The 142,404-nt window shown below is 38.8% G+C and overlaps 17 protein-coding genes and 1 non-coding gene across 31 annotated transcripts in view; 8 read left to right on the forward strand and 10 right to left on the reverse strand.

Moving 5' to 3' along the window:
* The window catches only part of LOC132795144 (serine-rich adhesin for platelets), a 44,857-nt gene extending 43,195 nt beyond the window's left edge, over nt 1-1,662 (forward strand). For 3 of the 6 annotated variants that reach the window (XR_009633419.1, XM_060805645.1, XM_060805646.1), the window contains one exon: nt 1-1,662. This exon is cut by the window's left edge. The gene's annotated coding sequence lies outside the window, so the exon portion shown is untranslated. The other 3 variants (XM_060805648.1, XM_060805650.1, XM_060805651.1) reach the window with 1 other exon arrangement.
* Nucleotides 1,663-3,723: 2,061 nt separating this feature from the next.
* On the forward strand, nt 3,724-43,833 carry LOC132795111 (mucin-2). Of its 4 annotated transcripts, XM_060805595.1 has the most exons (5): nt 28,742-28,868; nt 29,469-29,543; nt 35,409-35,701; nt 35,782-36,099; nt 39,914-43,833. In XM_060805595.1, the coding sequence occupies exons 3-5, from the start codon at nt 35,644-35,646 to the stop codon at nt 43,459-43,461; spliced, it is 3,924 nt and encodes a 1,307-aa protein (XP_060661578.1). In that variant the 5' UTR covers nt 28,742-28,868; nt 29,469-29,543; nt 35,409-35,643; the 3' UTR covers nt 43,462-43,833. The 4 variants fall into 4 exon arrangements, with proteins under 4 accessions (XP_060661577.1, XP_060661580.1, XP_060661579.1 ...); XM_060805594.1 differs by lacking the exons at nt 28,742-28,868; nt 29,469-29,543 and adding an exon at nt 3,724-4,235; XM_060805597.1 differs by lacking the exons at nt 28,742-28,868; nt 29,469-29,543 and adding an exon at nt 28,096-28,196.
* LOC132795113 (probable protein phosphatase 2C T23F11.1) lies at nt 37,173-38,514 on the reverse strand. Its single transcript, XM_060805598.1, has 3 exons — nt 38,399-38,514; nt 38,036-38,317; nt 37,173-37,974 (listed from the first exon to the last, which is right to left on the reverse strand). Exons 2-3 carry the CDS (start codon nt 38,315-38,317, stop codon nt 37,381-37,383), a joined length of 876 nt encoding a protein of 291 aa, XP_060661581.1. The 5' UTR covers nt 38,399-38,514; the 3' UTR covers nt 37,173-37,380.
* Nucleotides 43,834-44,657: 824 nt separating the features above from the next.
* Nucleotides 44,658-45,311, forward strand: LOC132795711 (large ribosomal subunit protein uL14m). The gene has a single exon (XM_060806575.1). It carries the CDS (start codon nt 44,724-44,726, stop codon nt 45,249-45,251), a length of 528 nt encoding a protein of 175 aa, XP_060662558.1. The 5' UTR covers nt 44,658-44,723; the 3' UTR covers nt 45,252-45,311.
* Nucleotides 45,312-45,319: 8 nt separating this feature from the next.
* Nucleotides 45,320-49,374, reverse strand: LOC132795710 (raf homolog serine/threonine-protein kinase Raf). Its single transcript, XM_060806574.1, has 5 exons — nt 48,683-49,374; nt 47,578-48,605; nt 47,005-47,145; nt 46,561-46,934; nt 45,320-46,490 (listed from the first exon to the last, which is right to left on the reverse strand). The coding sequence occupies exons 1-5, from the start codon at nt 48,843-48,845 to the stop codon at nt 45,908-45,910; spliced, it is 2,289 nt and encodes a 762-aa protein (XP_060662557.1). The 5' UTR covers nt 48,846-49,374; the 3' UTR covers nt 45,320-45,907.
* A 905-nt stretch (nt 49,375-50,279) lies between these two features.
* LOC132796377 (pre-mRNA-splicing factor 38B) lies at nt 50,280-53,476 on the forward strand. Of its 4 annotated transcripts, none has more exons than XM_060807532.1 (6): nt 50,280-50,442; nt 50,615-50,767; nt 50,845-50,969; nt 51,065-51,200; nt 52,079-52,185; nt 52,308-53,476. In XM_060807532.1, the coding sequence occupies exons 1-6, from the start codon at nt 50,433-50,435 to the stop codon at nt 53,109-53,111; spliced, it is 1,335 nt and encodes a 444-aa protein (XP_060663515.1). In that variant the 5' UTR covers nt 50,280-50,432; the 3' UTR covers nt 53,112-53,476. The 4 variants fall into 4 exon arrangements, with proteins under 4 accessions (XP_060663515.1, XP_060663518.1, XP_060663516.1 ...); XM_060807535.1 differs by having other exon boundaries at nt 50,281-50,442; nt 52,079-52,196; nt 52,308-52,477; XM_060807533.1 differs by lacking the exons at nt 50,280-50,442; nt 50,615-50,767; nt 50,845-50,969 and having other exon boundaries at nt 51,065-51,210.
* Nucleotides 53,477-54,697: 1,221 nt separating this feature from the next.
* On the reverse strand, nt 54,698-62,224 carry LOC132795188 (putative vitellogenin receptor). Of its 2 annotated transcripts, XM_060805752.1 has the most exons (7): nt 62,084-62,224; nt 61,728-61,978; nt 61,067-61,465; nt 58,432-61,002; nt 55,493-57,659; nt 55,222-55,434; nt 54,698-55,147 (listed from the first exon to the last, which is right to left on the reverse strand). In XM_060805752.1, exons 1-7 carry the CDS (start codon nt 62,140-62,142, stop codon nt 54,994-54,996), a joined length of 5,814 nt encoding a protein of 1,937 aa, XP_060661735.1. In that variant the 5' UTR covers nt 62,143-62,224; the 3' UTR covers nt 54,698-54,993. The 2 variants fall into 2 exon arrangements, with proteins under 2 accessions (XP_060661735.1, XP_060661734.1); XM_060805751.1 differs by having other exon boundaries at nt 55,222-57,659.
* A 159-nt stretch (nt 62,225-62,383) lies between these two features.
* On the reverse strand, nt 62,384-62,986 carry LOC132795189 (moonshiner). The gene has a single exon (XM_060805753.1). The coding sequence runs from the start codon at nt 62,935-62,937 to the stop codon at nt 62,422-62,424; it is 516 nt and encodes a 171-aa protein (XP_060661736.1). The 5' UTR covers nt 62,938-62,986; the 3' UTR covers nt 62,384-62,421.
* Nucleotides 62,987-63,896: 910 nt separating this feature from the next.
* LOC132796130 (heterogeneous nuclear ribonucleoprotein A/B) lies at nt 63,897-65,143 on the forward strand. Its single transcript, XM_060807182.1, has 2 exons — nt 63,897-64,002; nt 64,602-65,143. Exons 1-2 carry the CDS (start codon nt 64,000-64,002, stop codon nt 64,959-64,961), a joined length of 363 nt encoding a protein of 120 aa, XP_060663165.1. The 5' UTR covers nt 63,897-63,999; the 3' UTR covers nt 64,962-65,143.
* Nucleotides 65,144-65,295: 152 nt separating this feature from the next.
* On the reverse strand, nt 65,296-70,459 carry LOC132795405 (uncharacterized). Of its 2 annotated transcripts, none has more exons than XM_060806099.1 (3): nt 70,367-70,459; nt 67,270-67,556; nt 65,296-67,189 (listed from the first exon to the last, which is right to left on the reverse strand). In XM_060806099.1, exons 2-3 carry the CDS (start codon nt 67,270-67,272, stop codon nt 66,197-66,199), a joined length of 996 nt encoding a protein of 331 aa, XP_060662082.1. In that variant the 5' UTR covers nt 67,273-67,556; nt 70,367-70,459; the 3' UTR covers nt 65,296-66,196. The 2 variants fall into 2 exon arrangements, with proteins under 2 accessions (XP_060662082.1, XP_060662081.1); XM_060806098.1 differs by lacking the exon at nt 70,367-70,459 and adding an exon at nt 70,263-70,341.
* Nucleotides 70,460-70,684: 225 nt separating this feature from the next.
* On the forward strand, nt 70,685-71,035 carry LOC132795407 (uncharacterized). The gene has a single exon (XM_060806102.1). It carries the CDS (start codon nt 70,685-70,687, stop codon nt 71,033-71,035), a length of 351 nt encoding a protein of 116 aa, XP_060662085.1.
* A 517-nt stretch (nt 71,036-71,552) lies between these two features.
* LOC132795613 (uncharacterized) lies at nt 71,553-103,146 on the reverse strand. The gene is made up of 5 exons (XM_060806411.1): nt 103,071-103,146; nt 100,341-100,668; nt 76,315-76,608; nt 74,104-76,179; nt 71,553-72,602 (listed from the first exon to the last, which is right to left on the reverse strand). The coding sequence occupies exons 3-5, from the start codon at nt 76,399-76,401 to the stop codon at nt 71,646-71,648; spliced, it is 3,120 nt and encodes a 1,039-aa protein (XP_060662394.1). The 5' UTR covers nt 76,402-76,608; nt 100,341-100,668; nt 103,071-103,146; the 3' UTR covers nt 71,553-71,645.
* Nucleotides 80,680-82,300, reverse strand: LOC132795404 (collagen alpha-1(I) chain). Its single transcript, XM_060806097.1, has one exon. It carries the CDS (start codon nt 82,033-82,035, stop codon nt 80,779-80,781), a length of 1,257 nt encoding a protein of 418 aa, XP_060662080.1. The 5' UTR covers nt 82,036-82,300; the 3' UTR covers nt 80,680-80,778.
* On the reverse strand, nt 83,794-85,043 carry LOC132795406 (cuticle protein 16.5). Its single transcript, XM_060806101.1, has 2 exons — nt 84,948-85,043; nt 83,794-84,769 (listed from the first exon to the last, which is right to left on the reverse strand). Exons 1-2 carry the CDS (start codon nt 84,948-84,950, stop codon nt 83,957-83,959), a joined length of 816 nt encoding a protein of 271 aa, XP_060662084.1. The 5' UTR covers nt 84,951-85,043; the 3' UTR covers nt 83,794-83,956.
* Nucleotides 87,321-100,588, reverse strand: LOC132795614 (uncharacterized). Its single transcript, XM_060806412.1, has 3 exons — nt 100,505-100,588; nt 88,634-88,687; nt 87,321-88,565 (listed from the first exon to the last, which is right to left on the reverse strand). The coding sequence occupies exons 1-3, from the start codon at nt 100,586-100,588 to the stop codon at nt 87,321-87,323; spliced, it is 1,383 nt and encodes a 460-aa protein (XP_060662395.1).
* Nucleotides 103,147-105,662: 2,516 nt separating the features above from the next.
* LOC132795408 (MICOS complex subunit Mic10) lies at nt 105,663-106,279 on the forward strand. Its single transcript, XM_060806103.1, has one exon. It carries the CDS (start codon nt 105,847-105,849, stop codon nt 106,066-106,068), a length of 222 nt encoding a protein of 73 aa, XP_060662086.1. The 5' UTR covers nt 105,663-105,846; the 3' UTR covers nt 106,069-106,279.
* A 30,472-nt stretch (nt 106,280-136,751) lies between these two features.
* LOC132796691 (uncharacterized) lies at nt 136,752-137,391 on the forward strand. Its single transcript, XM_060807945.1, has 2 exons — nt 136,752-136,841; nt 136,895-137,391. The coding sequence occupies exons 1-2, from the start codon at nt 136,821-136,823 to the stop codon at nt 137,321-137,323; spliced, it is 450 nt and encodes a 149-aa protein (XP_060663928.1). The 5' UTR covers nt 136,752-136,820; the 3' UTR covers nt 137,324-137,391.
* A 4,616-nt stretch (nt 137,392-142,007) lies between these two features.
* Nucleotides 142,008-142,089, reverse strand: Trnas-cga (transfer RNA serine (anticodon CGA)). Its single transcript has one exon. It is a non-coding gene; the product is annotated as a tRNA-Ser (tRNA).
* Between the last annotated feature and the right edge of the window lie 315 nt (nt 142,090-142,404).

Raw genomic sequence — 142,404 nt, forward strand, 5'->3', positions numbered from 1 at the left:
AAGCCAAAAACTAGACTCAAAACCTAGGAATCTTTTTAATGAAAAATCAGCCAAAATAAACTGAAAGGAACAACGAATGAGGAGCAGCCAGCCAGCCAAAGTGAATACTTTGAGTTCTGTTACTGAACACAGACACACAATATCTAGAGGAATAACAACAACTGGGGGCGGGATATAGTAGAGCACACACATACACAGCCAAAAAGAAGAAGAAGAGAGAGGTGTAAAGCATATGAAATCTGTTTAGAATATTTTTTAGAGAGAAGCTAAAAACACACACATACAATAAATACGAGTAAAATGATATCGCATTGGTAGCAAAGTCAAATTAGTTTTGGGTTCACACTGGATTAGCCAGTGTGAATGGGGCTTTTTGAATTTGATTATTTTCAATTAACAATGAAATTGCCTTACATTTAAAATTAACACTAACATTTAACACACAAAAAAACAAAAACAAAAAAAAAACAAATTTAACATGAACTATTTATTGTATTTGTAGCTTAAAACAAAACAAAAACATCGTCTTTATACAATGTATGGTATTTTGCAATTGTCATTTGTCCACTACAAAACAAAGAATCTAATTATAATACATATTTAAAAAAACAAATTAAGAGAAAGGTAAAACAAACAAAAAAAAAACAAAACAAAAAACAGAGTATTCGTAGTTGCAGAATCGATCAAAATACAGCAAACAAGTTTTAAGAATTCGAATTTTTTTGTCTTTAGTCTTTAAATGGATCTTATATCAAAGCTATACAGATGCAGATACAGATACAGTATCTGTCGGATAAAGATGATAATATTTGTAGCAATTTGCGATATGTGTACGAGTATTGTATGTGCATTTTGTAGTTTATTTCACATTGAAATTGTTGAAAGCTAACAAATTATACGATATAAATAACAAAAGTGAATAAAACGAGTAAACAACAAATAAACAGACAGCTAACAGGCAGACAAACGGACGGACGGACGGACGGATGGACAGACAACGATCAAGTACATTTATCAGCTTTAATAGAAATTCTAATAAAACTTACATATGTAGCTATATAATTGATACACACTCACACACAAATAAAAAAAAAACACATATATATATAGTATATACTTTGAATAGCATGTACAAGATCGAACTATTAGGCATTTATCACTTTTAATCATTATACAACAAATAACAAAACAACAACAACTACTGCGTCGAATGCATTGAATTTAAATTGTAAATTGTGAATGTAAGGCCCATTTACACTTACATTCTGCAGTCAGTCTGCTGTAGGCAGTAAACACTTTGCAGAGCCGTCCCTTGAATACCCACAGCCAGCAGGGCAGACGACTTTCGAACACGTTTTAATTTCTTTCTCCACATTAATGAACTCGTACATAATGCGCGAGAGTCAGAGAGAGAATGAGAGATAGGCGAAATACTTTGTAAAATCAAATTGAAATTTTGACATTGACAACAACATTTAAAAACACACATCTAGGATGTTGGTTTTTTTTTTAATATTATATTTTTTTTATTAGTGCATTAGATTGTAAATTTAATAAACTTAGCAAAATGAATTTTCCTCTTGAAATTCAACACTAAATTCAATTATTTGAGTGAACAAAAAAAAAAATAAACAAAACATCAAAAGAAAACACTAAATTCAAAATAAATTCAAGTCAGAAATTAACCAAATTTTTGTTTGCACTTAACAATCAATCTATTACATTTCAGCCAAAACGTCAACGAACTACAAAATATAATATACGACTATATAAATAAAATTTCCTGGGGAGGGATCAATTAATAATTAATTTCCCCAATAATTACCCGCGAAGGATATTATCCCTAGAGCAGGAGTCCCAACGCCATTGCTCTCATAGCTTCTTTGTTTTTGTAACTGCTATTTGCTATGCAAAGAGCTATCGCCATACATACATACACACATAGATATGTATACGCACGTGTAAGGCATGGAATGAATGCTTCTCACTGAAAAAGCAAAAACAATTCTGCTGCTCACTGCCTGTACAAAGCAAACTACAAGAACAATTTTGCGCTTTCTTTCTTTACCTCTGCCTATGGATTGAGCTAAGCAACAACACTTGCGTGGGTTTAACCGTTACTTTACAAATACGCATGCAAATTGTGGGTTTGTCGAAAAATTTGCAGTTGTGTTTTTAGTGAGTGTTATGAGTTTGATTGCATTAAAAATGAATTGCAATGGATCGATATTTGAATTTTTTAAATCTAATATTTATTGATGAAAAGAATTAAAACAAGTTCAACAAACCGGCTAGGCTAGTATTGAAATCCTTTTGTTACGATAAAATAACATCCCTAATAATTACCCTTGATTCTTCAATGCGCTTTTAAGAGAGAGAAGGATATAATCTTTAGAGCAAGGGCGCCATTGCTCTCATAACTTCTTTGTTTTTGTATTTACACTTTGCTATACAAAGCCCAATCGCCACACATTCATACATACACACATATTTATACATATGTATGTATGTAAAAGATGGAATGAATGCTTCCCACTGAAAACCCAAAAACAATTTTGCTGCTCACTGCATTGACAAAGCAAAATACAAAAACAATTTTGTATGTTCTTTCTTTCTCTCTGCCCATTTCATAGGCTTAACCGTTACTTCTCTAATACGCATGCAAATTGTTGGCTTGTCGAAAATTTGTATTTGCGTTTGCAGTCATGTGTATTGGTGAGTGTTCTGATTTTGGGCACCTAGTCTTGGAGAGAGAGTAAGAGAGACAGAGCTTCAAATTGCATGTTTGAATTGCAAACTTTGCAACAACACACAGCATGTCGAAGGTAATGGGAATCAAACAATTTTTGCACACATTTGAGCTTTGTTGCTTCCATTGATCGATTGTGTCCCCCCTTGTCACTCAATTGCATTAATGATCGTATCCGGCTCCACATGCAAGTCAAATAAACAACAGTAAACTATGTACATAGACTCATATACACACATACGTACATTTATGTTCACATGTGTGTATTAAACGACTCACATTCATGTATGTGTGTATAGTTCTGATTACACATCGCATGGATGGCTTCGAATAAAATAGCAGCAACAACAACAATGCCAAAATGTGAAATGTAAATAATGTTCAACTGAAAAATTCTTTGTATATAACTCTCAGTATAAGCCAAAGGTGCCTTGAATGTTTATTAGCGAAAATAGACTTGAAAAAAAGTGATATCATAGTCAATAAACATAAATATTTAATTAATGAAAGTAATGTGAAAATATTCGACATTGCAGTAAAGGTTTCAAATGCATTTAAAATGCCCTTTTAAACATTTTCCATCGTTGCTGCCCATAAAACAACAACAACAACCACAAGCAAATTAATTGCCAAGACCAAGCGCAGGCTGCAGCCTAGACCTCAGTCACTGTCGCAGCCGCAGTCGCAGTCGCAATCGCGGCCGTTGTCGTCACAGCCAGCGTGTCGCTTTATTGCTGGCTGCGTGAGAAGAGTGAAATGCAGTTTCAAAAACCATGCCGAAATAGTGAGAGAGGGGAGAGAGAGTCAGAGTCTACCATTTGGTAGCGGGCGCTCTCTTTGGGGTGTCGCTCAGCTGCTGGCGCAGTAGCTCTGTTGTTGCTGCGCGCTTTGAGAGCAGCTGTTTTGGCTACTGAGCTTTGGCCGGCTCAAAGCTGTAGCTCCCGCTGTCGCTCAGCTGTGCACGACGCGCTCAGTGTGTAAACGAGTTTCGTGGCGAACGGTCGATCAGCGCCAGTCGTTGTCGTTGTCGTAGTCGCAGTCCGTGCCCCTAAAGAATTTCGACGCAGCCTCTTGCTGTGTATGTGTGTGTGAGAGTGCATTTGCATGCGTATGTGTGTGTCTGCATTGTTTATTTACATACCTACCGAGTACATTACATGTTTTCCATTTGGCGTTTTTAATTGGGCAGCAAGTGCAATTGTGTGTGTGTGCCGTGCGTGCTGTGGGCAGCCGCTTAGTAAATATTAGTTTCTTTTCGTCTCCGTCTTTTACTATTTTTTTTTTTTTTTTTTGTGCTTTCCCAAAAAATCAAATAAAAGAGAAACAAAACTGCACTTGTGTGTCTGTGTGTATGTGTATGTGCTTGTGAACTAACAGGAAACAACGAGCAATTAAACAAACGACGCCGTCGCCATCGCCGTCGTCGCTGTTGCAGTTGCAGTTAGAACCATGGAGCCCAAGACACGCTAATTGAGGTCGTTGCTAGGTAAGTTGTGATCTGGCCCATTGTTGTTGCTGGCGCTGCTTCCGTTTGGCAGCGCCGCAACACTGAAATTCACTTACAGCGCCAAACATAACTAAGATCGCCAAGTGCGCCTCACTTACACAAAGCTACTGCGATGCGAAGATAGAAAGATACGCAGATATGTACTCCATACATACATATATAGTTATATACGCAGATGTGAGCTGGCTCTCTGCACCACGTACAACATACAAACGGTAAATAATGCCGGTGCTCGCACTCGCATTCGCACTCCGCCCCGTATCCTCCTCCCCTCTCACCGATCAACTTGCTGCGAAATTGCACCACGCACAGTGGCACAAAAGCAGTTGTTTCCCCATTGTCATTATCACGAGCGAGAAGAATTCATCTAATCAATATTTTAGAAAGAAACTTCCAATCTTTTATTTAAAGTTGTTTTTCCATATATTCTTTGTTTCGAAAGTCAGTGAGTCAAAATTTATTTTGACTTCTTTTGTTTCCTCTCAACTATTATCACCAAACAAAACAGCACACCCAAAATCAATAAGCAAAAACCACAAAAATTCATTATTAAATATATCAATATCCGACTGGGAGCAAAAAACAATTTATTTTTTTTTATATTTCTGCCCATATTTAATGTGCTTTCTTAATTTTATCTATTTAATTATACAATTTTCTAATTTGACTGAAATGTTATTCATTTCATATTACTATAGAAAATAGCATTCTCTAATCCAAAAGCAGTTCGTTGAAATTTTATTTTCATGCAACTGCAAATGTTGAAAGCCTAATTACTATTACATCAATATTTTAGTAAATTACAAACAAAATTTACAATTTTTTATTTCTTTGACAATGTTTTATAATCTCAATAAAATTGAGTTACAGAATTTCTAGATCATGAACAAAATTATTTCAAATATTTTATAGTGTACTTTTATTTCAACGGTTTACACAAAATGTAAAACAAAAACGGCTTACAAATTTTGTTTTTTTTTCTGTTAATTTTGTACGTTTTTCGAAATGTATTTCTTTAAAAGTTACAACAAGAAATACCATAATTCTCTCAATATTATTTTGGCTAAAATGTTGTAGTTCTTTTATTTATTAAATACCAAAAATATAGAACACATTCTATACTTTTCTTATGGTTTTGGCTACACCTTTGCCTTAATTTAATGTTGCCCCACTGTGCGTGGCAAATGCGGCAAATCAAAATGACAGATAGACGTTGCAACTGCAGCTGTGTCTAGTGTGAGTTGTTGCAAGTATGCATGTAAAGCTTTTTGTAGCTACCGCTGAAACGCCAGTGAAAGCAGCATCGAATCTCAGTATCTGTATCTGTATCTCTATCTATATCTGTTTCTGTTTGCTGTGTCTGTGTTTCTGTAACTATAGCTGTTGCTGTAGCTGTAGCTGTATCAACAGCTGTATCTGTATATTTATATCTATTATAGTTGTTGCCAGCTGAAGTTTTAGCTGAGAACTTGGCCGCTGGCATTCCATCATTCCTCATCATCGGAGAGTCATCAACGATAATAATTATCTAACAATCTGGCCGCATAACAATCTATCTATCCATCTATCTATCCAGTTGAGGCTGTTGCTGATGCTGTGGTGTGTGGTTATTATGATGCCTCACAAAAACCGCAACGGAAACGCGCCACTTGCTTTCAGATCGTTTTGGGCTTTATCTTTTTGCTGTTTTGCTGACTGATTTTTTGCCGTTTGGTATCTCTAACACTCAATCAGCTGGCTTAAGGTCAAAATACAGCTGCTGAAATGCATATTAAGCATTAATCTATGCCGCCGAAAGATACACGCGCTACACTTGCAGATACAAATGTATCTGCGAATGTATCTGTGTGTTTCCTTTGCGAAATAATTCACAACAAGTTTCGGCTCGAAACGGCAAGTGCAAAAATTTGTTGCGAAAATTGATTAACATCAAACTGGTTGGCTCTATAGAGCCCACCCTGCTCTCTCTTCCCCCTCCAACACTCCACCATTCCTCCCCTCTCCACGCCTCCTCTTTAAGATGTTTAAATTTTATAAAATTGCTGCTCAACCATTTTTTTTATTATCATATCTTTTTCCTCGTTTTTTCTTTTAATTGAATCTCTTATAAAAATCAAACGCAAAAGGCAACGCAACGCAAAACGAAAACAACAACAAAAAAAATCGTGTAAAAAAGTGTGCTCGACTGTGAAATACCCGCTATCCATTTTTATTAAAAACAATGCAGTATGGTATTAAAATAGTTCAAAAATATTCATCCACCAAAAAAATACAAAAATAATACTGTTATCCACTTTTAATAAAAACAGATGTTAAAATAGAAATCTACCAAAAATACTAGAATATACCAAAAGCTATCGATCTTATATTTATAAACTGCTTTCAAAATTTACCACAGAATTGAAAACAAAACAGTTGCAATACCGAATTAAAATAAATAAATATTAATCTACCAAAAAATACTAAATATATACCAAAACCTTTATTTCGTATATCAATGAAACAAATAGAAATATAGAAAACAACTTCCATCGTAATAGTTGATCAAGAATATAAATACCAAAATATACCAAAAGAATTCGAATATACATTGTCAACCAATTTTTCCAATATAAAAAAATTTCTAAACTAACTTCCATCACTTTCGTTGATCAAGAATATATATAATAAAATTTTCAATGGCCTGGTACATAGATTTTCTGATAATACCCTTCAAATCGATGGTTAGCGAGTATACAAAGTGAAGAAAAAAGGCGACCGACAAAACAATAATGATGATGATTATGATAGGGAGCTGTTGATGAGGATGATCATTGGAACTTGAAAAACCTAGGAATGGTAAAGACGTTTTGCTGCTGTTGTTGTGTGTTGATTTGTTTTTATTTATTTCTTTTTCTGCTTTTGGCAACATTTCACTCAACTCAAACTGAACTGAACTGAACTGAACTGATAAACTGGTTTGTTGTCAGTTTATTATTGAATTTGATTTCTGTTTTTTATCCATTTGCATCGGCACGCAAAAGCGCTTCAAATTGTCGCTGCTACTTTATTTTATACACTTTTATTATTATTTCTGTCTCATTTTTTCTTTCGTTTTCGTTAAATACAAATATATATTTCTTCATCGGGTTCTCGTTTTGTGTCAACAACAACGACAACAACAACGACAACAAAAAGATGCCCGCTTTATTCTCCGGGCATGCTCATAAAACTGCTCAAGGTATTTGACCCAACAGAATACGACGCAAAAGCTCACACACAATGTGCGTATTAGAGTAAGAATATGAATGCGAGGATTTAACGAGCTCGAGGTTCAACCCCCAACCCTAACCCTAACCCTAAACCCCTAACCCTAAAAGTGGCAGCTGTCGCAGAGCTTAAGATCCCCGGCCAGGCAATTCATCTGCCGAGTTTCCTATGAGCTGACGATCTGCGTTTCAGACTGTATTTGTATCTGTATCTTTGTGCCTTTGTATCTGTATCTTTGTATCTGTATCAGTGTGTGTATTCTGGCTGAGGGCCATTCTGATTGCCCATTCACCTGGTGCCCAGTGCCGCATTTCCCATTCACATCAAGCGAAGCTCAGCCGCAGCCCAGTTCAGGTTGCCCGTTCACTCACTTTCATCAATCTGTCCACATGCAGTCCAACAGATATTTTGTTGTACCTTTCTAATTTGAATGAATCGCTGTTGTTGTTGTTGTTGTTGCTGTTCCATTTGCTTCTGCTGCTGCTGTGTGATAACATTTTACAACTCATTCCAATTGGCGAGCATCCGCTAATTGATTGGGATTTTCCTCCTTAACCCAGAAATGCAGCAAAACACACACACTCACACACACACACAATGCGATTGTCTTAATCCCTCGCAACAACACAACTCAGTTGGCATTGTTCGACATTATTATCACTATTATGATTGTATATTATTACAATGATCTTTGCTCATTGTGTATACTTAAGTGTGTTTTGTCCACAGTTGGATCCAACATCGAATCTGTTTAAAGACACATTCATATTCAGTTTGTGCAATAACATTTGATTCATTTTCATTTGTTTAATTGTTTTCATGTTGTGTTTTTCTTTTATCAAACTGCAGTTGTGCCATGCTCTTGTAATCTGCCATCTTTATAAGCTTGATTAATCATTTGCTTTTGCCTTCCCAAGCCCCGTTTTAAAGCAGATCAATCAACAAGATCGTTTATGGGAACTACTATATTCAGCTATATGTCGAATATCTTTGCACCTATTTGAACTATTTATGTGTTTGTTATAGTCATATCATATATATATATATATATATATATATATATATATATATATATATATATATATATATATATATATATATCTGACATATTTTCCGTTTTAAAGCAGATCAATCAACAAGATCGTTTATTGGAACAATATTCAGCTATATGTCGAAATATCTTTGCACCTATTTGAACTATTTATGTGATTGTTATATTCATATCATATATCTGACATCTTTTCTGTTGGTTGGATTTATCTATTCATATTATATATTTTATTATTCATATCGTATATATTGCAAATATCTGCTGCTGATAGATTATAGATAGATAGTTCTTATGAACATAATCAAGAACAAGAAGTTGTAAATAAAACTTCACATATGTATATGTGTGTATGTATGTGAGTGTGTGGGTACGCTTCAGATCGCGCTTAATGCCTTTCAGGGTACTTGAACTTCTGTCTTGGCTCGCTCCCCCCCTCCGCTGCCCCAGAGCTTGCTGCCTCTGTTGCCCCTGCCACAACAACACAACAACAATGGAACCCCACAGCGGTGGTGACGATAGAAGAGCACAGACTGATCTTTGCTTGTTTGCTCACCTGCTTCTTGCTTGCCCATGCTTCTGCATTGTCTCGAGCCACACAAAGCTTATGCCATACCATACATAATAATTAGAATCATGCATAGCTCTATCACTGTGTGCATGTGTGTGTGTGAGTTCGCTGACTGACTGACTGACTGAGTGTGACTGTGACGGTGACTAGAACCGTAGCTAGTGGGCTGCAAAACTTAGAAGAGCTCAGCTGAGCAGCGCTGCCAACTTGCTCATAATCACATGCCACAGTCACAGCAGAAGAGTCGCCTCATGCACTGGCCAAAAAAGTCGATACACTTTGTCGAAGAACAGCTGACAATTAAGTGAAGAACCTTTAGCTCATAAATAAAATATGATAAATAATATCAAAAGTTCATAATTGACTTCATTTTTATCCCAAAATTTAGCTTCAGGTTAGATGAAAAATTCTTGAAGAGTGTCTAGCCCATATCAGTATTATTTACATGATATAACATTTCCGATAATAAGAGAAATTACATTAAAAAAAAACAAATATCACATTAAATATTAATATTAATATTACATTTAATGAACATGCTGATCAATGTTTATACTTGACATAATTTTCGTATATTTTGTTGAAAAGTAGTTCACAAAATTTGATTTGCCCATCTCAATAATATTTTCATTTTAATTTAATGATGCAACATACTAATTAATACTTATGACTTTTTTTAAAGAAAAATTCAAATTTGTAATGAGTTTTGTTTTTATTTTTAAAACATTAAATCAAATTTACTAAAAAGTCTCTAATTTTAGTGAATTCTATTAATATAAACTATTTTTATAAGTTAGAACAAATAATATTCGAAATTTGTCTTTCTTATTCCAATTCAAATTGATTAGCCAACAATTTTGTGCAGTGTAGCGAGTTTGACGGCTCTTTGGGCTCATTAAACATGGCTGCGTTTGTGTTGAGCAATTACAGCAAAGATTAGAAGAGGCAAAGAATTAAAAGAACCTAAAGCCAAAAACAAATGATGCCAAAGTAAAAGAGTTCCTCTAGTGATTTTTGGCAACGAGCAAGAGAGGGAAATAGAAAGAGGGAGAAAAAGAGAGAGATCGTTACAAAATTGATTGCCGACAAAGCGGCGATTACTCTCGAAGCTCAGCGATCTCAGTAGTTTGATAGTCCGCAGTCCCAATCGAATGTCCGATTCTCGATTCTCAATTCCCGATGCCAGATGCCAGATGAGCGATGTCTGATGTCTGATGCCATTAATCACAGCTCGGCAAATTGAATTCTGTGCATGTATTGTCCAAAAGCAGCAAAAGTCGACAAATTAACGTGTTTTTAATTGGCCACAGCCACAACTGGGGAGCACTAAAAAAGTAACAGCTAAAAGCTAAAAGCTGAAAGCCAGCAGCAACTCGATGCGAAGCATGCCACGACAGCAGCAGCAGCAGCCACAGCCACAGCTGAGAGTGGGGCAGACAGAGATGACAGCGGCAACAATGGGGCAATTGTCATGTGGAGTCATTGAACTCAGCAGCAGCAGCGGTAACTCTATTTGCCAAGTTAATTATGATTAAACGTTAAACGGTCACACTCTTTCTTTGAGATTCGAGTAGCGAAGAATCCATCTCGTAATTAATTCTTAATGAGATCTGCTTTGACAGCATTCCCAATTGCAGCAGGCGTCGACACGTACTGCGCCCTGACCTTGACAAGGGCACACACTTCATGTGTGTGTGTATGTGATAAACGTGTTTCACAAAAAAACAGGTTAGAGATGCGTCTGCTCTTCTCCTCCCATCGGAAAGTGTCGCCTAACCAGCGACTGCTGTTATTTTAGACTCTCTGGCAACGCTTCACAGATTTCCATTTGACACTGTCAAATGTTGAATGTTGAATGTTGAATGTTCGTGACTGTTAAATGTGGAAATGTGGAAATGTTGGGCGTGCCACGTGCCGTGGGGAATTGATCGCTGCCAACTTCATTCAATTGTTGTTCAACTCGAAACGCAGTCAACCAAATATGCGATCATATGCGATCATATGATCAACTTGACAAAGTTCTAGAGCATTTGGCGCTTAAATAAATCAAAGGTCGATCTGATAATGTTTCCTTCATTTGTCAACATTTGCTGAAGCATTACAAATGGTTTTGAATTGAAATTTTTGTAAATTTTCGATTTCCACATCTTTTATAATATTATTTATGCTCGTTGAATTGTCAATTTATTATTCAGCTATTCATTTCGAAATGGAATTCATATCTTTGAAAATCAATTAATTTGTTGAGTAAATTCAAATTCATATTATTATGCTGTTCAAATAAATACATATTAAGTTTGCTTATCTAGATTGCTAAAATATTTCACAATAAACAGTTTAAATCAAGAGAGATAGAGAGAGAGAAGAGACTTAGAAGAGGATGAGAGATACATTAATTGAGAAGAGATTCTTTCCATGATTAATTGTTAAGACCAAAGCCTGAATCGATTATAGCATTATTTTCCAATCAATTTCGTTTATTGACTTGATTCTCAAGCTTATTTGGCAGCACTTTTCAACAGCAAAAGTACTTGGCAGCACTGGCCCAACACAACTTAGACTGAGGCAACATTTCGAGTGTTGCGAATGCTCTTCAAATCACTGAGTTTGGCATAAACGATGCATTTAAGCGGAATTATTGCCATGGCCCTATGCTATGGGGAGTTTTTGTGGTTGTATTTTACACTACTTTTATTTTTATTAGTTTTTTTTGATATTGTTTTTTTCTGTTTTTTTGGTGCTCTGCGAGCCGTGGCGATTGTTGATCGTTGATTTCTTTTGTTGCTCTCTTGCATAATTTTTGTTGTGTTGTAGCGTTGTGTTGTGGTTTTTTAGTCTGGGGTTTTGCTGTTTTGTCTGCCATTTGATTTGTATTATTACTTAATTGCTTTGAACCTGAAAACTATACAAAAATCAAAAATAAATAACAACCACAACACCCATTTACCATTCAGTATTGTATCATTCACGGCCCATATGGAAATGAGCCGAAAATATTTACATAAATTTTGGTCTGTGTAAATTCTGTTTGTTTTTGTTGTTGACGGAACGAAACACGCGCCTCGAAACACAAAAAAAAAAGCCCAAATAAAGAAAGAGAAGAGAAAGAACGAGAGAGAGAGAAAGAAGCAGAAGCCGAAAATAAAGCTTACAATTCCAGTTGACTTCAGTGTCACCCCAAAAGCGCTGACATTGAAAATTGGGCAGACAAAAAAAAAGCAGCTGGAACGAATGAACTAAACGTGTAACAAACACACAAAACAAAAAGCGGGTAAAGGTAGAGAAAATAGAAGAAGCAGTGAGAAAAAGAAGAAGACAAGCATTTGTTGCTGAAATGTGAGCGGCATTCGCATTGAGGCAAATGGGTCAGAGACTCTGAGTACGCGATCGAGTTCGAGTTCGAGATCGAGTTCGAGTTCGACTTTCGAGTGTGTGAGTGTGTGTGCAAGTGTGTGAGTGTGAGTACTACGAGTGCGTCCATGTTGGGCAAGGGCCACTTGAAACGTGCGTGAAATACCCGCGACAGATGTGCCACAAAAAAAAGCACAAAAACACACACGAAAACTCGACGACATCAATTCAATATCAAAACCAAAACCAAAACATTGCGATCATTGTATAATCCCAGCGTCTGCTCTGCTACGTGATGTGATTGACAACTTTGCGGCAGCAGGAATTCTAGATGCATAATTACAGAATGTACTCAAAGTACTCACATTCGCATTCGGATTCGCAATTATTCGCAAAGTAGTTGTCGTAATCGCACTCATCTCTCATCTAGATGACATCAAATTTTAAACTGGTTTTATCTTAATATTATTAACCTAGCTTTGACGAGAACTTAACCTCCTTATAGCCACATATAACAGCTAACATAAAGTGAGCTAAAGAAATAACAAACAACTGCTAGTTGATATCATTTATGAACTCTATGTAGAACGTTATACTTATTAAACGAATGTCAAAAAAAGAGCAAACACTTCTTTAATAGTGCAATCAGGGTTTTTGTTTGCCAAGATCGAGCTACTTTATAACAGATATTATCAAGAATATGGTAATTTAGCAAAATGGGTAAAAAGTTGTTAATACCTCAGAGAAATGTTTGGTTGTGATTTATATTTCATATTAAAAGGTAGGTTGCGATCGAATAGAAATTGTACAAGTAGTTATAAAAGAATTTTATATTTAGTGGTTTTAGTTAGGGTTTAATGTCTACTCTATGGTATATTTTAAATGTATTAGTATATCGATATACCATATGTAGACTTTTGGGATATTGCATTGTATTTTTCAGCATATTAATTTGATATATTATATGTTAAGAATAATACCGCTTTGTTTTACTTTTCAGTACATTAATTTGGTATATTTTAAGAATAATATCGCATTGCTTTGCTTTTATTACAAAATGATTAGCAGGTATCTTACAGTCGAGTAGACACACACATACATTCTGATTTCATTTTGAATTTTACTTCATCGGTTTGAAGCAATTGAATGCAAAAATTTATTTCAAAAATTTCTTTAACGAAACTATCTGTGCAAATTATAAACATATTTTTTCGTATCCTTAATATCTTTTCAAATAAATAAAAAAACAATTACTTATTAAAGTTGACATTGCAATTGAATTAACACATTATTGAATTTTAATATTAAAAGAATAAAGAATTTCTTAAACAAGACTTTGATATTTGAGCAATTATAAACATATTTTTGTAAGTCTTCTATATATTTTGATTTAAAAAAAAAAAGTGTTCAAAGTGTTTAAGATCAAAACATCTATTGAAAAATTTGATATTTGTGCAAATTATAAAAATTTGTTTTCTCGTTTTCAACATCTTTTAAATTCTTTAAAAAAGTGTTAACGACTTAAAAACTTCTATTGAATGTTTACATTTAAGAGAATACATATCTAAAATTTCTTAAGCAATAAATGACTTTTTACTTGTAAAGTTGAAAATGCTGCTGTCAGATCAATCGAAAATGAAATTCAAGATTTAAATGATGTAATTAAAAACACCCACGCACGACAAGTGGAGAATAGAAATGATGTCAAATGGCAAACTTATTTCCTCAAGTCTTTAGGGTAAGGCAAATTTGTATAATCGACAACCTACATAAATCAGATATATGTATGTATACGAGTATATTTTTTGAGGCTAATGTGAAGCTGCAACTGTAAGATTGTTGAGCAAGGCGCCGCGTAGCCGTAGAAGACGTGCTTAAAATACGGATATATAGTATTAAGCGAATATATCGAAGACGCACCCAAAATCGAGTTTACTTCAGTTTTGCCGTCTCCGGATGGATTGTTGTATAATAATAGTCAGACTAATGAGCTCAATACGATACGATACAATACGATACGATACTTAACGACTGCTTACGATACTCTGCGATGCGATGGTCGACGTGACATGCCTGAGTTATGGGCTAAGTTAAAGCAATGCTAGAAGTGGGAGCTTCAGCTTCAGCTTCAGAGCTTAACTTGCATTGCTTTATATAAGTTTATAAGTTGAGTTTGCGGGTTGCGAATTCCATTAGCCGAATAGTCGAATAGTCGACTCAAATCATGCGGCTTGCGTGTTGCAAGTGCTTCCTGCTTCACATTCACATGCAACACGCACTGGACACACTGCAATGCAATAGATGCAGCCAAAGAGAGACACGGACAGAGAAGAGGGAGAGAGAGAGGCGGATAGAGGAAGACAGAGACAGAGAGAGAAGAGACTCGTTTGGCCAGTATATTTTATACTGCGATACTGGATACTCAAATTTTTGTTGTTTTTTTTGGGGCAGCAGAAAGTAAAACTTGCAACTCGCCGTTTCGTTTCGTTTCGTTTCGTTGTTGCAGCTGTTTTTTTTACTTTTTTGTGGTGGTGTTGTTGTTGGGGAGGCAGCTTTTCGGCCAGCTGCAGGTGACATACTTTTTTCGGCAACATGTCCTAAAATAATTTTACTTTTTCCTCGCTTGGCAACTCGTTTGGCAGCGCAAAGCTTACTGGCCACTTTCTCTGCCCTGGCCAAAAATGAAAAATGAAACAACAACAACAACAGCAACGATGAGAATAATCATCGTGAATTGGCTTCAGGTTTTTCTAGTTAGCATTTTAGCACTTTGTGGGGGTCCAATTCAAGGTCAACACAGCAAACATACACAAACATTTCACAGCTGTCAACCTGCAACTCCCCCCTGCTCTCTCTCTCTTTCTGTGGTTCTCAATGAATAGCTTTGCTTTGGCCAGCTGACAGTTCTCAAGACACAATCCAACAATCAAGTGCTGAATAACAAATTTCCAATACACACTCGCTTGCCCATTTATCGTTGCTTCCAAATCCGATTTCAAATCCGTGTCCGTGTCCAAGTCCGGGACAGTCAATGACATTTGCATCCAAACGTATTCACACAATGCATTCACCTTCCCAAATGGATCGTCCAACTTGTTGTTGTTGTCTGATGATGTTTCCTCAGGCGAGTCCGAAGCTGAATCCAAGTAATGTGATATCCAGCAGCAAAAGCAAAAGCAAAGCAAAGCACTTGTCCAGTATCAGGTGTACTTGCCACGTTTTGTGGCAGTTGCAGTTGCAGTTGCAGTTGTTGTTGGTAATCGATACAGCAGGGTCATCAGAGCAGAGCGCACAGCTCGCGGATGCAATTTCTTTTTAAAGACTAGTTCCGTTTTCAGATGCTTTAAAAGCTTTGCTGAAGGATTAGATCGATTTCGCTTCCATTTCTGTTTCTGAGTGCGATGCAAAATTGATGTCAATCTAAAATATAATAAATATTAGATTTCCTACCACTGCATTTTATTTAAAACTCAATCCCACTTTTAGTATATCTTTAGAGCTACATATGTCAAATTAATGATTTCTTATCGTATATTTTGAAAACAGTAGTATGTTCACATTATTCATTCATTTTATATGGCAACAAACTCAATCTGCTCTGCTTTGATTGACAATCTAGTATATATTTTGCAAGAAATAGTATATTTCATTCATATATGACAAAAAATACAATCTACTCTGCTTTGATTGACAATCAATATATTTTGAATACACAATGGTATATTCTAGTAAGAAATAATATATTCACAAAATATATTTAGCTTTTGGTATATTTTAGTATTTTGCGGTACATTTATTTAGTATATTACATTAAAACATTTTAAAATGTTAAAAGAAATCGGAAATTAAGAGTAGATTAATTCAGAATAGACAAATATGGTAAATAAGAAAAAATGTTATGGGAAAACCTATTTCAAATTAATGATTTGTTATGGTATATTATGCAAGATGTAGTATATTCATATAGATATGTACATATATGTGTTAGTATTTTCAGTAGATTTTTACGGCACATTATAACGGTGATACACATTAAAACATTTTAGGATGTGAAAAGAGATCGGGAAATACAAAAATGTATTGAGTGGTGAGATATGTATGAGAAATTGTAGTATTAGTTTTGGTTTACTTAATTTCATTCAAAAACCAGATAACAAACTATGAATAAAGCTCATATTTGTGTTACACAATTCAACATTAATTCAATTTAATTTTATTTACTATATAGTATTTATATATTTCTAATATTCATTTGAAAAGTGGAATCAATCAATTTGTAATTATTAGTTGAAGCTTAAAATTTGTAAAGTATATGCAAATTTTTATAATTAGTTTCATTTGAAATCAAACACGATGTTTTATTTGCAATCATATCTTAGCTTTGCCAGGGCTGGCTTGCCATCAGGGCTGACGAAGCTATTTGAACTGTGCCAGGCAAGCAGTGTGCAAACAAAATAACTTTGAATTTGTAAACTATAAGCTGATTTTCATGATTGCTTTCATTGAAAATCAAACACTAAGAGACGAGTGCATAACTAAACATTGCCAGGGCTGGCTGGCTATCAGGGCTGACTAAGCTATTTGAACAAAGTAACTTCGAATTTGTAAAGAAATTTGTAGGTTGATTTTCCTAATTGTTTTCTCTGAAAATCAAACAGAAAGTCATAACTTAACATTGCCAGCGCTGGCTTTGCCATGGAAGCCAGGGCTAACGAAGATATTTAGAGTATTCAAGCAAGCAGAGTGCAAAGAGTAGGTTGGTCAGGTTAATCAACCCGAAGCCAAAGCCGAACCCGATGCCAGAATGATTGTAGCATATTAATGCTAATTGATGTTTGGTATGCAATCAGCCAAGTGCCACCTGGCTGCCCATTCAGTTGTCCGTTTTCATTGATGAAGTTGCCGCTGTGCCCCACCCACCACAGAAGGCAAACAATTGCAGCAGCAGCAACAATAACAGCCGCAGAATTTCATATCTGACTTGGCAGCCAAGGTGAGCCACATTTGGCGGCTCAAAAGATAAAAAAAAAAAACAAAAAATAATGCACAGGCAAGCAAAGGCAAATGACCAAATCGCCAAATGAATTTGGGGGGCTGCACATTTTTCGTGTTCATTTAGGTATTTTTTTTGAGGGAGGGCAGACCCAACGCGACAGCAGCAGCAGCCACAGATGCAGCGACAAGATACAGATACATTTGAAAAAGATACAAATACAGAGAAAAAACCAGTAAGAAAGTTACAGTCGAGTGTGCTCGACTGTGAGATACCCGCTACCCATTTTTAATAAGGGCAAAATATTGCGGTATTATTTTCAAATAAACCCGTTTATACTACAAAAAATACTAAAAATATACCAAATGGTATGTTTGGTATATCGATATAGTACACCACTCAAAATATACCATAGACGTCACAATGTACCAGATTGTCAGCCAAAGCAACTAAGAGCCCTAGTAAGTAGCCGTTTTTTCCCATATAAAAGTATTTCTTTAATAACTACGACAATTTTTATCTGATCGCAAACAACTTTTCAGGAATCATAACTACTATAGTTATTATTATATATACCAAAAAAACTCTAGCTTTAAATTTACGCTTGTTATTCGATTTTTTTGATTTGCGGGGGCGGAAGTGGGTGTGGCAAAAATTTTAAACAAACTTTATCTGCGTGCAAACATAACAAATGCTATCGAAAAAAAATTATAGCTCTATCTCTTATAGTCTCTGGGATCCAGTGTTTTATACGGACGGACGGACAGACAGACATGGCTAGATCGTCTCGGCTGTTGACGCTGATCAATATAATATATATACTTTATAGGGTCGGAGATGCCTCGTTCTACCTGTTACATACATTTCCTGTCGGCACAAAGTTATAATACCCTTCTACCCTATGGGTAGCGAGTATAAAAAGTACAAAGTATTTCTAAGGCTTGGAATGGCAATTGTTCAACTGTAGCTGTTGGCAACCGGTTGGCTGCGAGAGTGCGAGTGTGAGTACCCAGACGAGTGTACTCACACTTGTAATTGTAATTGTAATTAAAAAGCGCGGCCAGGCAAAGCCAAAGACAAGCCACATAAACAAGGCGAAGCTGCTCATCTGTGTGTGGGACTTGGGATTGGATTTGATTTGATTGGATTGGATTGGATTGCTTTGGATTGGAATGGAATGGAATGGATTGCAATGAATTTGGATTGCTTTGATTTCGACTTCGACTAGTCGTGGCTTTGCTTTGCTTGGCTTGGCTTGGATGAGCGCGCCACTTGTCGGCGATTTCCTGTCATTAGTTTTGCGCCATGTCAAGGTTGTGTGGCAAGCCCAGCAGCCAGCAGCCAACGACCATGAGCCGCATCTCTTATGTTACTTGCAGTTTCAACTTGTATCGTTGTTGTGTGTGTTGGCGCTGCCCAGTTTTCTAGTTTTCTAGTTTTCCACGCGCAATTAAGGCAACGCGCTAAACGTCTTTTCAAATGAAATGCAAGCCAGTTATTATCCACGTAAGTGCATAAGAAAGCAAGTGGCAACTGGCAACTGGCTAGCTGCAAGTGCCAAGTGGCAAGTGGCAGCAACATTTCATTTCTCTTCACTTTCTTCCATGGCAACACACACAACACAACATGCAACAGCACACAAAGCTGGCTAAACTTGTTGTGGAAAATGTGCGCGCTCTAACAAATTTATGAGCGCCACTTGCAACGCCGCTGCTGCAATTGATGTGGATGTTAGGTTGCAATTGCCAGTTGCCAGTTGCAACACACACCAACCGCAGCTGCCGCCAAGCTCTAACTCGTTTTTTTTTCGATTTTTGTGTCTGTATTTATTTTTTGGGAGGCTGTGACAGGTTGCCCCTGGTTGTCGTCGGATTGGGCGACATACCATGTAGCATGTGGCATGCCGCATGCGGCAAACGGAATTCGGAATTCAATGTTCAACACTCGCAGCTGGGTTGCAGCTTGTTTGCTCTCTTGCTTTGTTGCGTGCCCAACTTTTTCATTTCGCAATTGTTTTTGATCTATCGTTTGAACACAATGAAAACCTTAATTGAAACGAAAACGAAAGCGAAAACGAAAACACAGCGAGATAAGAGATAACAAAAAAAAATCCTAAATATGCAGACATTTAAAAGCGTATTTTTTTTGTCGAATCAAGTTTCAAGACAACAAAGTTCGCAATGAAGCTTTAAAGCTTCTTAGAAATGTGCTTACAACCTTCAGAATAGCCAAGGTTTTAGGCAGAACTTTAACTTCAAAGTGGCTTTCAACATTTGTAGCATTTATTTTGCTTATTGTCAATCCATTAATCTCAGAAAAAAATTAAGATTGAAAAAATCTTTATTATACTTGTAGATTTTGTCAATCTTAAAAAGAACAATCTTAAATCAAGATTTGTATGCTAAATTTGCAACATTAAAAACATTTCATTTTAAGATTCAAATCTTGAGTCAAGAATGTTTTATTTTAGATCTTAATATGTAAAATATAAAAAAAGCTTACAACGAAGCTTTAAAGCTTCTTAGAAATGTGCTTACAACCTTCCGAATAGCCAAGGCTTTAGGCAGAACTTTACTTCGAAGTGGCTTTCAACATTTGTAGCATTTATTTTGTTTGTTTTCAATTTTTTATGAATTCACAGAGAGAAAATAATTTAGATTGAAAAAATATTGATTTAAGATTTTTTCGATTTTAAAAAGAACAATCTTGAAATAAGATTTTTAGGTTGAAACAATCTGAAGTCATTTTAAGATTAAAAACATTTTATTTTATTTTTATTGAAACAATCTGAAGTCATTTTAAGATTAAAAACATTTTATTTTAAGATTCAAATCTTGATTCAAGAATGTTTTATTTTATATTGAAAAGTAGATTGCAAATCTTCATTGAAGATTTTTCGTTGTGAAAAGAAATAATTTTGTTTTTGATTCTTTAAAATTAGAACCTAATTTGTTGTGTTTTTGCTGTTAGTTCAGTTTGTAGAGATGCCACAAATCAAGTAGTTTATAAAATATATTCGAACAAATTTTTAACATTTCTTCATTTGTTTTCAGTCCACAAATCTGAATTACAAAATATGTAAAATATATAGAAAAAAGCTTACAGCTAAGCTTTAAAGCTTCTTAGAAATGTGCTTAGAACCTTCATAATAGCCAAGGTTTTAGGCTGAACTTTACTTAAAAATGACTTTCAACATTTTTAGCAATTATTTTCTTTATTTTATAAATCCAAACTATAATCAAGTACGTACAATATATTTGAAAAAGTTTTTAATATTTCTTAATTCGTTTTCAATCTATAAATCTGAATTACAAAATGTATTTGCTACTTTTATAAACAATTGTAAAATTGTTACACATCATTAGCAACAAATCATCGGCAATTATTAATATTGCATTGAGTGATATCGCTTTAGTCTCCTTGCATGTTAAAACAATAGAAACAAGAGCTTAACTGAGATAAAAGTATTAATAATCAAGTAGGTTCAAATTCCATTTGGCACTTCCATTGAGCAAAGTGCATTGTTAGGGTCTCGACTACTGGTTGACTTACATTCATAACACATATAATATGATAACGATCTAACGATATAAATCGAAATACTTATGCAAACACTCTCTCACACACACACACACACACACACACACACACACAGCGGGTGCATTTGACCGTAATTGAATCTGAAACGCACGCAACTGTCTTCCACAGCACTGAGAAAAATAATTGGGTCGATAGCAAAATTTGCAATTTGATGAGCCCTTAAAGAAAAGTTGCATTAAACATTGCACATTAAGAAATATATAAAGAAAAAAAAACAAGTAAGAAAGCTACAGACGAGGTATTAATTTAAAATATATCAAATTTATTAACCAAAAATACTAAAAATATGCCAAAGACTATATTTGGTATATTGGTATAGTACTACATTCAACACGATGAAAAATATACCAGGCTGTCAGCCAAAGAAACTTAAGTGTTTTTGCCCATACAAAAAAATTTCTTATATAATTACTTCTACGATCACAACCAAATATTCAGGAATCGGAAAAATTAAAGTCATTATTATCTTTATCAAAACACGAGATTCTAGCTTGAAAAATTACGCTTGATATTTGATTTTAATTAAGTATTTCAACCAATTATTGGCACTCCTCAGAATAACATTGAACTTTCTTAATGCATGAATATATATATTTGCACTGCTCTTCTGAATCAGTAAAGGATTTTCTTCCCAAAAATATCTTTTAATTTTTTTATTTTATCTTATTGTTAAATTGAATTATAAGTTCCCTAAAATATTTTTACCTTATTGTTAAATTTTATATTCCCAAAAATATCTTTCAAATTTCTTCTTTTAATTTTTATTTTATTGTTAAATGGAATAATATCCCAAAAATATTTTTAAATTTTCTTTTATTTTTATTTTATTGTTAAATTGAACTACATCTTCCCAAAAAAATTTTTTTAAATTCTTCTTTCGTTTTTATTTTATTGTTAAATTGAATAAAATCTGCTCAAAAATATTTTATTTTTGTATTTCTTCTATTATATGTATTTTATTTTATTGTTACATTAAAATAAATTTTCCCAACAATATTTTTATTTTATATATTTTTAAATTTTCTTTACTTTTTATTTTATTTTGTTGTTAAATTGAATAATATCTTCCTAAAAATATTATTATTTTTTTGTTAAATTGAATTAAATCTTTCCAACAAATTTTCTTCTTTAATTTTTATTTTATTGTTGAATTGAATATGTTCTCAAAAATATTTGTTCATATTCTCTTCTCAGTGTTTAGTTGATTAAAATATTTGGCTGTTAAATTGAACAAAAAGTATAGGATGTTCTTCATAGGTGTTGACATAACGAATTAATAGAGTTTTTCACATTCCTGTTTTGATCAGTGTAGGGCGGGGCTCAAAGACCTGTGACTGTGACTGTGGCTGAGTCTGAGTCTGGCCTGCAATTGACCCAATTCTCTGCGCTGTTGTTGATATTTTTATTTTATTCTCTCGTATTTTTCTTCTCGCCGTTGTGTTGTGTATTTTTTATGAACTTTTTGCTATTGTATGCAGCACTGGCAACTGGCAACTGGCAACTGACTGGGAGGCCAGTCATTAAGGCCTGACATCGACATCGACATCGAAAACATCGAGACATCGAGACATCGACGTGCGCTTGTCAGCGGTTCGTCCCGATTGTGTTTTATTCGTAGACAATATACAAGTTTTCTTCCAGTCCCGTCATGTGTAGACACAAGATGCGAAAAGACTTACTCACTTCGTTTTGCCGTATATGCGGAACTGATTATCTACAAGACTCGTCGAGTATAAATTCTTGCCAAAGGGAAATTTAAATTTCCCTCGGCTGCGCTGGCAGAATTTGTACTCGACGTTTCTTGTAGAAAATATGCGGTGCAGCTCTTGCCGAAAATCTGTGCTTAGATTCTAGTGCGTAGTTCGGAATATGCAAAATAAAAATACGCTCAAAAATATATGCAGTAAATAAAATGTTTATTATACTTGAAATTAAATTTATTAAAACTAATACAATGAGTACTTAAATTTATATATAATATTATCTAAACAGTTTTACTTATAACTAAATAATATAATAGCTAAAAGAAAAAATTAATTTATTTCGCCGTTTTCAATATTCTTCGCCCTGAACAATGCCTTGTAGTTTCTATTTTTATCATCCAACGTAGCTCTTTCGTGGTCCTCAAAACTGTAAATATAAATACAAATATATTTTTTAATTTAAATCAGATTAGAATAGTAGTTTAATAATATTAACAACTTACCTCTTATTGTTTTATAAAAGACGCGCAGGAAAAAATCAACTTTCTTGTACAACACTCACAAAACAAATGACAAATGATACACAAAATTGCACATGTTCGAGAAAAGTAGGCGTTAGGGAAATTACGCGTTGCGCTAAGAGGGCGCGTACACCAGACTCAATGCAAGAAGCATTCTACAAGACGATTCATCTAACGATCTACAGAAAATTCTTGCAGTCTCCGTCTTGGCATGACACGAAACACAATTGGGGTGTCTAGGCAAAGCAGGAGAGAGAGAGAGAGAGAGAGAGGGGGAGAGAGCTAGAGAGTGAAGAGTGGAGAGTAGGCTACTAGGGCGCATACTTGCCGCTGCCCAATTGTGTTTCGTGTCATGCCAAGACCGAGACTGCAAGAATTTTATGCAGATCGTTAGATGAATCGTCTTGTATAATGCTTCTTGCATTGAGTCTGGTGTACGCGCCCTCTTAGCGCAACGCGAAACTTCCCTAACGCCTACTTTTCTCGAACATGTGCAAGAATTTTATGCAGATCGTTAGATGAATCGTCTTGTAGAATGCTTCTTGCATTGAGTCTGGTGAACGCGCCCTCTTAGCGCAACGCGTAATTTCCCTAACGCCTACTTTTCTCGAACATGTGCAAGAATTTTATGCAGATCGTTAGATGAATCGTCTTGTAGAATGCTTCTTGCATTGAGTCTGGTGTACGCGCCCTCTTAGCGCAACGCGAAACTTCCCTAACGCCTACTTTTCTCGAACATGTGCAATTTTGTGTATCATTTGTCATTTGTTTTGTGAGTGCTGTACGAGAAAGTTGATTTTTCCTACGCGTCTTTTATAAAACAATAAGAGGTAAGTTGTTAATATTATCAAACTACTATTCTAATCTGATTTAAATTAAAAAATATATTTGTATTTGTATTTATATTTACAGTTTTGAGGACCACGAAAGAGCTACGTTGGATGATACAAATAGAAACTACAAGGCATTGTCCAGGGCGAAGAATAAAGAAATAGACGAAATAAATTAATTTTTTCTTTTAGCTATTAGAAAATTTAGTTATAAGTAAAACTGTTTAGATAATATATAAATTTAAGTACTCATTGTATTAGTTTTAATAAATTTAATTCGAATTACAATAAACATTTTATTTACTGCATATATTTATGAGCATATTTTTATTTTGCATATTCCGAACTACGCACTAGAATCTAAGCACAGATTTTCGTCAAGAGCTGGACCGCATATTTTCTACAAGAAACGCCGAGTACAAATTCTGCCAGCGCAGCCGAGGGAAATTTAAATTTCCCTTTGGCAAGAATTTATACTCGACGAGTCTTGTAGATAATCAGTTCCGCATATACGGCAAAACGAAGTGAGTGAGTCATTTCGCATCTTGTGTCTACACATGACGGGACTGGAAGAAAACTTGTATATTGTCTACGAATAAAACACAATCGGGTGGCATTGATTGAAGTCTAATTAAAGTAAAAGACAAGGCAAAGTTAAAGAGAAAGGGACAGAGACAGTTACAGAGACAGGGGAAGGGCAAGGAGGAAGAGGCGATGCGATGTCTTTGGATCTAACGGATCTAGCACTCGGTCTTACCGCTTATGTAGAGCAGCAAGTACACACACACACATTCGAGGCGTGTCGCGACGTTGCAAATATTTAAGCAACATTTTCGCCTAAGCGACAAGAAGCTGAAAAATGTGGAGAAAGAAAAGAAAAGAAAAGAAAAAGTAAAACGTTTTTGGAGGCTGAGACATGAAATGTTTGTTGTATGTAGAAATCTCTTTGGCTGCTTGGCAAAGAACGGCAACAACTACGAGTAAGAGAGTAACAACAAACTGAGAGCCAATGATCATAACTATCATTACGCTGATCATATGGTTTTATTGTCGAAACTTGTTTATGTTGTTTTTTCTGGTTCTTTTTTCTGTTTTTTCTGTTTTTTTGTGTGTGGCTCGGAATGAGTTTGTGCCACTTTTTTTCAAGTTGCGCATAAAAAAAAAAAAGAAAAACAAAAAAGAATTTCCGTTAACGGGGTCAGAAGCGCGAGTACAAAACTTTTAGCCAATGAATCGCATTTTGGCCAGTGAAATGGTCGCAGTCGATGAATTCTCATCGTCATCGTCATCGTTGTCGTTGTCGATGTCGTGATCGAGATCGTCATCGTTGTTGTAGACTTTTTGTTGCATTCTCGTAGACAACGTGTTAACAGTGGAGAGTGACTCCCCTCCCTCTCTCTCTCTCTCTTACTGTCTCTATTCAACACCCACCGAAGCGATTTTCAATGTTCTATGTTAAGGTTGAGGTTATCAGTGCACGAAACGTGCCAAAGTAAACAATAGTTGTATGAAAGCAAAGCAAAGTAAAGCAAAGCAATGCAAAGACAAGGACAGGCCAAATAACAAATGTAAACACAATTGATAAACACAGTGGTGTGGTGGGTGGACGGAGGGGGGGGGTGAGTGCTGTCTGCTATCTTCGACATCATCATGTGGCACATTTCGAGTGCTTTTTGATAAGCGGAAACACTCTCTCTCTCTCTCACACACACTCTCCTCGTCATCGAATTTGCGTCGTTAATAAGTATGTGAGTTTAACAAGCGTTAAGTGATTTAGATACCAACTAATCGATAACACAAAACCCCCTCCTCCCCTATCTCTCTATCCCTCCCTTTGATCAGTTATCGAACACCGCTTAAACAATTTACGAACTGCGTAGCGCGAGTTGACATCCGTGCAACAATCGATGGTTGTAATTTATTAACAAGACATTGCCTTTACGCCTTATCTGATTAATGGGCTACTGCCAGACTTTATCTACTCTCCATATCGCTCTTGTAAAACATCCCATGTTACCTACATAAAGCGATCATGCATTCTATCGCAATCAACAAAGAATTTTAGATATGAATAAGGTAGCAAAATTCTTGATAAACTTTGCATTTGTAAAAGAAAATTTAAAGGTTTCGCTTTATAATGTATAATAAAGCAGATAACCATGAGATTGTGGGAAAACCTTCATATAGACTTATAGAGAAGATCATCATAGCACATTAAAAAAAGAGCAAGTTCTAAAATCTAGAACATTCGTCTTAAAATTGTGTTCTTGAAATAAGACCACTAAAAAATTACAAATTTTCAAAATAAGAGCAAAAATTCTAGATTTTGGTTACCAATTTCTATAATCCATCGAAATTCTTATAAAGAATCGATGATAAATATTTCGTAAATAAAGTGATCAACAAACATACAACTGAATAACTGAATACAATGAGCTAATTAAATCATAAAATAGTAAAATAATAAATAGGCATTAAAAAGAAATTGGAATATAGTATTTTTTTGATGTTATAATAAGATTTTTGGTCTTAAAACTATAAGATTGATTCTTCTTATTGATAAGGACTTAGGACTTATATTAAATGTGTTTTAAAACATTAAAATGTTGATGTTCTTCAGGCACTTTTCAAACCAATATTCTTAGTACTAAGACCAAAATCTTGATTATATAACTTTTTTTCTGTATACCTAAAACCTGCAATCAAAATTGCTGAAAAATGCAGAATGCAATAGAAATGAAATATTTAATTTATGTCCCTACTAGATAAAGTTAAAACTCTATTTAAAAAAAATTCTACGTTAACCCAATATCGGACTATTTTGAAACTTTGCCATTAAAAAATGAAAGATTTAGCAATATCTTAGAAAGGACTTTGGGTTACTTTCAGTTACTTATAGACGATGTGTTAACTATATAATTTCTATTATAATTACTTATTATGAATAGAATTTGTATCTTTATTATCACATCAAGAATATTTGATAATTATAAGTCTGGGTATATAATATGATATATATACATATATATATATCTGGGTTTGATGTCAATATTAGCAGCATTTGCAGTAGTATTTATTCCAATTTTCCCAACAACAGCAATCGTAATATGTACATACATATTTGGTAATAGTAGATCTAAGATTAGTACAAGTTCTTTAATGAGTTCTTCACTTTGCCTCAAAGTACACTCCACTGTGCTGCCTACATACTCTTAATCGCAGTTATAACTGTTAACTCATGCCTCAGATGAAGTTGTAAGTTTATTTTTTGTACTAAGTGTTGGAAGTGTGAGTAATTAAATAAATACAATGTGAATATGTGAAATCCCAGAAGAAGTAGAAGAAGAAGAAGAAGAAGTAGAAATAGCTGACATGAAGATTGACTGACAGTTAAACACATTTAAACATCTAAACGTCTAACATCGACATTGTCTAAGGCGTGCCCATCTTTGAGGGCAACAACTTGGCGGCAATTTGGTGCGTGGCAGCAATTAATAAAGATGGTAGAGATGATGTCATGTGTGTGTGTGCGTCTGTGTGTGTGTGTGTGTGGGGTGCGGCACGACCTCCTCCTCTTAGTCAATGCTAATCGATAGACTGGGCGATAAAAATGGTCACGCATGTGCCATGTAAGAAACTGAACTGGCTGACACTCCTCCTGACTCCGACTCCGACTCCCATGCAAAAGCTGACTGCTGCAGCGAGGAGCGCACCCAGCAATCACCCACCCACCAATCAGAGCAGCAGCAGAGTAAGGCAAAGTTTTAACCCACGCTACACAACAACCACCACCAACTAAGAAAAACAAAAATTAAAACTGAAGGTCGTCGCAGTCGCTATCGCTGCCGACGTCGACGTCGCAGTCAGAACAGTCAGAAAAAAAAAGCTTGCGCAATTTGAATGAAGGCAGTAACAGTTAAAACAGTTAACAGTAGCAATCGCAGTCGCAGCGAGCAGCAGCTAACGACGACAAACAGCGTCGCGCCGTCACCTGTCTCTTATGCAACGCATACAACGCTTGAATTCTCAGTTCAGTTCGCTCGACTAGCGCGACAAGTGAAGATAGCACACACGGTAAACGCTTAAACGCAGCTACGACAAAAAACAACAACAACAACTACTACTACATACAGCCACCACAGCTACAAAATCTGCAATTTGTTTTCGTTCCTTTCACCCTGCGCCGGCGCCAATTGCTCTCGTTGCTACTATTGTTTCTTCTTTTTTGTTGCTTTTGTTCTCTGATAAGATAAACCCCAAGCAGCAGCAGCAGCAACAACAACAACAATGACTGATGTGAGAGAGCGCAAGTGCGAGAGCTTTTGTGTGAGAAGAGAGCGCGCACACAGCTGAGCGCAGGCAAACAGGCCGCCTCAGCCTCAACTTCAGCCTCAGCCTATCCTGCATTGTTGCTGGAGTTGTTGAGTTGTTGTTGCTGTTGTTGTTGTGTTTGTGGTCTGGCGCTATTATTAGAGAGTTACCGTTGCTTTATTATATTGCCTGCTACTATTATTATGCGCGCGTGTGTGCGCCTGTGTGAGTGTTAAGCTACTTGCTTGTATTGGTGTTGTGTATTCGTGTTCGTGTTCTGTGCATATTTTGCGCGTTTTTTGTTTTCAGTTTTGTTAACGTCGTCGTCGCCGCCGCCTCGCAACAGCGCTGTCGCCGTGTTGTGCTGCCAAAGCAAAAGCAACAACGAAAGCAAAGCAAAGCCAAAGGCAAATACGCCGCTAGTCGCTAGCCGCAGTTAGTACGCAGTTCTAAGTACTTTTCAAGTTAACTTTAATGCGGGTTAGGCACATACATACATAAAGTAGATAAGTGTGTGTGTGTGTGAGTGTGAAAGTGTGGGTGTTTATTTTCGTTACTGACAACGTGCAAATCGCAAACTGTTCAACAATAACTGCAAAAAAAGCAACAACACCAACTGCAGCAGCTGTACAACAATGTAAAAATATATGAAAAACATTGCGATAAATAAAAAAAATATATAAAGAAAAGTGTCACGCGAAGAGTTCTAGCTATAGCGCCCCTCTCAAGGGCTCTCCATACGCATGCAATTTGTACTTGAGTGTGTGGGTTGAAGTGTGGAGTGTGGAGAGTGGAGAGATGTTAGTAAGAGCGCAAAAGAGAGTGAGAGAGAGCGAACAAGTTGTTGTTGCTGATATTGCGACAGGCAATTGTCATTTTGACAGCTTCCACACAATGTGGAATGATGAATGACTGCCAATAATAACAGAGCAACAATAATAATAATAATAAAAATAACAATAAAGTGGAGCAGAATAAAAGACAACATTTGAAAATCTTAATTATTTGTTATTTTTTTTTCATGTTTACTGAAAGTGCAATCGAAATCAGGAATTTGCTAATCACCAAAAAAAAAACAAGGAAGAAAAAAAACAACAGTTTCAGTTTTTGGTAAGGGCAACAATTGGTATCCTCATTCCGATTCCGACCGGTTTGTAATTCTGTTTCTGTTTCCGTTTCCGTTTTGCAATTTGCAATTTGCGGAAACAAACTTGATTGCTGAGTTTTTTGTTGTTAAAGTTCAATATAATTGTCACATCAATTGCAAAATCACCCGATTGGGGTTTTTTTTCGGTTCGCAATTCCGTTTCGGATTGGTATAAAAACCAGATGGCCATGCCCTGAAAATTGTGGAATGTACGATAATTTCGATACAGTTCCTAAATCAATATTTAAATCCAATTGCAAAATCTCGATTACCTCTCACTGATGATTCACGCATTTCTTTATTTTCGCACTAAATACCATTACAGAGATTAATCATGCAAACTCTACATATATAAGGCGAAAAGTATTTCCTCTAGTAGCTGTGTTGATTCACGCATTTCAATAGTTACGCAAGACAAGATTTCTTCAGAAGCCAGCTCATTCAATTAACTTGGATATGGCCCAAAAAGAGTTTTAACACCTGACGAATTGACTGTCCGACTGATGGACAGTTGTGTGACCCACTCTCGCAGGCTTTTTGGGGGAAAACGAGTTGGAAACAATGTGCTAAATGCCGTGGCATCCAATTCCATTCCAATCGTAATCGAGTGTCTCGAATTGCAACAACAACAAATGGTAAACACTTTTGATAACAAAGCCGTCGACGTCGCATTATTTAGCATAAGTTCTAGCATTAGTCATTCCACTTACTATCTATCTATCTATATATATCAGTCTGCTTCTAGATAATACCAAGTCCAAGGCGGCCACTTGTTGTGTAAACTTTTCCATAGGTGTTTCTGTCTATTTCTTCAGCTTTTAGCTCATTTATCAGTCGAAGTCCCAGTTGGCCAGAATTTGCATAGTTGCCTGACTGAGCTGTGCACAATAAAATAAAATACCACACAATGATGAGCACCAATAAAAATTCCCGCACGTTGTTGTTGTTGTCTCTCGTGTGATATCATCGCTTAACTTGGGATCAACCTCAAATGCAATGCCAATGCCAATGTCGCGTAATATCTGAAAACAATCGAAAACACTTTAACAACACATTTACTCACACACACACACATATCTCTCTATCTTTATAAATATTAAGTGTTGTGCATTGCCACACAAAATTCCCAATTCCAATATGATTCCCCCCAACGATTCCAAAGCTGTGATTAATCATCATCTCTATTGTCTGGCACCCTGTAAACCCAAGGGCAAAAGCGTATCATAGAAAACTAACTGTAGATTGTAGATCTTCGTTGATTGAATTTAATTTCCCAATTCCCAAAGCAAAGTATCTTGCTGTCGATCACGCTCGCTTTGTATCTTCAAATGTTTGTACTTCTGATTCGCACTTATTACGCATATCTTTCTATTTTTATAAATATCAATTATTGTGCATGAGCTTTCCCATTGTGATGTGTGATTAAATGATTTATTGTCTGGCACCCTGTAAACCCAAGGCCAAAAGAGTATTATGGAAAACTAACTATAGTTAGTAGATCTTTAGTGATTTCATAGTTCAAGTTCCCAATTTAAAGCAAAGTAATCTGTTAATCTTGACTAACTGAATTGATTAAATTTCCCAAAGCCTAGTGCAAAGTATTTAGCTGTCGATCACGCTCGCTTTGAACTTTCAAATGTTTGTACTTCTGATTCGCACTTGTTACGCATATCTTTCTATTTTTATAAATATCAATTATTGTGCATGAGCTTTCCCATTATGATTCCCCCAAATGGTTCCAAAGCTGTGATTAATCATCATCTTTATTGTCTGACACCCTGTAAACCCAAAGCCAAAAGAGTATTATAGAAAACTAACTGTAGATTGTGAATCTTCTCTGATTGAAGAGTTAAATTATTCAATTCAAAGCAATGTTATAGTTTGTGGATCTTCACAGATTGAAAATTATAGTTTCCCAAAGAATATGCAAAGTATTTAGCTGTCGATCACGCTCGCTTTGAACCTTCAAATGTTTGTACTTCTGATTCGCACTTATTAGCGTGCAGCGGTACTTTGTGCGTCCCCCAAAATTGGTTGTAATTGTTTAGCCAAACTCAGGCTATAAATGCATAACGGTAGAAAGTTGCCAATTTCGGGGGGAAGGCAAAGTTGATTAGCCGCAACGGTAAAACGGTTGCGTCAACAACAATGACAACAATTGGCGCCCTTTATATGCATAAAGAAGAAAGGGATATACTATATTGACGTACATATTTATAGAATAAGCACTTAAAATGCCATAAGTAATCCGATAACTTTCAAGATTACGAACATTCATCGCGATAATCGGAATGATGATGAGCTTATATTTAGAATTTCTAATGAGATACGTGACTAAGAAATTAATCGAAAATACCTTTGTGTGCATTCTGTATTTATATTTATTCGATTTGTAATCGCGGTTTAAGTCGACACATAGAAATTCCAGGGATGAAATAACTTGTTCCATCCACAATTGAAACATCTTTTGCTGTCCCAGTCCCAATGTGCGTCATTCTTTAAAGTGTTGTATAATCATTAGTATAAATTTGGTATCGCTAAGTAGACGTGTCTCTGATTATAGACTACAGTATATGGTAGTTAGTGGATGGGTCAACGCTTGATACACTTTCGATTGTCTGAATGACTGCTGGATTTATGATGTCAACTTGCAGTAGGCTATATAAAGTGCTATCTATCGTTACGATCGGAAATGAGTAACCGGCAAAAGGTAACCACATCACATCTGATTGAAGAGTGCATTATATAGATATAGAATACGTGTGGCACATATAATTTACTCCTCGCATTTGTTGAGTACGTGACCCGCTGCTGTTGGAGATATTTAGATATAGAGAAAAAGAAGTTGATTTGAAAGAAATCCGCTTGAAATATTGGTTAAATGCATTTGAATGACATATACATTTGGTATTTTTATACATTAAAGAAGAGTATTGTAATTTTGTGTCTCCAGACATCTCCTCCGATCCTATAAATTATATATATTCTTGATCAGCAATAAACTTCTGAGACGATATAGCCAAGTCCGTTTGTTAGAAGTTGTTTAAGAAGCCTTGACTGAAAATTTGGAATATTTTGTATTCTATGGTATATTTTGTATGTAGTAATATACCAAATATAGGTTTTGGTTTTTGTGGTATATTCATTTGGTATATTTTAAGCATATTACCGCACTCTTTTACTTTTAATCGATATGAGTAGCGAGTATTTCATAATCGAGCACACTCGACTCTTGCTTTCTTACTTGTTAGAAAATACTTTCAACAAAAATATGTTAAAGACTTAAACAAGAATCGAATGAAATAAAATTTGCACAATTTACGCATTAAGTTAAACATATTAACAATAATCGAGAAATTGCAAAACAACAAAATGCAGTTTTACCAATTTGAATAATCCAAATCAACAATAGAGATAATTAATTTGCATACGATCACAATATATAATATAATATACAACTAATAAATTTCCGTAGTTGTTCGACCTTGACTTGGGATCTATGTCTCTCGAATATATTATTATTATTATAATTATTATTGTGTTTTAAATGGAATGTGTGACAATCGTTTAAAACATAGCAGAAATGATTTCAAAATTAATAGTTTTGTTTTTCGTTTTTTATTGTTATTGTTATTGATATTGTTGTGATTCATATTGAAATGTAAAATATTTGAACAATGCACTTGTTTTTGCCAGCTGCTTGTTATATCCACTTTTTAGTTTCTGATATCTCAACTCGCCACCTCCCCCCTTTCCCTCCCTCTCTCTCCCCTCCAATCAGTGTCAATAGCTAAAGGCATGTGATCAACTATTTAAAGCGCCGTTCAGTTGTGTTTTACTTTTTATTTTCGCAGTTGTTGTGTGTTGTATTTTGGCAAGAACAATAACAATAACAATAACAAAAGCAACATGTTTATGGAACGTGATGATTTTGAACAACAACAACAAAAAATTGCTACGACTTTTGCCTCGTCGCTTGATAGTCGAGGAATTTTTACTTACTCATGTTTATTTCCAGTTTAACTAACCGTCTATAAAAGCAAACACACACACACACACTTAGAGACTTGGTCTTAATAACCAAGAGTGTTAAAAACAACAAAAAATTGATAAGCAAAAAAAAAAGAGAATTCTTTGCGAGTTCCATTAGAATGCGAAAAGCTTTAATGACAAAACCAGCAAAAACAAAAAGAAAAATAACAAAAACAGTGAGTAAAATTTAATTAGCCAAGCTAATAGCTAGGCTAATTAGTGTGGAAACTCGTTAAAAAACGAAGAGAACGAGAAAAACACAAAACGCCAAATCGATTTACAGACGCTTCATTTGTAAGAAGAGGGGCGAGGAGGCAGTTGCATGTGATAAAGTTCCACCGACTGAGTCGAACACGTGTCTCAATTACGCTATTCATAAATAGATAGATAGTTGGTTGGCTTTAACTGCTGCAATTGCAAGTAATTTGCATGGCCAATGAGACACAGACAAACGAACAACAAACTTGCACTCGCGCAGCCCTGATTTGTCTCCATCCCTGACGTGTGCCAATTGAACGAACACGCGACGAAAGAAAAAAAAACGCGTCTTCTTGTGTCGCGTCTTGTGACGCGTTTTGTTGGCGTTACTTATCTATGTATGTACATTGTACAATGTATGTGTTTAAGCTAAGAGGCCCTAAGCACAAATAGCGGCACACATAATGCCACCATAATGCGCTATATATCCAGGTCGTTGTGCATGTGTGTGGGCGTCTCTGTTTGTGTTTGTGTGTGTGTTTGCTCATTGTTGTTATTGCCGACAATCGGTGTTAAGCTTAGCGCAAATAGCAACAAAATTAACAGGTTAATTGTTAATAGAGGCGGCAGCGTGACACGACTATCGACAGTAGCTTGAGTAAACGATATACAGAGAAGTGTTAACAAATATTACAAACAATAATAGTTCACCGATTACTCCAACTAATCACGGCTAATGAAAGCAATTGCATAGATGATTTTATCAATGATTGCTCGATAATTTCAGAGCGTGTAAACATTATGCAGAATTAAAAACTAATCATGGCATAGAATACGTATCATGTTTAAACAATGAGATGGCTGGATGTCTTAGTCATGTCATCTCCAGCTGCAAAGATTGCCAGCAAATTTTCTATCTTATCTATCTACACAACAACAACGACAACAACAACAATTGAGTGTGACGTGCAAAGAGATAACTGTTAAATAGCAGGCGAAAATACTTTAGACTTAAAACAACAACAATAAAACTGTTCAGATAATTGAAAGCAAGATCGCACGTCATAGCATTCAGCTTGTGTCAGGCACTAACTTCTTCAAAAGCTATCGACTCTGACTGCGAGAACTTTATGATCCCCGTTTATGAACTGAGAACTGAGGGACTAATAAAATATAAATTGGCAAAACATGCAAATTGCGAGCTATAAATATTTAACTCGATCATTTATTGCGACAATTCATAAATACCTCTGTTGTGTATAGAGTTGTTTATAATTTTATGGTTTACTTTTTAAGAGAGAGAAACGTTGGAGAAGCCCCATTTACCTATGTGTGGTGTGAGTATTTTTTTCGATACGATAACGAGGGCCATTCATTACACAAGGAATGCGTATTGGAGCTGCCTTGAGCACCTCGCCCTTGCCCCTGTCTCTGTCCACATGCTGTGTTTAGCTATCATCGTGGATGGGGAAGTGGGAATGGGAATATTATCAGTTTGTTCGTTCGCTCTCGGCCCGATAAGAGTGTGTTTGTGTGTGTGTGTGTGCTCATATTTCAGTAATCGTCGTAATCAGCATTCGAATGCTTTTCACTTGCAGATTTCGCAGGGCACAAATCACACGCCATTTTGTAGTATGCTTCAGAAATATTACGAAACATTCTAGAGAGGGGCGTCAAAAAAAGCGATCAACAACACATCACAACACAGCTGCAACCACAACAATTGCATAAACAAGGACAACAACTACACGAGTATACACTTGCAAAACAGAAGACAAAGAGAGACAGAGACAGGGAGAGACAAGGACAAAGCGCGCGTGCCACGCCCCAAACATGAGCAGCATGAAGGGCGGCTTCTCCACACTGAATCGCTGGTTTGGCCGCAAAAAGGGTGAGTGACAAAATTCTCCGAGTGTGTGTGACCATGCTATATCAATTAATCGATATCGTTATCGATATCAATATCGATAGATAAATCTGGCGTCGGCAGCGCGGCATCCAATGGCAAGCTATCGAAGTCAACGACACAGCTGCACCACATGTCCACCACGGACACGACGGGCATGCATATCAATGAGGCTAGTCAACTGGATTACAATCGGATCACCCCGCTCCCGGTGGCCACCAGCAACGCACCCTTCGAGCAGACCTTTCGCATCACCGTCCTCCTGCCCCGGGATCAGCTCTATGTGGCGCGTCTCGGCGCCCGAGTTCCGCTGAGCAAACTGTTGTCCCTAGTCTGTGACAACAAGCAGTTGGATGCCGATAAATACGAGTTCAGGAATCCAGGTGAGCCGACTGTAGTGTCTTTATACATCCTTAATCTTTTGTTATTATACATATTTCCTAAAATATGGAGTTACCAAAAAATAAATACATTAGCTGTTATTATTAAATTAAATTTAAATTATGCCAAAGTTGCGTTTATAATAGCTTTAATTTTGAAATAGATAGTAAGCACTGCTATTTCAATGTTCCCAGCTAGATCCCATCTTTAAATTCCAATATAAAAAACATATACCAAAACCATTTTTGTTTTTGGTTTTTAGTAAAGAATCTTATAGTTTTTGATTAGCACTTTAATTAATTAATGATTTTGGACTATTTTTTTATTTAACGATAATTGCAAAAATAACGAATTTTTATATACTATACAATTTTATTGAAAAACAGAAAAAAGTTTCTAAAATGAATCCTAGCTAGAAACCCAGAGCTAAAAGAATGACCTTTACTTATTTTTACCTTTACTTATTGTTTTAGTTTATGATTTTTCCACTGTAAATCGTGTAACACCCGACAATTTTCGCCAGAGAATTACCCATATCACCTTAAAAGTTGTTGAACTAAGAACAAAAGTTTATTTTTTAATGAAAAATCATGCTTTTCATAAAGTTGAAGTCTTATAATTTACCTATAGTTAAATATAACATAAAAAGTTGTTGGTCTGAGAAAAAGTTGTTGAATGAAAAACTTTTTTATGCATAAAGCTGACTTGTCAATCATGTAACAAAATCTAAGGCAATTAAAAAAAAAACCGTTATTTTCGGAATTATGTGTGAAGTCTATATATCTATAATATATGTATACTTACATATATAGAGAATTCTTTGCTTGAGAAATGCAAAATACTTTACACTTTAATTAAAAATCACCTAGTCAAAGAAAATATATTATTTTCCAACTATGCATAAAGCTGATCTGTCGATCAATCCACTTTGCAGAATCTAAAGCAATTCAAAAATAACGTTATTTTTGTAATTATGTCTACCGTTTGTCTGTCCGTCTGCCTTGATGTATTCCAAAAACTTCAAGAGCTCGATTCACCGAATCAAAAGAATAATCTTGTGTGGGTTTAATGTCTATTGCAATTCGGTTGGCGTTCAATTTGGAACGACTTATTGCAATTACATACATGTATTTTTCTTATTAAAAATAATACTTAGTAAATTATAATTATTTGGTTTACGGAGGTTGTCTTATAAAAAATACACAACGGGTGGGTTACAAAAAAAAAAACGTAAAAATATTTGTAGTCGAGATCAACAGTTGAGAGATCGTAGTTGTCAGTTGTTAGGCGCCCGGAAATCGGCAGCGGACAGCAAGTTGACTGTAAGGTCTGCCCTGTAGGAGGCAGATGATGATGACGGTCACATCCCCGGTCAGATGGGGTTTATTGCCATAGCGAGTGAGGAGGTAATTGAAGAGCTCGGTGATGATGTCCATGGGCTGCATGTTCTTTGCGATGTGCTGGCGACAAAAGCGCAGCACTTCCATATCGCTCATGGTGCTCCAGACGCCATCGCAGGCGAGCAGCATGAACTCCCAGTTGTGATTGATGTGGAATCTCTCGACACTCGGCATGGCGGTGAACAGTTCACCGCTCACCGGATTTCTGTTGGCGGACTTTAGCTCAAAGTCGCCGAGCATGCGATAAAGTATCGGATTGTGATCGCTTGCCTCGGACTCGGAATCTCGCTCGATCTCTGGATCCATGGACAGCAGCTGGAGGTGGCCACCGATGCTGGCGATGGCCTTGGTGTTGCCCACATTGGCGCAGTAGAGTGTGTCCCCCTGGATGATGATCAGCACGGCTGCGGTGCCACTGAGCGGAACGTCAGCTCCCACATTCTGCATCATCATGCGATAGTCAATGTCGAGGAAACTCTGTCGAAGCTCATCGAGTGAAAATCGAATCAAGAGAAGAGCTTGCACACAAGATTTTTACCATTTTGAGGGCGTTCGCAATGTTGGCGTTGACCGTGTAATCGGGATGCTGGAGGATTGTGTCCATCAGATGCTCGTGTGCATAGCTAGACACCGCATCGCTGCCATGACCATCGAAGATGCCAAAGAAATACGTGACCGGATCCCTGAATGAGATCGCATACGTGTTGCCCTCGGGACTGCAATCCTTCCAAGCCTTGCAACAGCCACTTGCCACCAGGAGGCGTCCTGGTTTGCTGTCGAGCACTTCCTTGGTCACCGCCTCGCCAGCATATGTATCCATCTGTTTGGAAATTGGGTGATATGTTTTTGTTTTTTGTTTTGAAATTCCGTTTCTCTTATTTAGCTATTAACGCGTACTTACAATTGTTATTCCTTATCAAACTGATTCGAATTTGATTAAAAGTGCAGCGCCAAATTGTTTCGATTTGAATTTTTTTTGAAATTGTGCAAGTCTCTTTAATTATCTGCTACATTTGCAAAGACAGCGAAAAGGAAATTTCAAAAAAAAAAAAATATAAGCAATCGAAGTAGAAACTAATTAATTGCCAAATTTGATAAAGTCCGCATTTTTTTGTAACACAAATTAATTCAATACTCAAATAAATAATAATAAACTCTATTAACGAAAGCAGACCGAATTCGTAGAAAATATAAACAACAAAAAAAATGGTAGCAAACACGCAAGAAAACTGTTGAAAGCAGAAAGTGAATAACATGTGCCAAAAAGATCCAATTGGAAAACTAAAGAAGGGTTTTATTTTGATTCGAGAAGAATCAAAATCAAAATAATCGATTGCTTTCAGCTATTCTCCCGATTCGTTTACATGGATCAATACTTCAAAATTACGCGAGATCTCACAAATAAACTTTCAATTAATTATTAAAGTTGTTAAACAAAGTCATATAAAATATGAATTTAATTCGTTTTTTATACTTCCATATGAGGTGTCATTAGTTGAGTGCTTTATTGTAAATTTGCTAAACGGAAGTGGAATATTTCAAGTATAAACAGCTACACTTTCAAATTATTTTAGTATTTCTGTTACTTTTGAATATAAATATTAGTTTGTAGTATTGCATTATTTTAATAGCTTTCTCAGTAACATTTTTAAGAGAAACTAAATTGAAAATCATTTACGATATAACAATATTTTATATTTTACTTTATAAGATTTCATTGCTTTTATTTAAATGTAGCATAATTAAGTTTTTTATATTTTGAATATAATAGTATATTAATATACCAAATATAGCCTTTGGTATATTTTTGTATTTTTAGTATATTAATTTTGTGTACTATTGACTATTGTTTATATTGAATGTAATAGTATATTGATATACCAAATATATCTTTTGGTATATTTGCATTCGAGTTTGGTATATTTTGAACTATTGTATATTGTCAATATAATAGTATATCCATATACCAAATATAGTCTTTCGTATATTTTAGAATACTAATTTGGTATATTTGTAACATTGTTGTATATTTTGAATATAATAGTATATTAATATACCATATATTGCATTTGGTATATTTTATATATTTTTAGTATATTAATTAACTCTTGTATATTTCGAATGTAATAGTATACCGATATACTAAATATAGCCTTTGGTATATTTTAGTATAATTTTCTATATATATTCGGTTATTTTTAAAAATAGTATCTCACTGTGGCAATTAGGTAGCGGGTATCTCACAGTCGAGAATACTCTCTTGTTATTTTGCTCGTATTTTAAGGTTAGGTTACTTCGTTGAGAAACTTTTATCAAACATTTTTGAATCAAGTTAAACAACGTTACTGACTTACCTTCTCTCTCTCTCGTTCTCATTCTCATTTTCGGTTCTCTGTTTTGTCTCCTGGTCCGACAGTGGATGCTAGTCAGGTGTACAGCTGCGAGTCGACCATCGGAGCAGTGGGCCTCTCGGAGATACGTCTGTGCCACAAGTCGGAGTCGTACGACAGCTTCAATGCGGACACGATGCTCAAGTTTCAGCGCACGGCCGCGACCCGGGATTCGTTGAGCAGCAGCTCGGACTTTAGCAGCAGCCGGCACTCGCAATCGAAGCTGACGGCCAAGACGCCCAGTCCGTACAGTTCGAGCAACTCGCTCAACTCCATGGACTCCACGGGCATGAACTACACGCGCACCCCGGTGGTGGTGCCCAAGGCGATGGCTCCGCCGCCACGCAAGAAGCGTGTGGCGCCCCGACCTCCCAGTCAAGTGGTTATACCGGAGCAGTCGGTGCCGCAGTTCGAGACCGTGGCCCCGAAAGCGGTGTCGGAAGCAACGCCCACAGAGCCCGCCTATGCGGTGATAGTGAAGCGGCCACAGCTGTGCATGTCCACGCCCAATTTGGCCAGCACACCGGAACGGGAGACCCTCGAGTTGGACTGCAATGGCAACAGCGCCAAGACGCCCGATGCCAGCGATGCCGATGGCGGACATTATGCCACGGTCGATATCAAATCGAATGGCGGTCAGGTTTGGCCCGAGCCCACGCCTCGCAAGCGTCTCATTCAGCTGAAGAAGAAGACGGCGCCCGCTCCGCCGCCTGCAGATGGTTCCGCCGTCGCCGCCGACAGCATCTCGCTGGCCTCGACAACGGCCTCCATAACGGAAGTAGTGCTTGTCACCCCAACAGCTACCGCAACACCAACGCTGACACCGACACCAACGGCAACGCCGCAGCCGGCGCCCCGCATAACAACGCCCACGCCCATACCCGTGACACCAGCGACAACGGCCGCAGCCATCCCGACTCCGACTCCGACGACTCCGCCACCGACGAAACCCAGTCCAATCGCAGAGGACTTGCCACAGACGCCGCCGCCGCCATTGCCGGCAAGTGCAGCGCCTCAGCTGACGCCCAATGGCAATCAGAACGTGTCCAAGGTGCTGCTGAATCGCACGCCAACGCCGGAGCCACGCTCCCTGAGCAGCGCCACCGAGGGCGAGGACGAAGAGGAGGACAATAACGATGCGGCCTCGAAGCAGGCAGACTCTGGCATTGGGGAGCCTGTGCCCACGCCTACGCCCTCGCCGCAGCCTAGCTCCACATCGCCATCACCATCACCCGAGCCGGAGCCGGAGCAACGAGTGCGCGGGAAGTCGGCAATTGAGTCGAGCTCGGAGGATGAGGAGGCCATCAAGGTGTACAATTTCAAGACCTCATGCCAGACATCCGTGAAGACAACCGAGACGGAAACCGAGTTGAAAAAGGAGTTGCCTAAGCCGCCGACAACGCTGGCCGAACTGACAGTCCTGACAGCAGCGCAGCCGGAGGAGGAACCCGCATCCGATGAGCAACCTTCGCCGGTGAATGGAGCTCTGACGACGCCCAGCAGCGCCAGCGAGCTGACATCGTTGTCGTCGTGGAATTATGCGGTGCCCATATCGCCGCCACCAGATTTTTCCGATACGCGACCGCGCAGCAGCGGCTCGCCGCTGAACGAGATTGTTGATGAGCTGTCGACGATCATACAACAACAGCGTCTGGACACGTTGATCAAACAGGCGCCAGAGCAGCCGCAGATCGAGGCCGCCAAGCCGAATCGTCTGGCCAACTTTAGCATTGCGGCCATCGGAAATGTTGCCAATGGCACAGCAACCAAATCGAACAGCTCCAGCCCCAGCTGGAGTTCTAGCTCCAGTCCAGCCACAACACCCACAACAATCACACGTGCCGATTCGTTTCATCAGTCGCCACGCAGCAGCAGCCTGGGATTGGGACTGCGACTGCGCAGCTCATCGCAGCTGTCGCTGAACAAACTCGAGCAGAACGGACTGCAGCAGCAACAGCGACGCTCCTCGAGCGAACTGAGCATTGCCGAGTCACCGTCGCTGCAGAGTCTCGAGCTGATCAAGACCATACTGAGCAACTCGCGCAAGAACAGCCTCGCCAGTCCGGACAGTCCGGATGCGCCACCGCTGGAGACGACGACGACGCTTGTGAAACCAAAGAGCAGCAGTCCGTTGCCAGCCACAGTCACCCCCGCTCCACTCCCAACACCAACCCCAGTCCAGTCCAGTCCAGCAGTTAAGGCGGCTTCTCCACCGGCCACACCAGCAGCTGCTCGGACTCCCCACGCCGTGGAGGAACAGCTGACACCATCAAGCCCCATCCCCGCCAGTCCTGCTACATCCCCGAAACCAGCAGCGAAAGCAGCTCCGGCTCCCGCTGCCGCTCCCGTTCCCATAGTCAAGCCGCTGCCACCAACCTATCGCTACTCTGGACCACCCAGCATCAACTTTGCCACATGGAGCGAGCGTCCCAAGTCGCAGGTGGCGATCAAGAATGAAGGCGATTACATATTCGGCGGTGCCACAGCCGCAGCGGCGAATGCTTCCGCCAACTCGCCGCCACCGCCAACGGCTGCGAAGCCAGCAGCTCCGGTCAAGCTGAGCATCGAGGTGGCCTCGCCCATACTGCGCATGGGAATACCACGCAAGGAGTACCATGTGCCCATCACAGTCAAGCCACTGCGTGATGCCAGCCAAGAACGCGACCAGCAACAGCAGCAGACGGAGTTGTCCCGCGAAACGAAGCGGGAATCGCTGAGGGAGCCGCCGCTTAGGGAGCCACAGCGTGAGGTGGTGAAACCCTCGACGCTGCCGCGTCCGGCAAAGAGTAATCGCTTTACGCTGCCCGCCCAAGCGCACAGCTCGCTGACAACATTCTCGTCATCTTCGACATCATCCTCAACGATATCGACAACGTCGTCAACGTCGACGACGACGACAACGCTACTGATGAACGGCAGCGGCAGTGGTGGATCATCAACCAATTCATTGCCGCGTCCCGTGTCAACGCTGGAAAAGCGCAAGACGCTGCCAGCGCCTGCTGTCGCAGCGGAGCCAGTGGCGGCGCCATTTGGCCAAAACACTTTGCGTCGCACCGGCTTCAAGGAGCGCATGCTGGCCAAGGAGCAGGAGGAGAAGGAGCAGGCACTGCGCGTACGTGTCTCCGTCAATGGTGGCCCAGTGGCCACAACACCCGCAGCTGCAGTCGCAGCTACAGTTACAGCCACGCCCACACCGACACCCACAGTCACGGCCACGCCCACATCCACAGTGACAGTCATAGCCACATCGCCACAGTCGCCGCCTCTGCCGCCTGTGAAACCAACGCCAGCCGCAAAGACAATCATTCGCAGCAGCAAGCTGGAGTTGAAGCTGCAGCAGGAGCCGGAGCCAACGCAGGAGCCCGTTGTGCTGCAGGTCAAACTGCGTCCCGTCAGTCAAGTGAAGCCAGCTCCAGCTGCAGCAGCGTCGCCATCGCCGCCTCCACCGCCGGCGCCTCCAGCCTTGGCCAAGGCGAAGCCCATGCGAAATGTGACACCCACAGCTGCCGATCCGCGGGATCAACTGCTCGAGGCGATACGCAACTTTAAGCGGGAGGAGCTCAATAGAGCCTGAAGTAGAGAAGAGGAAGCGGAAGTGGAAGTGGAAGCGGAAGTGGAAACGAAATGCACAAAGCTATTGCGCAAATTTTAAGTTTGATTATTTTTGTCTCCCATTTTGCTTTGCTTTTATTTAATTTTCATTTTTTTTTTTATTTTGTAAATAATTAACAAGTGTTGTAAATGAAATATTAGTAACAATTTGCTGTTAAGCGTGTGCTTAAACATTTTAAACCTAAACATAAACATATATGAATATATATACACACATTTTTTTTAACTATTATTAATTTTTTTTGTTATGAACCATGTTTTTTTTTGCGAATGAAGAAAAGAAACGTTGTCTTAGTCGTAAGGTCACAAGAGCCCAAAAAAAAAAAAAAAACAATATATCTACATATAAAACTAAAAAACAAAGCAAAACAAAAACGTATAAAAAAAATTAATTTCTATATACAACGTCATATGCTTACATCATATATTCTGTATGTTATAGTGAATTATAGTAACCAATTTTCTAACCAATGGGACTGGTCTACTTAGTCGTGTCAAAACAAAAAACATAAACCAAGCAAAAAACTAATTCTATGTTAAACAAAAACAAAACATCTAATTAACTAATAGCACAAACAAACAAAAACCAAAAAAAGCAAAGCAAGCGATTAGCGAACGAATAGAAGCGTTACATTGAGCGCTAATAAATTATTATAAATAATTACACACACACCCATACACACGCACACACAAGCGAGTATGTAAATTGTGTGCTGCAACTAGTTGCATATTGTATTGATACATTGATAAATAAAATCCAAAAACTGACAAAAAAAAAATTACTCGATGAGCGTTTAATATTTAAAAATTCGGTTTGGCGCCTAAGTGCTATGACTTAAAATTTTTTATGATGGGGCATCACTGTTCACAAATGATAAGCAAATATCGATACTTTCAAATTACGCAATACCCATATCGTTTATTATCGACTCATTGGTATTTATTTCTCAGCAATTAAGTTAATATTGTACTGTGCATTTGTGTATTAAATAAAAGTAATTGTTTGACAAGCTAAAGTGCGCACTTTAATTCATAATTGTCGCGAAAAAATAAATTAAAATGTCAATTGTGACGTCACGAATGAGCCATCGCATGAGAGTTTAAGCTATCGATAGCAGCGCACATTGATGGAAGCATGCTCTCGATGTATCGATAGACATTGTATAATTGCATTTGTTGTGTTAAAATCAGCCGCTAGAAAACGAGCAACGAGCCTTGGACCAAATGGCACAAATCCTGCTGAGAAACATCACGAGGGCCAGCAATTCTACCCTGCTGACTACAAGTAGGATTGGCCCAAGTCCATTGACAATCCCCGCCGTCGCAGCCGCTAATTCTTTAAGTCAACAACTACACACAACGTCGCCGTGCTGCGAGATACGGAAACTTGCTCGACTGCGCGTCGTGGATAACAGTGATCTGGGCAAACGGGCGATGGCTGAAGGCCGGCCACCCCGCTGCATACATGTGTACAATAAACGTGGAGTCGGTCTGATTGGTGATAAGGTGCTGGTGGCCATCAAAGGCCAAATGAAGAAGGGCATCTTGGTGGGCTTGAAGCAGAAGCAGCGACTGAAGCAGCCACAATTTGATAGCAACAACCTGGTGCTCATCGATGACAATGGCAGTCCGCTGGGCACACGCATCCACGTTCCGATACCAACAGTGCTGCGCACGATACTCAAGGAGAAAACGTTATCAAAGGGCGCCGACTACACCAAGGTGCTGGCCATTGCCAGTCGTTATGTTTAGTTTGCTGTTGTGTTGTGAAAGCCGGTAAAGATAAATAAAGAGAACACCTATTCATTGTTATAGTAATAAAGTAGTATATTTTTGTTTTGTTTTATAATGTAATTTCTCGATCAGCTAGTTTAGTAGATGCCTAACGTATGTGTATGCGTGTAAGTGTATGTGTGTGTGTCTGTGTATGTGTGTATATATTTAAATGTTTGTACATATGCGCGTTATTTTTGTAATTAGTATTTATGTAGTTTACAGTAATAGTTGTTGCAATTGTTTGTAGTTGGTAGTCGATGATGACGATGATAACAGAAATGCACACTGAAGTTTCTCCAGGCTGAGGTCACAATGCAGGCAACAGTCAAGGAGCAGAAAGCGAACGAAAGAAAGAGACAGCATTCTATGCACATGCTTTGTGTAAGCATCTCGCTCTGATTCGCCGCTGCTCATCGCGCGCTCTCGCTTCAACTTGTTTACATAAAAAAAAATCAAATAAAATAAAAACAACAAGTTGGAGAAGCCAAAGACGCTTCTCCCTCTATCCAATGGGGTAGTAAGTACAGGTACAGCCTCCTCCTTCTTCTCCTTCAACTTGAACTTCACCTTCACCTTCACCACATCCTCTTAGTTCTTACTTCTCTACTTATCCAGGTCGATCCAGGCATCTTTTAGATATTGCCGGCACTGTTGTAGAATTGAAAGTTGTTGTAGTTAACCGGCGTCTTGGGACTGGGACACATGTAAAGGAAGTCGTCGTTTTGCAGCTGCGATTGGGTTAAGTTTGGCTCGCTGGCGCTACGATGAATCTTGGGCAGCGTGCGCAGCATATTCTCCAGCATGTTCAACAGCGGCCGGAACAGGGGACGCTCCTTGGGATTGTATTTGATGCAATCCTCGGCGAGACGTTTGAGCGCCTGTGGCGCATCCGAGCGCACCTGGCTCATGTCCGGGCGCAACAATCCGCGTCCGACCATAAACAGTATTTGATCCTTGTTGCTAATGTTGCGATATGGCAGACACTCGGCCAACAGTTCGTACATCACAATGCCGAACGCATAGACATCCGATTGGAACGAGTAGGGATTAAGCTCCTGCATGCGTATCACCTCCGGTGCCATCCACAGAATGCTGCCAGTTGGCTGATTCGCCTGCTTCTCACCCGACCAGCGCGTCTTGGCTGTGGCCAGACCGAAGTCACCGATCTTCACCGACAGATCCTCGTGCAGAAAAATGTTGTTTGTCTTGAGATCCCTAAAGGGGAGAGAGCAAGAAGCAAGCAATCAATAAAACTCGCTTTATTATTTGGATTTGCGATCCTCACCTGTGGATTATATTCTTGGCATGCAGATAATCCATGCCTTGGGCCACCTGCCGTCCAATATCGATGAGTGTGTTGAGCGAGAACTTTGTCTCGCTGACATGGACATGCTTATAGAGGCTGCTGCCCTCGCACCATTGCGTCACAATAGCCAGCGATGGCTTCGACACGCATCCCATGAAGAGCAGAATGTTGCAGTGGCGCGTCTTCTTCAGCATGGCCACTTCGTTCTTGAACGCCTGCAGCTGTGCCGGACTTGGTGTCTTCACCTTGAGCGTCTTCACCGCCACCGAGCCGTGCCAATGGGCGCGATAAACGGTGCCAAAGGAACCGGATCCAATCAGTGGCCCAATCAAAATCTCCTCAGCTTGAATATTCTACAGAAAGGAGGAACATTCAACTTCAAGTTGTGTGGAAGTGAAGCAGAAGAAGAACTAAAGTATTTACCCAGTTCTCCTCGGAGTTTTTGGCATCACGCGACAACAGATTCTTGTTGCTCTCGTCCGCTGAGCGAGCGCGAGGCCGATTGTGCTTCATGGTGCTAGTTGGCGAGGATTGCGTCGAATTGGAGTGATCAGTGCAGGGATGCTGGACAGATTGAGAGAGAGAAAAAGAATGAAAGATAGAGTGAATGCGAAGTCGGATAAAGTGAAAGAAGTGATTAAACCTGTTTAAATTTAACGATATTCTGCTGATAACTACTTAAAAACAGCTTAAAACTCTCATTAACAGAACTGTTAACATTAACATTCAGTTAACAGCAATAGCGCTGTTCAATTTAACAATTCAACTAATTTATCAAGTTACGGATCGTAATTATTATCAGTAATCATTTCTGTTATCGTTTTGCCGTAATTTACCATTCTAGCTTTAAAGTTGACGTATCTAACTTTCATAATCTCGCTATTGTAATTCAACAAGTTGGTTATCCCCGATCGTAGAGAAAATGTTATTTAAAATTCTAGTTTTACTAACTCTCTCAATTTCTGATAAATGGTATATAAAATGCCTTCCACTTACTGGCAATGGGGGCCTCGCCTGCATGAGACTGCGCTGCGACTCCGTGGTGATCGGCCGTATGCTATTGATGCAGACATTGGGCGCCGAATTGGATCGATCATCCTGGCTAATGCGCGGCGGTCGTCCTTGTCGGTTGGCTGATGCCTTTGCGCTGCTGCTGCTGTTGATGTTTGAGGCCGTGTTTGTGGTTGTGATGCTGCTGCTGCCGCTGCTGCTGCATCTTCGACTGCCGCCCACATTGAAGCGCACCGCATTGCCACGCCCAGCCACTGGCATGCCGAGAGCATTGTCCGGGCAGGCGGACAAGAGTCGCTCGTAGTAGCTGTCGACGGAGAAGGGCTGGCAGAGGAGAGGCACCCAGCCAACGCAGCGCTGATGGAAGCGAAAGTTGCACTGGCTGCAATAGAAGCCGGTGAAGAGCAGGCGACGGCAGCCCTCGCAGAAGACGAGCGAGAAGAAGGTTTTGCGTATGAACTGATGCTTGATGTGTGGCCCCAATGGGAACTTGTCGAGCAGCCGCACATAGATCTCCTCCACGTGCAGTGTGCCAATGTCCGTGTTCCACGGTATGATATGCTGTCGTCCGCTATGCGGCGTTGTGCTCACCTCGCACATCGATGGCTCCAGCTGTCGCAGCTTGAGGGCCTTCTGCAGCGCATCGCAGAGACGTGTGCCGGCCACCACCTCAACGGATGTGCGCTGTTGATTGGGCAAATGGGCGCGCAACAGCACCTTCGGTTGTCGCGTCAATGTGCCGCATTGACTGGCGGTCCCAGAGCCGGTTCCTGACCCCGAATTGGGCACAAATGACATGTAGTTGGAGTTGTTGATCAGCTGCTCCTGATAGATTTGCGTTTGATTCTGATAATGCGGCTGATGATCCACATGATCCATCACGGCAGCCATTTGATTTAGATGCTGGACATCGCTCTGACTCTCGTCGTCCTGCTGCAGGGCATTCAATTGATCCATTAGCTCATGCTCCTTGGCCTCCAGCACATGCAGCTTAGAGGTCAGCTCTTGGTATTCTATAGGAAGATAAGATAATGATTATCAATATATATGTGTGTGTGTGTGTGTTTCCTGTTGTGTTCTTGTGGCCCACCTGTTAAGTACATGGCTGGCGGTTCCTGCAGGTTGGCAAACTTGGCATTGAGCGCATCGATGTTCTCGCGCGTCACATGCTTCACCAGCTGCACATTGTGCAGCTCATCCGCGAGCGGATCGTAGAGTTCGCTGTCGCTCTCTGTTGACGATTCGCTCGACATGTTTGTCGTTCGTGTTTGTTTGTTTGCTTGCTTGGTTTGTGTAGCAGGCAGCTTCTGTTTGGCTTCAACTCGATTAAACACTGCCACTCGAAAGCTGCCCGACCATGACCCTGAACTTTGTTTTTGCTGCCTTTTGCTTTGCTTGCGCTTGATGCACTGGTTTTGCTGTTTTGTTGTTTGTTGCTTGTGCTCGCTTTGCTAGTGGTTTTCCTTTTTGCTGCTCGCTGCTTGCCGTGTTGCGATTGCTGCTATTTTTGCCACTTCGTTTATGCTTGTTTGCGCTTGCGTTTAAAATTTGCTCGCTTGACACTGGATACCACCCACGTCCATATCCACTGCTCTAGTAATAACACAACCACATCCAGTAACAACAGCAGTGAAGCGACGGCTGCTGTTGGCAGCCAGAGGCTGCATTTTTTTAACTCGCCCGATTTTTAATTGATTAAAAACGCAGCCTGCGGACACTGTATTTCTATTTCCAAATTACTGCTACTGCTGCCTGCCTGCGCTGCTGCTGCTGCTCCTGCTTCTACATAGAGGTGGAGAAACATCGATAGCACTATCGATGTGTCGATGTTTTACAGCTATCGATGTTTGACATATCAATGTTTCACCAAAAATTAAAAACTCATTAAATTTTTAAAAAAATCTTGAATCTTTTGATTAATTCTCAACATTCGAATGTCCTTATCAAAATGCTTTTGAAATATAAAATGTTTAGATGAATATCGCAATATTTCATATGAGCAGCGGCAATAACAATTTGAAACTTAAAAACTATCGAAATACCATTCTTTGTACTTTTTAGTATTTTTTACAAATTAGCTGCAGCTGAATTACACATATACAAAATATACCAGATACTCAATGAAAAACTTGTCAATTGTCAACGGAGCTAGTGACTGATTCCGAAACACCGCATCATTTTATACATAACGGTTTTTTTTTGTAATTTTTATGGCTATTTATTTAAGGGTCTTTAAAATTATTTTATTTGAGCTGTACAGTAAATTGAGCCAGAAATCAAAGAAGTTAAAAATATATTCGCTTTGCACAACACACTTTTGCCTTATCGACGTAACTTTATCGATATTATTATTATGTACACCGATATCGACAACTTCTTTATCATACAATATTATGTGGTATTACTAAATAGTATTGGTTTAATATAACGATGAATACAAATACAATACAAAAAGCACTCGTATTTTATTAAAAGCAAACAAATTGCTCAAACATTGCTCAAAAGTTCATTCGTTAAGTTTTATTTTGATAACTCGATAAATAGCAGACGCGATAATTGAATGCATATGATAACATGGTTGCATGACAACAGCGTAGATAAGCAATATCAACGAATTCATTCAAGATTTCTCAAAATACAGAACACTTTCGTTCCTATTGCCCATCGTGAACAAGTTCAGAAAAATTGAGCTTGTTCTGAACGAAACGTCACAACTACACATTGGCATTTTCGCTGCAGCGCACGGTAAACGTTTGCAAATTGTGTTTGCGGTGCACAAAAGTAACTGAAAAGTATAGTTGAATGCACAACGCAAATACCGGCAATTGAGAAGCGGAGTCATGGACGAAGGTAAGGTAGTGTGCGCCCCACCGCGGGCAATCCAAATTCCAATAAATATGTGTATTAAAAACTAATACCGCTGCGTGTGTGTGTGTGTGATTGTATGCTGCCTTAATATGTGAGTGTGTGTGTTCATTGTGCTTTTTATTTATCGCGCGGCATTTTTTCTTTTTTGATACAGAATATTCGGCAGCGTCTTCCGTCGGCGGTGGCGGAAAAAAAGCTGGCGTGGGGGGAAAACAGCACAATACACTGCCATTCTGGGGCAATGAGACGTCCATGAACTTGAATCCCCTCATTCTCGCTAACATACAGAGTTCCAGCTACTTCAAAGGTAAACGAATCACGAAAAACTCCCGCCAAAAAAAAAGACGCTAAAAACGCATCTCCCTCTCTGTCTCCCTCATGCAGTGCATCTTTTCAAGCTGAAAACCTATCATGAGGTGGTCGACGAGATCTACTACCAGGTGAAGCATATGGAGCCATGGGAGCGGGGGTCACGCAAAACATCCGGCCAAACAGGAATGTGCGGCGGTGTGAGTTTATGAAATGTAGCGCTTATCGTTGGCGATCATCCCACACTTGGTATATATAATGGCTCGTATACTAAATGTGCGTATCTTATTTGCAGGTGCGTGGCGTTGGCGCCGGCGGCATCGTGTCCACCGCCTACTGTTTGCTCTACAAGCTGTATACGCTGCGGCTGACGAGAAAGCAAGTGAATGGACTGCTCAACCACACAGACTCGGCCTACATACGGGCACTAGGTAGGTGTTGGTAAGTCGCATGAGTTCATGAGCCGTCTCAGTACCGTTGCTTGCTCCTGCTCCTGCTCCTCCCGCGAATCCGCTGCGTCTCCGCGTCTACATCTGTCTCCAAGGCAAGCATGCAGCAAGATACCACAATCACTATTGCTTGGCATCAACATTTGCATCCTTATTGTCGATTGCAAAATGGCGGCAAGGAACGATGCAAAAGGGGGTGTCTTGAAAAGCATCCTTAAGTGAATGCAGTGTTATATCGTTATGATGGCAACCGCGATAAAGTAGAGCAAATTGCATTCAAATTAATTTTAATTCAATTTTGTGAACAAAATGCCTTAGACACATTTTAAACAGTTGCAATTAACTTAATTTCATTTTAATGTTCTGAAACTATTTTAATTCAAAACGTTTTAAGATCCAAGAGATGATCTCAATTAGTTGACTTATATTTGTTATATAGCAAACGCGTTAACAGTTTTGAGTCCACTCTAAACCAGTTTAATATGTGTAAAAATATCGTGAATTTATATTTAAAAAAAAAAGTGCCGACGCAATCATAATAAATTAGTACAGTACGATCATAAAAAATGTAAGATATGCAATTATCGATATTTATTATGATACAAAATTAAGTTAACGCATATGTATAATATTGAAATGTCGTTTAATCGAAATCAGTGATATATGATATATAGATAGTAGTTACCCTCGCTTTGAACCTTAATCAGTTTTGCTCACTTTATGATTGAAATAATCGCAGTTAATCTCTTTGTGCTGCTGCCTGCTCGCCTTGATTGTTTGTTTGTAAATTTCCAAATTGCTAATTAGTTATTGTTTTTCTTTCATTGTCGTCGACACATCACCCAATTGACATTTCACAGGATTTATGTACTTACGTTACACACAGCCGCCGGGCGATTTATATGACTGGTATGAGGATTATCTGCAGGACGAAGAGGAGATTGATGTGAAGGCGGGCGGCGGCCAGGTGAGTCAACTGTATGAGCCACCAATCTATCAAATACCATAATAATCATAATAATATAGCATGCCAGCCAAACAGTAGCAAATGATGCACTAACTCCTCCCCTCTTTATTGCTTCTGTGCAGGTGCAAACCATTGGCCAAATGGTGTATCAGTTCATGACGAAGCTGGATTGGTTCTCCACACTGTTCCCGCGGATACCGGTGCCCATTCAGAAGCAGATCGAGAAGAAGATTGAACAATATTGCCGCGAGCAGGGCATCACGGTCAATCAGCTGAGCACGGGACGAGGCGCAGCAGCTGCGGCCACAACGGCGACGCCCAACACAATGACAGCCTCTGTGGGCACCAGCTGTGATGACTACGACGGTGGACGTGGCGGTGGCCCGGCGCATGCCAACTCCCGCCAAGGAGGCGGAGGAGGAGGAGGTAGTGGCGGTTATCCGCCGGCAAACTATCGCAACGATCATGATGATCGTGACTACTATGCAGCGCAGGCTTCGGGTTCGTCCTATGGACGCAGTCGTGGCTATGACGATTACCCACCGCCGCCGCCCATGTCATCGATGCTGCCATACGGCAGTTCAGATCGCGACAAAGATTATGGCGGTGAGCGGGGCACGGAGCGGGCCGAGCGTGGAGAGCGCGGCGGTGAACGCAGCGAGCGACGTCGCAGCAGTAAGCACAAGAAGAAACATAAGCACAGGCAATACTCGCGCAGCCGGAGTCGCAGTCCCAGCAAAAGTCGCAGTAGCCGCAGCGATAGTCGTGGTCGCCATCGGCACGATCGAAAGCGGGACGAGCGGAGCAGCAGACATCGGCACAACGATCACTACGACGAGCGGGAACGGGAACGGGAAAGGGAGCGAGACCGTGATCGTGATCGTGACAGAGAAAGAGAGAGGGAGAGAGAGCGACGCTATCGATGAACACGATGAAGTGGGCCGCAATTGTTTGTTCAGCATTGTTTCCATTGAACGTATTCTTAATATTCTTATCCACCTTTCCCCCCACTCCCCAACCCCCAAACTTACATTTTTTGTCTCCCACTTAACGTACTCCATTGTTGATCACTTTCACAAGCAACTACAGAGTTCAATCCGCCTGGATTGGGCGCCTACTCAGGTTATAACTACACACACATACATGCACACACACTCACACACAACACAATACATAAGCAGACGAAACAGCAGCAGTATGGCTATATATTATGAAATTCTTAGCTCTTAGTGCTACTGATAACATTTTTCAAGTTGTGTTTTATGCAGAATAAAATTAACATTTGTTTAAATTCAAATTGTTTGTAATCCCAACGAAAGCTGGCCAAATGCCAACAACAAAAGCAATAACTAAATTGTGGTATCGAGAAATTCTCTGAAAATTGCCACTGGGAGCAAGTGAAATACCAGGCGAACATAAGTGAGCAGCAAGTTGACGTCTATCTAAATTTACACACCCCTAAAGTATGCCACAAGAAATGTTTGGTCTCGCTTTTGACTGAGTTTAGTGTGAATCCTATAGATGGCGCTACTAATTGTATTAGTAATTAGACTGCTTGCTACTTGCTAATATATTATGTTCGCCTGGTATTTCAACTGCTCTGCGAGTCAATTTCCCAGTGATTTGGGTGTAGATTTCTTAAATCGTTGTTGTTGGCCACTTGATGTGCTCACGAACGACTCAAAAGTGCCAAATCAGCAAATGAAATACCAGGCGAACATAATCAGCAGCAAGCAGCGTACAATTAGTAGCGCCATCTATGGGTCACTGTCGAAATGATGATCTTAATTGGTGCCCCTCAAAGTATGTGATAAAATATTATTTGTAGAAAATTGCATCATTAAAAGAGATTTGGCCTAGATGTGTTCTTTTTCGACAACAAAAATATACTTGCCTTTGCAAGGATTTTCATAATCCATTTTAATACTTGCAGATGGCCAAATATTTTTATATTTGTCAATAATTTCTTGGGCTTGAGTACAGTAATGTACATCCCCAAAATTATGTTTTTACCATTTTTTTGTAAGCAGTTCACTGCTTGCATAGCGAGTTTAACTACAACAAAACAGAAAATTATAATACTGCAAACATCTTAATATTAATTACACACAATCTATACAATAATCAGTCCCTGAACTAGCAGGCACCGTTGGCGATGGAATCACAATCATGACAATGACCTGCATACTTTGGTTTTTTTTTGTTCAAATCTGAATAATAGTTGATTTATCTTACCACTTAAATTATCTTTGCGGAATCATCATCACGTAATATAATTTAATTTAATTTGCTTACTTGCGTTTAAATTCGCTCACATTATTCAAACCGACAACACCTGAAACCGCTTAGAATTCTGTGGTTGTTGTTGCTCTTGACTTTATAGATTTTACTGTTTACTGCTGTTGTCACTTAGCGGATTCCACGATCCCAATCAGTGTGCTCGACACCCAAGTTTATGGGGGGGACTTGGAAAACCCATTTGGGTGTGAGACAAAACTCGAAATTGTGCAAATTGCGTTTTTGTTAGTTTTTAGTGGTATCAGCTTGCAAAAGACTCGTTTGTGAATCATTTGCTATAACTTTAGAGATGCGCAAACGATAATACAAGTTTTGCTCTTAAATTATTGCGATTTTAATTACATATGATTGTATAAATATTTCGGCGCATCTCTAAAAGTATGCTACATATTGTATAACAGCAATTGCCTCAACACGACACTTTCTCGTTGACATATAAATAAATAAGCAGTATAGACATAGATAATAGCAATAAATCTGTACATAATAAATAATGAGATGCTATAGCATCTATCTATGGGACAAGTCGTGCATGCACATCATCGCTTCCGAAATCTCCGCCGTAGAATCCGGGCGTGGCGACATCATCGCCAGCGCCTGCCACCACGATATTTGGGATTCTCGTGTCCCGCCGTTCGTTGACCAGCGATTGTAATTCGCTCGCCTGCAAAGCAAAACGATATATACATATATATATATATATATATAAATGAATTAACTATACTATACAATACGTACTCTTGCGTTTTCGAGCGACATTTCCGTAGCCAGTTCGACGTTTTGCGAGTTTTTGTGGCGCATAAATTTCTGTAGGACATCAAATTGTATGGTTTTCCGCTTGGCCGAGAATGTGGCATCTGCGGCTTGTGGTCGACTGTTGTTGCCGCCATCCAATTCGTTGGGACCGTCGGATTCCGTGATCGCTTTGCCGCCGTGTGTTGCCAGAGGATTCTGGAAATGCAGGGTAATGTTGAGATCACGATGGCCGCGTGCCCGATACCGATAGTACCCGATGCCCAATACGATGAGTATGCCTAGGATTATTATGCAGATAAATGCAAAGATGATTCCACTGCTGCTGCTGTTGCTTTGCTCGCTTTGATCTCCAGAGATCAGGGCATCGATATCCAGCTCATTGGTGGTGCCATGTGGACACGGATGCGACTCGGACACAATCTCACTGCCGCACATGCATTCATAGCCATAGTCGGCGAGCACACACATGCCAGAGCAGTGCGCATGCTCGCAGGGATTCGATGGGGCTGCCGGCTGTCGCGATTGTCCAGCGACAACAATGTCCTGGGCATTCGTTACGCTCAACGGAATCGAAGTGGCGGTGAACTGGCCATAGAGACGACAGCGCACCAGCTCGTTGGCGCCCATGTTGACAATGTACGCATGATTCTCGTAGATGCTCAGTCCAGTTGGTCGTCTCAATGCATTGCTCTTCTGCAGCAGAATGCGTGACTGACGATTTCCGCGCGCCTTGTAACTGATCACCTCCAGCGTACGCGTGTGCAGATCGACAAAGTAGAGCAGTTGTTGGTGCGGATCAATGGCAATGGAGGTTACATAACTGCGCTCCTTGCGCAGCAGCAACTCGCGTCGACTGCCATCGAGTCGGGCCACATACAGCTCCGTCTCGGGCTGGCCAAAGCTCTCTTGCCGCATCACAGCATAGAAGAGCCGGGCATGATGTCCATCCACGGCGAGTGACTTGAGTGTCGCGTGTCCGCGTCCATGTGGCAGCTGCAGCACACGTCCGCACATTTTTGCCGCAAAACTGCACACGCTGATCTGTTGCGCAGCATTGCCACTGATCACATACACATTGCCAGTTGTCCACTCCACTGCCAGTTTGGAGGGCGCATTAAGCGAGAGCGCAGCGAGTGGTCGACGATCGCGCATATCCAGCTGATAGACAACGTGCTGCTCATCACTGCTAAAGTAGCCCAGCTGCCGTCGCATATCCACATCGAGACCGCTGATCCGTGTGTCGTTCGCTGACCACGCCACCGAGAGCATGGCGTGACGTTCGCTCAGATTGCGCACCTCGTCATAGCTGCTGAAGAGGAAACTGGGTCCGCCGTCCTGTGTGTCGATGCTCTTGCAACTGCTGCGATCCTGACGGAGCATAAAGTCCGGATAGCACTGGCACTGATAGCTGCCCGGCGTATTCTCGCAAATCTGGGCGCACGGCGATTGTTCGTTGCCGTTCGTTGGCGGAGCACACTCATCAATGTCGATGCAGCTGCGCTGATCAATGCCCAAGCGATAGCCATCGCGGCAGGTGCAAACCGCGCCCGCTGGCGTGGCGCGACACATGTGCTGGCAAATGTGTTTGCTGCACGCGCTGTTGCACTTTGGTCCCTCGTCGCTGCCATTTGCGCAGTCCTCAAAGCTGTCGCACACCCGCGACATGTCCACACACTCGCCATCGTGGCAGTCAAACAAATGCGGTTTACAGGCACGTCGTCCACTCGTCATTGCCGTCGTTCCATTGCCATTGCCATTTGCTGTGGATGAAGCATCGCATTGCGCTTCATCGCTGCCGTCGCGACAATCGCGTTCCTTGTCGCAGCGAAACTCGAGGCGAATGCACTCCTTGCTCTCACGACACTGGAACTCTGTGATGCCGCACATGTCACCGCAATCGGCTTCATCCTCGCCCCGCGGACACTCGGCAGTGCCATTGCAACGCACCGCAGTTGGCAAACAGAGCTGCAGATTGCTGGCACACTGGTACATCGGTTGCTCAACGCTGCCACAGCTGATGTTAATCCCAGCTGCCCCCGCGCCCGCATTGGGGCCGCAGTTGAGCTCATCGCTGCGATCGCCGCAATCGTTGTGACCATCGCAGACCAGCTGACGATCGATACACTGTCCCAGAAGACAGCGATGCATGTTCTCCGGACACTGACGCTTGCCGCACTTCTCATGCTCGTCGGAACCATCGCTGCAATCGATCTTGCCATCGCACTCCCAGCCACTGGCAATGCACGAGCCGGTGCTGCACTGGAACATGCCCGCACCGCACTTGGCGGGTCGGGCACAGCTCGCTGCCAGCTCATCGGAGTTGTCGCCGCAGTCGTCGGTGCCATCGCACATCAGGCTGTAGTCCACGCATTTCCCGTTGTCGCACGCATGCTGATGGTCATGACAGAGCTTCGTTCGATCTGCAAGAGCAACAACGGTTCGATTATTAAGTGATCTGCTCGAAGAGAATGTAATGTAGGTATATGTTGTATACGTAGTATAGAATGTAATGTAACGTAATGCGTTATTGGTACAAATTATATTATTTTTGCCTGTGATGCGTTTGATAATTAGCCAACTATGATTAATTTGAAGTAACTTCACAAATGGGAGTTTAAACAAAAAGAAAAGTTACTTCACAAATAATGATTATGATTTGAATTTTTCATCTAAGCAAAAATCAAGTTAAAAAAAAAACAAAAGAACAGATTTGGCAATTTGTTTTGTGATCTTTTAAGAAAGTTTTAAAGAATTATTAAACAAATTGCCCAATCTGATTAACAAACAAAATTGATGTAAGAAATGATGCACTAACATCAATTTTGTTTGTAAGAATTGTGTATGATGACTGCAAAATAAATTGCTAACAAATTTAATCTTAAGGAATTTGTATATGCTTGAGCGATGAGGAAAATGTCGAAATTTCTTCAACTTTCAAGTTTATACATTACATTTGTTTGTAATATTATTCTTGTGAAAGTTTTATATACTTGAAAGATGACGACATTTTAATGTTTTCCTCATCTTTCGAGATACAACTTTCATGAGAATAGTGAGAGTACCTTTTCAAGTATTTGGAGAACTTTCTTGAGGAATTTTGGAAATATAGTTGAAAGTTGAGAAAACCGTAGAAATTTCTTCATCTTTCAAGTATACAAAACATTCTCGAGATTAAGCATTTCAAGTACATACCGAACTGAGCGCAGTGATCCTCGTCTGAGCCATCGCTGCATTCCTTTTGTCCGTTGCAACGCTTGCTCTTCTCCAGGCACTGTTCGCCATTGTGGCACGTGAACTCATCGATTGCACACTTGATGTTGATGCGCGTCTTGGTGGCACCACCATTGACCAGCTCACAGTTGGCTTCGTCCGAGGCGTCGGCACAATCCTTGCGGCCATTGCAGCGATGCGCCATCGTCAGGCATTCTCCGGAGGTGCGACAGCGGAACTCGCAGTCCAAAGCCTCGATGCAAGTGCGGTTGTGGACATCGCGATACACGAATCCAGCGGGGCATAAGCAGGCACTGCCAAATTGTCCAGCACTGACGCACACATGCGAGCAGCCGCCATTCGCCTGCTGGCAGGGATGCGATCTGGCCTCGAGAGGGACGCGAACACTGGCTGTCAATGGAATGTGACGGGGTGGCGGAGGAATAGAGGCAATCCTCTGATTGCCTGTGTCGAACTCGAAGCGTTTGTGCGTGCCCATGTTGCTCTTGTGCGTCCACATGACGGCCGGAGTGCCCAGTTCGGTCCAGAACAGATCCTGACCAACCAGAGCGAGCGAATAAGGTCGCCGAAAGCGGCCACTGAAGGTCTGCTGATGTGCCTGGCGGTAGTTGGTGAAACTGATGCGATTCACATCGCTATCCGCCCAGTACATGGTGTGGGAATCATAGTCGACGGCAAACTTGATGTCATCATCGCCCAGATCATCCTCGAAGACATGCGTCTGGCTGCCCAGTCCACTCAATGCCAAGTGATCGATGTGCGTATGGCGACGCGCCTTCAGCGCCACAAACATGTAACCCTCGGCGGGCATCACGCTGATCCCAATGGGCATCTCCTCGCCGGCAAAGAAACGCACCAGCGCCCGTTGTCCCGTCTGCAGCGAGAGCAGCTCAATCACATGCCTTTCGGTATCCGTCCAGTACAGATTGTGGGCCAAATGATCGAAGGCCAGCGAGCTGACGTTGCCCAGATTGCTGTAGATGAGCGTGACCAATCGTTGACCCGACTCATGGGGATCGTAGAGCAGCAGGGCACGCTGCACATTGTCCGCAATGAAGATGGTGCCGTTGATGGGATTGTAGACCAATTCACTGATATAGCACGGCAGCACATGCGATGCACTGACCACATGCCGGCCAAACGACGTGTGCTCAATCTCCAGCAGCACCGAACGCAGTCCAATATACAGAAGTTGCTTCTTCTGCACCTGTCTACAACTTCGCTGATCGATGGGCGACAACTGCATGCCCTCGGGACAGGCGCAACTGTAGCCGCCGGCATCCTTCTCGGCGAGCAGACAGAGATGCGAACAACGGGCCGTTTCGCAGGCATGCGGCAGCTGCGGCTGCTTCGATGGATGGTAGACGTGGACGGCATAAATGTTGCGATCTCGGGCCAATATGCGATGTCCTTTGCCGGTGAACTTGTGGCACGCATGCACGCTCTTGGTGCCCCAATCCGACCAATACAACTGATCCTCGAACACGGCCATGCCATACGGATGCTTCAGCATGCCATCGAGCACAATGCGACGCGCTGTGCCATCGGTTCGAGCCGTCTCAATGGTGCCCAGCTTTGCGTCCACCCAATAGACGCGCTCCTGATGCATGTCCAGGGCAATGCCATTGGGCCAATGGATGTTGTCGCTGACAATGGGTCGCGAGCGAGTGCCGTCCATTGAGGCACGCGCTATCATTGGCTTGCTGCCCCAATCGGTCCAGAACATTTGGCCACGCTGTGGCCAGAGGGCCAGACCACGCGGCTGATGCACATCCTGGGTGACGAGTACGACACAGGTGACGGCATCCGGCGAACAGACGGCAATGTGTCGCATCACATTGTCCGAGATGTAAATGTTGTCCGTCAGCCAATCGACGGCCAAATCCTCGGGAGCATCGAGGCCAGACGTGAGCAGTATTTCGGCATTGGAGCCATCGGTACTAGCCCGCACAATGCTCTCCACCTCGTGCTGAATGTTTGTCCAATACACGTGCTCGCCATCGTAGGCCACGCCAATCACTTTACTCAAATTGCTGGCCACGGTGAAGACATGATTACGCAGCTTCGATTGCTGCTGATGCAATCGCATTCCCACCACCGACACTTGGGTAGTGTAGAGCAGCAGTGGCTCACGATTCTCCTTGTCGACGGCATAACAGGTGCGGTTATTGCTGGGGTCGAGTTGATAGCCATCGTCGCAGGCACAGCTAAAGCCACCCGATTGATTCTCGCAACGCTGGCTGCACAAATCATCGTGTTCATCGCACTCATTAATGTCCTCGCACTTCTGCTGCAACGTCATCATGCGAAAGCCAGCGGGACAATAGCATTCGGGTCCAGTTGTGGGCATCATTTGGCAGCTGGCACCTGGCGCACATTTCGTACTGTTGCAGTCGGGTTTCACGTGGCAGCTCTCGCTCTCATCGCTGCCATCCGAGCAATCTGCTCGGCCATCGCACACTTGGGACAGATTTAAGCAGAGCTCACGATTGCGGCATAAGAATTTGCCTAGCGTTGGCTTGCAGAGATTCGCTATGAGTGAGGAATATTTGGTTAAGAGTGATGATCACCAAGATTCGAATAGTGGGTGACTTACGGCAATCACGTTCATCGCTGCCGTCGCCGCAGTCATCGATGCCATCGCATTGCCATTGCTTGCGCTGCAGACAGCGACCATTGTTGCACAGATGGCCAGTGGAGCAGCTGGCAGCCGATTGCTTGCAACCGGCATTTTCATCTGAGTTATCTTCACAGTCCGGTTTGCCGTCACACATAAAGTCAAGCGGTATGCAGCTGTGATCCTGGCACATATATTCATATTGGCTGCAATTGCGAGGAGCATAGTCGATAAATATGCGATCACCAGTGTTGCAGTGGCGTTCATCCTCGCCGCCGGGGCAATTTTCGATGCCATTGCATTTTAGTTCCTTGGCCAGGCAGGCACCGTGTGGCTGAGCACACGGGAACCAATGCGGCTCCCGGCACAGCTTGTAGTCTAATGAGAAAATTGTATTTATATTCCAATTAGATATTTCGATGCGTTGCACACACAGATGATTCCAATCGATTATATATAATTAATAGGCGCAGTTAAAAGTTTATCTCAAATTTAAGTTACTATTTTGATTTGAATATTTGTCAAATTAGACAACGATTATGCAATTGCGATTGGAATCAGCTACGCGTTGCACTTGAATTATATTCCAATTGGATTATGTACACTTATTAGAATAAATTCTCATGAAATAAACACTTGCCGCATTCCAATTCATCCGAGTTGTCTGTGCAGTCGCTACGTCCGTCGCACATCTTCGCCTGTAAGATGCAGCCTCCGTTTCTGCACTGGAATTGGTCTGCATTGCACCGCATGTGCGCTGATCCCGGCGAGGGGGCAGCAGACGCACCGCAAATGAGCAGCAACACTGCAGCACACTGGCACAGGTACAGGCAGAGAGACCACCAGCAGCTCCACTGTGTTCGCACATGATTTGTCCGCAGTTTTGCGGCCCTACACATCAAAAAGAAAAATTGATCCACGTGTGTATATTTGAGGTTATGTTGCACACAGACACAGACGCACACGCACATTTTCTTTTGCCAAATTGTTACTCACATTTGATTATTAATTGGAGACCAGGCGTTTGTGGTTTCAATCACCTTGTTTTGTTTCATAAATTAACACACATTAAACATAAAACAAAAGTTTATTACGGTTAACAAGAAAAAAATACAAATACAAAGATCTGTAGCAAACTCAACTCCAATGTTGAATTGCAAAAAGCAAACTGAACGATGTCCAATTGCGCTTTACTGCAGTTTTCTTCTGCTTGCCGAAAATACACACACATATGTATGTACATACATTTAAATTCGAGTAAATGCCGTTATATCCAATGTGACCAGTGACTCGTGAAAATGAAATACTTAATTTAATTGGCATCTAATGGGATTTTAGTGCAAATCCTTTTCAAGTATCTCGTCAACATGTTTCTGCAATATTGAAGTGCCTTCATCCAGCGGCACCTCCATAATGGTATCTAGCAGTTGCCAATTGATGAGCGGTTCTACTAAATTGTTTTTGCATACATGCGCTTTAACTTTCAGCTCGAAGCTTCGACATTGCCAATTGGGACGTAGTGGAGGAATATTAATCCTATAAATTACGTCACAATTGTCCTCCAAAGTGGTAGCATCCACATACTCTGCTGTTGCTCTTTTTCTGGGACGTGGCTTTCGCTTGGGTTTTGGCGGTAGTGGTACGGGGTTTGAAAGTGGTTGACGATCCTTGGGTTTATACTTGGCCACCCATAACTTCTTCAATTTGGAGAGTGCCAAGTTTTCTGCTGCACTTATTGCTTGACTGCCACCACACAGTTGCGCAATTGTATCGTCGATCACGTTCTTGGAAAAGCTGTGTGAATTGGATATCCAAATTGATTCCTGATTCGACATTTCGTTGCCCGACATTTTACTTTAGCTAGAGCTTGAAAACCACCGGCGTCTTTAACGATATTATCTACGTTTCTGAAATAAATCGATACATCGATTTTTGCCAATATCGTACAAGTGCATTTAGAATGATCAATGTGTCCACACCACATGAGTGCAAATAATTAGTTGGTATTATTGATATACATATTTGATTACTTTTAGGACAATCGATACCATTTTCGATATTATATGAAAATTTGAATGAAACTGACTCATCATCAATTAACAAATGATCGTACATTTTAGCTATAGTATCAAATGGTGGGGGTCAGAAAGAGAGCAGCTAAGTCAAGGTAGAAGAAAAAAACACCAACTGCACTTTGTTTAAGCAACAATTAATAACGGGCAGATTTATGAGCAGCGATTCATTCGCTAAACCGACAACCGCAAAATGTCATAAAAAACCAACAGCAGAGTTAGATTTAAAAACATATACATACATGTATGTATGTGTATATAAATGGTATAATTAAAGAAAGAGCGCGCGACGATGTTTACCCTAAAAAAAACATGACAAAGAGCAGAGTAAGTGCCTATGTATAGAAGAGGGGAGTTTGGTTCAGGGCGTGGTGAGACCATAAAAATGAAATAAAATAAAATATGCCACAAGCAAAACTACCAAAATGCATGTGTTTAGGTTTTCCAAGTTTTTGAGTTTAAAGCGACTGATGAGTCGTGGGATCGTGGGATCCGTTAAGCAACAATAACAACAACTACATGCATAATATGTATTTCTAAGCGATTTGAGTTCAGTTCAGTTGTTATTGTTGTTGCGGTTGTTGTTGTTGTGCCGGTGTGAGTAATGAGCATTGTCTGTCACCGTTCGTGGGGAGTAAAGGCGTTTCAAATTAGTTGTAAAATTTGCTGTGCACAATATATTTAATTTAACAACAAAGTTTCGAAGTTTCTTAAGAAGAGTATAAAATGTCGCGTTAAATCCGTAACGAGCAACAGTCATCACACAGCGTTGTTCCAGTGTTTAACTTCACTGCACCCAATTCCATTCTCAGGACTAACAAAAAATTTGAATACAAAAATATGGTAAGTATAATCAGCTATGAACTGTGCAATGAGCAAATAAAGTGCTAGTGCATATAACTGAAAAGTGATTAAAATTAAAAGTCGAATTTGTTGTGCCTCAATAAATGTTTAATTCACATCAACTTTCGGACATTAAACTCTACTTTAAGTGTTAAGTTAAAAAAAAAAACTTCTACTCGAAAACAAAAGTGCTTAAGAATGTGGAAAAGTGAATTTCCAGAGATTTATACAATGGAAATTAATTTAAAATAATTAGTTTTACGTTACTGTCAGTGAGCTTCTAATTTGAAGCGTTGCAGAAACTTATTTTATGGTTGGAAAAATTAATTTGCATTTGGGACACTTTTAAACTTAAATTTTTTTTAAACATAGCTATGTGACACTTTATGTTGGTCCATAGAAAGAGGCCAATTGAAAAGTTCTCTATCTGACACACAGATGGCGCTGTTAGACTCAAATCCTGATGTTTTCTAGTTTGTCTTAACCTTTATAAGACGTGTGTCTAAATAAATGTTAAATATATTTTTTTCGAGTGAATATTATTTGTGCAATATTTTGTTTTTGACAATATTTCGATGATCTTTGTATTTCATGTGCAGAACTGCGTTGCCGTTTTTGTTTTCATCGCATCCCTGGCCGCGTGCTCCGCAGATGTTTCCCATTTGTCGTTATCCCGTAGCTATTTGCCACCCCTGAGCGTTGCCAGCGGCTATGCCTACTCATCGTATCCCTCGTATTCGGGTAGCGCATATTCCGGTAGTAACTACTACTCGGGATCTGGAGGTGTCGGCTCTGGTTATGGTGCTCCACTAGCCACGTCCGGATACAACAGCTATGCTTATAACAATGGGTATAACAACTATGCCACGCCCTCTCGCGCCTATCTGCCAGTTGCCACAAACTATGGCTACAATGGCCTGGACACCAAATACGCTGCCAATGGTGGCTATATCTATTAATATTGGATCAGCACTGTCGATGAAATCCTTAACCTACAAGAAGTGCCACAAATAACACGTTCGCATGTAATTTAACATTTTTTTTTTGTATAACTGTAGATATGAACATTTAACTTTGTATATTAACGCCTAATTGCCAATATTATTAACAAATATATTCGAGAAATTCAATAACAAAACAATTCATGGGTATTTTATGTATCTCAATGTCTGAGCATTGGCAAACTTCGTTGCATATTGATGAAATTTATGTATTGATCTCAGATAATGCACTTGGTCCTATCTATAAGTTAACTCTCTAACATTCAGTCAGTCATGTGATCTGATAAAGACAAAGAGAAGAATTTCTTGTGGGTATTTTGCATCTATTTTTTCATTCATTTATGAATTTCGCCTCAACTATCAAGCGGATTAAAGAGATGTATTTATAGAGCTCTAGAGCAAAGTATTCACCCAGATAAAGCGCTTGATCTTATCTGTAAGTTAACTTTTAAACATTCAGTCAGTCATCTGATCAATAAAGTTAAGCATACGGAAAAGATTTTCGGGTGTTTATTTTGCATCTTATCATCTATTTATAAATTTCGCCTCAACTATTAAACAGATATCAGCTAATTAAAAAGTTATTATATTTTATGACATTTGCAAACCAATCGTAAACAACAGATGCATTGACATTGTTTTTATGTGGACAATAAATTAAGGCGAGCGACAGCTAACTAACAGCTTGAACATGAGAAACTCGCCCGTAAAGTATTAATTACTATGAATTTAACATAAAGAAATATTTCCAGTTTCAGTTAGATGAGTTCCCAGAATACTTAAATGCTAAACTGCAAACATATTCATTCCGAAATTCGGTAGCTTGTTGGCAATCATTAAGCTTAAACAATTCTCTGCCAATAGAAATGATATGATTGAACATTTGGGAATCTTTTTCAAATTCTACACTTACAAACGTTGCTCTCCAATTAAGTTGTAGGTGATTAGTAATTTGAACTTTAAAGGCGAAACAAGTTTGTCGCAATCATGACACAATAAACCACTTAAAAAGTCAAAGTTCCAAAGTTCGTGATTAATTCTATTGGATTTTGCTTAAAATTGATTTAAGAATAATGTTTCGGAGTATTTCGCATTTATTGCACACTTTGCTTTCGATTATTTAAATTATTAAAAAAAAAAAAAATGTATTGATTGAATTCGAGTTGTTTTGCCTTCAGAGATCGGGGATCAGATTAATGCTTGTAACGATATTGATAACCTCCATTAGCTGCATAGCGAGTGCCAGCTGCACCCTGAGCATAGCCACCTCCGAAGGAAGCAGGTGCGGAATATCCATAGCCCTGACCCTGGCTACGCGCTGAGCCAGAAGAAGCCGCCGAAAGGCTGCCATAACCCTGGCCATGAGACGACGCTGCATAGCGAGCTGGAGCGGAGTGGCTGTTGCTGCGGGTGACGGCTGGAGCGGAGTAGCTGGAGTGGGAAACAGCTGGAGCGGAGTAGCTGCTGCTGCGGGTGACGGCTGGCGCAGAGTAGCTGCTCGTATGCGAAGCGACAGGAGCCAGATACTGACGCGATGGAGCTGCGACTGGTGCATATGATGAAGCCGATGCGGAGTAGCTGGAGTGGGAAACAGCTGGAGCGGAGTAACTGCTGCGAGCGGGAGCAGAGTAGCTGCTGTGTGAGGGTGCTGAGTAACTGCTGTGCGATGCAGCTGGAGCGGAGTAGCTGCTGTGAGCAGCAGGTGCGAGATACTGGCGCGAAGGAGCTGCAGCTGCAGATGACGAGTGGCTGCTGTACGAGGTCCTGGGAGCCGAGTAGCTGGTGGCACCCGAGGTGGAGTAGCTGCTTAAGGATGTCGCTGGCGCCAGATATTGGCGAGATGGAGCTGCCACTGGGGCGACGCTGTAGCTGCTGCGCGAGGCGGCTGGCGTCGAGGCATAACCCGAGTTGTATCCCGCCGAGTAGCTCTGTTGGGAATGGACAGCGGGTGCCAGGTACTGACGAGATGGCGCAGCTGCCGACGGAGCATATCCATGAGAACGGCTAGCAGCATAGTGACCACCAGTTGCCGCTGGTGGAGCAGCGTATGAGCTGGCGCTGCTCGAGGCAGCCGTGTTGTAGCTGCTGTACGCATTGGCCTGAGGTGGCAGGTAGGTGCTGCCCAAAGGACTGGCCACGCCCAGGGCGGCAAGTGCGAACAACGCAGTGCAAATGGTGAAGGGACGCTGCAACATTAAGGATGAATTCGAATTAGAGTGTGTATTAAATAGTTGCCGTTTTGTTGTGTGTGTAGCACATCACTTACCATGTCGAATTCAAAGTTGTGCTTGGGTGCTGACCGAGCGATTACTGATGCCACTGGAGCCGTGAGGCAACACTTTTATAGCAGCCACACACAAAAGAATTGCGAGTACAAATTCTTTGGCCGCATAGCCAAAAAATGGTAGTAGTATGATGCTCAGCTCGTAGTGCGAGTACAAGTTGTTGAAGAACAAAACGGAACCCAAGTTTACCTTTAACTCTGCCTCTGACTCTGCTCCGTCATTCTGGTTTCAACTAAGCTATCCAACATGATATTGGGACCAAAGCGAGCTGGAATTCAATCAGAGAAACAGTTGAAAGAGAAGAATATGATTAAATTAACTATAATAATTACTAATAAGTATTTACAGTATTAAAGAATTGTAGATTGAATCAATATATCGAATATCATTACATTTCTATTAAAAGAATTAATCACAAATATATAACAATACATAATTAGGTGTAAAATTTAGATAAAATACCATATTATACAATTAGAATACTAAGTACATGTGTTAAATACCAAAACACAAAATAATTCCTTAATAATAAATGTATTTAAAAATAACTGGAGGTGAACTAGCTTACAAATATGAGTTCACTTGGAGTGATATTTAAATATGTTTCTTATTAGCGAATTATTTTGTATTTTGGGAATTTTAACTTGCATTTAGTTTACTAATTGTATAATATGATATTTTATACTTATTTGCTAAATAAGATAATAATAGTTTAATATTAAATTTAGAAATTGAAAAGTATCCTAAAGATGATATAAGAATAGTATTTGCTAAAGATGATTTAAATTTTTAAAAAAAATATATACTTATAAAGACTGAATTCGATTTGTTTTTATAAACAGTTGTCTAAGTTACAAATATTTCATTTTAATTAAGATCTTTAAACCTCGCTTTGAATGTTTTTATTTCGAGTTTCTAAGTTAACAATATTTTATTTTAATTTCAATCTTTAAACTCAGCTTTGTAGCACAGTGTTGGCGCCGAATTGTGCGCGATTGGAGGATGCCGTGGAATCTATTTATTTGATCGTTTATTTTTAGCCATGTCCATTTCGGAAGTCACCGAGACAAACACAAACGCGCAAACGCAAAATACCTCGAAAGTTTAATTAATGATGCGTTTTTTTTTTTTAGTTTATTTAATTTAATTTTTTTTTTTTTTTTTGGGTGCTGGTTTTGTTTTTTTGTTTGTGTTTGTGACCCGCGTTTGGGGCTCAACCAGTCCAGAGAAGTTCGAAGTGACAGCGACGCGAAATGAACGTGAGATAAGTAATCCAATATTGGATTGTGGATGGGATCGGCTTGAAAATTAGAATCCGACGAGTAGCAATAGCTGCGGGCCGTGCACTTGGAACGTGGAACTTGGATCGCGCCACTTCATCTTGGGCCAATGTTTTGGTTTTGGTTTTAGTTTTAATGTCAGATTTTTTTTTTTTTTTTTGGGTTATTTTTGGGGCCCGCGTCGCCGTCGCTGGCTAAAAGCGACGATTACTCACAAACGGACATTAATTATAATACGTATACTTATGTACCTAATGGTCGTCTGGCAGTGTTTATTTCTTTGCACGCAAAGAAGCAAATGAGCAAAGCACCAAAGAAAAAGAAAAGAACAAAAAATAGAATGAACATACTATTAGAACGACAAAAAAGCAGAAAATCAAATGAAAACAAAGTGGATAATTTGTTTATGGGTGCGTGTACTTGAATTATGCGCTCAACATTTGCAGATCGTTATCTCATCAACATCTCCGATCTGTTTATTGTTTCGTCTGTTTTAGCACCCATCTCAGATCTCCGCTTAACGGACGACAGTTCCTCTTTGCATTTTGAACGGAAAGCACTGAAACGCAGCTATTAAAACTTCAGATGATTATCACATCTAATTCAAAGTTATATCCTGAAAGTGTGTTCTTTTTTTTTTTAAAGATTTGTCAGGTTAGATATTCCCAGTTTAATAACTTTTTAACATTTTTGCATCTAACGAGACAATCTCGCAGCTTGTTAAAGAACTTGATTTATGCGTTATTCAAATTCATATGCCCGAAAATAAAATAACAACTTTGCTGTTGAGAGCTTCGGAGAAGTGATTGATAATTTTTCAAAAATTAGAACCATCGCATCGGTGCTTAATTCAATTAATAAATAACGGTTACTTAAGAGCCAATTAAATTAACAGCATTCGATGAGCTAATGATTAAATGAATCTATCACAAATTGCATAATTTATCAACACGAAGATGTTCAAATTACTTCTTTGGTGTATTCTTTGTCGATAATTATTTATTTCGAGCTAACATTCGCTGCTTGGGTTTTCAAATGAAATCGAATTAAGTCCGCCTTCATAAGATGATAGAAATTAATTAGCGATTTTTGCGATGTGTTCATAAATTATATTTCAAAGATTTGCAGTCAATTTGCTGCCTTAATGGCCACATTAATTGCTGCGAAATATTTGATAAATTAATTAATTGATGCAACTAACGCACGCACGTCGAAATCCGATTATGTATGTGAATGGTAAAATAATGTCATCCATATTCGAATATAAATATGTATATTCAATTATTATTTATTTATTCGACCATTTTTTCGCTACTCACTTCTCATTTCATTTCTACACTGTCATCGGAGGCCACTAAGACACCAACAACCCTACAGACATTTATTTATAAGTCGCGAAATCGCGACACAAACGAAATTTGCAAACATTATTTATTTATCATTGTTGTTGTTGCGTGAGTTTGCTTTTACATTTGTAAATACCCTGGACTGTTCTTCATTAATAGGGTATGCTTTTCAGCTAAGAGAGGTGTTAAGTGAAGGTACTTTGAACTTTCTATACTTTTTTAGTAAGTGAATTTATGGAGTAGATATATAAAAAGGACTCTAAGCTAAGCTCTAATCAAATTAAAATGACCGATATGCTTATGTAGTATCCTAAAGTTGAGCAAATTTCTCAATCTTGCTGTCCGTACCTGACTTTTTCTTGCTTCCTTCGAGAACTGTGTGCATTTATAATTAATTGTCAGCATTTCTGCCGCCTCGATATGTAAATTGGATCACAAACTTATGTACTCACATGCATACATGGCACACACATGCATTTTACGAGTATTTTGCGTTGCATTGAAATCGGGTTAATGTTAATGAGCCTTCCAGAAACTTGTTATTTCCTCAGCAAGTTGGCCAGCAATTGAGAGAGTTGTTGAGAATCGCATAGAAGGGCCGCACCACGAGAACGGTACTCAGCAAGCGCGTTGCCCTCTGGATTCAAGGAGCTTGCATATGTATAAAAGAATGATGCTGTCACTCAGAACTGTCCAAGTTGATCCCAGCCAGCATTCGCAACGGATCGTTTTGTCGTAATCTCGTCGTGCTGTTGTCATTCGCATAAGTCATGCATTTGTGTTGCAGTTCCACATTGTTGGTCGCCTGTTCGCTGGCGCTGTTGCGGCACGTTGTAGCAATGCCCACAACCACCGCTTCAATGACAACATTGAAACCAAAGCTGGTTGTCGGCAGTGAGGAGGAGGCGCCGCGGCCCATGACATATCACTTCATTGTGGATCATCGTCCCAGCACGTTGGGGCAGAATTATTACATCAAGCCCGGTCAAGTTGTGGGTTCGTTCAGTTTGGATTCGAAAGCGTTGCAGGTGCGGCACGAGGGCAGCAAGCGCAACATTAGTAACAAGTTAAACATTCTCTTCGTGGCCAGTCCCAAGGAAGAAGAAGCAACGCAGAGCTAAAACTTATTATTTATGAAAAGCACTTATTTTTTTTTAACGTTATGTATGACGATATTTAAATCAATTTCCGGTAATTAATTGAGTTGTTTGTTTGTTACATATTCTCTAACACAATAAAAGAAAACAAAAGCTTTAATTAATTTTCAGGATCAAAATGGCTGCCGTTTAGAGTGACCGTAGTTGTATTTTTCATATTTACCATTGATCTTTGGTTGCACTTCAAAAAGTATATTAGTATTTTTTCAATAACAATAAAAATAAAGTGGAATACTTTTAAAAATTTGCATGTGGTCTAGAATAATTATTGCTTTTGACATCAAACGCAAGAATTGCGCTAGTTTAACCGATCTTTACACAATTATAAAGCAGAGCTGGTATTTTTTTTTAATGATTTTTGCAATTTGGCATTTGCAAACAGCGTTGTTGCCAGATAAACACACAAAAAGCACCGCACAAGACTAAAATAATCGATATGGCAACGCTGTGCAACTAAAACGACATAATCTTTGAAATCGAATTGAAAACTTGGTAAATTTTGTTTATACAACAATTGGGGTTTTATTCGTTAGCAATTAAAAAAAAAATGTGTTTCTATCGCGTTGCTGATAACTTAACGACGTCTGGCATAGACGTAGCCACCGTTGGATCCGTAAACGGTGTCGATGCCAGAGCTGGAGTATGAAGGAGCTGTGTAGGAGGCAGCGGCAACTGGAGCTGGAGCGGCATAGGACTCGCTGGTGAAGGTGGCAGCAGCAGGAGCCTCATAAGTGGTGGCCTTGAAGGTGGCTGCGGCTGGGGCAGTGTATGACACAGTCTGGGTGGCAGCTGGGGCAAGATATGAGGACTCGAAGCTGGCAGCAGGTGCGGCATAGGTCTTGGCAGCGGGAGCTGTGTATGAGACGGTCTGGGTGGCAGCAGGGGCAACGTATGAGGACTCGCTGGCGAAGCTGGCAGCAGGAGCAGCATAAGACTTGGCGGCGAAGGTGGCAACTGGAGCGGTGTAGGCAACAGTCTGGGAGGCAGCTGGGGCAACATACGAGGACTCGAAGCTAGCAGCAGGAGCGGCGGCATAGGTCTTGGCAGCTGGAGCAGTGTAGGACACGGTCTGTGTAGCAGCTGGGGCAACATACGAGGACTCGAAGCTGGCAGCGGGAGCAGCAGCATAAGTCTTGGCAGCTGGAGCAGTGTAGGAGACAGTCTGGGTGGCAGCTGGAGCTACGTATGACGACTCGAAGCTAGCGGCAGCGGGGGCGGCATAAGTCTTGGCCACTGGAGCGGTGTAGGAGACAGTCTGGGTGGCAGCAGGAGCGACATAGGAAGACTCGCTGGCGAAGCTCTCAACAGCAGGAGCTGGAGCGGCAAAAGATGTGCTCTGGTAGCTGGCAGCTGGAGCAACATATTGCTGGCTGGCTACGAAGGAGGGAGCGGGAGCGGGAGCGGCACTGACCACGGGTGCGGTGTAGGTGGCAGCAGCAACCTGACGAGGAGGCAGATAAGTCTTGCTCAAATGGGCGACATCACCGGCAACCAGAGCCACGAGGGCGAACGAAACGATGGCGAAGAATTTCTGGAATACAAATGATGTTAGCCGAGGGAATTGATACAAATCAAATCGAATGAATTCCAATTTGAAGTACTACTAACCATGATGAGATTGTTGTTCTGCTGACAAAGCTGACTATAGAACTAATTTGATACCCGAGCATCCCAACATATTTATAGCCCAAACATCGGAACGGATCGGATACAAATGTCAAAAGGAGACAACGAGAAGAACAAGAAAGTGAGAACTTGAATCTGTATTAACAATCATCATAAAATATCGCTCATTATAAGCTTTCTATGCATGAATAGCAAAAAAACACAGAGACAAACAAATGAAATGAAATCAAATCAACGATGAAAAAGAAACGAAACTAAACTCAATACAATAACTAATAAAATCAGAGTTCACAACAAGATGAGAGAACACAGAACAAGCTTTTTTGGCCTGTGTGTTCTGAGATATCGATGACGTTCATGCCTTTGATGACTGGCCATTCATTAGCCCAACTCCGTGTGCGAATTTTATTTAAGACATGTTTCTTTTTGCTGTTGTACATACATTATTTTTGATTTTGATTTCGGCGTATAGCAACGTCCATTTAAATGGCATTGTTATGATTGGAAACTCCATTCATAAGGCGAGATACGAGGTGTCTTTGTTCCGGTAATCGACACTCGACACTCGACTCTCGACACTTGGTACTCGCTACTATCCATCAACGAGAGAGTTCTATGCCCTGCAATCAGTCAAGGCGGAGCAATCAATCCATCAAAACGAAAGCATCGAGTTTTGCCCCGCAGGCAATATTGCAAATCATTTCGGGATTTTTCAGACACCATCCGAGACACTCGCAGTACAATTAATCAACCGCAGGTAGCTATTGAATAATATCTACAACTTCTTCATGTCTTGATGTTTGTAAGCAATTTAATTTTCAACTCTTAATTGAGAACGTAAACCTAAAGCATTTTTGAATCTGCTTGGTGACTTATAGCGTTGAATTAAAAATTGCATATAACATATAAATTTCCCAAAAACTGAGATATATGTAAAAGTTAAGAATAGATAGAGTATCTATTGATATTAGACTTCATTGGAATAGTGAAATCTTAATCTCGAATTAAATTTCTATATGATATTCTGATTGTCCAAATGTTATGCTTTTTTTTAAATGTATTGTTCCAGCTATTTTCCTATTCACTGCAAATAATTAACTAGACCTTTCAATATTAAACTTAAGGTGAAATCAATACACATTGTGGCTGCTAAGGATGGGTTTTAACTGAGCCTTTATTAGAGCTCTTTTAATAATCATACGACAAATTGGTTTTTTGTAAAATTTATTGTAAAAAATTTGTTTAGGCTGTATAAAAAAAAAACACTGTATATAACAAGACTAGGGCTACAATTTGGCTAATTAAATGAAACAATTAACGATAACGAACGTCAAGCTGGACGCGAGTTCGGGCCTCTCTTGAGGGGAGGGCAACCCGTTCAAACGCATCTCGCATGCTTAGTAGACGTAGCCGCCGTTGGAGCCGTAGTTGGTGCCAATCTGGCTGCCGCTGGACGTGGCTGTGGCCGTGCTGCTGATCACTGAGGTGGTGGCTGGTGCCGAAACCGCATTGGGAAGTGGAGCTGGTGCTGGAGCGGCTTGCTGAATGATCTCGGTTTTCTGCACAACAGGAGCGGGAATGGAGACGGGGGCAGGAGCGGGAGCAGGAGCAGGAGCGGACTGAGTGTAGGTGATCTGCTGCTGTTGCTGCTGAACAGCGGGTTGGGTGTAGCTATAAGTAGGGGTGAACTGCTGGAAAATCTGCTGGGGAGCAATGGGTGCTGGAGCCGGGCTGCTGTACTGCTGCACAATGGGTTGAGCTGGAGGAGCAGGCACAAAGGATTGCTGCAACACTGGAACCGGAGCTGGTGCGGGAACTGGCTCTGGAGCTGGAGCGGCTTGAACCTGAGCCTGAGCTTGTGTTGTGGTGGTGATGACCTGCTGTTGAGTCTGGATCTCAACGGGAGCGGCAACAGGTGCGGGAGCTGGAGCGGGAACAGACACTATCTCGGGGGCGCTATAGGTAGTGGTAGTTTGCTGCACAATTGGAGCGGGTGCTTGGTAGTTGTAGCCGCTGTATTGGGCAACTGGAGCAGCCTGTTGAATGGTCTCCTGGACGATGGGAGCGGGCGCTGTGTAAGTCTGTTGAACAACTGGAGCGGGAGCTGAGTAGGTCGTCGTCTGTTGAACAACTGGAGCAGGAGCTGTGTAAGTCGTCTGTTGAACCACTGGAGCAGAAGCTGTGTAGGTCGTCTGTTGTACCACTGGAGCAGGAGCTGGAGCAGAGTAGGTTTCCTGGACAACTGGAGCAGTGTAGGTCTGTTGCACCACTGGAGCGGGAGCTGGAGCAGAGTAGGTTTCCTGGACAACTGGAGCTGGAGCTGAAATCACTTGAGTTTCCTGAACCACTGGAGCGGGAGCTGTGTAGGTCTGCTGAACCACAGGAGCAGGAGCCTGAACTGTTTGGATCTCCTGAACAACGGGGGCTGGAGCGGTGTAGGTTTGCTGCACAACTGGAGCTGGAGCGGGAGCCTGGACGGTGATTTGTTCCTGAACCACCTGGGTGGGTGCAGGGTAAGAGTAGCTCTCCTGCACCACAGGAGCGGGAGCTGGAGCGGAATAGGTTTGCTGAACCACTGGAGCAGGAGCGTTCACAGTGTAGGTCTCTTGAACCACAGGAGCGGGAGCAGGAGCAGGAGCTGGAGCCGAGTATGTCTGTTGAACCACTGGAGCGGGAGCGGAGTAGGTTTGCTGAACAACTGGAGCAGGGGCATTCACAGTGTAAGTCTCTTGAACCACAGGAGCGGGAGCAGAGTAGGTCTGTTGAACCACAGGAGCGGGAGCAGAGTAAGTCTGTTGAACCACTGGAGCGGGAGCTGGAGCAGAGTAGCTCTCCTGGACAACCTGGGTGGTGGTCTGAACCACTGGGGTGGAGTAAGTCTGCTGCTGAACCACTGGAGCGGGAGCTGGAGCCGAGTATGTCTGCTGCTGAACCACTGGAGCGGGGGCAACATAGCTCTCCTGGACAACTGGTGCGGGAGCTGCAACTGGAACTGGAGCTGGAGCAGGTGCAGAGTAAGTCTGCTGCTGAACCACTGGAGCTGGTGCGGTGTAGGTTTGCTCAACAACAACTGGTGCGGTTTCCTGCACAGTCACTACGGGAGCGGGAGCTGGAACGGACACGGGTGGCAAGTAGGTGTTCTTGACAGGCGTCTGGACGGCCACAATGGGAGTGGGTGCCTCATAGGTGATCGGAGCAGGAGCAGGAGCAGAAACCGAAACTGGAGCAGGCGATTGCTGAATGGTTGTGGTTGTCTGACCACCCGATTGAATCGAGAAGCTGCCCAACGAGATCGATGGACGGATCGATTCAACCTGAGCAATTGGCTGCTGCTGGGGCTGCTGGAAGATCGTCTGAATATTGTGGGTGGTCACATCCTTGATGGGCAGAGGTGGCAAGTAGCGATTGCCAAACGCCTGCGGACGAGCTTGAGCCAATCCCACAAGGGCAACGGCGACAACGACGGCACAAACAATGGATTTCTGGTACAGTCAACACAGTAAAGCACACATGGCAAGCACATATAAAAAAAAGGAAAAAAAAAACCAGAAAAAACAAGATGAGACATGTTGTAACAAGTAACAACAAGTCAAGAGGGGGGCTCCTCGCTTGCTTACCATCTTGAGTGGAGTTACAGATGCGCGTGGTAAACCAAACGAACGAAACCGTAAAACTGATAACTGTCCAAGAGATGCGTCGCGCATTTATAGTTGAAACGCCACCAGCTTTTGGACATTGTCCAAATCGCAAGCGCCATCTACATCTCTGCGTCTTGATCTCGATCTCTCAGTTTCAGTATCAACCTCAGTCATGGTGGCAGTTGGTGGCGGGTCTTTGGTTTGTTGGGCTTTGCGATTCCATAATTGGTTCAGCCTCAGTTTTAGTTTCAGTCTCTCATCTCACCATCGCATCTATGGAATACGTGAATATGTTAATGCAAAATGCTAACAACAAAAGCGTGCAACATGGCTATAACTTGGTGCTGATTAATAAATGTCCAAAACACACTCACACACAACAAGGCAAAACAAAACAAAACACAGCACACAAACACTAACCAACTAAAGAAAGAAATGAAACAATGCCCACAAGCTGTGTGAACATAAACTGTTGCCCAGTTGCCCAGATAAATGTGATAATAACTGCCGTCTGCTGTCCGTCGACTGCCACTGCCACCATCTGTTGATAAGCATCTGGATTTGAATCGGGGGCGTCGCTACACATACATATGTATGTGCATAAGAAACACTTTTGAGAAATTTCTTTTTTTGATATGCAAATTTTTGGCAGTGTGACCGCAGTTCGAATTCAACTTGCCCCACAGTGGCTAGCGAAAATGTGTCGCTGTGTCGATATGTGTGAGTGCTTGTGTACAATTATTTGCCGTTTTGCATGCACAACTCCGATACTTGTGTTTATCCAAGCCGCACCATCAATTGACGCCTTGCACTGCCTTGCCTTACCTTGCCGCGTATGGCTAAAGTCCGTTGACACCCTGCGGCGCGATTATGCAAGCACAAATACACACATGCCAATGTATATGCATGTATGTATGTATACATAAGTCATGCCCATGCCCGAGATCTGACATTGATAGTTATCGGCGATTACACATGTCGATAACAAACAAGGCCTAGCATTGTTTAGCTTAATTAGTGACGTCACACATGTGGGCAGACTGCAAGTTATGCGACTAGGTGGCAACGCTCGCAGCAGTTACGCATGCGCTCAACCTGCACCTGAAGGTTTCTAGTTCTACTCACATTTAAATTATTCGTTTTATTTGACTATAATTTATTGCCATTTATTCTTGTTGGGAGGTGTTCTCATATTATTGTTAACCATGTCAATAACAAACAAAAGCCTAGTATTGTGTAGTCTAGCTTTATCAATTAATGATGTCACCAGCGCAATCAAGAACAACGCTGCGTATGCGTATCCTGTTCATAAAATTTTGATATTTTTAAAACGAAACAATTATTAATTTAGTACGTACATATATAGTTATGTATTTCAGTTTTGAACTTTAATTCCATTCTCATTTTTTACTTGTATTTATTAGCATTTATTCTTCTCACCCTTCAAACTATTGAAAAGATCAATTATTAATTATTCGGTACGTAGTACATAGCCTTCAAATTGGTACAATTGGTCATAACTTGTTCGATAAGGTTAAATTTGATATGCACACGTTTGGTGGGTGCGTTTGTTTAGAAAATTATGCTTATTATTATTATGAAAATGAAGGCCCGTCCACCAGATCTTGATAGATAATGCCTTATCCATAAACAAGAGTGTATCCAAAAACGCAGAGTGACAAAAGGCAAAAAAAAAATAAATGACAAAAAAAAAATGTTCGCACCCGGGGCTTTGCACGCGCCAAACAAAATGAAACAGCACGAAACGAAACGAAACCAAATCAATGAAATGCAGTAAAAATCAAGAGAAAAATGTTAAATCAAAATCAAGTTGAGGGCCTCTGGTGGCCCGAGGCACAGTTGCCTTAATTATGACTAATAGCCGGATCAAACAACCTTAAGAGGGCCTCAGCATTGGATCAACAGGTGGATGTGGATGTACAATGCGATTACAAATGTACATCATAATAATGCAGAGATATCTGTTGACAAAGTTGAATTAACTTGTTTTACAAAGCGATTAAAATTAATCATCGACAAGCGAATGAAAAATCAGCACAAGCAAAACAGCTGGAGTCCGACTTTGAAATACCCGTAGCATGGAATATTTTATTTTATATTTTTACAATATTCAAATATTTAGTGTGACCAGAGCAGACAAAGTGCTTTGGCTTTTAAACGTATTTGCGAAATTACTTTAATGTTTATTTTCTGTTTTCAAAGTATCTTTGGAATCCATCATGGATGTTATTTGATATATATTTTAAAGGCATAGAATATTAATATATAATTTTCATATACTAGGTCCTTCAGCATACATACAATATAGTATATTATATAAATTATAGTATTTTCGATTTCCGCTTATCAGGAATACTCCTCTTTCGTTCATTCACATTTAAAGATATAAAACGTTTGAAAACTAAACCTCAAAAAACCCAAATAAAAGTCACGAATTGAATGTCGATTGACAATAGGGTCGAGAAGAAACAAAACGTGAAAGAAATGTTTGCGGTTTGCGATACGCCGAATTTTAAATACTTTTGCAAAAGGCAACTTAAATAATGAGCTTGTAAAGTTTTCAAACAACAACAATTTTTCATGCTGACAGTTTCAATTCGATAATCGAATCGAATATTCAAATAGAATATCTTCAACAATACCAAGTACTTATTTTTACTTTCTTGTGATCATACTATGACATAGTATATAATATATAAACCGAATTTGGTCAAGCGAATTGAATGAGATGTTTATAATATCGATGCCGATTGAAATGATAATATTGTCTGGTAGTGTATAAAAATAGAAATTAATAACAATGCAATCACAAATAAAACAAAAAACCACAAAATGTTTTTGTTAAATATAATTCAAAATTTGCATAGACACAGAAGAAACCAGTTGAAAACTGGTGGAAATATAATCTCATGTGGGCGACTCAATGGGTGTGTTTGCAATTTTTGCGAAATTGGGAGCAAGTTTCTTAATCCTTCCATAAGCATATCAAATTGGTTGACGCCCTTGCGAGGGTGTGCAGACATAATACGATTGACGTCATCAAATATTACACAATTACAATAGATTTGATTATCGAAGCGATAATACATATTCTTTATCTTTTTATTGCTTTACATATTAAACAAAATCATTTTTAAATTATTCCCAAAATATGCCTTTCCTTCTTTCTTTATATCTGTCGGACGTAGACACATTAAAAAAAGATGAATAAACTGGTTTTTACTAACTAATTTACGGTGGAGAGTTTCCTCAACACAACAAAAGCGGAATAATTTGAACTAATTTAAGTTTTTTTTCACAACCCAGACAAATTCGCATTTCCATAGTATAATATATTCCTAGTTTAAGTGATTGCGAATGTCGAAATTAGTATAAAAACCTATTGTGAAAATGCATGGCAAAAATCATAAAAATGTTGTTTGGTTATTCGAGTAGTTTTGCCAAATAAGATTTTCATGCTAAATATGCTCTTGACTACCTGAACACTTAAACATTGCTAACTTTTAGCAGTAAAGTTTCGTTTAATTGGCTATATCACATAACGTTTAAGTGTGAAATTCTGTTAACTGTCCATATATTGGTTTCTTGGTTGCAATTTCCCCATCATCAGTTCGATTCCAGCTTTATCTAACATTTTACAATTTTTTATTGATTAGGTTTCGAGAGTGTTTTACGATAGTAATGAAATCAATGTTTGTTCACAATGTTTAACGCTTTAATATTTAAATTTGAAGGGGACTTATATATCACTTTGTCCTCACATTTTATGTCTTCATCTCTTATATCTAGTTCCTGAGATCAAAGAGGATTATCTCTATTTTTTTAATATGCGTCTGTTACTGGAAATATTTAAATTTAAAGGGGACTCTACGATATGTAGTACCTGGGATTATATTGTGCTTAAATTTGATGTCTTCATCACTTATAATTAGTTCCAAAGATCATAGAGAATTATCTCTTATTTTCCGATATGCGTTTGTATATAGGGAATGCAATGAAAATCGTCCGTGTAAGCTGGGACTTTTCCCAAAACTACTTTTCTTATCGCCGTACTCAGCTGAAATTGTCGATGGAGCATCTAAATTAGCTCAAAACGTAAACTGGCACTCGAAAAGCGTTTCTTGATCTCATAACTCATGTGGCGAAGCTCTTCCCATTGCGACTTTTTTTCACTCATTTAAAATCCGCCAAGCGATTTGCATAGAGACAAACAAACAATTCGTGTGTGTGCTCATCGTTTATGGTCACACATTCATAAAAGCCAACACGAGTGAGGAAAAAAAAAAGAAGAAATAAACACAAGGTGATGGGCGATGAATATACATACATACTATTTGAAAAAAAAAAAAAAAGATTGTTTAATAATTTATTAGACGTTCGAGCGCCGTGAGCTCGTTACTGGGCTATAAAATCGCTTGTAACTCATTTGGCACGCTGATAGATGTAGCCACCGTTGGGCGCATAAACCGTGTCCCTGTTGCGGCTCTTGGGCGCAACCGTTGTGCTTGTTGCCGCCGAGCTGCTGCTGCTGCTGCTGCTCTTTGGTTTGGCATTCGCCTCTGGTTCGGGCTCATCAGCGAACGGTTGTGGCTGCTGCTGCGGCTGATAATACTGCCCTGGTACACCAAAGCTGGGCGAGAAAGGCTGATAGGGATATGTGGGACCGGGACCAGCAAAGCCGGGTGGCATACCGAAGGGCAGTTGTATGCCCGCCGCGGGTAATCCCTGTGTGGTTAGGTAGTCGGGTGCAAAGGGATTCTGCGGCGTGGGTCCCACTGGGAAGGGTCCAACGCCCTGTGGTCCTGTCTGAGGTACCGCTGGGAACGCACTAATTTGTGGTCCAGCGGGAAATGGTCCGCCTTCGGGTCCAGCGGGGAAAGGACCACCCTGAGGTCCGACGGGGAAGGGACCGCTTTGAGGTCCGACGGGAAAAGAAGCACCCTGAGGTCCGACGGGGAATGGACCCGTTTGAGGTCCAGTTGGGAAAGGACCACTCTGAGGTGCAACGGGAAAAACGCCGCCCTGAGGTGCTACGGGGAAAGCACCACCCTGAGGAGCAACGGGGAAAGCACCACCCTGAGGAGCAATGGGGAAAGCACCTCCCTCAGGTCCAACGGGGAAGGCACCGCCCTGAGGTGCAACAGGAAATGCACCGCCTTGTGCTCCGCCTGCGAAATTGCCATTTTGCAAGGCAGCCGAAAACTGTCCAGCTTGTGGTCCAGCCGCGAATGCACCGCCCTGTGGCCCAGTTGGGAACTGTCCGCCCTGTGCCGCAATGGGGAAAGCGCCACCTGCAAATTGTGCAGGATTGGCAAAGCCGGGCGGCACTTGGGCGCCAGCTAAGCCGTCAGGTCCGACACCGAATCCAAAGAATGGTGGGTAGATGGGTAACGGAAAATTGGGTGGTGACATGGGCGGGGCAGCCACATTGCCACCTGTTGGTATCGCATAGCCTAGGGGCAGCATTAGACCCGCTGTGGGGAAGTAGGCACCATCGTTGGCTTGCATAGCTTGCTCCACCGGAGCGGGTTCGTCGGCAAGAGGCTGCTTGACGGCGGGTTGCTCCACATCTGGTGGTAAGTATTCCTTGGCTAGATGGCTTACATCAGCGATGACTTGCGATAGGAGCAGCAGCTGCAACATCAGTGGCCACGAGGTGGCGTTTGGCTTGGCTAGCATCTTTTGTGGATGTGGTTGACGTTGGTTTTCCGATTCGCTTCGATTCGATTTGCGTGGCGCTTCAATCTCGACTGTGGACTGTGCGGCGTTGGCGTTGGATGTGGCCACTTATAAGAGGCAAACACCACACATTGTGATCATTGTGATCTGTGGCGAATCTTACGTAAATGATACCGCACACTGTCCACTGTAAATTCGGCATTTCACTTTCGATCACTTTGCATCATAATGCAGAGCGATTTCTGGAGTTCCGTTCCGATTGAAAGTGTTCCCAACACTGACTGAACTACAAAAACTAATTAGGCAGGCAAATTTATTAAAAGCGTCACATCGATTTTGCATACAAAAACTATTCACAATCATTTCTTTCCGCCGCATTCTCTGCGCTCATCAACTGGTTTGCTACTTCGATGACAATGCAATAATGCAGACAACAGATTGGGCAAAATTAACCTTTCGTCGGATTGCTTTCTATCGTCTGTTCATTTCAAATCGATCAGAAAATCAGTTCACTAAAAGGAATATTATCAGTTATGGTTCTGAAATTTGCATCTTTTCATATGATTTGGTTTTGTTTTTCGTTTCGATTAAGAAAATAGGCATTAAAACAGAAAGAAGACATCGTTTTGTTGTCGATTAGCGGAACATTTTACCATTTTTTAAACATTTTATTTAATTTATAACTTCATCGATAGTCGAACTAGACAATTCACTTAGCTTGTAACTAAGACTTATGGATTTGGAATGCGGTTGGAAAAATGTGGCATTTGAATGTAACATGTTTAATATTAGTAATTATTTAATTCAGAAAGGAATCTCATATTATATTAAATCATTTAGTTTGTGTGGAATTAATTGATTATATATTTAGATTACCACAAATAAAATTTAATAATATAAAATTAAAAAAAAAACAAAGAAGCTAAAGTCGAGTGTGCCCGACTGTGAAATACCCGCTTCCCATTTTGAACAAAAGCATGATATGTATTGCGGTATTCATTTCAAATATACCGTGAAAATACTAAGAATATACCAAAGGATAGTGGAAGGTGGGTGTGGCAAAAATTTGAAATAAAAAAAAAATATATCTCCACCTCTTATAGTCTTTGAGATCTAAGTGTTCATACATGCGGACAGACAGGCAGACGGACATTGCTATAACGTCTCAGCAGATCAACAATATATATACTTTATGGGGTCGGAGATGCCTCCTTTTGCCTGTTACATACATTTCCTGCCGGCACAATGTTATAATACCCTTCTACCCCATGGGGAGCGAGTTTAAAAAAGTAGTTGAAGTAAATAAAAAAAATCCTACTCCAATTGTATTTACAGTTTTCTTAATATCCCTGTCAATTTATTTTTTTTTTCATTTGATTCTTATTTCATAATTCTTACTGATAAATCGAATTTGGCAACCTAATAATTCTACAGACATATGTACGTCTATTTGCAAAAGCTGTTGATTTGTAGCATAGCCAATGCTGAAAAGCTTTTTTTAGCGAAGCTACGCATAAAAGCTAATGCTGGCTTGCAAAGCTCGGACGACAGCTCAGCGAAGAGTGGCACCTGCGAGAGCATGCGAAAAGCTTTGCGAAAGCTTTATCCAACATGATTTGATTTGAGATTTCGCAGCTTAAGTCAAAGTTTAAATTTCAAACTGTGTTTTGTAACGGTCACAAATACATAAATTGTAAAATTGCAAATTGCAAAATTGAATTTACAGTAGAGTGTAATAAAAGTCATTTTGAATTTGTTGCATTTTATGTTTAATTATCGGGTACACAAAAACAAAAAAAAAAAGGTATTAAATGAATAGAATATGTGATGCAAATGAACAATGTGAAATGCTCATTGCATTTTGTATTTTTGATTAGATTAGATTAGAGTTGTGTGAACAGTTTGCAGCACGCTCTAGCTCTTACTTCTTCCTGTAGACATAGCCACCGTTGGAGGCATACTGAGTGCCGACATCAGCACCGGACGAGTAGCTGCCCGACGACGACGACGCTGTGGAGTAGCTCTGCTGGACAGCTGGGGCCGAGTAGCTGACCGATGGAGCCGAGTACGACTGCTGGACAGCTGGGGCGGAGTAGGTGGCAGCTGGGGCAGAGTAGCTCTGCTGGACAGCGGGAGCGGAGTAGCTGACCGATGGAGCCGAGTAGGTGGCAGCTGGTGCGGAGTAAGTCTGCTGGACAGCTGGGGCGGAGTAAGTCTGCTGGACAGCTGGGGCAGAGTAAGTCTGCTGGACAGCTGGGGCAGAGTACGACTGCTGAACGGGAGGCAGATACTCGTTGCTGGGTGCGCTGTAGCTCACCGAGGGAGCAGAGTAAGACTGGACGGCAGGAGCGGAGTAGCTCTGGACGGCAGGAGCAGAGTAAGACTGGACAGCTGGGGCAGAGTAAGACTGGACAGCTGGAGCAGAGTAAGACTGGACAGCTGGGGCAGAGTAAGACTGGACAGCTGGGGCAGAGTAGCTAGTCTGGACGGCAGGAGCGGAGTAGCTAGTCTGGACAGCGGGAGCAGAGTAGCTGGTCTGGACGGCAGGAGCGGAGTAGGTCTGCTGGACAGCCGGGGCAGAGTAGCTGACCGATGGAGCCGAGTACGACTGCTGCACGGGGGGCAGATACTCGTTGCTTGGCTGCCTGTAGCTCTGGGCTGGGGGCAGGTACTTGCTCAGGTGGCTGACATCGGCGGCCGCGAAGGCGAACAGAGCGAACACAATGAGGAATTTCTGCAAATGGACACGATATAAGTGGGAGATTAGGCACGGCACTAAAAAACGCACAACACTTGCTTGCACACACACAACAAAAAAAAAATAGGTAAATGGGTTTTTTTGGATTTGTTTATGAAATGTAAAAAAAAATGAAGAAATATTGTTTCAACCCGTTGATTGTTGTAGTACTAACCATTTTGGAATTGATAGCTACAACTACGACTGTGCTGGACGAGCTAGACGCTGAAACTGATGCTGATCCCTAAAGCAAGCCGGCAATTTATAGCGGAAAAAAATCACTCAACTTGCAGCACATTTTCGAGAAGAAGAAGCAGCAGCAGCAGCGGCGGCAGCGCAGTTCGCTGCTCTGCAGCTTCCACTTAAAATACATCAGCGAGCAACAAACGAACAAACAAAAACAACAACAAAAACAAAAACTACACCGCGAATAAAATACAAGAAAACGAAAAAAAAGAAATAAATAAAAAAAGCCGTCAGAAAAGAAGATAAAATACACGCACACGCTCTTAAACAAGTTTTACTCAAAATTTACAAATTTTTCCGCAACATTCGTGGACAACATTTTGTGGGCAGAGCATCGAGCATCGAGCATTCAAGCATTGAGCATCGGTCATCGCGGGCATCCCAAAATCCGAATCGACTAATAGATATTTTAATGCGAGACTTTCGGCTAATTTTCATAAAGCTCATTAACACAACGTCTATAACGTCTGTGACCTGCCTTGTGTCTTCTTTTCGGACTAAAAAGGGGGCAGGCACACCCGCCGCAATTTGGCTTTGAAGGTCATGGATGGATCTTTGATTTGATTATTGGCCTTTTAGATGGGGGCTCTTCGATTAGTTTCGATTTAACCAATTAAGTGTAGTCTTCAAGAAAAGGGGTCAACGAAAATGAAGACATAAGTTATGTACAACTGTTGCCACAAGACTTCGAGACTTCGAGACATCGACTTCGACTTCGATGCTGTCAAGAATGCAAAAAGTGATTCACAGGTTGCGAATCACTTTCTAAAATAACAACTAAAGCAATGCAAAGAAGACAATCGGCCTTGAGAACCCCGTAGGTTTTACGATCGCTACGTACAGCTTTACATAATAAACTCTTGACTCTGACTGACAATCTGACCGGACTTTATGCAGTGCGGGAGTTACAGATCAACTTTTACTTTGGACAAAAAATGTTCATGAACTTGAAAACTTGAAAACGCATCAACCGAACGCATAGCAACGCAACGCAACACAAGGCGATTAAATTCCTGTTATGTTGATATTTTGCTTTTCATTTTTTTCATTTTGAGGGGTATATCAAATGGCTGACAAGTTCATTAAGGGATTCCGCCGTCGAATAGCTGATTAATGACACGTGCATTTGATTTGAAATTTATGCTAATCCATGCAAAAGTTTACGGAAATTAAATGCAAGCACTAATTGTCACACTTATTTCATTTATCTAATTGCACATTTATTTAATGTTTCGCTATTTACATGCTCAATTAATGGCACCTTTATGTTGGGCTTTTATGCGGCTTTCCATATATACTTTAAATCATTAATTTCTTTAAGTAGAGTAGCTGTAAAATTGGTCTGTAATCTTATTTAGTAGTATTTAGCAAAGCATATTTGTAAATTTTCTTGTTTTTAAAATAAAATAAATCACATTTTTTGTTATCTTACCAGTTAATAGCTATTGTTAACAGTGTTTACAATATAATCTATGTATGTAAATCTGTTCTGTAACAGATTAACAGAAACTTTTAACAGTGTTTGCCGTTAAAATATGTAAATCTATGTTCTGATTTTACATATGTATGTTAACAGTTAACATACGCAGTTGTTAACACAGCACCTACTTTTAAGTGCTTACAAATAAAATACATAAAACAGTTTACAGACACTTTTATCAGTGTTTACAAATAAAAAAATAAAAAATAAAATCAATATTATGTGTCTGCTTATGTTAACAGTTAAAGCAACCGTTAACATCGACTTAACAGCGCTGTTGCTGCTAAATGCGACTGTCACATTTGGCTTATTTTGTTCAAAACAAAAAAGCACATTTTTAGCTGTTGTGGTAAACTTTTTTTTTTTGTGCAAAACTAGACTAGACCAAAACTAGTCTAGACTCATATGAATTATGATAAATTTAATTTATGGTTTTTTGTTTTTATTTGGAATTGGGTATTAGGTGAAGTTTTGAAATATCTGATTTATGCTTTCGCACTCTATTGTCGCCCAAAATATACATACATAATTATTTTAACGCAATAATCTGCACAAACATTGTTTGATCTTACAACAAATAGAGTAGTTAGTCTTCGGATAAAGCTTCCGCTGTTTAACATCAAGACTGGAAGCTAATTATTCACTTGCTTGAGTGGATTCTAGTGTGAGCAATGTTTTGAGTTCTGATGACACGCTGAGAACACTAATGCGACACTCATAAGTTTTTAATACCCTGTAAATTACAAACGCGAAGCGAAAAGCTTGAATCTAAAAGGTCATTGAACATATATTTTAATTAAGCTTAATGCAAATGCAATTGAATTAATAAATATAACCGCCATTCGATCCGTACTGCGTATCAGCAGATGATGCACTCGACGAGGAGGAGGAGGAGGAAGAGGCACCAGCTGAGTACTTGGGCAGCAGGTGGGCGGGTGTAATTGTGTCGGCACCAATGATAACGGGCACATGCGTCTCGGCATTGAACTCCTCGATGCCATTGGACACGGGTTCCTGGTAGACAACCGGCGACTGAGATTGCTCCTGCTCCACATAGTTGGCGTGCGTAATGCGATCGGCTTCGGGTATGAATTGCTCGGGAGTTTGGGTATCAGCGCCCAGATTATACGAAGCAGTCTCCACCTGAGCTGCTTGGAGTTCCTGCGATGGCACAGCCGGCTGCGATTGCGTCAGCGTCTGCGATTGCGTGTAGGCGTAGTGAGCAACGCGATCCGCTTCAGGAATGAACTTCTCGGGAGTCTGAGTGTCAGCTCCAATATTGTAGGTGCCATGGGAAGCCTTCAAGTGATGGGGAATCAAATCAGCGGGCTGATAGCTGCTAGAATCTGCACCAGGAATGACCTCAGTTTCTGTCTGCAGTTGTTGAGGAATCAGATGAGCAGGTTGATAGCTGCTGGAATCGCCACCAGGCACAACAACCTGTGCTTGCTGCTGCTCCTGTTCCTGCACATACTGAGCATGTGCAATGCGATCAGCCTCGGGAATGAACTGCTCGGGAGTCTGTGTATCAGCGCCCAGATTAAATGACTGCTGCTCGATCACCTGAGCAGGTTGATAGCTGCTGGAATCTCCACCGGGAATAACTTCAGCTGAAGCAGCTTCCGACTGCAATTGCTGAGGAATCAGATGAGCAGGCTGATAGCTGCTGGAATCTCCACCGGGAATAACTTCAGCTGAGCCAACTTCCGACTGCAGTTGCTGAGGAATCAGATGAGCAGGCTGATAGCTGCTGGAATCTCCACCGGGAATGACCTCAGTTTCAGTCTGAAGTTGCTGAGGAATCAGATGAACAGGCTGATAGCTGCTAGAATCTCCGCCAGGCACAATCTCAGCTGAAACAGTCCCGACGTGCGATGCTTTTAGGTGCTGGGGAATCAAGTCCTCAGGCTGATAGCTGCTGGAGTCGCCGCCAGGTAGAGCTGCCGAAGCTAAGGAGGATGAGGAAGATGAGGCGCTGTAGCTGTAGCCAGCATTTTGATTAAGCAGCAGATGACTAACATCGGCAGCCACGAAGCCAACGAGGGCCAATGCGATCACAAAGAATTGCTGTTGATAGAAGAGAAAAATAAGTTTTAAATCGGGCGGATTAAAGTTGGGATAAACGTAGAACTTACCATGTTTTGGGGTTTGGACTTGCGGTTGATCTGTTGTTGGTGGCACAAAAGTATCTAGTTTTTATACGAAATTATGGATACATCGGGTTCCACTTGCGACTGTCTATGCTAATTGGAGGTTTATTTTGATTTTCGTATCTTTTGTTTTAATGAACATCACATCTAACGTCACATCGACATCCATATCCAAAAGCAATAACAAATCCCCTCATGGATTGTCTCATCAACAGCAAATATACAATCAAGAGACTCGGCAATCTGTCCAGCACATCTTTGATTAGAACTTCTCTGGACTGAACGGCCTCCATTAATTATGATCTTTAGCTCTCGCTCTCTCTCTCTCACTCTCTCGATCGGTCTCAAGACTTCATTTATTTATAATAAGTCGCTAAACAACACAAATTAGCGCACACTAACTTTATTTGTTAGTCTCTTCACATACATATTTTTATTATTATTATTTCTGTTCATATTTCTTGAACATTCACATAGTTTGTGTAGTGTCATAATCGGCTTGCCCCAAACCAGTTTCGAGTAGTTGAGTAGTAGCCTGAATCGGAATCGAAATCGCTATCGGAATCTAAATCTGTCGTCTCAAAAAGCAATAATCGTCTTCAAAAAGACATTATTATGGCTTATTAAGTGATATTCAATCACAAATTAATATTTTCAAATTAACTTGTTTAGCTTTTTATACCCTCGAATACAAAAAAAAAGTTAATTTCAAAGTTGGTCCAACTTTGAATTCAATTCTGAATTGTCTACAAAATTTACGAATTCCTTTTTCTATTCTCTACAATCTATTCCGATTACTTTAAAATAATCTCGAATGCAACTCTTTTGTTGTTAGCTTTTACAGGGTATCTCTATAGCGACCACTTTTTGAAGACTTGAAACTAGTTTCACACATTATAACCACGTTATGTGGAGATGCATCATTAAAATATCGTTTTATGTTTTCTATACATCTGAAATATGATATTATGTGAGCAAAACATGAACGAGTTTCGAGTGACAACTATCATCAAAAACATTATTACGGATGACAATAGATCTTTTAAGAAAAAAAAATTATGTTCACCTGTTCATATCAGGTAATTACGGAATACGAATATTATGGCAGTTAAACTAAATGAAATACAAAAAGAAATCTTTAATCTTCACAAGAAACTTCTCTTTGTGAAATCGGATTAGTTTTTTGTGTTTTTTTGGTTAATCAACAAAAAATGTTGAATGTAGTTATATGATTTTTTTTTATTAATATTCTGTCTTTCTTTTATGGCTTTACTAGATTATTAGCTATGGTCAAAGATTTAATTTTGCAAAGAGCCAATCGATAATGTTGATTATCATATGATTATATGGTTGTCATTAATTTCTTTCATATGGAAAACCTATAATAATTCGTTTATATCAAACGTAAGTTGTTTTAGTCCATGAATATTAATTAGCGTTTGTTTTTTTTTTTTTTTTACTTTTGATTTTTGTTGCCCCTTAACTGGTTTTTGGCCCAATAAGTGTTACATAAATATGTTAATTTATGCGCTTCATTTTATATACACGTTATATTTATAGATGCTAGACCCAACATTAACAAAGAGTTTCATTCAATTAGCCTAAACTGGCGACCTCTTCGGCTAGAATTCGGCTAGTTATGTGATTGACTGACTCATCAAAAAGTCGGCGATTTGATCGGATGGTTGTAAGAATTCTGTTGGAATTAATATGCGATATGCTAGATGACAAAAAGGGGATTTTTTTCCACAAAAACAATTTTTTTTTTTTGGCATTTGATTTTTTATTCCAGACATATAAAAATATACATATTTTTGTAATTTTAATATTTTATAATGTCTATCAGAATAATTTGTTTATTTGCGCTAGGTTGAAACAAAAAAAAAGTATAAAAAAATGGGAATTGAAATGTATATTAACTAGCCGAATAGTTTATTTATTTTCCAGGGCAAAATAAGAAGTTGGACAATTGTGAATTGAAATTGATATTATTATTTATATTAATATTTTTTTCCCTCCCTCGAAACAAAATAAAAATTCCTTTATCAGCTACCTATTTAAGAATGAAATAATGCCAGTAAATAAAATTACTAGTAAATTTTATTTAATAGATTAAAGAGTTAACCTATTCAAGAAGAGTATTCACGCATCGCATTTGCAATCAGAAGAAAGTTATTTCTTTATTGTTAAAGCTAATTATGAAACCCGAGTTCAATGTAGCATCCCAGACGCCTTAACCGGTTATTAAAAATTATGTTGTTTTCGCTTTTCTTTAAGCTTTTGTAAATATAACTTTTGTATGTTAATGAGAATGTAAGAATTCCCAAATAAAAAAATGCAAAAATGTTCTAGTGATTTTTATTATTTTGCTATGATTTGCATAAATTATGCAGTTTAGTTATTTATTTATGTGCCACAAATGTTTTTCTAGGCGTGTTTTTCATTTCAGAGATAGAAAGACCAGTTTTGTTTTCGTGTGTTTTTTTGAAAACAACCAAAACGAATTATCTAGTTGCAGCGCCCAAGAAATCGACTGGTTCTAATAAATCTACTATTCAAATCAAGCCAAGTTATAAAAGCAGATGAAACGTGATTCAAGTTATTTGAAAGATTTATCGACATGTGCTCGCAATTCAGTTCCGTAATAATGTCCAGTTTGAGCATAAAGCGTAATAAAATAGTAACCCGATATTGATCTGGTTTTTTATGAACCCAACACTTAAGTGGGCCCTTGAAGGTGTCGAATTTGGTAGGCAAAACCAAAAACATTTTGTTTTGTTTTTTTTTTTTTATCGATATACCTAATATAGCTTTCGGTAAATGTTGGTATTTTGGTATACTGATTCGGTATATTTTAAGAATAATATTGCAATGTTTAGTTTTTTGTTTTATGGAAGTATAGTTCTCACCTATAATGCAGTCCTATCCATCTACAAGTAAGAAAGCTAAGTCGAGTGTGCTCGATTGTGAGATACCCGCTACGAATTTTCCATAAATTAAAAAAATATACCGAAGTAATATGCTGGGAAATACTAAAATATGTTAAAGGCTATATTTGTTACTACATTAAAAATATACCATAAAGTACAAAATATATTAGATTGTCAGCTAAAGAAACTAAGACTTATTATTGCAAAAATATACCATATTAATATACATGAAAAATACTACCGAAGGCTATATTTGGTATATTGAAAAAATATACCATAAAGTACAAAACATATCAGACTGACAACTAAAACAACTAAGAACTTTTTGCCATTGGAAATTATTCAAATGTTTATCTGATCACAACGAAATTTTCAGAAATCATAAATACTGCAATTATTATTATTATGTACTTCAAATTTCTAGCTTTAAAAAGGCTACACAGTGTTTGCTATTGATGCTTATCAAGAATATTTAATATACTGTTTGAGGTCGGAGATGCTTCCTTCTGCCTGTTACATATATTTTCTGAAGCGGGTATACAAATCTTAATACTAAAGACTACAGCAGCTTAAGAGTTGTTGTTTGCCACACGCAGTTCAAGATTATTTTGCATCTTTAAAAAACCACACCCCTTCAGGCAATATTAAGGCTTTGGGCTAAGACTTAACATCTCGCCGGATGTGTCGTAAGTGCGGCGGACTCTCAAGCAATGGAATTGAATGAAGCTCGGTCCCACACATTTCCCCTATTTTTCCAATATGCCATCAGAGAGCTTAGCTTATGTCATGCATCGTTTGAGTACTTAACGTTATTTGTTATGCGTTGATTGGCAATCGTTGGCGTTGTGAGTCAGTCAGTTAGTCGATCAGTCAATCGGTCAGCTTTTAAAGACGTTTTGGGACAAGCTCCAGCAATATTGATTGTAAGTATCAAGACGACAAAACACAGACATATTTGCAAGCGTAATATATTTATTGTATTTACATAGATAGCAAAATAAAGTAGCAGCGCTTTTTCATTTCAATTTTGTTGTCTTTCCATATGCATAATGAATTGAAACAAAAGAAATCAGTATTTGGTTTTCAATAAAAACACACACAAAACCCGTTGCAAAGTCTCACACAAGACAAAACAAAACAAAACACAATGCGATGGGAGTGAGATATGGTGGCGGCTAATAGATTAAAACTGCCGCAGACATATATCAAACATCGAAACAATTTTAACAGCTGTTGTGATACTCTAACTGAGAGTCTTAAGTCTCACCTATAGTCGAAACAGTCTGAGGCCATGCTAAACTGTTCTCACGAGCGACCTACAAAATAGCTGCAGCTGAGAACAGTTTTCATAGTTTGACGAAGCAGTTTAAAGCCATGGTAAGCTGTTGCCCCTGACTTCTTTGGAGTGGTCTACAAAACTCCCGCAGCCAGAGGCAAGAGAACAGAAGAACTAAGCGCATGATAACAGCTTTGATTTTTAGCCTAAGTAGTTCTAAACCATGCTAAACTGTTCACACTAACCTGTAAAAGTTCTGCACAAACATAACATATGCAGCTAGAGCAGTGTTTTTGGTGGCATGAGAACAGTTTCAAGCCATGCTAAACTGTTTCCACTGACCTCGTTAGAGTGGCCTACAAAACAGTTGCAGGAAGAGTATGAGAACAGTTTTCAACCTTTAATCGTTGCATCTAGAGCAGTACTTGAGAACAGTTCCGATCTTCAGTAGGAGCAGTCTTAAACCATGCGAGACTGTTCCACTGACCTCTAAGAGTTCTCTATAAATACTTGCAGCTAGAGCAGTACTTGAGAACAGTTCCGATCTCCAGTAGGAGCAGTCTTAAACCATGCGAGACTGTTCCCACTGATCTCTAAGAGTTCTCTATAAACACTTGCAGCTAGAGCAGTGCTTTTAAGGTCACGAGAACAGCGTTTAACCACTGCTAAACTGTTCCCACTGACCTCTAAAATGTGGCCCACAAACAGTTACAGCTAGAGCGGAGCTTTTAGGGTATCTAATAATCGTTATGCGGCACATAAAACGACGTCACAATGTGTTTGCATTGATTAGTGTCAGTTTGCAATAGTAGACAACGGACAAGAGACAACAGACAAACTGGCAACTGACAACTGACAAACTGCCAACTGGTAGCCGGCATTTGAATGCGGTTTGTGTGTCTGTTGGCTAAATTTACTAACTTTCCGGTTGTCTAGTTTGTCCATTGAGCTGCGTTCGTTGGCTGTTCGCTGTTGTGCTTGTGTTTGTGTTTGACAAACGCTGCCAAAAACGAGCTGAGGTCAAAGCAAAAGCAAAAGCAATGCGGTGTTTAGCACAACCACACATAAAAAAACAATTGCGGAACAGCCTCACATTATTCGCGATATTTGCGAATGTGCAAAATTGTTTTTAGAGGCTGTCAACTTATTACATATGAACTAATGTACGGTACTTCCCAGCACAGCTTCTCCTCCTTCCCTCCCATTCAATAGTGTCCCATAATGCGATCGACAGCGAATGACGAAGACTAAGTCGAATGTGTCACTCGCACTTTTGCTGCGATTTGTCGCACTCTAGCGAACCGGGAACACATACACTGAAATGTTGTTTAGGCCAATGCGTATCGCATTGTCATTGTTGTCTCTGGCAACTGACGTTGGCAACAGCAACGCAGCAACCAACAACTAGCAACTGCAGCAGCAACCAGCTGAAGCGTCGTCGACAACAATCCAAATAACATGCGGCGAATTTGCAAACAAACTTCGCATACGCGTTTCGCACACACTTTACGGCTATTTCCACATGTCACTCAGTGTGTGCATATTACGAGCATCTTCCATCTTTTTTCGTCTTTTGGAAATTGCGCCACCTTCTCTACTCCTCCCTTTTTAGCCATGCGCTATCTAGTACATAAGATTATCTGTTTTTTCTCATCTCGCTAAATCAGAAATATCAATCAAATTGAGATGATTAAATGAGTACAGCTTAAAACGCTTTAAATCACCATCGATTTTGTTGTAGTTTTGCTTTTTTACAACCTATCAGCCTGAATAAATATTACACGCAAATATGCAGCATAAGTCAGTATTATCATTTTACAGTATTTTTTTTTTTACTATGTACAGTATTTTTAGTGCTTATGCAAAAGAAACACATTTATTTTGTAAAACAAAAGTGCATGTAACTATTATCATTTACTAAATAAAGATAAAGCTACTAATGTTTGTTTTAAGACTCTTTTCTTTTGAAAAGTAGAAATGGGTCTATTGAGTTTGTCAGGAGTTGAAATATCCGTAGCAGCCTGAAGAATATATTACTGACCACATAAAGCATAAAATTTATATTCTAAATCAATTTCAATAGCCATTATTAGAAGCTTTAAATTACGTTCGATTTTAATATAGTTTTATTTTTACGACCTATCAACACAAACAAAAAATGCAGTGGAAGTTAATGTTTTCATTTTACAGTATTTTAATAGAAACAGCAAAAAAGAACACTTATTTTGCAAAATAAAAATGTTTATAACTATTATCACTAACTAAATAACTATGAAGCGATTGAATGTTTTTTAGACCCTTTTAATTTAAAATGGGTCTATTAAGTTTGTCGAGAGTTGAAATTTCCATTGCAGTCAGAAACAAATATCTCATATCTCAGACCCCATAAAACATAAACTTATATTATGAATAAACTTTTCGTTTGAACAACTAGATCGCAACGTCTCTATCAGATATAGACACCAAACTTAATACATATGCTTAGTTAAACATCATACTGCCCAAGTTTATTTTAGATGTTTTATATCTGCTCGCTGAATTCCGTAATAGAAATACAATGAAACCAAAATCGAAATAGTTTTGCCTATGATCTTTATTCTAGACGAATTTATTTTATCAGGTTCCTAACGATGATGTATTTTTTTGATGTAGTATTTGATATGGATTTTTCTGTTTTCATAAACAACGTTTTAGTTGCCGTGCGCGTTGCTTCATGAAGAGTTCAAAGTTTCACGTTGTTTTTAGTTTTAGTTAATTTAAAGCTGATTTTTAGTGTGATTAACAATAGATTAGTTGTTACAAATTTTGTTTAACGTTTTAATAAACAATAAAAAAGCTTCAAAGTGAAGGGTCTATTACAGTCCAAATGACTGTAGCTTTCTTACTTGTTTTAATCTATGCGTATGTGTAAATGTCATTGAAACCAATTTGATCTTCTGCTGCTGCACTGAACGACATGAGAATCGCAGAGAGAGGCGCTAGCTAAGTGACAAAAGCAAACAAACATTCGCATTCTCCCTCTCCCTCTCTCTACTAACTGTGCCCTGCCTTGTTCGCGAGTGGAATGCAAACGCGTAGCTTGAAAATTGACGAGGCTAAAGCCAACAACCGACAACCAACAGTCACAACTAGCCGCAAGTTTACGGGCCAGTTAGTTAGTTGGCCTGGTCTTCATCGCTTAATTCAATGGGTAAACATTGAAACTGAAAGTTGGCCGTCGCCAGACAATTTTTATTTACTTAATTAACGCCCAAAACGCAGCAGCTACAGAATCAAGAGATTCGAATCTAGTATCCATATTTCTATCACTGCTAATGCGTTAAAAACGCTACAAAACAAACGCTTTACACCCCAAGGTTCCAATCTACAGACGACAGAAGTTGTCATGTAGATGTTTGGGTAATTAATTTGATATAATTAAAGAGACTCTTAGGCAACCTTAACAATAATATTGTGTGGCCGAAGAATAAAGTTATTAAATATACAAGATCACATTTAACATTTTGTAGTTTAACAGGAAAACCTTTGCAAGGGGGATTTTTAATGATGTTTGTTTTTTCTCTTTTTTGTTTGTGTTTTTTTTTTTAGCCGCTTAAATTACGCTGCATCATTTTGAGTTTAATAGCAAACTGGAATACAAAATCAACCTGAAACTGAACTACGTTTCTTTTAGCTGCGGTTTTCAAGCGTCATTGTAAAAAAAAAAGAGTTTCGTGTGTTTTGCTAATGGAAGCGGCGACCTTGCTCGAATCTATCTACACACATTTTTATACATTACTCTACTCTATTTTTCTATTTTTTGCCGGGTCACGGCTGACATTAGTCAAAGGATTGAACTACAAATTCAAATAAAGAGAAATTACATTCAATTTCCATTTGTTGAAATTCGTTGCAGCTTCCAAAATGTGAAGGGCAAACGCAATAGGCAAAACAACAAAATATTAATAGATTTCTCACTGCAAAGCGATTGCTAAATTTACCATCAATTTTAATGAAGATTAAAATGAAGAATTTACGAATAAATTAAAAACAAAGATGCAAAATGTTTTAAAAATTTGTATTGCATAAAGATTTTACAATGGAAAATAAAACGTTTTTCAATTACAGTTCAATTATAAATTCAAAATATGCGAAGGGAAACTATTCAACTACTTTTTTTTTTTTTTATACCTGCTACCCATAGGGTAAAAGGGTATTATAACTTTGTGATAGCTTGTTTCCTGAAAATTTGGTTGCGATCAAATAAATGTTTTGAAAGTAATTTAGGAAATAATTTTGTATGGCAAAAAACGTTTAATGCAATAGTAGCTATAGCTGACAATCTGATATATTTCATACTCTGTGGTATATTTTAATATAATACTATATAAATATACCAAATATAGCATTAGGTATAATTTTTTTATTTTTGTGGTGTATTATTTCGGTATAATTTAAGAAAAATAACACAATAATTATATACCAAATACAATCTGTGGTATATTTTAAGCATTTTGCGGTATATTTTGAATGTAATACTATATCAAAATACCAAATATAACATTAAGTATAATTTTTTTTTTGATTTAATTCCGGCATATTTTAGGAAAAAATACCATAATAACTATATACCAAATACAATCTATGGTATATTTTAAGTATTTTTTTCGGTATATTTTGAATGTAATACTGTATCTATATACCAAACATAGCCCTCAGTTTCTTTTTGTATATTTTAAGAATACCACAATATCGATATATCTAATATAGCATACGGTATTTTTAGTATATTATTTTGATATATTTTAAGTGTAATACCGCACTATTTTTCCCTTATTGTTATTCAAAATGGGATGGTTCACTGAATAAATAAGAAAACAAATTCAACTACTTTTGGAACACATTCTTGTGGAGCTTCTTCCAAGGCTGATTGCAGGCCATTCAATGATTTAGTTCTAAACACTTGCAACACTAGTCTAATGCGATGGCCATTTGCATAATAATGCCATTGACTATATATACAGTTGGTTTCAATTTCGCTGACATCTTCAATAAATTAAGAGCCGGCTGGCTAGTGCAGATGACCGCTCCCCTGCGAATCTGCCGGTAAACCAGTTTCGATGTCAATGAATGAGATCCAAATTTAGCTTCAGCTTCAGCCTAACCAGGCAACATTTTTTTTTCTTCTCATTTTTGCCTCGACTGTTGAACGCGTAATTTGCTAGCAATTACAGAATCAAGTTCCATTTCAGGTTTCAGATAGTTTCGATTACTCAGGTGCTGTCCACCGTCCGTCCGTCTGTCCGTCTGTACGTATGTTTGTCCCGCTGTCCGCGTGTAAATAACACTTGTTTTCCGCGGTGGCATTCAGATAAATTAATTGACAAACTGCGATTGGCATAATTAGCGAGCGTTTTGAGATCTGCGCCAGCGGCATGCCATCAATTTGTCAAATGATTTCACGATCATCATCATCAGCGACAGCAGCAGCAACAATTGCACTCGATTGATCGAATCGTTAATTCGTTTTCAATCAATCTATTATTGATGAGCAATATTGATTGCATTTGGTTGCACTTTATTGGACACAATTTATCTTCACATCTGCTAACTATCTTTGTGATTTATCCAATTATATTCACATTAATAATCTTATTAGATATTCATTTATTATTTTAATTCACCGGCGAGGGATTCCCATGAATAAGCTATTCAAATCTGCGGCTTCATATGCAAATATGAATTTTTGTATACTGACGATCGAATATTTAAAGAACATAATTTTATTATTTATTTATTTAATATTTTTCGAGCTCGATTGCGTAATCAAAAAGCTGCTTAACTGCACGAAATTTGTGCGGTAATTTTTAATTAAAGCGGAGACATGTTTTGCCGGCATTCCCGCAATCGCAATTAAACAATAAATTCGATGAGATATTTGAATATGGGTAAATCCAAAAGGGGGAAATCAAGTGATTAGAGATTCACAATTAGTTACTACATTTAAATATACACTGTTAATTATCGATAAATACATCGACAATCGATTTGCTCTTTTTCTTAAGTGACTAATTCGCAAGCACCCAAAAGTATGCAATAGTTTTTTTTTCATAACCTACAGCTCGTCGAATGGATGAGATGGCTTTCGTATTTGCTCTGTCTAAATAATTAGGCTAATAAGCTGCTAGACATGATCTGCTCAGATTGTTGTTGAAGGTATTGTGATGATTGCTGTGTCGCTGTTGCTCTTAGTTTTGCGCCGCCTTTTGCCCACTTTAATTAGCACAAGTGGCAGGCAGTCGTAAAAGCGAAAAACGTTGCCTACTTTCAGGCGACCATTAAAAATTAAATGCATATCAAAGAAACAACTGCCACCGGGCAGAGAGGGTAAGGAAAGTGCAAAAGACGACAGCAAGCACAAGGCTTTTCCTCTGGCTTAAGTAAAAGAGACACTAAAATATTACGTGCACACACATGCCAAGACCTCGATGATGCGACAACCAAAGATGATGATGGGCAGCAAGCAGCAGCAGCAGAAGCAGCAGCAGACGACATCGCCCCGAAGCCATAAGAGCTCAGCGGAGCAATCAAGCAAAATGAGGTGCATTTTTCGAGGCAGGGCAGAATAAAATAATGCCCAAAAATAATCAGAAGGCGACAAAATGTTGCATATAATGCGGCGACGACTCCCTCAAGGCAGGCAGTGGAAGGATGGATTGGATGGAGATGGTTGAAGAATGTCTGGCTTGGTTTTCGGTCTCGTGTTAATTATTTTGCTAAAATATCAACGACGTCGACGACAACGACAACGGCAGCCAAATTTGACAAAATTTGATGTGCGCGCCCCCGAAAACTGAAATGAAAAATCGCAATCGCAATTTCCGGCGCTCCGATAACCGCTGGCTATATATTGTGTGCATATAATATATATACATCTAGATATCTAGATATATTTTGTGTATATTTATAACAATGCAAGCACAGGCGGAGGCGGACGGACAAGCTAGCTGGCTGACAAGGCGGCTTAATGAGTGACGTCTGGTCATATTAGATCCGATGCATGACATTTTCTAGCTGCTGCTGCTGCTTCTGTGTGAGTTATGGCGCATTAAGCTGAGTTGCAGCCAAAGGGATGAGGAGGGGAGAGACAGCATTTTTCTTGTTGTATGGGTAGACTTGGCCTAGGGTTGAGTTTGACGGGCGGGGGGAAAGGTTTTGGTACCATCTTCTACTTGGCATTTGCATTATTCATGTGCTCTCTGCCTCTCTCTCTTTCTCTCTGTGACGCTGTAGTTTTATTTTAAAGCCCAAGCGTTCATAAAAACCCAACTGACAAGTGCATTGCCAGGTCGATGGGTGAGCCCAACTAAGACATACCCTATAGAGAAAAGTAGTCCTCTCATAGTAATGGAAAATATGGCTAAGCTTAAGCTGATTCTCTAGACAATTTAACGATAATACCGATATACATGATTGATTCGCATTGATCGACATCTTTTCAGCTCACCTGATGCACAGAGCGCATTGGCGTTTCGTTGTTCCTAGAGTGTTGAGTGTTGAGGTTACTGCATTTCTCCATTTCTTGTTGCATTTTACGTTCCTCCAACGCTTTTGATGGCTTTTTCGAGGCGTCGTGTGTTGATGCTCTGATGCTGATGACAGCGCGGCTACCATGATGAAGTTGTCGTTCATTGCAATGAGTACGCTGTTGATGATAATCACCACGATGATGATGATGAGGCGAGCAGCCAACATCGCTCGTTAACTTGCCTTTAAGTCAAGTTGTTTGACAATCTGCCCAGCAACGGCAACGGCAACGACAACGTCAACATCAACTGCAACAAAAACAAGAAGGAAAGAAGTGTTATAAATTGCATTTAGTGTCGGGCCAAGTCATTGGTGATTTGTTATGGCTGCCAGCCATGAAGAGAGTGAAGAGGCAAAAGGTCAGGCCTAGCCCAAAGCCGAAAGTCCGCCGCAAGACTGAAATGCACACATTGATGAAATGCCAGTGGCAAGAGCACAAGTTTCCTTGCGCATATGTAAATTGGGGGTGAATGCGTTTCGAGTGCCAACTGGGCAACAGAGCTCGAGCCCGGGAATTGTTTACAAATTTCATACAAAATGCTCAAAGGGAGACACAGAGAGTGAGAGAGGGGGGAGGTGATAGAGCCCGAGCCGAGGCCTAGATGTGGATATGCTAAAATAACGCGGCAGTCATAAACTAAAGACTTTGTTTACAAATTAAATGCAACATGCAACAAGCGACAGCGACAGCGACATCGACATCTTCATCCAATGGAGACCGACCAAAGCCCCCGAAACGAAAAGCTCCAAGCAAAGAGATATGCACACACAGATACACCGCAGAGACCAGGCGAGAGGAGATCCCGGGCTGCTTATGAATGCGCGAAGCTGCCCAGATGGACGACAGAGGCCTGGATATGCATTGCACCCGGACCTAGGTGCGCTCCTGGCGCTTGGGTGTGATGTCTGTGTTCTTGTTGTTGCTGTTGTTTCTTCGACTCGAAGTCGAAGTCGAAGTCAGAGTCTGACTGTGGCTCATGCCCCATGTACTTTATGCCCACGGTATGCAAAGCAGGGCGGCCCGCTCTCTACAGCTACATGTGTTTTACATGAATTTTAAATGATATGTTAAATAAAATGCGCAGCTAAACAGCCGACGGGCTCAACGATGACGACGACGACGAATGCGTGGACAACACGCAGCGAACGGCCAAAACGGTTCGACGGACGCTTGTGGGTTGCGGTCGAGGAGGACGAAGATGAAGATGAAGAAGTCGGGGAGTTGAGAAAGCGCCAGCGCAGGCGAGATTCAAGACACAGTCAACAGTGGGTCAAACTGCGGAAAGTAAGACATTATTAGTAACTTTAAGATAGGAATTATATAAATTATCTTTAAAATGAAACATTTTATCTTACTCTTTTATGCTAAAGCTAGCTCTTAAAACCAACGCAACAATTTAGACTGTCAGCTGCATTAAGTTTAGTTTTATAATGCTGCAAATACTAACTTTTCAATGAAGTAGAGTTCATTTTGTTGTCTTATGTATTCGAAATATATAGCTTTAACTTTAATTGAGTTAGGCCTCAACTTTTAAAGAATTTCTCTAATTAAATAAAGCACGTTTTGCTTTCAATATTTTAAAATAAATCATTTTGAGTAAAGATGAATCTTGAAGCTCTTGATTAGCATTTTACTTACAGCTAAGAATGATTTTGGAATTATTTCTATGTTTTAAGACAGCTGACAAAATGAATGAATTAATGTTGACTATTTTATCGTTAAACAGAAAAAGTTCCTAAAATCAATCTTAACTTCAAATATAATGCTAAACCAGAGCTAGAAGAATAACCATTACTTATTTTAAAATTGTTTCAGTTTATGTTTTTTTTTTTCACTGACGAATTTCCCCAGAGAATTGCCCATATATGAATATTTCATTAAATTTGTTCCGAAAATATAAATGTAAACATTGAGCAAATTAGTTGGTATTCTTCCTTTCTTCATTTTAGATCTCTTAATGTTGCCAAACTTATAACACAAAACTAAAATAATTGTAGTTTTGAAAAGGAAACAACTGCTGAATTGCTTGAATGATTCGAGACCAATGTGCGGGGGAATCTAAAACTATGCAAAGTTTATGCGAATCTAAAATATTTGCGCTGCACATGCGCATGAACTCAAGACTCAATTGTTCAGATACATTTATATCTTAAATGCAGGCAAAACTGGGCGCTGCTGATGCCGCTGCTGCTGCATGGTGCATGCGGCATGTGGCATGCTGCACCCGCTGGCTGCAGTCGCATTTGTGTTGTTGCAGTTGTTTTTGCAGCTGAACTTGAAGTTGTTGCGACTCGGAGAGTCGAAGTCGAAGTTTTGCCGGCTGCTGCTTCAGCCTGATGCTATCAATTCAAAGTCAAATGGGGGGACAACAAAACAAATCGGCGCTGCATCTATAATGAGCCAGGCCAGGCCAGGCCTAGCTAGACCAGACCAGACCGGGGCAGAGCAGAGCAGAGCAAGCGTAGCTTGGCCAAAAGCCTGACATCAGTCCCCAGCAGTTTGAATCTAAAACGTTGGCCATATGGCTTTCGGGCCTGTTGTTTTCATTTTTGACTTGCATGCGCGCTCATTGAGTTGTTGTTGTTGCTGTTGTTGTTGCACGATGTCTGACTAGGGACACCCACCCAACACACACACACACACACTCACACGCAACGTTGTGCGTTGCCGCAAGGAAATCTGTGTCCAACTTCAACTTCAACTCCAACTCCTGGTACAAGTCGCATTTTTTTTTTGCTGCTCTCCGTACTCCTCCTTTAGATTGGAAAATTGTTGAATGCCGCACAATTGAATCGCCCAGGACCATAAATGTCTTTATTATGAGCCAAGTGCCTCAGCCAATTTGCTCAACTTAGCGAACTGTTGATTCCAAACTGTCAGCATAGATCTCAATTTTCAGCTGAAACAATAAGAGAGCTTTAGTATAAAAGTTTATTTTGATATGTCAACTGTACTTACATTATCTATATGAATTCCGAAGCTGATTATTAGCAAAATTGACCTCATTTCTTTTAGAGGGAAGGCATTGCATTTAATTGACAGCATTACCAAGCAAGCTCCAATAACTGTGCCAAAGTGCAAAACGCGCAACACCCACAAAACACCCAATCATGCAACACCTACAACAAACGGCAACTTCAACTGCAACACAACTCCATACAACTCAATGCTGGGCATTAAATTGCTGATGCCGCAAATGCAGGCAACAATTTCATTAAACACAGAGCGCGGTCATCGCAACTGGCAAAGTGGCAACTGCCAACTGGCAGCAGCAGTAATAGAAAAGGATCCGTCCAAAACTCGTCTATTGAACACCCGAATTTGCAATTTTCGAGTTAGGCTTCGTTTTGGCCAGGCCCACAAATGGTGGGCGAACAAATTACAGACTTGCTGCAACAGCCATAAAATACACTCGGAGAAAAAGTGAATAGGAAACAACTAAGAATGTGGGATATTAAATAAAAACAAAACAGTGCTGTATTATTAAAATATACCAAATTATACCGCAAAATTAATAATATATACCAATGGTTATATTCAAAATATACCAGATTCTTAGCCAAAGCTAAGAAGATCCGTAGTAAGAAGACGTTAAAAACCCTTCTACCCTATAGAGACTGAGTATAATCAGCAGTTTAAACAAATGGAGTCTTTGGATCGATATTCTTATCATATTATTGAAAAAGATGAAGCCTTCTGCTTGTTACATACATAACAAGTTATAATAAGGGGATCTGTGTTTAAAACAAATTATTACATCTTCAAAACTTTCCCCACAAATTTAAAAAAAAATTGAGTAGATTTTTTCTAGCAGTGCATGTTTAAGACCGCAGCATTGTGTTTTTTGGGGCAACAGAATCTCTTTAACACTTAACACGTCAACACACGGCTCGTCACGGCTCATTGACTTGAGTTTCCCATAGAGCCAAAACGAGAATTGTGATTCGAAATGAAAATACAAAAACAAAAAAGAATGCTGCGGTGTTTTCCTTTTACTGACATGATTATCCGACTCGCCGCTGGATCGATCAATGCGAATACACATGTGTGTGTGTGTGTCGATGATGTGGATATCATAGATGGATGGTTAGATAAGATTGCACATGATTGTGCCCCGCATTGCAACTTGCAACAGGCAAGCAGACAGGCACTTGCTTGGCGTGCCAAGCTTGTTGTGCTGCATGCAGCATCTATCGATCGTTCGATCGATCGATTATTATCTATTTTGGCAGAAATCGATCGTGATCGATTTAGGGCTGCTGCTGCCACGACGACGCACGCTCCACGCTGTTGCTACAAAGGTTAAGTGGCAAAATGCCTCAAAACCAAAAAAAAAACGAAAAAAGTAACGAAAAATCTTGTCCAGTCGCCGTCGCCGTTGCTGTTGCGCCGCCAGCATGCGTGCTGTGAACAAGACCAACAGACCGCCCATTGCCCAATTTCCCATTTCCCCCATTTGCTGTCTTCCTCGCTCCAACTGTACAATATTCCACATTCATTCACATCCGCAAAGTTGTTAATGTGGCATCAACAACTCCCGCCTTGGGGGCAGGCCACAACTTGCACACGAATTCGCCACAACTATTTTCTTGCCTTTCTTTTTTTTCGTATTTTTGGGCGCGGCAAGTGGCAAAAGTCGAATGAAAAGATTTAAGCAGATTCACACACACACACACACACGCACACAAATTCTTACTTGCATAAAGATCCGAAATCAACCAAAGTCTGTTAGCACTTTCCGCTTGGTTCCGCTTTATTTCCATGGCGAATCGCACCGTTTGTTGCACTTTCATAATAATCTCATAGATTTCGTTTAAGAATTCACAATTATTTCACTACACTTTGAGCACAATTAGTTTTCTTAGCTTTTCACTCGCGTCACTTCATATAAGCAGTTACGGCCAGGGCTACATAGCATAATTACGCGATATCTTAGCAGATTATATCGATATTGACATGTTATGTGATAATTTATCGATTTACTTCTTATAAGCGTAAGGATACATAATATTTAATATTAATTTAATGTATATATTTATGATTTTTTTTAGTTCAAATTCTTTTTACATATTACATTTTTAACACTTGATCAAGCCATTTTTCCTCCACTCAAAATCTATCGATAGCGATAGACAAGGACAATATCAATCAATATCGTTCGCAAAACCAAGCAAGCGAAAATATCGATATAAAGAACAAATACAAGGAGAACGAAAACAAATTAAAGATGGCGTTGCCTTTTCGATTTATTTCAACGGGCACAAATGTTTTGTTGGAAGTCAACATTTTTCTGCTCTCATACAAAGTGTGATAAACTAAAATTTTCGTTTTTATGTCAAGGCTGTGTGTGTTAACCAAAAAACAGAGATAATTAATCTGGACGTGAATTAATATAGAACGAGCCGAAGAAGAAGACGCAATCAAAATGCCAGTGGATGAGAAAGCATATTTCGAGGACCAGCCGGGCAAAAAGTTTGATCGCTGCTTGGCCAATGGGATTGTTAAGGGCGGCGGTGGCTTTGTCGTTGGAGCTGTCATTTCATTGTTGTTTCTACGCCGACGCATGTGGCCAATATTGTTGGGCACTGGTTTTGGCATTGGCGTTGCCTACAAGACATGCGAGAAGGATCTGGAGACATTCAAGTAGAAGGCAAGACAGAAGAAGAAAACAACAACACAACAATGACGACAGACGATAGAAGTAAACGCAGACACACACACACACATTCACAAGCTGACATACAGATGTTTAAACTGAAGCCGAAGTCGCCCGAGCAAAGCCGAAGTCGAAGCTTAATAATTTGGTATTAAATGATTAGGCGAATGTGTCTCCTTACTCACTCTCTCTCTTGTGATTTCGACGGGGTATTTTTAATGTTGTTCGCTGCTTGTTGTGCGACTGCCAATTAAAATTCAATAAAAATACATGCAATTCCAATGAAAATGATGCACTACGCGCTTATCACAAAATGGGAAATCTTCAAATCGCGGGGCATGACTAGAAGCAATCAGTACGAGTTCCATGTAAAACAGTATCTCACTCAGATCCACAAAGAGAGCGAGAAAGAGAGAGAGAGAGACAGAGAGAGGCAAGTTAAAAATCTTTTTCGTTTTTTTTTTTGTTGTTTTTGTTTTTCGTTAGCCGGGTCAGCAGCAAAGTCAAGTGCAACGGCAGCAACAGCAACAGTGAAGCCTTGCAACGTCTGTGGCGGAACTCACGTTTCGTTGGGAGCGCAGCAGTAGCCGAAACTCATGTTGCATGCAACCTGGTCGCCGCTGCCTGCCTCGTTTGCCCGTCACATAATCTGCTCCAAATCAAAATTGCTTATTAAACGTGGAGCTCGTGGATCTGCAAGCAGCAAGTTGCAAGTGAAGCTGCTGGGCGCCCTGCCGCTGCTTGAGGCCGAGGCTGAGGCTGAGGCATGGACATCGACATCGACATGGACATGGACATGGCCTGGACTGCGTAGCATCCAAAACGAATCTGTCGCAGTTGCTGTTGCTGTGTTGCCGTACGTAGTTGCTGCTGCTGCCGAATTCTGTTGCACAGTTGTGTTGTGATCACGATTGCCAAGGTTCGAAGGGGGCCTCAATAAGCCAAACATCTTGATATGGCGATGCGAAGCGGCGCTACAGGCTGCACATTGATCGACGACTACGACGACGACGACGACGACGACGTGCAAAGCTGCCAATGAACCAAGACTAGCCTCTGGTTGTGTTGCTGTCTCTCTCACTCTCGCTAGCTCTACGCTTGCCCTCTGAACCCGATTGCATTTTGTATACATATATTATAATTGCCGGCCATAGCTTTCGGCTCAATCTCTGACCAACTCAGTCAGCCATCCAGTCCATCCATCCATCCATCGATGGACAGTCGAGATTGTCATGGCATCGACATTCGACGCGCTGCCTCTTTTGCCTATCACCAACTGGGCATCACCAACATTGCATCGCCTCGCCTTCGTTTTTGTTTTTGGCTTGCTTGATATGATGATGGCCACTTTCCAGGAAGCCGCCTGGAAAACTGCAAACTGAACTTGTCGCATTAGCACCACGTCGATGTCGATGTGTGCATCGGAAATTAATGCGATTGGCCGGCTTTTCTCCTCCTTGTTCTATAGATTAGTTCTGGCCAAGATCGCCACGATCTACAGCGGATCCTCGAAAGCTGATTTTACCGATTGTTTGCCATTTTTTTCTTATTGTGAATATTAAGTTTATGCTTTGTGTTATTACCGTAATTGCCACTATACATTTAAGTAGTAATGCAGTCCAGTCGACTGAGAAGACCCTTTACTGAAAATTTCACTATTTGAGAAAGATTAGATATGGAATGCAATCTCTTAACGTAAAATTTATTGAAGTTAATATAAAGCGTGTCTATTAAATATGTAAGTTACCAATTATATTTATCTAATTTGCAGCCTTAAGTATTGCAAGTCTACTCGACTGTGAAAGACCCTGTGCTGTTTTGATTTGTTGTTAAAAGCTTATCAAACTGAAAATGTATTATTCAATTCCCAAATTAAATTAAGCTACTTCAGTTTTACTAAAAGACAGTTCAATGTATCGAGTCTACTCGACTGCTAGAGACCCTTTACTGATTTCATTTGTTGTTGTACGCGAAGCAAACAGGAAATGTAATATTAAATTCTCAAATTATGTTAAGCTACTTCAGTTATAGAGTTTAATATGGCGAGTCTAATCTACAGTTAGAGACCCTGTACTGATATGATTTGTCGTTAAAAGAGAAGCAAATAGAAAATTGATTGAATAATCAATTCTCAAATTAAATTATGCTAAATCAGTATTACTGAAGGAGAGTTTAATATGGTGAGTCTACTCGACTGTCCGAGACCCTGTACTGATTTGTTGTCGAAAGAGAAGCAAACAGTTAATTTAGTATTAAATTTAATATTTTACTGCAAGAGAGCTTAATACATTATGAATATTTGCAGCTTTCAATATTGCGAGTCTACTCGACTGTTAGAGACTCTGTACTAAAATGAAATGTCATAGATTAATTAATCAATTAGTCTACTCTACTGTCAAAGACCCTCCACTGATTACTAGATTTATTTATAGAGCAAAGCGAAACTCACATATTTAAGTAATTTAGTTCAAAGCTTAACTAATAATAATGTGATGAGAGATCTCAGAGCTGCAAAAGATAGCAAAAAGTTACTCCATAGCGGATTAAAGCAGAGATTGTTGCGCAATGTCGGATCGATTGGGATTTGCAGCTCAGTTTTCTTATTAGTTTTCTTTATTGCTTTTCCCTCGCTGACTTTCTCAATTTACGTGCGCTTGACAATCAATTGCAGCTCTGTGCGCATATTTTGTGCTTTTTAAGTGCTGCAGAGAGATCTCCAGTTACTCGGAGCAGTTGGACAACATGTGTTTGATTTTGATGGGCTGCTTGCTTTGCGCGCCAAACTGCAAACGATCTTGACAAACAAAATACAAGAAAAAAACCAACCAACCAACCACAAAAAAAAAAAAATGGAAAGGTTCCCAAGAAAATTTAGATCAATTTTCCTAATTTACTTGAGCACAGCGATTGCGTGTCGTGGCGTGAAAAACGGCACTTGAAAATTCCTACAGCGCTCTCCGAAGGAAGATCACACTCAATGTGATCGCGCCAGCAGCCAGCGGGGGGAAGATGAACTCGGAGCTAGAAGAAGCAGCAAACGCAGACGCAAAGCGAAGATGGAAGCAAACAAGCAATGGAAGCGCCACATAGCGATGGATGACTCGGAAATACCCGGTAAATATAGGTGGAAGAAATGAATACAAATTAAATTCACTTCAAATGTGTAGCGTATTTTTATTTTGTATGGATTTATTAACTTGAAACACTACACAACACTTGAAATAAGTTATTGTTGCGTATTATACAACACTTAAAATAAGCTATCGTTGTGCACTATGCAGCACTTCAAAAAGATGTTATCAGTGCACAACACTTAAAACGAATGTACGCGAGGAATGAAGCTTAAGCAATCGATAATAATAATCGATAAATCAAAATTGAAGTTGAAATTCTATATAATAAAATTCGATACAATATATCGAACGTAACTTAAAATAAATAAGAAAAATATTGGTTGTAAAATTCGTATTTATAAATTTGTTAGCTCTAGCGCTTATAGTCTCATTATATATTATATTTTTATTTATTTTTTATTTATTTATATTCATATTTTTATTTATTTTATTTTATTTAGTCGCTGCTTATGTAAAGTGGTTATATACCCTTGTAAGCTATGGATAACGGGTATAAAAATAAATCACGACTCAAGTTTCGAAAGCGCGAAACTGTTACCAAAGCACTTAAACTTAAATTGGCCAGCGACGCCGACGACGACGGCGACGACTTAGGTAACATAGTAAACTGAGCCACAACAAGAGAGAACAGAGAACAGAGATGCAGCGAGTCCAAGTGCAGACTGAGTTGGGACTAAATTAGAAATAGTGTAGATAGATACGCCAATAGAATTTATAGCGGCCTGCGCGTAGCCTGCGTCGCGTCGTCATGATCATGCAGCACCATCTCGAGCATCGCGCAGACTCCCGCACCCAGCAGAGTGAACGAAAGAGAGAGAGGGAGAGAGAGAGAGGGAGCAGGTTAATTTTGGGCACGACGCGCAGCCCAACGATGATGATGACGCTGATGATGGCAACGCACGAAGCGAAGCGACTGCTGCAAACTTTTTGGATTTGGGTTTGGTTCTGACTCTGAGTTTGAGTCTGAGTCTTGGCCTGGTCATGTCCAACGTGCACGGTCTTAAGCTTAAGTTTAATGGAACCAATTGAAGATATTTTGTGGGCAAGTGATAAAGTTGTATGCCCAGCTAGCCAGAGAGAGAGAGAGAGAGAGAACATTGGTGGGTGCAAGCAGGAAGCGGCCTGCATTTTTCATCAACAGCTGAGTTTCCCCGAGATGGTTTCACGAACCCATTAAATGATGCGTAAGCTTAAACGTGATCATGCGTTCGCTAGACCAGCGAGGGGAACGATCACAGATCACACGATCTTGATACGCAACAGCAAGCCACAACAACAAAGCTAAAACTGTAGCTGGAGCTGTAGCTGAAGCTCAAGCTAAAGATCTTAGAAAGGGATCGTGAAAATTACCCAAGTTCAACTCGCAAAAAAAAAGAAAAAAGCAAAAAACTACGTACGCAGCTGAATTATGTGCAAAAGAAAAAGAGTTAAAGAAATTTGTGGCTGCATTTCGTGCGGCGGCTTGTTAGCCAACATCCAATAGAATTAGACAGCTTAAGCTCTGTTTAAACGGTTAAGCGGATAAAACGCATAAACTCTAAGCGAATGACAGACATTTGGGTGTCGAATGCCATATAATAACTGCTGTAAAATTCACGATTACGTAAGCCAAATGTCAAGAGAACAACTGAAGCGACGACTCAAGAAGAAATAGAACAATATTATTATTTTTTGTATTTTGTATTAAAAATAAACATAAATGATATTCAAGAATTATAAATACTGTTCTTAAAACATTTGTGGATGTGACTCTACTAAAAGTTGCTGTCGCAAAACTTTATTTTTATTTGATTATCATTTTAAAATGTGTACACACTTAAATTTTATATGTACACACTTAAAGTATTTACATATGTACACACTGAAAATTAGCATGTACACAATTAGTAGTGAGAAAAAGAATAAATAAAGTATCAAGATCACATTTTGAGTTTGAAATAAATAAAATTCATAAAACTATAATTCTTCCACAGTTGATATTTCTTAATGTATATTCATTTGTGTATTTTAAAAATTGGTCTTTTCATAGAATGAAACCTATAAAGAACTTATTTAATGGCTAATAGTTAATACCTTCATTAAGAGTTAATCTCATTATAATAATTTGAAGTAAATTCCATAAAATCACTTATTTAATTAATTTAATATTATAATTTCTAATTAATTGCAAATCAAACGTGCAGCAACTATATAAAATATTATGTTAGTCACCATAGCGATTGAAATAAGCATTTATAGTATTTGTTTCACTAAAATATAGAATCTGAATGTGTACAAAGTTTGACTAATTTGGCCCTTATAATTTTAATGATTGTGCAAAGTTTATTTCTAGGTCAATGTTCATTTGAATTCGCAAAATTCAAAAAATAAACTCAAAGCAATTGTCATTGCTCGAAACAAAACTGGATTATTGAAATTCGCTGCACTTTACATCACTGTTTTTAATTGGCATGGCAAAACAACAAGTGCGAGCGAGCGAGCAAGAGACAAGAGGGTGTCGATTGTTCGGTTCGATAACGATTGCTGTTGGGATTGGTTTTGCTCAGCTGAGCAGTGTTGGGCAGTTCAGCACTTGGGCAGCAAAATGCCTGACCTTACGCAAAAGCCATTTTGTGACGTCACGGCGCCGCGGCTTTTGCTGTTGTTGTTTTTGGCTTTGGTGTTGCGGTCGCTGCTGCTGCTGCTTCCGCCGCTGTCGCCAATCAATCAAACGGACGTCGACGTCGGCGTTTTCGTTGCGGTTGTTGTTGCTGCGGCTTTTATTTATTTTGGCTCATTTTTACGCTTTATGCACTGCGCACTGTGCCGCAATTTGCCGACTTTGGCTTCCCCCTCCACTCCTTCCCACGCTCCATCTTCGTCACAATCGCACTCTGCCAAGCAACAAAACAACCACCCTTTTTATCTGTTGCTTGTCTCTTGTCGTTGTCTTCGTTTTCTTCTTCGTCTTCATTTTCGTCTGTTGTTTTTGGGCTTCTTTCTCCACTTCCACTTGAGACTGTTTGTTGCTGTAGCTGTTGTTGTTGTTGTTGCTGTTGTTGTAGTGTGTGCTGGCCATTAAATTTGATACCCACTTATTTGGCCAATAAAATTAACCTACCTCAACTTGTTGGTGCCCAAGCTCAAAGTACGACCAACAACGACCAACGACCACAGGGCCAACTTGGGTTCAGTTCAGTTCGGTTTAATGTGTGCCGTCATTTAACTGGCCCTCCTCATGTGTGTCGTCGTCGTCGTCGTTGTTCAGCAACCTGGGTTGGTCCCCCTCTCCCTCTCCCTTTCCGTCCTGCTCTCCATCTCCTTCTCTCACTCTTATGCACTTCCTCTTCCCATCTCTATTTCATCTCTCTCCTTCGTTTTCTTTCTTGATTTGAATGCGCCTAATAAGCCATGGGCTGAAATGTTAGTTGTTGCCCCTGAAACGAGAAATAAATCAAATATTTAACAAGCTAAACGTTAACAGTTTTCCTTTACGATTTAATTGCTTCGACATGTGTAAATATGGTAAATAATACAGTGCTGCTTTTTAAGCACTTTATTATTGGTGCAAACGAATTGATGATACTATTTTGAATGTTTAAGCAATTGCAATTCTTCAAAACTTTAGCTTTAATTTGAACTTTTGGAATTCCTCGCAGCCAACATAAATATCTTCTTAAATCTTAAAAGAATTTTTGAATTTCTCGATGTCAACATTAATAAAAAGACATTACATAAGTACTCTTAAAATTAATTTATTTAAATCTAGTAATAAAATCAGAAAATGGTTACACTAAAATAACTTAATTATAAAATAGCCTAAAAGATTCAGAAAAATTAAGTAATTGTATTCGTTATAAAAATAAATAATAATAATGTTAAAGTAATTTTATTAATTATTAAAAAAAACTTCTTGAAAATTAATCAAACTCCACAGCGTTTTTAATTGAATTTCATATCTCTGTTTTTACAAGAACTAAAAAACAAATAACTGAAACGTAACATTTAATGTCTTTGTGCCTCAAAATTTACAACTGGAAATTTCTAATTTTAACTATAAATTTGTAGCCATAATCATAATTACTTGTTAGGTTTTGGTCCTTATTTCAATTTATTTAATTTCTGTTTTGTGATATCGACACTGAAAAAAGTTTTAAAATCAAGATTTGATGAATTAGAGAATTTCGAAATCTAAATCAAGTATTTTTCAACCTATTTTTGAATTTTATGCGATTAATTTTCTTAATTTTAATAATTTGTTTTGAAAATGTTCATATTTTAGGAACTCATTTTTTAAGACAATACTTCTGAATATTAGAAAATTTTAATGTTGTAAGGAACTTGTCAATTTAATTTGTGTAATATTGCTATTATTGTTTAATACCTTCATTGAACTTTGACTTTTCTTCTTTTTTTTTATTTGGCTAATAGTTAATTTCTGTTAATCTGAGATTCATATTATTATTTTTTATAATAATAACAATATTAGTTTAAAAAATAATTGAATTTTCGTTTATTTCGCGGTATATTATTTTTTTGTTATTTCATTTTGATTTTCGTAGTATTTTAAGCTAATTTCCTCATTTGGGTTTATATTCTTATGAGCTCTTTCACTTCAACAAAATTCCCCCATCATAATTTATGTAAATGTCTAACTAAACCGAAAAGTTTCAATAAAAAAATATATTTTTAACACTTAATTAAAATGATAAAAATATAAAGAAAATATATTTGTAATATTAAACAAAATGTTGGCAATCATTTGTATAAATATTTTACGAAATGTATCAATTAAAAAATGTAATCTTAGCTTAGTTTTACATTCACTTCCATAGGCTCGAAGAAATATCGCAGCAATAAGATTGAAATGGAGACAGCGAGAGCGAGAAAGAGAGGAAGAGAAAGAGAGATGGAGACAGCGACAGCGACAGAGATGGAGAAATGCTGGCCGCCAGCGATGGGGCACGCATCAAGCGCGCAAATAAATTAGCGGACGCAAAGTGTTGACATTTATTGTCAAGGCAATCGCGAGACGGTGCCCCAAAAACACTTGCAACAAGATGCTCGCCGCATGCCGCATGCCGCATGCAGCAATGAGTGATGCGAGTGGAAAGGAGAGGAAACTTGTGCACTCTGCACGCTCTTTGGTCAATTTCAATTTATTGCAACAAGTGACAATGGACAGAACTCGCAACAAACGGTTGAATGTGATTGTGATTGTGAATGGGCATCGCATGGGATCGCTGTCGTCGTCGTCGTCCCCAAATTGGGCCAGGCTCAGTTGCAAGTTGCGAGTTGCGAGTTGCGAGTTGCCCCATTGCCCATTATTACCTCTCGAGTGTGTCGGCTTCGATCGACTCTTTAATTGGTTGCGTTGACTCTCTGCCTGCCGCCTGTTTCTTGCTGCTTCCTTCTTCCTTCCTTCTTGCAGCTAAGCCGCTTGCCACTTGCCTCTTGCCACTTGCAACTGGAGTGACGTCGACAAGGCGCAACCACGACAGCGACGACGTCTAAATTGTCGCACCTTTTATAGCTGGCTTGCTCCATTCGATGCAACCGCAAGTCTAACAACAGCAGCAGAAGCAGAAGCAGAAGCAGAAGGTGCAACATCCAATGCCGCACCTACTTCAAGGTCCACAATGCGTCTGCTACTGGTCATCATGTTATCTGACCAGAGAGGTGACAATCCCAATGCTACCACCACAAGACACACAACCAAAGACCGAAGACACCAAAGAGTTTGAACCGCTCCCAGCTCAGCTCCCAAGATAACTGGCATCGCATTGAATCGGATCGGATCACAGTTGTCGCCTCTCAATTACGGATTAAAGCAATTGCTGACCTGCTGGGATATTATTTTTGCCATAGGCTAGTTATTAAAATCATTTGATTGCGTGTCGTTGAAAATGTTTAGCTGACCTCAGAATAAAGCATTTTTGTGGACGCGAATTTATATTACAATCTGAACTTTTCTTTTTTTGTTAGAAATTTTTATACCCGCTACCCATAGGGTAGAAGGGTATTAAAACTTTGTGCCGGCAGGAAATGTATGTAACAGGTAGAAGGAGGCATCTCCGACCCTATAAAATATATATATTCGTGATCAACGTCAACAGCCCAGACGATCTAGCCATGACCGTCTGTGTGTCTGTCTGTCTGTCTGTCCGTCTGTCCGTATGAACACCTAGATCTCAGAGACTATAAGAGATAGAGCTATAATTTGTTTTCGACAGCATTTGTTATGTTCGCACGCAGATCAAGTTGGTTTCAAATTTTTGCCACGCCCACTTCCGCCTCCGCAAATAAGAAAAACCGAATAACAAGCGTAAAGCTAGAGTTGCGAATTGGTATATATAATAATTACTATAGTAGTTATGATTCCTGAAAATTTGGTTGCGATCAGATAAAAATTGTGGAAGTTATTAAAGAAATACTTTTGTATGGGCAAAAGCGCCTACTTACTAGGGTCTGAGTTGCTTTGGCCGACAATCTGGCACATTGTGACGTCTATGGTATATTTTGAATGGTGTACTATATCGATATACCAAACATACCATTTGATGTATTTTTAGTATTTTTTAGTATTTTCGGTATATTTTGAAAATAATACCGCAATATTTTGCCTTTATTAAAAATGGGTAGCGGGTATCTCACAGTCGAGCATACTCGACTGTAACTTTCTTACTTGTTTAATATGAGTTTTTTCTTAGCTGAACAAAACTCAACAATTCAGTTTTAAATTATTGTTTATAATTCCCTGATTTTTTGGTTTTTTTTTCAGTTTTATTATCTACTTTGAATATACTTAAATCATTAAATTTTTATTTATGTGTGAAACACGATTCAATTCATTTATAGTTGTTCTTAGTGTCATTCGTTCAGTTATTTAAAGTTCAACATTAATGAAATCTGACGATAATTAATTATCTTTTTTTTTGCTTTTCTTAACGCGAGCCAACTTTTTTATTGCTGACAATCGAAATGTGAGATTTAGTTCTCTCCGATTTTAAGTATTAGCTACAATTTTCTTGCTGTGGAATGTTTAGAAGTTTTTTCAAACTAAGTAAGAAAGCTCAGGATATGATATACCCGCTACCACTTTTCAATAAAAATATACCAAAATAATATACTGACAAAATATTGAAATATACCAAATATTAAGCTGAACCTTCGCTGCCATTGCTTTACCAATAGCGTTAGTATTAATTTTAATTATAGCTAACCTTTAAATAAATAAATAAATACCAAATATAAAAATTTATTGTAAACATTCTAGGAAACACGCAAATTATATAATCGGTATATTTTAGTATGTTTATGGTATATATATTTGGTATATATGTATATTCGGTATATCGATATAGTATATATACACCATACTTGTACATATGCCAGATTGTTAACCAAAGCAGCTAAGACAAAACTGCATCAGTTGTGGATTGAGATAAACTATTATTTGTCTAAGAGAAGGAAGAAATTAGAGAATCGGTAATAGAAAGTCACTTATGTGTAAAAGAACAACAAATATAGCAAACGATTTATAAAACGTGAGTATAAGAAAGGCAAATAAATCACTATAACACCCATCTATAAAGTTATTCTGTCTTGACTTTAACAAAACAATTAAATCTAGAATTTTATTTACAATACTAATTGATGTGTTAAGTCTTTAAATATGCTTTCGCAGAAAGATCTATTATTTTAATGTATTCTTTAGTTCCATTGTTAATTTGTGGAAATAAAATACTTTCGAGTTTCTTTGGCATGACAGTCTGGTATATTTTATGTTTAATGGTATATTTTAAAAGTAGTACAATATCGATATATAACATTCGGTATATGTTAGTATTTTTGCTGTATATTCTTCGTATATTTGTAGAACAGGATATATCAAAGTCGCGCACACTCGACCTCAGCTTTCTTACATGTTTTATTTTTAAATTAAAATATTTTTCAATTAGAGTGTTCATCAAGAACAAAAAAAAAAAAGACTCTGCCCTTGATGGTAATTAATCGTTTTGTTTTTGGTGTGACCAGACATTAATTTGTTGTTGAAATTATGCAGATTGCCATGGTATAATTGAATTAAAATAAGTTGCATTATTATGCGAATCTTTTGCAAATCATTCGCTGTGCTCAGATTTGAATAAATAATCATTTAACTTGCCAAATATGCAATTTGCCGAGTCCATTGTGTTTTTGCTTCTCTATGTCACGCACTGACGCCTTGTCCTTGCCCCCCCGTCGTCGATCGAGAGCACGCCCACGGCCCAGACCATGAGAAGAAGAAGAAGAGCAGTCTCCTAGAAGCCCTCTCATTTGCTGCTGCTGTTGCTGCTGCTGCAGATAACCATTTCAATTAAATGTTAATTATGCAAAATTGACACTGGCCATTATGACAAGTTGCTTGTGGTTTCCCTCGCTCGCTCCCTCTCGCTCTCGCACTGTCTATCTCACTCTGTTCATCCTCTGTTGCCTGCTCCACGAACACTTGCAACTGCAAATTTAATTTAATTGCATTTCATACGCCCATTTGGCCGCAACGCCGTCGTAACACTTGACTTATTTAGGCAAAAAAACAGAAGACTAAAGAAAGGGTACAAAAAAAAGTAGAGAGGGGTGAAAGGGAAGGGTGGAGAGGGGGGAGGGAACTGTCGGCCCTCTGTTAAGCAGCGACTGCCTTTAGACGGCGCAAAATTTTAATTGCCTGGCCACTGGACGCTGGGCTACATTCGGTTTTGACCATCAACAGCGACCGCGTGTCAGCCAAAGAAGATGATGATGATGATGACGATGATGAAGCGGATGATGATGATGTGGAGGCCAACACTTTGGTTGCGGCTGCTGCTGCGCTTCGCTGACTTTGGAGCGGTGAGCGGTGAGCGGAGGACAACAACAAAGTTGCATACAACATCATTTTGGGGCAAGTGGCAGGCAAAATGGGTTGGCGGCAATTATAAAACTATTGTAAGGGCGCAGACGATGAGCGTATAGAGTGCTAACATATGACAGATGGGAAGCCACTAAATAAAGTGAGGCCTAGAGATGGAGAGAGAAAGAAAGTGAGAGAAAGAAAGACAGAGAGAGAAAGAAAGGAAGAGTTGAAGGGTAGCTATATAAAAAATAAAGCGAATTAAACAAGTTCAACATAAAACATTTAGTTAAGAAAGCAGAGAAATTAGAATTTCACTTAAGTTCTTAAATCAAGATTCGCAATCTTATTTTCAATCTAGAATAAAATATATTTAATAAAGATTTTAATCTTAAAAAAAGATGTTTTTAATCTTGAAATGCAAATTCATCAAATCTTAATCTAATCATGATTTAAGATTTTTGAAATTTATAAATCCTATTTCAAGATTGTTTTCTTTTTAAATCGAACATATCCTAAATCAAGATTTTTATACCCGCTACCCATAGGGTAGAAGGGTATTATAACTTTGTGTCGGCAGGAAATGTATATATATTCTTGATCAGCGTCAACAGCCGAGACGATATAGCCATGTCCGTCTGTCCGTCCGTCCGTCTGTCCGTCTGTCCGTCTGTCCGTATCTAGATCTCAGAGACTATAAGAGATAGAGCTATAATTTTTTTTCGACAGCATTTGTTATGTTTGCACGCAGATCAAGTTTGTTTCAAATTTTTGCCACGCCCACTTCCGCCCCTGCAAATCAAAAAAATCGAATAACAAACGTAATTTTAAAGCTAGAGTTACGAATTTTGGTATATACAGTAATAACTATAGTAGTTATGATCCCTGAAAATTTGGTTGCGATCAGATAAAAATTGTCGCAGTTATTAAAGAAATACTTTTGTATGGGCAAAAACGCCTACTTACTAGGCGTCTTAGTTGCTTTGGCTGACAATCTGGTATATTGTGCCGTCTATGGTATATTTTAAATGCGGTACTATATCGATATACCACATATACCATTTGGTATATTTTTAGTATTTTTGCAGTATATTTGGTATATTTTGAGAATAATACCGCAAAATATATTGCTTTTATTCAAAATGGGTAGCGGGTATCTCACAGTCGAGTACACTCGACTGTAGCTTTCATACTTGTTTAATCTAAATTTTATTCTCTCTCTTTGTAGCTATAAAGTATTGCCTTTAATACCGCTTGATTTGTTTAACATTTTTCAAACATCCGATTCGTTGATTGATCTGTACTTTTGACATAATTAAGAACTTTAACACAGTTTTCTACTTCAAGCCTAAAACTAACTGTATCACTAAAAGCTTAACACATTTAAATGATTGACAGCAGAGCAATTTGTTTTGTTCGTTCCTGCCAGATACCCTTACGAATATATTAATTTGTATATATCTATATAAAGATTTGGAATATATTTGGATATTTAATACTTTTTTTAATTCAAAACCATATAAAAGTAAATAAAAATATTGATTTTTTAAGTATTTGCAATTAAAATGGTATTAACTAAATATTTATTTATGTGGATAATATAAATATACAATTAAACTAAAATTGTACGTGAGATCAAGGACGAACCGAAGATAAAAACTGAACAATTGAACAAGAAATTATTATTAAAGATCAAAAGTGAGTAACTAAACAAGAAAAAAATAGATAAGGAAATTGGACAACTGAACCAATAAGAACGTCGAAGATGAACTCATTTAGATTCCTCCCTTTACAAAAGAAGGAATTTCTTCATGAACGATGCAACACTAATTTATTTTGTGTAGTGGAATAACTAATTCAATATCAAGATTGTTAAGTATAATAATAAATATTACAGCTACAGAATAATAGCAAAACAGTGTGGTATTAAATTTAAAATATACTAAATTAATATACCACAAAAATACTATAAAATTTGTTAAAAATATACCATAGAGTGAGAAATATACCAAATTGTCAGCCAAAGCCCCGCAGTAAATAGTTGTTTTTTCCCATACAAAAGAATATCTTAAAAAACTTATACAATTTTTGTCTAATTGCAACCAAATTTTCAGGTATCATAAATCCTGTAGGTCTGTTATTATATGTACACAAAATCGGCTCTTGCTATGCGGCTTGCGGGGGCTGAAGTGGGTGTGGTACAACTATAAAACAAACTTGATTTATCTCTATCTCTATCTCTATCTTTTATAGTCTCCGGATAGATGTTCAAACGGACGGACAGACAGACAGACGGACAGACATGGTTATATCGTCTCAACTGTTAACGCTGATCAAGAATTTATATATACTAAATGGGGTCTGTTACATAAATTTCCTGTAGCCACTAATTTATAATACCTTTTTACCCTAATAAAAACACAAAATAAATGGATAAACCTTAGTCAGAATTTGTGCTTGGCTTGAGAACTTTCTCCTCAAGAGCAGCTGCACATTCTGTTGAGTAGAGTATTTCGAGTTCGACTTGCAGTTTTGATTCACAGATCCTTGTTGTCTCCGTTGGAATTGAACTGTCGCTGGTTGTTGGTTGCTGGTTGGCAATTATGTATGCATGCATGCCTGACTAACTGTCTAACTCTCAGCCTGCTGACTCAACTGCTCACTCTCACGCTCGCTCTCCCTCTCTGTCTCTCTACCTCTCTCTCTCTTTCTTTTAGACTGTGGCGTCGTCTCGCTTGCTCGCCTATCGATAACAGCTGATAACTTTGAGGGCTTTGCCCAGCAGCCACCCACTGTTCAGTATGTGTGTGTGTGTGTTGGGTTTGTTGTGTTGTTTAAAAGGTTTTCCGTGTCGCAGCGATAAAATGGCTAAAATTGAATAACTGCAACACTACACTACACACACACACACACACACACACCAACACACACATACACATACACAGAAAGAAATGGAGGCAATTTGGCAATCGATTGCCTTTGCATTTGAGAGTTGTTGACTTCGTGGCGGTTGTTGTTGTTGTTGTTGCTGCTGTTGCACTTCCGCCTAAACAGCGCGCTGCTGGGCAAAGGTGTGTGTCACCCCTTCCCCCCTCTCTCCCTTTGCTCACTACTCAAATCAGCGAAGCTTAAAGTCAGCTTAAGCCCCATAAAGGGTTCAACGCTTAATCCGCACTTTGGCGCGTTTCTTGGCAGCTTCAACAATTGCAAGTGCCTCTGTTTGCTGCTGCTGCTTGCCACATGGTGTGGCATGGCGACGTCTTTGCCACCACTTTGTTTACAAAAATTATGCAAACTATGCAATTGTTTTAATTTCACTCTCTCTCTCTCTCACTCTTTTGACCACTTTGTTGCAATAAATTTAACGCCAGGTCGCGCACTCCAGACACTCCACACAAAACTGCCTCGAGGCCATGTTGCATGCTGCCTCACTGCCTCACTGACTAACTGACTGACTCGGTGACTGAGCTGAGCTGAGCTGAGTTGAGAGGGGAAACAAGTCGCCGCCTCGTTTGTGCGAAACTTATTCGAAGCGTTTTTGCTCAAACAACCGTTAAATTTTTATCGCTACCAAATACAAATTGCATCCCCCCAAAAGAAATGCCCAAAATATATTTATCTTATGATTAGCAGCCATAAATAAGTGTAATTAACAGCGCTTATTCCGAGAATATCTTCAAGAAATTTCGCCTTTTGTTTCGCTAAAATTCTGCACAGCAAACATTGTGCTAGAAAAATCTAGAATTGCACTGAAATCATGTCAAAATTGAATCCAGCAGATACTTTCTTGAAAATCGATTCAAATTCTACAATAATTTATAATCTAATAATAATAATCAAAATTAAATATATATAATATTACTAATACTATAGTTTGGCATTAGTAAAATGAAGAAAGAATAACTAAAGAATATATAAAAAAGAAAAAATAAATAACAAATGTTGTCGAAAAAAAATTATATTTCTATCTCTTATGGTCTCTGAGATATAGCTGTTTATACGGACGGACGGACAGACAGACAGACGGAATTTTGGTATGTACAATAATATCGATAGTCTTTGTGATTCCTGAAAATTTTGTTGGTAATCAGTTAAAAAATAGTCGAAGTTGCCTTGGCTGGCAATCTGGTATATTTTGAACTCTATAGTATATCTTGATTGTAGTACCATATCAATATACCAAATATACCATTTGGTATATTCTTAGTATTTTGTTGGTATATCATTTTGGTATATTTTTTATTCTTGCATATAGTACAATATCAATATACAAAGTATACCATTTAGTATATTTTCAGTACTTTTGTGGTATATTATTTTGACATATTTTGAGAGTAATACCGCAATATTTTGCTTTTACTCGAGCACATTCGACTGTAGCTTTCTTACTTCTTTTCAATATTACGAATAACTCTCAAATATAGTTTGAGTTTGACTCGTCCTTAGAAAAAGATTTGGCTATCTCAATTGAAGATGGAAATCTTGTTTTGAACACTTCTTTTCAGATTGAAAAGTTCTCAAACTCAAGATTTTGTTCACTACGTGTTGTAGAGTTGAGCATTTGGTTTTTAAGTAATTTTAAAGTCAATGCAACGGGTTTAAAGCCATGGCCCAAAAAGCTATGTCAAAGGCAACCACACGCAATTCCCTCCCAAACTGTCATCTCTCTCTCTTTCTCTCTCTTACTTAGTCTCTCTATCTCTTTCTGTTTGCTGCAGATTTGTATTGCTGCTGGTGTTGATTCTAATTTTGGTTTTGCTTCCTATTGCTGTCGTTGGCTGGCTGGCTGGCTGACTGGCTTTCGAAGTCTTGGCTTGATTGACAGCCCTAAACACAAATAGCGGCATATTTTAACGCGGCTGTGCGCCACTTGACTCGATTGCACAAGAACAACAAAAGTTATGCTACAATTCATGCATGAAACATGACGTGCGCGACTTACGAGTGTGTTCCTCATATCCGACTCTGACTCTGACTCTGACTCCGACTCCGACTTCTTCCTTCGTCTTTCGTCCTTCGTCCTTCGACCTCCCACCGTTAGGCCGCAAAAACCAAATGGGCTGCGAAAAAGGGGCGCAATAAAAGCTGAAGGTTGAACGACAGCCCCGTCGATGCACTGCAAATTACATCGGCAATTATTGACATCAATTTCAACTTCTCAAGTTTTCCTAATAAAAAAAAAACTGCCATTTCTTAAACTCCGTCTTTCGTCTGTTCATCGTTTAAAATATAGATTTATAACTAATGAATACAAATACAAATTTGTCTCTTTATTAACTTTCTTTATTAATTTGCATTTTTATTTCCGTGCTTTAGTCTGCTTTCATGTCCGACCTTTCACCGGTATAGCACAATACAATAATTTAGTGGCATTACTTTTATAGTTTAGACACTCTTCTGAATATTATATTTATATCTTTATTAATTTGCATTTTATCCCACCTTCTCCTGAAGGTTGCTCTATAGTCAAATCAGTGGTTCATTTAGAACTATTGAAATTATGTTCAATTTCTATTATAGCCTAGACACAATTACAAAGTTGTCTCTTTATTAAGATATCCAACTTTCTACCGGAAGGGCGCACTAACAGCTAAAGGTTCATCTAAATTTTGAGTCATTACTTTACATAACAAATTAATATTTGTCTCTCCGTTGAATTTCTATACGAATTTGTCATACCAGCTGAAAGTTGCTTTGTTGAGCAATCGATAATTGATTTAGAACTATAGAAATTTAGTGGCATTACTTTTGATACTAATTAAAATTGGTCTCTCTGTTGAATTTATCCACTTATTTGTCTTACTGTCTCCCCTGATATCAAACCTTCCACCGCAATACCAGCTAAAGGTTAATCTACACCTCATTAAGGCATTTATTGTGACTTTTATAAGTTCTTCCAATAAACTTACTCATTAGTTGCTTTTGTTAAGTTTGTAATTGACCACTGAATTAGAATTAGAAGAAATTTGTTTCCATAACTTTTATAATCTGTACTGAAATTAAATAATTTTTACAAGCTAAATTTCTCTATTAATTTGAGTTTTTCATCCTGCCTTGCAACAAGTCATTCAAATAACAACTTTAGTCCGAATATTTTAAAATTTTACAACCTCTTAACTTAATCTAGTTGACAAACTCTTTCGCGATCAAAGTTGAACACAAACAAGTTTGATATCTTTAGAGACTTTCATTTTTTTTCCAATAATTTTCTGCATTTTAGTGTTGTTAAAGTGTCGCATAGCGTTAGTATTATATTTTATTTCATATATTTTGAAGTGGTGTAAAATATTGAATAAGCCAAAATAAAAAAAAAATGTTTAATTATTATAAATTAAATACATAATGCAGTCTTAACTAAATTTTGTCTGAAAATGTGTTTATTTATTGTATTTTTCAATTCGCTAGCACTGCTATTTCAAAGTTCACAACTGTAAGTGTGGCCATATTTTAAAGCGTAATAAAATTTTAAATAATCTTTATTTTGTTGTATGGTCACACTTGATCTTAACTCTCTCTCTCTCTCTCTCTCTCTGTCTATCTTAATTGCGCAGCGCCTAGCGAAAATATAAGTTCATTATATATATTAAAATATATATTTTTAGAATATATACTTCAAATATTCTTCGATATTGTGCATTTTATATGGAAATGGATAATGAATATCAAATATGAAACAGCTGTCTCCGATTTGATTTCTGCTTTGATTTCTGTCAGTGCATTCTGTGGGTAACTGACTGACTTTGATGCTTTATCCTTGTTCCGCGTCGTTGGCATCTTCTTTGGTCTCCATTACCGCGCTGTCGATGTCTTAAGCATCTCTCTCTCTGTGTGTGTGTGTGTGTGTGTCTCGCCTTTGCCAATGCATTGGCATGCTGCGTTGCGTTTGTGGCCTGAAATCAGAGGCACGCAGGCGAAAGGCTTTCTAATGAGCACGTTTAGGCATTTGGCTGGCTGGCAGAGCAACGCAATGCGATGAACACGATGAGGATGATGATGAGGATGAGGATGTCTAAGGACTTGGAAGAGTGATGATGGCGCATGGCGCAATTATTGCAACTTCAATAAATTTTCGACTTGATTACGCATAGCGGCGAAATTAATCGTTGGCATACGTCATACGCCATGTGTGCCAGAGAGTAGAGCAAAGCAGAGCAGAGCACAGCACACATGGCAATTGCAATTAAGTTCGACTCGCACTTGGACTCGCACAGGAAATTCTTGGAAATTATTCACACTCATTAACATATTTACACCTAAAAACGAACGCTGACAAATGACAAAGAGGCGTAACCACTGCGCTGCGCCAGTTTTCCACTTTTCCAGTTCCCAATTAGACAAACGTGGCTGCAGGCCAACTTTGTTCGCTTTGCTTCTTTTTCAGCTCAGCTCAACTCAACTCAACGCTGATCTCTTGGCTTTTTTTTGTCAACTCGCCCCTCGCTGCCTCAGGGCTCAGCCAGAGCTAGCGTAATCGTAGTCGTAGTTGGAGTAGCTGCCTGCCGATTACGATTAATGAGCAGGCACTTAAAAATGCTCATGGCACGCGCTAAACGCAACAGCAAAGCGTTCTCTCATTGCCATTATTAAGTTGTTGGCTTGGCTTGGCTTGGCCAAGAAGATGAGAGTTGGCCAACACCTGCCTTCGCCGCACGCAGCTGATTGCCAATTTGCTGTTGCAGCTCTCCATTTGTCTTTGCCTTCGCCACAAATCCAGCCAGCCAAAGTCAATGCACTTGACCAGCTGCCCGCTGGCTGAGCCGTTGGCCAATTAAGTTACATCTCGCGCTTAATACGCAAACCTAAAAAACCAAAATATAAAAATAAACTAGAGAATACTCTAGCCCAAAAACAGTAGCTGCAGTCTCGAGACTCGACTCGAGTTGACGTATTTGGCCATTGACAGCGCCTTAATGGATTAACATTTGTCTGTGTCGTGTTAGGCTGCAACAATGCCCCCCAGCTAACTCACAAACTCCGAGCCGAAGTGCAAGTCAAAGTCTCAGTCTCAGTCTCAGTCTGAGTCTCAGTTACAGCCTTATTTGCATGCTGTTGCTGTTGCTACTGCTTCTCTATGGTCTATATGGATTGCTTTGGCTTTCGACCATCTTGCATTCGCTTGGGGGGATCATATGTAAACACGATCATTATCATAGCAACTCAATTCCATGCACAAATTAAGTTCTACTCTCGTGTTATTAATGTTCATTCCTCTCAACAAATAGCTGCCACATAATTCAGCAAAATATATACAAGTCCACAAAACTTGTTGACTTCAATTAAATGACCATTTACTCGATTACCTTTAGCTCAAGAGTCGCAAGTCTACCAATACTTTGATACTCAACTATTTAGCTGTTAATCGTCTCGCTATTACTATGAAATTTCTTATTCAAAGTGGTAATTGCTAAATTATAAATACTATATATATTATGCAGCAGTCTGCCAACAAAGAACTCAATAAGTTGAAGGTAATCATTTGCTTCGTGTGGAGGATTTATTCGAATAACTATGATGAATTAGTTTTGTTTTGAATAAAGTCTAAATCCTGTGAACCCATCACACAAAATTATTAGTCAACAAAAACAAGAAAGAAAGCTGCTTGACTCTGAGACATCAACTAACCGTTTTCATTAAAAGCTAATTAGAATGATTTTATCGTTACAATATATCAAATTAATATACCAAGAAATTTTAAAATCGACCACATTGAATATATTCCAAAATATACATTTAATATACCGACCACATTGAATATATACTAAAATGTATCTTTAATATAGCAACCACATTGAAAATATACCGAAATGTAATTTGAGTATAAAGACCACATTGAAAATATACTAGAATTTATATTTAGTATATCAACAACATTAAATATATACCAAAATGTAAATTTAGTATACCAACCATATTTAAAATATAGCAAAATGTACATATATTTAATATACCGACAACATTGAAAATATACCGAAGTGTAGTATACTAACCACGTTGAATATATACCAAAAGCTATATTTAGTATACCGATCACGTTGATTATATACCAAAGTGCATATTTAGTATACCGACAACATTGGAAATATACCAAAATGTATATTTAATATACCGACAACATTGGAAATATACCAAAATGTATATTTAATATACCGACCACATTGAATATATACTAATATATATATTTAGTATACCAACAACATTGAATATATACCAACATGCATATTCAGTATACCGACCACATTTAAAATATACCGAAATGTAAATTTAGTATACTACCCATATTGAAAATACATAATAATGCATATTTAATATACCGACCACATTGAAAATATACCAGATTGTCAAAGTAATCAAAACCCAAGAACAACAGTCGTTTTTATATATATAACATTATTTATTGACACGGCACAATCGACTTATTTCGGCTAAGAAAGCTTGTCTATTAAATCAAGATTAAACACTCTAAAAATTAGACTGTTTAAAACAGAAATAAATACAGAAAAGTGCTCAAGCCTAAGATTTTTCTAATTCTACACAAAGAGAAACGAATCTAGAATCTAGAAATAGAATGCAAAACTTAATTGAAAAACTTTTTGATCTTAAAAATAATTATATTGTAACATGACTTTTATTCTTGATTTTCAGTATAAGATTTAATAAATTATAAGAAAAAATAAATTTAATAAAGAAATAAATGATATAAAATTTAAATATTGCTTCAAGTTTTGTTTGTTTCTCTCCGTAACAAATGCATTAATATTGTTTGTAGCTCGTTGCAAACAGAAGTTGGAGTAAGAAATGTGAGTTGCAATTTGTCGAAGCTGATAACACAATCGTAATACTTGGTTTTTAACTAATTTACGATGGCAGTGTCAAGTGTGCGTATAAACGAATGACTCTGCAACGCAGTGGCGTGGAGCGAGGAGAACAGTAAGAACAGGGAACAGGGGGGCAGAGGAGAGGTCATAAATTTCACACAGAAGTGCCAAGATGATGAAATTGAGGGGCCATTATATAGTTGCAACAATGGCATACAGCAAATTGCAACGAACGTAATTGTAAAATATAGTCAGAGTCAGAGTTTTAGGCGCAGTAAGCAGCGATAATTAATTTGTATAATGTGCTGTTGACGCTGCAACATGTGGCAAGAAGAGGAGAGAGGGAGAGAGAGAGAGAGAGCGGGGCTGATAAGTAGCAGTAAACATACAATGAGGTAGTAAATAATGCCAACCAGGCATGCAAGAGAGAGAGAGAGAGAGAGAGGGAAACGGAGACAGAGACTGAGCACAGGCGAGCCACCTAGCGGCCAATCAATTAAACGGCCCCCGAGGCTCCACAGGAGTGAAAGAGAGGGAGAGGAAGAGGAAGAGGAAGAGGGAAGCGCGGTTGTGGCGCGAAAAAAAGCGTTTATAGTGCGTGTAATCAGCTCTTAACTTATAATTTAGAAAACGGCCTACCTCTCCTAGTATGTGTGTGTATGAGTGTGTGTGTGTGTGTAAGTGTGTGTGTGCGTGTAAGTGTGTGTGTGTGTGTTCGCAGTTTAGCGCTCTGGAAGATGCAACGCATCGGCGGAAGCTATAAACATCTGTATAATTAAATAAAATAAAATTAAAAATGGTAATGAGAAGTCCAGCAGCAAGTTGGCAGCGCTGGCAACGCAGGTTGGCGAGGCCAGCCCGTGGCTTGTAAACAATTTAGCGTGTCTCTTCATATTATATCATTAAAATTAATATGACTTTGGCGTGCTTCAAGTTATTGCCACAGACTCAGACTCAAACTCAGACTCAAACTGAGAGCTGAAAGTGCGTTCGACGTTCGCCGTTCGACGGAAACGCAGCCGTTGCCCCAGACTGTAGCCTACAGGGCACAGTTCCAGTCTGATTCTCCTCCTTCAGTCACTTCCCTCTGCGTGTCGCTCTTAACTAATGAGACAGACTGTGACCGACGCGTTGCGTTTAAGGCAACACAGCGATAGGCGCAGATAGTAGGCCGGCCAACATTTAACCTGCCTCTCAAATGATTAGCTACCGTGCCCCTAACCTTGTTGTTAAACTATTCATCAATTTGGCAGCCAATCTAACGATTACGAGTGGCGGAGTTCGATTAGAAGAGCGGTTACCATAAAAAAATAAAATGAAATATATAAATGAAATGAAATGCAATTCAACTAAAGAATATAACAAAAAAGATCACAAATAAAAGAAAACAGATTGGTATTATTTGTAAAATATACCGAATTTGTATACTGAAAATACTAAAATATACCGAATTAGAGGAAGAACGAATTAATTTAAAAAATAATACAAAAAGTAAAATATAAAACAATGTGGCGTTATTCTTAAAATATACGAAATGTATATACTAAAAATATTAAAATATACCAAATTAGAGAAAGAGCGATTATTATAAAAAAATTTAATTAAAAAATAATAAAAAGGGTAAGAAATAAAAATAAACCAGTGCGGTATTATTCTTAAAATATACCAAATTTATGTACTAATATACTAAAATATGCCGAATTAGACGAAAAAGTAAAATATGAAACAATGCGGCACTATTCTTAAAATTTACTAATTATATATACTAAAAATACTAAAATATACCGAATTATAGGAAGAGCAACTATTATACAAAAAATAAATTATTTATTATTATTATTATTATAATTAAAATATACCAAATTTATATACTTAAATACAAAAATATATATGTATATATATTACAATATTTGGTATATCGATATAGTATTAAATTAAAACAAGAATCGCAATTATAGCACAAAAACTTGTTAATCGATTTCTTTCGCTTTGCGGAGGCAATTACAATTAATCCAGATCTAAAACAAAATCAAATAATTCTACAAAATATACTGCACTAATTTGATAAATTCGAATACAATCTAATATTTTGTGTTTTACATTTGTAGACTTCAAATTTGTTTCAACAGCCGCAACTATTATTTAGGTTTCCTTGGGGACTTTTATTTAATTGAAACGCTTGAAATGTGTGCAAAATAAAAAAAAATGATCTTTGACTTTAAAGAGTTGCCATTGGCAATATATCCTTTTAGCACTTCAGACAATCGATTGAACTGCGTTGCCACGTTGCGACTTTGTAGCTCAAGTGACGATGGCTTAGGCTATAAAATATCCCCTTTGCAGCAGCTGCATCTGAACGTATCTCAATCTAGCATATGAAATGCTATATACATACATATATTGCCGTAGTACATGTTTTTAGTTACATAACATATCTGTGAATGCTACTGCACGAGCAGTCAAAGGCTGACACACTTGACTGCAAACAGTGAGTGAACGCACAGTGCCTGTCATTTGTATAGCCACACCTGCCAAAAAGATTGCCCTTAAAAAAACACACACAAACTAAACACACAATCTGTTAGCTACAAATGAAATAATTCATTTTCGATATAAATACAAAATGCAATAGAATTTTCTATGGTTGAGATATTGCGTATACGACGCATTGGCTGATCTGAGCGTATATACCTATCAATGTGCTTTCGGTTATTCATCAACGAAAATGTCAAAATTATTCAAATGGAAATGTAAAACGTCGCCGTCGCCGTCGCTGCCATCTCCACATATCCAGTTACTTCTCCATCTCCAAGTTGTTGTTGCTTTGTTTTTGGGACCAAAATGTGGACATGGCTTTGGCTGAATTGATGAAGCGGCAGCAACGGCAGCGGACCGACAAACCGTTAGACATATTACCTACACTTGCCCACTTAATGTTGGGTTGTGAGATTGTGGCAGGAAATGGAGCAGGAATGCTCCACATGAGAGGAGGCTCAACAATGGTCCTTGGCCAGCCCAGTCAAATGGGTTTTTGGCCATACTCTCTCTCTTTCTCTTTCTGTGTGTGTGTGTGTGTGTGTGCTTTGTTTGTATATAATGTTTTGTTGGATTTATGTCTAGCAAAACGCTTTATATAAATATGTATGCAGACAGCTCGAACTCGAGCTAGACAGCTAGACGCGATGGACTGCGACTGTGATGGAGCAACAAACAAATGTGAGATTTGAGGACTTGAAAGAGCGAGGCAGGCTCAATAAGTAGTTGGGTCAACAACGAAGGCTAATCGGCAGAAGACAGCTTTAAAAGTGTTGCAAAATTTTATGACATTGAAAACTAAACTAAAGATTTATAACATTTATATTTAACAAACTTTCATTTTTGTAAATTTTTGATTTGCAGCACACATTTTAACTAATTTATTTTGCTTTATTCTTAAGCTCTCAAATTTCTAATTTTTGTTATTTATTGATTCATATCTTCAGCTACTTTGAATTAAAAACTTGCACAACATTTCTTTACTGTTATTTTGGCACTTGAATTTAACTACTTACAACATCTTTTGCTTGAATGTTGATTGAGCTTTTCTCGATGAACTTTAATTCACTGGCATTTTAAGTTTTTAGGCTTTAATGCTGACAAATTCAAATAGTTAAGTGATAGTCAAAATAAGTGAAACTTTAATATTCTCGCTGAAATTGGGAATATTCAGAGAATAAAATTTAAAAGTAGTTTGACATAGAAATAAAGTTAATATTGCACTAGATTGCTTTGTTTCGCTTACTAAATTTTCTTTGATAAGAATAAGATGCCAAGATCGATTTAAGAAATTGAATAAAATGTAACAACTTATAAGTAAAACAAAATAAATCAATTTTGTTTTAATTCTAAAATCGATAATGGCATCTAAATGTAATTATATTGATTTTTCGTTCTTACAATTTTTTATTAAAGGCAAATTAGTAAGCGAAATTAAGTAAACTAATAGTTCTTCACATCATTTTTGAAATTACCTTAATGGAAAAGCTGTTCTAATTACAGAGATTACAAGTTTTATTTTAAGATTTTAGTAATAAGGATTATATATATTGATTTTTATGATTGTTAACATAAATATTTATTATTTTTGATTAAATTTAAAACATTGAAAACATAAGATACAAAATAGTTATATTTATGATTAATATATAAGAAAAATTCGAATTATGTAGTTTAAATAACTCTTATATAATTTTTTATGCTTTATTCCAAATAAAAATTACTTGTGAATTCCACGCTTTATATAGATTAATTACTTTTTAGAATGAAATGTATATAATGTAAAAGATGTAAATTCATTTAAAAACAAAGATCATTGTATGAATTTAAAGTAAAGAATGATTAACCTATTTAAACGTTTATTCCATTAAAAACAGAAATACGATTTTGTAAAGAAATAAAGTAAATAAATGAGTTGTAAATTGTTTTAAAGCGTTGATTAAGCTACTCTCGCAATTTGAATACACTCATTTAACACACACACACTCACATTTGTGAAGAGAGACAAGCACATCTCATTTCTCATTTCTCAATTCAGATTTCAATGCGATTCGCATTCGCAATCTGAAAAGGATTTTTGTAATTTCGGGTTCGGCTCGCCAGGTGGCGGCAGCGAGGAAGTAGGTAGAAACGGAGTACAGAAGTAGGTAGTTGGGGAAGTAGTTCCATTTAAAAATTCAATTTACTTGTCTGGTCTCGGCTGCTGTTGCTATTGTTGTTGTTGCTGTTGTTGTACTTGTTGATGCCTTTTTGGCTGGCTGTTGGCGTGTTGGTTGTGTTCGCAATTTTGTTGTGGCCAAGTCGGTGTTAATTTACTGTTATGACGTCAGTAAAATGCCAGAGAACAAAACACCGAAAACACCTATGTTATGTGGCAGCAGCAATAGCAAAAGCAAAAGAAGAAGACGAGACAATGAATGGATCGTGTCAAAAGGTTGCAACTTGCAACTTGCAACTTGCAACAGTCGACTGTCGACTGTCGGCAATTGCCTTGTAATTGTTGTTCAGCGCCTGCTTAAATGTTTGTCAAAGCAAATAGGCGTGTCAACTGCCTGTTGCAACTTGCAACTGAGCTGCTGCTGAAAATTGGCGCCGTCTTTGGTTGCCACCCAAAAGAAAAATGGTGCACGTTTCCGCTGCATGTAAACTGTTGTTGTACTTGCCACTGTCAGAGCTAAACTTGTTGTTGTTGTTGTTGCTTGTGTTGTTGCAGGGCCAACGAGCAGGATAAAATGCGCTGTTTACATTCTCTAATTTCGCTTGTTCATTGTCCAGCGAAGCGTTTGCCTTCCCCTGCCCCTTCCCCTTCCCCTCCCCTCACAAAGCATTTGGTCAGTTGACCGCGACCCTCCTTCCCCTCTCCCTTCGACAGTCCCGCAGCTTCTTCTTGCCACTGCTTGCCACACTTCTCACACTGCGCTTTTGGTCAACAATCTATTGATGCGAGTCGGCTCGAAAATTAAGCCGAGTAGCTCTAGACCAAAAGACCTCCTCACCTTACCTATTATTTCCTCCTCCGTGCTTTTTTTTTTTGCTTTACCTCAACCTCATCCTCATTCTCCGCAGAGCGCCGTCTTCTTTCAGGCGAACATCTTCTCTTTGCTTTTCATTTGGATGCTGCTACTGTGAGGCAAAGAGATTTCAAAGTAATGTTACATCAAGTGGAAAGCACTTGCACACACAGAGATACGACAGAGCAAGAGAGAGACAGAGAGTGAGAGAGAGTGAGACTGACTGCAGTGGACACTGCCATGGAGGCATAGAAGCATCCATGTTCACATACACATACTACACACATAGCTAACTCAACCCGCACCTCTGGTCATACTGCACCCAAGCTTTTGCTTCTGCTTCTGCTGTTGCTGCTGCTGTTGCATGCTGGCAATTCGCTTTGTTCTTCTGCTCAGTCAGCAGTTTGCAAGCAGGCGCAAAACTCTTTCTTTTTCTACACGTCTTTTTTTTTCTCTTTTTTTTGTGCCACACCGAAGCGTGAATGCACTTGCCAAAAAAACAAAACAAAACGAAAAGAAAATACATAAATAATAAATAAAAACAAAAAAAAACTTTGCATTGCATCGATGAATCGATTTTCTGGTGAATTAAAGCTTAAAGTTGCCTTAAACCTTAAATAATGTAAGCAATATTTATATATTTAATATGGAGTATTCAATAAGATAGTAATGAAATATACTTTAAATAAAATATACTACAAATCTATATAGTATCTTTTGATGTGTCACATGGAAGTAATTCTAAATAAATAATGATGCAATTTTAATGGTATAAAATCATATTTGTCTATTGATGACATTATGATAAATCATTTTTCCATTTAGTATATTTCTATTACAGTACTTCTCGAATTTAGTTTATTTATACTACAGTATTTCTATGTATTTTATTTATATTACAGTATGTATCATTTACAGCAGTATATATTTTATTTAGTATATCTCTTGCATTACAGTACATATTTTATTTAGTATATATGTATACAGTACATATATTTATTTAGTATATTTAATTTAAAGTATATATCATATACGATAGTATATATTTTATTTAGTATATCTCATAAACTACAAAACATATTATTTTTAGTATATTTATATTACAGTATAAGTCTTATGCGACAATAAATATTTTATTTAGTATATTTATATTACAGTATAAGTCTAATGCGACAGTATATATTTTATTTAGTATATTTATATTACAGTATATATTTTATTAAGTAGATTTTCATTACAGTAGATAAATCAAATTTAAAATATGTGAATTTTAAGCAACAATATTGAACAAGTTAAATTTCTTTGCATTGGTGTTATCTTTATAATTATACTGTCTACTTTTATGCATTGCATAATATTTGCTTAAAGAAACTTATTTAATTTCAACTATCGCTTTTTAATTATAAATTAACATATATTGCTTGTTTAAGTAATTAATTTGAACTTTAAGAATTTATTACATTTTTATAACTCGCTTTATAGAGAGAGATAAAAAGAAAATACATTTTATAGCTCATTTTAATATTCCGACAAACTTTAGATCGTAGCTAAGCTTACCGAAGTGCAGAAGTCTGACTAAAATAATAATAAGAAACTATAAAAAGAAAACTGGTGGAACGAAAAAGGAAACCAAAAACAAAACACTATGATGCAACAAAAAGCCGTTGAAATGTAGTAGAAAATTTCATTTGTGTCGACAAGCGAATTTTTCAATGTGTCGTCGTCGTCTTCGTTGTCGCTGTTGATGCTGCATTTGTTGTTGTTAGTTTCAGTAATAAAACAGTAACAACAACAACAACAACAACAACAACAACAACAAAACAAGAAGAACAACAACAACATGTTGGTCTGATACAAAGAACCTTGTCTAATTCGCACAAATGGCAAATGTAAACGAATTTCCTATGTTCATTAACCAATGTTGTCCTTGTTGTTGTTGTTGGTGTTGTTGTTGTGGCAGCCTGCACTTGTCTTTGTGTGCTTGTTGCAGGCATTCTTTGACTGCTTGTTGCATGCAACATGATACTATTTTTATTAGCCCCACACTGTGTGCATCACTTGTGTTTCCTTTCTGACAGTACAAACTAACCCTCGAAATCCATCCACACTTCCATTTTGCAGTTAGGAAATAAAACTTTTACAATAAATACAATAATAATACACACAGTTAAGAACTTAGATATGCGACTGATAACAACAAAATTAAAAAGTAATTCCTAAGTTAACGGTTTTCTAATTGCAGCACTTTTAGCACTAATTTTAATAATAGCCAATAAACTCGTGTAGAATATTTCTTGTTTGTTAGGTAAAGTTATCTTTGGAAATATATAGTTTAAAATTAATAATATATCGCCACATGAAGCAACTGCATTTTATGTCATATAGTGAAATAAAACATAAAATGCTTGCTTGTGTCGGGGCTAAGTTGACATTTTGGTATATTTTGTACTCTATGGTATATATAATATACCGAAGAATATATTTGGTATATCAATATAGTACCTTTGAATATAGTATTTTTGAATGCAGTACTATATCGATATACCAAATATGCATTTTAGCATTTATTTTTTCGTTGACAATTTGGTATATTTTGTACTCTATGGTATATACAGTATACCGAAGGATATATTTGGTATATCGTACTAATTTTGCACATAGTATTTTTGAATGCAGTACTATATCGATATGCCAAATAAAGGTTTTGATATACTTCAGTATTTTTTGGTATATACCGAAGGATATATTTGGTATATCGTACTAATTTTGAACATAGTATTTTTGAATGCAGTACTATATCGATATACTAAATACATATTTAGTATTTTTTTGGTATATTCATTTAGTTTTTTTTTAATACGCTTTTTTTGAAAATGGGTAGTTACGAAGTACTTAAGAGTTAGTTTTACAAAACAATAATATTAAAAGTTAAACAAATTTAGCGTAATTGTAATACCGACAAAGGACAAACGGGTTAAACATGTTTTATGACTTCTCGTTTATGCAAAAAGCACTGAAAAAGCAAATAGAAACAGGCATATTCAGCAGTCAACTATTTTATTGAAAAGTGTGACCACATTTGCAAAAAACATTGGTATTTATTAGCTATTTTCACACGAAATTGAATGAGAAGCAACTGATTACTGATGAATCGTAAGAATTGTATCATCCCATAGATCTCCTCAGCAGTAAAACAATACATACAAATTTGTTTCAGATTATAAATATCTTATCTGTAAATTTACATGCTAATGTTACCAGATTTTGTTGTGTCAAGAGTGATAGTTTCTGTTGAGTATGGTAAACATCTGTTGACATCTCTTTATCCTTGTTTCACTTGTCAATTATTTAATAAGTTGATAAGAGTTGTTGTCTTTTTAATTTAGTTAGATTTGCAATGTCAAAGCGTTCTTCTACCGTAAGTTTCCTAACTTTAATTGTAATCAATGTGAACACATTGTCCTCGAATAGAATTCAAAGAACAATTCTGCATCAACGCATTCTTTATCGTATTTGAACCCATACTTCAACGATGTCAGATTTCTCATAGCCTACAAGAAGGCGCATGCCTCAGACAGTCATGAAGACGTCTCCACATTGGCATCGATCACTCGAAGGGACAAATTCTGCAAAAAGTGCTTCCTGACCGACGAATTGTGTCGCTACTATGCCAAAAGACTGAAGATGCCAAAGGAAGGAGTCGCCAATTTGCAGTCAAAGAATATAAATGTCCAGCCAGATGGGAGGAAGGAAAAGGCAGAGTTTAAAGCAGAGGAAGGCATAGAAGGAGGAGCAGAGGAATATAGTAGTAGAAGGGAGCAGAAAATGGATCAGAGGGAGGGAAAGAGGCAGAGAAGAAAAAGAAGTATAGAGGTATTAAAATTCAACTCCATTCTTTAATTGAAGGCATTTCGAAAAAAGAAAATATATAATTGGAAGAAATAATACAATTTCTACCAAAAATAAGAAAACAGTCTATTCCTACTAGAGTTATAAGTATAAATATAATTAACAAATCTTGATTGAAAAGTAGATTACAAATTTTGAGTTAAAATAAATTTTGAAATAAGAAGAATTTTTCATGATTTCAGATTTCATGCTCTAATTTTTGTTTTAAGATTAAAACTACCTTCTTTTTTAAGATGTAAAATCTCTCAAATTCAAGAATTTTGTTCTTGTTTCTTAAAACAAGAATTTAAAATCTTGGATGTGCAAATTTCCTTCGGTATTTTTTAGTATTTTTGGGGTATATTAATATGGTATATTTAGAGAATAATACTGTACTATTTGACTCTTATTTAAAATGGGCAACGGGTATTTCAAATTCGAGCACTCTCCACTGTAGCTTTCTTTCTTGATTCTGGTATTTTTGCAGCTAGTTAAATTTAAAGTTTTTGTAGAATTTTGATCTTGATTTAATATTGGTTCAATTTTGATATAAAATATTATTGATTTAAGGTTTTGTTCTTGATTTTAGCAGATTGTTGTTGTTGTAAAATGTATGAGCAAGAAGTTGCTTTACTTATATAATATTATATATATATTTATATGCTAAACGTTGTTGTATCTTATTAGTGGGTGTGAAAGTATGTAAGAGCGTTAATGTGTGTGTGTGTGTGAGTGTGTGTGGGGGCGTGTGGCACAACAATTGTTGTTGGCGTGAGCACACAAGTTGTTTGGGGTCAATTCGTTTGTTGTCGCTGTCGCTGTCGTTGCTGCTGTTGCAGTTGATGCTGTTGCTGTTGCTATTGCTGTTGGCATGCTAATTGCCAGCGATAACCTTTGAAGCGTTCAAGTGTCAGCAATAACACACACACACAACACACACAGCACACACAACAGCGCAGACACAACAACAACAAAAACAACAACAAACAAGTCTCACACATGTCTCGACTCAACTCAACTTGACTCGACTTGAGTCGAGTCGAGTCGAGTCTGTGAATTCGCATTTTGCTACGTGAATTTAACATTTAAATTTAAATTAGTTTTTCGTGCTATGTTAAACTTGCAAACAGTTGCCACCTTCTGGCTGCAACAGCAACAGCAACAGCAGCAGCAGCAACAACTTGACTGATCAGCAATGGAATTTGTCAGAGCGTGTGACTTTCGACTCTTTGAAGAGTTGTTGCTGTTGCTGTTGGTGTTGGTGTTGCTGTTGCACTTGCTGTGGTTGTTGACGTGTGCCAATCACCGCATTGGTCAGCGACTGAAATTGAAATTGATATTGTCGACTAAAGAGAGTTTTTTTTTTGTATTTCTTGTTTCTTTTATTTAGTTTCAGTTTTGGGCTAATAAAAATGCGATCGACTTGAACCTTAGCAGCTGCAACATCAGCAACAGCAACAGCGAGCCCAAGGCGCATCGCTGCTGTTGATGTTGCTGGTTGCTGGTTGCTGGTTGCTAGTTGCTGGTTGAAGCGGCTGCTGCTGCTGCAGTTGGAGCTGCAGCTGATCATGCGCTCAACTCACGCAAAATAGTCGTGCACGATTCGCTTCGTGATTTTGTGTAACGAAGCGCCCAAAAAATATCTAGTTGGATAGGTTCTGCTTTAAGATATTTGCGCGACTCTCCGCCTGACGCTGATGACGACAACAACAACAACAGCAACAACAACAACAACAACAACAACATCTGCAACAGCAATGCTGACTATGAGGACGATCTCATGACCAAAATAACAACGCAATACGCTGGAAATTCATCTTGTGTCTCCCTCTCTCTCGCTCTCTCGCTCTGCCTCTCTTTCTCTCGCTCCAGTTGCCCCATTGCCTCAGCTGTGTGCAACTGGCGACACTTGTGCATCATTTTGGTGACTGCTGCGGCTTTTCAATCTCCACTCGCTGCACTTCAACTTCGAGCAACTCGAAATTTTCAAAGCTCTTGTCCGATATTCAATAAAAATTAATTGCATTTAATGAGCAATTATTTACTTAAATGAATTATGAAATTTACAATATTTGAAATAAAGTATAAATTGAGTTTTTTAATTAACATTTAATGCACCGAAGGTTATATTTGGTATATAAATTAGTATATTTGTACAAAATTAATATATCGGTATAGTTTTCAACAAAACCATAATTTAGAAATATACCAATTGTATATATTAAAAACTTAATTTGGTATATCGGTATAAATTTCAAATCAAATATTCCATATTCGGTATATTGAAGAATTTATTTGGTATAATTTTCTACAAAACCCGTATTTTAAAAATATACCAAATTAATACATTGAAGGCCATATTTGGTATATCGGTATAATTTTATATAACTTCTTTAAAATATACCAAATTAATATACCAAAGGCTATATTTGGTATATTGATAAAGTTTTCAATGAAACCATCTTCAAAAAATAATCCAAACTAAACTACCACAGACTATATTTGGTATTTCGGTGTAGTACTATATTGAAAATATACCATATACCATACAAAATATACCAGAGTGACTCATTTTTTTTGCCATACTCAAGTATTTGTTAAATAACTTTTCTTAATTTATAGTAGATATAAAAAAAAAGCAGCACTCGCTGTCATGTTTATATTTCATACTTTTTATATTTAAATAAATGATTTCTCTTATTTTATTTGTTTTGCTTTGAAGCGTATTAAAAGTGCGTTATGTCATCCATTCGACACATTTACTAGACGTTGCAGTTATTGTTGTTTCTGTTGCTGTTACTGTTGCTGTTGCTGTTGAGTTTGTCTTACCTTGAAAATCACAGACTATTCCTGCGGCTGCTTCGGTGGTCGGAGGTCGGTCTAAAGTTGTAAGTCTTCAGTCTTCGGTCTCTGGGTTTTCCTTCTACTTCTACTTCAGCTTCGACTGGCATCTCTCAGTGCCTTGAGTCGCATTCGCATTCGCATTCGCACTCGCTGTTGCAGTTTCGGTTTCAGTCTCAGTCTCTGCCTCAGTTGCAGTTGCAGCAGCCGCAGTTTTCATCTCCATCTTCGGCTTCTGCCGAATGCCTGCCAGTTATTTGCTCCCATTGTTCGCAGTCGTGCTCAATATTGCGTTGCCAGTGCGATTGTCCGTCCGTCTGGCCCAACCTCATGCCTTCTCCTCCTCCTCCTCTCGCTTGAACGCACGCCATGGCAACGAGTTTAGCTTTCGTTTTCGTGGTCGAACAGACATGTCCTGGTCCTGTGCTTGGGATGAAGACGAAGACAGAAACTGAAGCAGAGACAGAGCCCTGCGTTCGCCTCGAGTCTTTTGTCTTATTTGATTTATGAGTTTTATTGTGGCTCTCATTTTCTCAGTCTCAGTCGCAGTCGCAGTCGCAGTCTCTGTGTGTCTCCTGAGCTGCAGTGAGTGCTTTTCGTTATGGGGCTTTCAATACCTTTTGGGCGCAAGTAGCGTGCATTGATTTCTGCTCCCCTTGTGGCTTTGGCACTGCCAAATTTGGTGGACCCAAACCACACCACACCGCACCGCACTGCACCACAGCATGACGCTCTGCGCCTCGGTCCATAGATCATTTCGATCAGACGTCCCATGCTCCCCGAGAGAGCTGAGCACTGAACACTGAACACTGCTGAGCACTGAGTCAGACAAGTGTGACTTCGTTTTTTGTTCGCTTTTGTCTCATGCCTCTTGTCGCTTGTCTTTCGACTTCAACTCTGAGTCGATCTGCACGTTGCGTGGGCGTGGGAAAAATACGATCAACTAATTAGCCTAAATGCTCATCTCATTGATGGAAACATTCAGTTGCGCACACGAATTAGTTTCCATTTGTTGAGCAAACAAATAAACGAGATTGAAAAATCATGAATTTATTTCTTGTTTATTAAAAGAAGAATTTTTAATCGGGGAAGTGGAAATGTTGTAATTTTATTACTTAATTTATTGTAATAACGAACAAAAGAAGAATTTTGAATCTTGGAAATGCAAATGTTGCTATTTTATTACTTAATTTATTATAATTTATTATACACAATGAACGAATGTAAATCTTAATTAAATACTTAATTTTTATTCGACGACTTAAATTGCAGATATAAAATGATGAATACTTTAATTGGTGTATACTAATAATATCAAAATATTGTATATAATTTAAATATTATATATATACAAATCTTATTTCAAATAAAAAATACTCTTAAAGTTTTACTAATAAGCTAAGAAACCAATATTTAATATTAAAATTGTTATAGTCGAATCCTTTATAGGAATTTCGTTTTTTTTGCAGAATTTTTGTTGTAAATCCATGGTTATTTAAGTTGGTCTCATACTATATGAATAAAAAAAAATTAACAAAAAAAAAAAATGAAATTTTACAAAAATTAATCAAAAATCGAATTATTTTCAGTCAAATATTTACTTAAGAAAATAAAGGTAAATTTAAAAAGTTTATAACACCTTATATTTACAATAAAATATTTACTTCAAAAGAAACATAAAATACATTTAAAAAAGTTATTGAAAACTCACACTATTATAAGTATATAATAAAATATTTACTTTCAATAATAAATACATAGTTAATACTAAAATTAAATAGTATTCAATAGTTTTTCCAACATATTTACATAAAAATGATATAGTACAAAATTAAAAAAAAGTGAAATCATTTTTCGCAGCCGGTAGGATTCGAACCTACGCTCCCAGAGGGAATCTGATTTCGAGTCAGACGCCTTAACCACTCGGCCACGACTGCTGTGATCTTCTCAGCTGCCAATTGTTCGTATTGAACTCAAGTCGCAGTAGTTCAACGTTGTTCTATTTATAGAACCAAGCGAGAACGAAGTGTCAAGGGAAATTGCAATAACGGGGAATGCGCGTAAGTCCTGAATTAGGATTAGTTGGGTAAATAGTAAAGATAAACTGATTGCAATTGCTTATAAACAATATTACTATGATAAATTAATGATAAATCATCAAAAGTTAGCAACAAATTCTACTAAATTTGTATAGGTTATATTTATAAAAGTTAGATCTATTGAGGCACCAATTTGGATAAACACATTAAAGA

Source organism: Drosophila nasuta, chromosome X, assembly GCF_023558535.2.
Source record: "Drosophila nasuta strain 15112-1781.00 chromosome X, ASM2355853v1, whole genome shotgun sequence".
Lineage (NCBI taxonomy): Eukaryota > Metazoa > Arthropoda > Insecta > Diptera > Drosophilidae > Drosophila > Drosophila nasuta.

Excerpts from the sequence above, each read along its gene's own strand:
- LOC132795111 (XM_060805594.1), top strand. The coding sequence starts at position 35,644 with ATGAGCAGCATGAAGGGCGGCTTCTCCACACTGAATCGCTGGTTTGGC. Across the intron at positions 35,702-35,781 it reads CTGGTTTGGCCGCAAAAAGG|ATAAATCTGGCGTCGGCAGC; the intron begins GTGAGTGACAAA and ends CAATATCGATAG. Across the intron at positions 36,100-39,913 it reads ATACGAGTTCAGGAATCCAG|TGGATGCTAGTCAGGTGTAC; the intron begins GTGAGCCGACTG and ends CTGGTCCGACAG.
- LOC132795113 (XM_060805598.1), bottom strand. The coding sequence starts at position 38,317 with ATGGATACATATGCTGGCGAGGCGGTGACCAAGGAAGTGCTCGACAGC. Across the intron at positions 37,975-38,035 it reads TTGCGAACGCCCTCAAAATG|AGTTTCCTCGACATTGACTA; the intron begins GTAAAAATCTTG and ends GAGCTTCGACAG.
- LOC132795711 (XM_060806575.1), top strand. The coding sequence starts at position 44,724 with ATGGCACAAATCCTGCTGAGAAACATCACGAGGGCCAGCAATTCTACC.
- LOC132795710 (XM_060806574.1), bottom strand. The coding sequence starts at position 48,845 with ATGTCGAGCGAATCGTCAACAGAGAGCGACAGCGAACTCTACGATCCG. Across the intron at positions 48,606-48,682 it reads GCCAGCCATGTACTTAACAG|AATACCAAGAGCTGACCTCT; the intron begins GTGGGCCACAAG and ends ATCTTCCTATAG. Across the intron at positions 46,935-47,004 it reads AAAACTCCGAGGAGAACTGG|AATATTCAAGCTGAGGAGAT; the intron begins GTAAATACTTTA and ends TCCTTTCTGTAG.
- LOC132796377 (XM_060807532.1), top strand. Across the intron at positions 50,970-51,064 it reads AAACAGGAATGTGCGGCGGT|GTGCGTGGCGTTGGCGCCGG; the intron begins GTGAGTTTATGA and ends TCTTATTTGCAG. Across the intron at positions 51,201-52,078 it reads GGCCTACATACGGGCACTAG|GATTTATGTACTTACGTTAC; the intron begins GTAGGTGTTGGT and ends GACATTTCACAG.
- LOC132795188 (XM_060805751.1), bottom strand. The coding sequence starts at position 62,142 with ATGAAACAAAACAAGGTGATTGAAACCACAAACGCCTGGTCTCCAATT. Across the intron at positions 61,466-61,727 it reads CTCGGATGAATTGGAATGCG|ACTACAAGCTGTGCCGGGAG; the intron begins GCAAGTGTTTAT and ends TTTTCTCATTAG. Across the intron at positions 61,003-61,066 it reads CAGCGATGAACGTGATTGCC|CGAATCTCTGCAAGCCAACG; the intron begins GTAAGTCACCCA and ends CCTCACTCATAG.
- LOC132795189 (XM_060805753.1), bottom strand. The coding sequence starts at position 62,937 with ATGTCGGGCAACGAAATGTCGAATCAGGAATCAATTTGGATATCCAAT.
- LOC132795407 (XM_060806102.1), top strand. The coding sequence starts at position 70,685 with ATGCATTTGTGTTGCAGTTCCACATTGTTGGTCGCCTGTTCGCTGGCG.
- LOC132795613 (XM_060806411.1), bottom strand. The coding sequence starts at position 76,401 with ATGCGCGACGCATCTCTTGGACAGTTATCAGTTTTACGGTTTCGTTCG. Across the intron at positions 76,180-76,314 it reads CTGTAACTCCACTCAAGATG|AAATCCATTGTTTGTGCCGT; the intron begins GTAAGCAAGCGA and ends TGACTGTACCAG. Across the intron at positions 72,603-74,103 it reads ACGGCTCCAACGGCGGCTAC|AAATTCTTCGCCATCGTTTC; the intron begins GTCTACTAAGCA and ends TTTGTATTCCAG.
- LOC132795404 (XM_060806097.1), bottom strand. The coding sequence starts at position 82,035 with ATGCTAGCCAAGCCAAACGCCACCTCGTGGCCACTGATGTTGCAGCTG.
- LOC132795614 (XM_060806412.1), bottom strand. The coding sequence starts at position 100,588 with ATGTTGGCTGCTCGCCTCATCATCATCATCGTGGTGATTATCATCAAC. Across the intron at positions 88,688-100,504 it reads TGAACGACAACTTCATCATG|ATACTTTTGTGCCACCAACA; the intron begins GTAGCCGCGCTG and ends TATAAAAACTAG. Across the intron at positions 88,566-88,633 it reads AGTCCAAACCCCAAAACATG|CAATTCTTTGTGATCGCATT; the intron begins GTAAGTTCTACG and ends TTCTATCAACAG.
- LOC132795408 (XM_060806103.1), top strand. The coding sequence starts at position 105,847 with ATGCCAGTGGATGAGAAAGCATATTTCGAGGACCAGCCGGGCAAAAAG.
- LOC132796691 (XM_060807945.1), top strand. The coding sequence starts at position 136,821 with ATGTCAAAGCGTTCTTCTACC. Across the intron at positions 136,842-136,894 it reads TGTCAAAGCGTTCTTCTACC|AATTCAAAGAACAATTCTGC; the intron begins GTAAGTTTCCTA and ends GTCCTCGAATAG.